Here is a 121896-nt window from a genome sequence, read left to right on the forward strand (position 1 = left end):
CACGAGGAATGTCGCATGTGCACAGGTCGAGTGCGCGGAGGAGCTGGATGTGGTTGGGCGAACGAAGAGGAAGACAAAGCATTGATGGAAGCAGACGCTGCTACTGCAGCAGATGAAGATGACGATGGGACAGATGATGAAGATGAAGAAGATGATGTTGATGACAATGGTTGTGCTGGTGCAAACGAACTTTGCTGGAAGTCCAAGGCAAACGGAACCGAAGAGATGAAAGAGCCTCCAGATGTGCTGCCAGATGAGCTGCGCAGTTTAGAACCACGAAGTGAGTGTGATGACGATGTGTGGAACAACCTCGACGAATGCTTCTTCATCTGGGCGAAGCGTGAGTGGTGGCGGTGGTGCTTCCGTTTGTGCTTGTTGCTTGAAACATTCTCAGAAATTGAAGTGCTTGAAATATCCTGTGTATTGCTTGATTTGTGGAACAAGCCCAAAACAGTGGCGAATTCAGGTGTTGCACCAATGATCATTTCGATCTGAGGAGAAAGGCAGAAGGAGAGCTCGATACTTGTGGAGGAGATAGTATTGTTGCTCAGCATGCGACAGTGCGATCTCATCAAATTCCGTGCAGAATGAGAGAGTTTGTGCCTGTTGCTTTTGAGCAATGAATAGATCGCACTGTGGAACGCCAAGTTTGCCTGAGGTCGAGGAAGCAGCAGCGACAGAAGGTAATCAGAGGATAAGACAGGATATCTGTCAAACACGTGGCTCATCAGAAATGACAGCACAGCACCCGCTGATGATGGACCAACAGGAGAGCGATTGAATAACCCCACGCTGGTTGTGGAGGAGACGAGGTTTGAAGGAGAAGTCAAATGGAATTTCTCCTGCTGCGCCAGCGATTCAGCTATACACTTTGGAGCAGATGCCAAAGAAGACCCTGTCAATTGTTGCTCCTTCGGCAAAAATGCATTCAGCAAAAACAGACCATCCTGAGTAATTTTTGCCTTGCGACTTGTGAAACTTGCCTTTTCTGTATTTGACTTGGATGAAGAGAACACAGAAGCCGTTGTTTGTGCAATCCTCTCTGAAGACAATGATGTTCCTGCAGCAGACTCTGCCTGGTGAATGCTCCGCTGCGACAAGCTCTCGTCTGTTGGTTCGACAGAACGTGTGGGAGAAATGTGGAAGTTCGACGAGTTCTGCGCAGATGTCTCAATCACCGTTGTGGCAGCAGTCGTTGTCTCGTTGTTTAAGCATCTTCTTCTGCTTCGACTTCGACTTCTGCTTCCACTTCTGCTTCTGCTTCTACTGGCTGCTCCAAATTTTTGAGTAACTTTCACTCCGCGCGAGGCAACAAGAGATGGAATGATGCCTGTCTGGAAGAGCTGCTGATGATCGACTGAAAGCTCCACAACCAGAAGCATCAGCGTCTTCGCATCGCCAGCAGTGCGGATGACATGATTCCAGATCGAATCAAATTGGAACGGGAAAGAGCTTCCATTGGAAAGTGTGAAGTCGACAAGACGACGCAGATTGCTGAGTCTTTGGCTATCTGTACTGAAAGTGGATGAAGTTGATGTTGAAGTTGAAGTTATTGCTGTTGAAGAAGAAGAAGATGATGACGACGACGATGCTGAAGCAGACGAACAATGAATAGGATGCAGTATGTATTGAACCCATGGTGTAATTATCCGAAGCAGCGCCTTGCATCCCGAGCGATCTGTTGTCTCAAAGCGGCGCAGCACTTCCTGAAACAGAGGCTCAAAGAGATGCGGATAGCGCTTGATGATCAGCTGGGAGATGTATGATTGGATCTGGTGAGTGACAGTAGAGGAAGAAGAGTACAAAAGCGAAATGGCAGAGATTTCGTCATTGTCGCTTTCAGACATCGAAGACAAGAAAGACATGGAAGAAGTTGAAGAATCTTCGTTGTCATCATCTTCTTTTTCTTCTTCGCTTTCTTCGTTTGAGGCTCTTGATTCAGCACAACGTATATTCTCGTTTCTGTAGGCAATACTCTTTGATGAGCGATGCAAAGATCTGAGGCTGTCCTGAAAGTTTATATGTACTTTGTTGTAATCATGTGTTGCTTGAGCATCTGCATCAGAACCATTTCCTTCTTCATTCTTTTGGTTTTCTGTTGCTGAAGTTAAAACATCATCGCTGTAAAGCCTTCTTGTTGTCAGCCTCATTTTGCGCACGATTTTCTTGCTGGGATTCAAATGCTGCTTCATCTTTCTCATGTTTTCGACGTTGGCTGTCTCAACAATAAGATCTCCATTTGGTTTGATGTTATTTCTGATAGAAAATTCATTCTGGTTCAAAACAGTCGGAGCTCTTTGCAAGCTCTTTTCTTCTAACATTTCATAGCTTTGCACATCGCTTTCGTCCCATTCGTCGTCTTCTGCTTCCACTTCAAACACATCTTCATCGGATGACTGCTCGCGATCATCATAATACCCACTATACGTCTTTCCCCTTCGTCCATCTATTTCTGTGTTAATCTCCTCAATGAATTCCCTGCTGTTCTTCATCTGCGCCTTCTGCGCTAATTCTGCAGATGGCATGCATGAATTGTATGCATTCAGGCTGTTTGTGTTGAGTGTTAAGTGATCACATGGAAGAAACAGCAGCTTCGTGACAGCATCAACAACAGAATGGAAATGCCTGCCTTTCAAAGACTTCTTAATAAGCAACTTTCTTTTGAGCTTTTGAGCTTTTCTCTCGTTTGCTTCATTGCTTTCTTCACTATCATCATCGTCGTCTTCGTCATCATCATCATCATCATCATCATCAGATCTTTCAACTTCACTTGAAGCAGAGCTTCCCAAAGCTCCATAAACAGCTCCCTTCTCATTTCCTTCAATCAACCTCGCTGCATCTGAATCATCAAAAGAAGAGATGTCTGTTGAGAAACTGTCGATATACGCTTCTTCCAGTGGTGGATTCAGATAGTAATCAGAATCAGCCACCGAACTGTTCTCCTTGTCTGTCTCATTCTCCACCCGGCGAGCGAAATCGAAGCTTTGCCTGTTCAGCTCGTTCCGGCTGGATGCGAATGATTCGCTGAACGAGTCATTAGTGTCGTCTTGTTTCGCTCTTCTCTTTGGAGTTAGCTCCCATGAAAACTTCTGCTCCACCGAAGACGAACATTGTAAGGAGGAAGAAAGAGAGGCACTGCGATCAGCGGAGGATGACACATCGCGAACAGAGTCATTCACTCTTCTTTTTATGTTCTCTTTAATCTTCTTCTTGCTCACAACAACCGCCCTGCTCTTCATATGCGGAATGTGATCGCGATGATGATGACCTCCTGCTCCATTTCCTATTTCTTCCACATCTTCTTCGTCTTCTCCTCCTTCCACCTGTCTTTCACATCCCTCTTTCTCCGATTCAAGACATCTTACGCATCTGTACAGTAGCTTCGAAGCTCTTGCCCTTGTTCTCGCATCTGGATTTGCCAGTAAAAAGAGAGCAAGCAAAAGCAGCGAGCAGAACGAGACATCAGTTGTATTCAGCGTGTTTGCCCTGAATGCAAGTTCAGATACTGCTTTGATGTGCGCAGACACGATATTGCTGGAAGTCGAGTTATATCTGTAGCATTCAATGACAGAGGAAGATAAATAGCTTGGATTTGAATGCAGATAACGCAGCAGCCCTTTCAGACCTGCTGTTCGCACACTCGGCAGCATCGACGATAGACACTGGTTGACCCACTCTAACACAACACCATCGCCTCCCAGCGGAGCAGCGGGGAGAGAAATGAATGCTCTGAGTAGTTGCTCAGAGAGAGAAAGCACCTGCTTCTTTGTGAGAAGAGAAGAAGTTGATGAACTGCTGTTGACGCTGCACACAAAAGCAGAGGAATCTGAGTAAGTCGAGTTCCCTTCAAGTCCAGCAGCAGCAGAAGAAGCACAAGCAGAAAAGCTGTTTTCATTTCCTGGAAGCGCTTGTGAATCAAAAAGCGGGCGTTCGTTTGGATCAGTCACTGAAAGTGGTGTCTGCTGTGTCAGCAGCAGCGCTGGAACAAGAGCAGCCTGAAGCCGCTCAGGTGAAAGGGAAGAGAAAGGGCTGAGGCCGAAGAAAGAAGGGTTGGCGCCCAACCCCAAGAGAATGGGAAGGAGATCGGAGAGAGCACGTGGAGGAGGTACAAATGTGTTGATGAGTGATGTGTTGATGGAAGAGGATGTTTGGAGAGAGGAAGGGATGGTGGAGGTGATGGTGGGGGTGATGAGGGAGTATGAAATGGGTGGGAGAGAAGAGACAGTTGAGCTGTTTGCCACATGCTTTTCAATCGCTTGGAGATCTGAGTCTGAATACGAAGCAGCAGCCAGTGGCAACTGAATCATGGAGCGTTTGTGTGAAGAAGAAGGAGAGGAAGAAGGGTGGATGAGTGTGACAAGACCAGCAATGTTAAATGATTTTGGTGTTTGATACCCATGAATGGGGTGAGACAACGTGAAACCCGATCCAACTTTGCGCAGATCAGACAAAGTGTGTTTAGGCAAAGTGCTCACTTTGTCCTGAATGGAAGTGCTGGTTGATGATATGAAAAGAGACAGGGGAAGTGCCATTGAACCTGAATGGGAAACAGACTGCGGGGAATATGAAAGCGAGCTCTGGCCAAATAGACGCGGCAGGCTTGTGGAAGATCCGATGCGCAGGTTTGACAGCGCCATCTGAGCTGCTGTGAGCGACTTGAGTGTTGACTGAGGCAGAGGAGAAAGCGAAGGGATGTCGCAGTGAAGAGCAGGGAAGAACGACTCGACGAGAGGCAGAGGAATAACAAAGGTCAGCACACTGGCGCTTTGCGGGTCGCTCATCTGCACTTGCTCTGAGGGTGTGAGAGGAAGAGGAAGCTGCTGGGTGTCTGATGAAATAGCAGTGGATGAGCCAGAGAGTGCAAGCTGTGCAGCAAGTGGTGCATTGGATGATAAAGAGCGAGTGGAGAGAGGAGGAGGTGGAGGGGATTCGGTGGACACGAGAATAGGTGATGGAATGGTTGAATTTGAAGACTGATCAGAAGAGGTGGTGGTGGTGCAGAGGGCAGGTGTCGCTTCCTGAGGAGGGGTGGGGGAATCTGGAACGGGGAGAGGCTGAGAGAGAGGAGAAGGATGATATGGTGTGACAGGGAGGGAGGAAGAGGCAGAGAGAGGAAGATGGGAGCCAAGGGAAGGCGCAGGCTCAGGTGGAGAAGAAGAGTCTGGTTGAGTGGCTGAATGTGTAGACTGAGCGGAAGAAGAAGAGGATGACGATGAAATTGAAGAAGACGATGAATTAGACTGAGAAATCATTGCAGAATTTGCAGAAGGCGAATCAGAAACTGCTGAGTTGCCATTGCTGCTGCCATTGCTTCCATTGCTGCTGTTGCTTCCATTGCTCGGCGCGCTCTGAATGGGCGTGGTTACATCAGAAAATCTAGCTGAAGATGGAGAAAGAAGCGGCCGGGGTGTACTTGAAGGCGCAGGAATCGAAACAGTCAGCGGCTGGTTAGACTGTGCGGGCTGTGAAGAGCTTCCAGAGGAAACCGACTGCTCGCTGCTGGATGAAGAAGGCGAGATTGTCCCCGAATTTCCTGCTGTTTGTGAGAACGAGACAGAATTTCTGGCAGAGTTGGCAGACGCGCGGGAGGAAGCAGAGTGCGGGCGGGTGATTTTGTTTGAGTTTTGCGATTGGAGAGAGAAAGAGCCGTGTTTTTTGTTTTCTTTTCCCGAAGCTGAGGCAGATCCTGAGGTAGAAGCACCTGTTTTGGGGTCTGTTGCATTCTGTGCGTTGTTCAAGTTGATTGCAACAAGGTTTTCTTCAGTTGGTAAAAGACAAAACCAGACAAGAATCATAATGGAAGGTGCAATGGCAGATGAAAACATCTGCACTGCCTCGAACAGCTGCGAAGGTGTGGTGAGTTCAGGAAGCAGAGAAGAGAGCGAGTAGTTTGTTGAAGTCACATATTTGGGGGTGGGGAGCAAGTGGAAGAAAGGAGGGTCGCTGGGAGAATTGTCAGCCAAGGAGTAAGTGCTGTCTCTGTCATTCAATGGAAGCTGGATCTGAGGAAGAGATGCTGTTGACTCTCGAAGTGAAGACTTCTCACGCTCTTCTTCTTCTTCTTCTCCTTCTTCGCCTTCTCCTTCTTCTCCTCCTTCTGAACTGTTTGTCGGCGCCAGCGATTCAAAATACTGCTCAAACAGATCTTCTCTTTCGACACAGTTATTGTTACTGCTAAAGCCATTGTTGATATTGTAGCTGTTGATATTCAGAGGCAGCGGGTCAACCACACTTGCCAGCGCCTTCTGTCTCATCTGATGGCGCGAGTGCTGGCTGCGCTTCTTCTCCGACGAGGCAGCCTCAGCAAACGGCGGAGGCGCAGTCTCCAGCGGTGCATTCACCAGAACAGGCGGGCTGATCAAGTTGGCATTGACAAGCGACTCGATCAGATCGCCCTCAGATGTTTCAGTGTGGTTGCTGTAGTTGGCTGTGACATTGGCTGCCTCCATGTTCAGCACTGCTGTCACATCCCTCTTCAGAAATGAGCCATTCATTCCACTCCCTCCTCTCATGCTCCTCGTGTGTGTCACCAGCGGTGCAGGGGAAGAAGAAGCAAAGAACACAGCCGGGTGGAATGATTCGCCCAAAAGCAACTGCGCCATCGTCTCCTGTGTTGCCACATGCAGCATCAGCAGCTCGCACACCACTGCTCCACACGCTGCCTCTCTCTTGCCGCGGAAGACGTTGTTCTGTGGCGAAACCACGTTTCCATTTGCAGCCGTCCGCAGTGCAGCAAAGAGATCCAAATGCGGCTGTTTCAGCAGAGAAAATGAGTAAAGCAGCACAAACAGCCGAAAGCGATAAGAGGTGCTAAGAAATCTCTCAGAGAATGTTCTCACTGGAGGAAGCAGACTCGACCGCAAGCGGACGGTGTCTGTGGAGCGGAGGATGGAGCCTGACTGGAACAGGGCTGACTTCTGCCTCCGCATTCCGCCCTGCGTGGAAGAATGGCCAGAGCTTAACTGCTGTGCAGCTTGTGCTGATGGAGGAGATGTTGACAATGTGGCTGAAACTGTTACTGTTGATGAAGCAGCCATTGCAGATGTCTGGATGATTGAGTGGTCAACAAGCGACGATGCAGTCTGTGTCTGCTTCAGTGAAGAAGACAAAGGAGGCGCTGCCATCTGCTTTGCGTTCTGAGGGAGCAGGTCAGAAGAGAGGAGAACGGCTGCTGAGAGGTCGGTGGCATCGCCTGCTGTGAGCGTCATTCCTCGTCGTGCTGCTGCGTATCCCTTTGCGCTGAGGCGGGTTTTGTATTCGTGGACTTTGTTCGGGTTGCTGGGGGAAGGCTGCTGGGAGGAAGGGGAAGATTCAGAGGAAGAAGATGATGAGGAAGAAGAGGAAGAAGAAGGAGATGCTGTTGTGGATGAGGTGAATGGAAGAGGGTTTTCTGTGTGTGCACGCTGCAAGTAGGAAGAAGGAAGAAGAGCATTGTCACTTTCAGGGCGAGAAGAAGAAGAAGAAGAAGGGGAAGAAGGGGAAAGTGTGGATGATGATAACAATGCTGTTGTTGAGGAAGAAGAAGAAGATGATGGAGGGGATGGTGATGGTGATAACGATGGAGACAAAGGCGAATGTTGCAATGAAACTTGACTTGCACGATTCACATCTTCTCCTCTTCCTCTTCCTTCTCTTTCTCCTTTTCCTTCTTTTCCTTCTTTTCCTTCCTTTGTTTCTCCTCTTCCTCCTTTTGCAGCTTTCTTCATTTGTTTATTACTCTGTTGTTCCCCTTCCGAAAGCAAGAGCGGAGGTGGGGGAGGAGGAAGATCTGCTTGTGAGAAGTTGACAGCTGAAGCAGTCAAAATAGAAGGAGAAGGTGGAAGAGGAAGCAAGTCAGAAGGAGAAGAAGGCACATCCATTTCAGATGCAGGAGGAGGCGGTTCTTCGCCTTCGAAGGGGCTGAGGAAAGAGGTAGAGGCAGCAAGCGTGTAAAGGGCTTGGGGAGGTGGGGGTGGGGGAAGAGAAGAAAGAGAAGGGAGGGAGGAAAGAGAAGAGAGAGGAGGAAGAGAAGAAGAAGAAGAGGAGGAGGAGGAGGTGGTGGTGGTGGAAGAAGGCTGTTTTTGGAGCTGCTGCATCTGAAGCTGAGGCTGCGATGATGAAGTTGGTGATTGAGGTAGAAGGTCAGACACAGAAAGGTTTGAATACAATGTGGAAGGAGAAGAAGAAACAGAAGAGGCAGAAGAGGTGGAGGCTGTTGTAGCAGAGGTGGGAGAGCTGGAGATGGCTGGTGAAGTGGCAGAGATGGGGGAAGATGAGAGAGCAATGGATGAAGTGGAGCCAGCGTTTGAAGAGGAAGAGGAAGAAGAAGAAGATGATGGTATTGATGTTGATGGTACTGAAGAAGGAGAAGGAGAAGAAGAAGAAGAATTTGTTGAAGAAGTTGCAGATGTTCCATTGGGAGCACCTGCATGCGACAAGATGGAGCTGAGCTGTGTGCTGCTGAGCTGCTGGCTCTTCCATCTTCGGTGTGCTGCAAGTGATCTTCTGAACGGCGTGGAAGAAGGGAATGAGACAATCGGAGCATCAGAACGAGCAGATTGAGGAGGAGAAATGACAGAGAGTTGAGAAGGATGGCTCGGCGGCCTGCTGCTGCTTCCTCCTAATGCTCCTCCTCCAAACCCTCCTCCCCCTACGCCTCCCCCTCCTCCATCTACTTCCAGTGTCAGTCCAGAAAAGACCCCACCATCGTCACAGCGGGCACGTGTGTTTGAGCGGCTGCCAAACTCGTTCATCTCCACCTCGACAGTTTCTTGTGCGTCTGCTTCATCATCATCAACAACAACATCGTCATCATCTTCGTCATCATCAACGATTCCTTCTTCATCTTCATCCACTCCATCTTCCACTTCATCATCATCATCATCATCCTCTTCATCTTCATCTTCTCTTCCTCTCCTTCTCGTCTGCTTCATAGCTGATGGAAGAGCATCTGCCCCTTCGCCAAAGGCCACCACGCTGCTTAGCAAGGGAATCATCTCAGCTGGCACATTCCTCCCAAACGCCGTTACAACCACGGGATAAATAGAGGAAGAGCTGTTATTATTGTTGCTATTGTTATTGCAATGAGTGTTTCTATTGCAATTGCTCTTGCAATTTCTGCTGTTATCCTTCAAGAAAGATCGATTGAACGAGTGCTGAGTGGAAAACAACGCATTTGACAGAGAAGGTGAAGGAGAGGTCGGGTGACTACCACAAATAGCAGAAGCATTTTTTCCTGTTGCTGCTAATACTCCTCTTCCTCTTCCTCTTCTAATTCTTATTCTTCCTTCTCTTTCCATTCCTTCTTCTTCTTCTCTTTCTCTTTCTCTTTCTCCTTCCCTTCCTCTTCCTCTTCCTCTTCCTCCTCTGCTTTGCACTTTCACATTCATTGCAGGAACAATAGAGAAAGATAACGTGGGACCATCAACGATGTTGAGAGGTAGTGAGTCAGAAGGAGGAAGAAAAGCTTCGATTTCCGTGTGGCGGATGGGGGATGGCCAAACAGAGTAGCACAATGGAAGAGAACGCAGCTGAGAGCGAAGAAGGGCAAAGAAAGAAGAAGAAGAAGAAGAAGAAGAGGGGGAAGAAGAAGAGGAGGAAGAGGAAGCAGAATAGGAAGAAGATGTTGATGATGAGGAAGAGGTTGAAGAGGAAGAATGAGCAGCTGTTATTTCTTGAGGTGGCATCCAATTTGCAGAGGCAGACGCCGAAGCTGAAGGAGGCGAGTCAACATAAACAGAAGAAGAAGAAGAAGAAGGATAAGAAGAAGAAGAGGAGGAAGAGGAAGAAGAAGAATATGGCCCTTGTTGCAACTGCCCAGGTGATTGTTGCTTTCGGTGTGTGTTCGGAATCACCACAACTGTTCTCAAACCAGCACGTGGGGTGATAAAAGTGTGTTGAGAAGACATTTCGGATGGCTGGTTGTTATTATTATTGCTGATATTGTTATTGCTGCAATGTTTGCTGAAAAGCTGAAGCTTTTCGTCTCCCGCTCCACTTTCTGCTTCACTTTCATCGCCAAATCGCTTATGTGGCTTGTTTTGATACTGTTGATTGTACTGTGATATTCTTCCTCTGCTTCTTCTTTCACTTTCTTCTTCTCTTCTCCTTCTCCTTCTCCTTCTCTCCTCTTCCTTCTGTGCCTTTTGCAGCGTCCTATCAATTCGAATAAGAAACCTCCACACAAACAGCAAGTCGCGCTGAAGCACAAGCAAATATGCAGTTGTGGCTGGCAGAGTGGGAGAAGAAGATACAGAATGAGGAAAAGTGTTGTGATGGCTGATGAAGAAGATTTCACACTGCGAAGCAAACCACACGACATCTGACAAGATTGCATAAGGAACAGGGAAATGGATGGAAGGAGAAGAGACGAAGGAACAGTTTTGTTTGAGAGGAGAAGGAGAGGAATTTAAGGTGGCGATGGAGTTGGAGGTGGATATGGCAGAAGAAGCAGTAGAAGAAGGAGGTGGAGCAATAGGAGCAGAAGAAGAGGAAGAAGAAGAAGAAGAAGAGGAAGGGGCGAGGGAAGAAGGATGAGCAGAATCGAAAGGAGAAGAGAAGAGAGAAGAAGGAGAGGCTGTTGAAGAGGAAGAAGAAGAAGAAGAAGAATTTGAAGAAGAAGATGATGATTGAGCAAGAGCATACAACGGATTATGTGTTATTCCTGGCTGAGTAAATGTTCTTGTCAGTTTTTTCGTTCCTTGTGCCATTTCTCCATTCACTTCGTTCTGTCTCATCATCATTTTCTTCTTGTCTATATTCATCTGGTTTATTTGATTTATTTGATTAAATAGATTCTTCTGTTGAGGCAGTGTCGAACGAGAAAGCTTCGAAGGCGATGACAAACCCAGCAGGCTGTTCATCCTTCTTCTCAATGCAAATGGCTGCTGGCGATACGAAAGAGAGAAAGAGAACAAAATCGACCTCAAAACCAGCAGCCCCGCCGCGTGGGAGCGAGCAGTGGCCAAATGAATCAGATCTTTTCTGTTCAGAACAGACGGCTGCTGCACAAAGAGGCGGTTGATGAGAAGATCTGAAGACAAGTCATTGAATAGCACGGGGTGTGCTACAGAGAGAGAGACGAGGCCGGCTGTGCGGATGCTTTCAACGGGAGAGCAGACGAAAGAATAAGCTTGTTGGATCAGGTCTCTTGTGCGCTCAGCGGTTAAGTCGCCCTTTTGGAGAGCGGAGTGCAAGGGGAATGAGGTTGAAGAGGAAGAGGAAGAAGAAGAAGAAGAATTTTGTTGAGCACTTCCTTGTTTGTTTGAAGAAGAAGAAGAAGAAGATGATGATGATGATGATGACTGCACACTTGTTGTCATCAATGGAGAAAACGCTGATGTGCAAGACACCAGCAGCTCGTCAGGCACATTCACAGAAGAAGAGCAAGTGGCCAAGCAGACAGCCATGAGCGACGTCCACGTGGCGATGCTGTTCATAAACTGGGTGTCTTGTTCCGCCAGCACACTCTGTGAGATCTGATAAGGAGCAGATGCGGCTGATGAAGAGGAAGAAGAGGAAGAAGAGGAGGATGAAGAGGATGATGATGAGGAAGATGAAGAAGCATACAAGTTCTGTGCTGTCACCACAGGCGCCGGGAGTGGCAAAGCTGCAGGGTCGATAGAATTCTTCTTCAGCTTCGCCTCGTTCAGCCTGTTGAATGCATCAGCCCACGCCCTCCTCATCACATCCGGGAGCACGCTGTGAATGGCCACTGCTGCCACTGCCAGGCAGACAGACCAGCTGTCGCTGCTGGAGCGGGCAGAGGATTGGACAGCAATGAGAGCAGCGTCGGTGGTGGGGGATGTGAAGACGGAGTCACGCGAGGGGCTGTTGTGGGAGAGGAGGGGGGTGAGGGAGAGGGTGGTGAATGGGCGGGAGGAAGAAGGCTTTTTGGAGGAGGAAGAGGAAGAGGATGATGAGGAAGAGGAGGAAGATGATGAGGAAGAAGAAGAAGAAGAAGCAGAAGAAGAAGCATTCTTTGAGCCAGAAAGCGAAGGTTGCACTTCTTCTTTCAGTCTTCCTCCTCTCATCAGCGACTCAAACGACACATCCTTCGTAATCAATGGCACATTCGCCCACAAGTTGATCATTGCAGCGGCAGAAGCGACGATTCTTTTGCTTTCTGCATCCAACACGAACGCAACGCGCAGTGGCGTGTCCACTCCATCCAGCACAGCGAGAATGTGAGACAGCACAAGACATCTTCGGAGGACGGACAGAGCAGCCACTCTTGTCTCAACAACAGAGGAGCACAAGAGGACAATGCCCAAGGAATCGATGTCATCCCCTGGGAACAGCTGGGTTTCATTGGCAGTGAAGTAACGGCCAGACTCACTTTCGGTGCGGAAGTGAGAAGGATGAGAAGTAGAAGAGGAAGAAGAGGAAGAAGAATTGGAATAAGAATAAGAAGAGGAGGAAGAAGAGCGAGGCAAAGTGGAAGAGGCAGCAGAAGCACGAAATGATTGGGGAAGTGCAGATGCTCCATCGCTTGCTGAAGGAGAGTCAGAATTGACAGAAGAAGAAGAAGAAGATGATGATGATGATGATGATGCTCCTTCACCTTCTTTTCCTTCTTTTCCTCCTTCATTTTTTTCATTCTCTTTCCCTTCCCCTTTCTCTTCATTTCCTTCTTCTTCTTCTTCCTCTTCCTCCTCTTCTTCCTCTCCCCTCCTCATCAACACCTCTGGCAAATGTCCTTTCCCTCTTCTTCCCGATATGCCCTGCACAACTACCCCGCTCTCATTCGCGAGCGACTGCCTCCTCATCAGCTCCTCCTTCGCCCTCTCCGCCCAGCGCGCCAGCACATAGTCCAGGGTGACCAGCAGCTCCTGCACCGTCGGCACGTTTATGTCCCCAACACTTCTGATTGCTGTGCAGATGGCTGAGACGATGCTCCTCCTCATTTCTGCCGGGTGGATGGCGATCATCGTGGCGAGGGTGCGGCGCGACTCGATGCGGAAGGACGGGTCGGAAGAGGTGGAGGCGATGGCGAGGTTGAAGCAGAGGTAGTCAACGGGCATCGAAGCGGTGGCAGGGAAGAGGCGGAGGAGGTGGAGGCAGAGGCGGAGGATGATGGGAGTGAAGGTGGTGCTTGGCATGGAGGAGGAGTAAGTGGTGGAAGAGGAAGAAGAAGATGAGGAGGAGGAGGAAGAAGAAGAAGACGATGATGATGATGAAGAGGAAGAAGAAGAAGAAGAAGCTGATTGAAGAAGAGAGGAAGGATGAAGTGTGGTGAAGAGCGAAGTGATGTTTGGCTGGGCGTATGGAAGCATCCGATCGAAGATTTGAACAATGCGCTTGAATAAAATGATCCATTGAGAAGACAAAGAATCGGGAAGAACAGGAAGATGAAGAATTGGCTGAAGAGAATTTGAATCTACAGAAGAAGAAGAAGAAGGATAATGAGGAGCAGGTGAAACAGATGCAGAAACAGAAGAAGAAGAAGAAGAAGAAGAAGATAAAGGATTTGGCACATTGTCAGGTGTGGACGGTGGAGGAGAAGAAGAATAAGACAGAGGCGAATAAGCTTGTTGCACAGCATTCACATTTCCGTGTGAAGAATCGCTGAACAGAAGAGGAGGAAGCGGAAGCTGGTTGTTTCCCTTCTGCAAAGATATCTTGTTGATGATGCCTTCATTGAAAAGTGTGCCTTTGATTTTTTCTCCTCCTCTTTCTCTTCTTTCTCCTCTTTCTCCTTCTCTTCCTTCATTGAAAATTGAACTTATCTTTCTTTCTGTTAATTCTGCTACTTCGTTCTGTTTAATTCCAGCCAAATTGAATGAGCTGCTGTCGCTGTCAACAGGGCGAGCACGAAACAGCAGCTGTTCCTGCGAAGAGAAAGAGGAAGAGGCAGAGTGATGTGAAGAAGAAGAACGAGAAGAAGAAGAAGAAGAAGAGGAAGAAGAAGATTTTTTGCTTGAAGAATTCTTCTTCTTTTTGTTATTCTTGTTATTATTGCTATTATTGATGGGTTTTCTATAGTAGAAAGGAGGCTGCACGGGATGAGAAGTAACCATTGACTCGACAAGTGAAGGTGTCCATGCTGGCGCTGTTTGGGTGAAGGAGTCAGGGAGAAGCATGGAAGAAGAGGAAGAGGAAGAAGAAGAAGAAGAGAAAGAAGATGAATAAGTTAATGAAGGCTGACCGACTTCCTGCGAAGAAGCAGAATAAGAAGAAGAAGGTATTGAAGAAGCAGAAGAAGACACAGCAAACGATCTCTGAATATGAGACAGATGAACAGGAGATAAGAAAGGCAGCGGCTGCCTGCTGACAAGTGTGGTTATCCAGCCAGCTGTGCGGGGGAGGGTAGAAGCGATGCTCGCAAGCTCACGAGCTGAGGGGCGGATCATAGCAGAAGAAGAAGATGGGGTATAAGAAGAAGAGGAAACTGCGGATGCTTGAGAGGCAAGAATGGATGAAGTGACGGAAGATGAAGTATGATTGTTAGAAGAAGAAGAGGAGGAAGAAGAGGAGGAAGAGGAGGAAGAAGAAGAAAGAGAAGAAGGAGAAGAACACATGGAGGAGAAGACGACAGAAGAAGGTCTGGCTGTGTGAGCTGGTCTGAGTGTTGAGAAATCTCTGTCGAAGGAAAAGGGGGTGAGTGCATTCATTGGAGAAGCAGAGAGAGGAGAAGAAGATGATGATGAAATGGAAGAAGAAGAGACAAGAGAAGAAGAAGAAGAAGATGATGATGATGATGATGAAGAATCTGCAGAAGAAGAAGAAGACATCTGAACAGAAGATGGATTTTGCAGCTGCTGAAGCTCTTGTGCTGCGATTGGATCGATCAAATGATGGAAGCCAGCAACCACATCGCGATGGATAGAGAGGGGGGAAGGAATATTAGCAGCATCGCTGTCAGAGCTAATATCAGATAAAGGCTGACATTCAGGGAAGAAGGAGCGGTCGAGAAGGAGAAGAGAAGAAGAAGAAGAAGAAGAAGAAGAGGATGATGATGATGATGAAATGTTATTTTGAGCAGAAGTTGATTGAGAAAGAGAAGAGAAAGAAGAACTAAGCTTTCTATAACCTCCTCCAAAACTCACATTATATTCGTCTTCTTCTCCTGAAGGTGTGAAAGAGCGGTGTTGCGATAGATACATCTGAAGAGAGTCGCCAACAGCAGGGAATGGAATGTCATTGGCAAAGAAAGAAGAACCAGAAAGAACAGAAATAGCATGTTGGGATTGGTTCTGAAGGGAATAAACAGAAGAAGAAGAAGATGATGAAGAAGATGAAGATGAACTCATCTGCCCCATCATCGGCGATGGTGTGTGCGAAGGAGAAGCTGCCTCGCCCGTTGCAAAGTGAGGCGACGGGATGGGAGAAGCAAAGCGGCTGGTGCTGCTGAGGGGGAGCTGTGCCTGCGTGTTGTATGGCAGCATCATCTGCAGGCGGAGCTTGAGAAGGTCAGAAGTGATGGTGGGCACATCGATGGCTGGCATGGCAAGCCCTTCGCTTTCGCAGAGGGGAAAAGAGAGAGGAATTGAGGGGGGCTGCTGGAGAAGGGAAGAGTCGAAGGAGTTGAGGGAAGAGAGAGAGGAAGATGCGGAAGACGAATTTGATGACGATGATGATGATGAAAATGAAGAAGAAGAAGAAAAATTCATTGAAGCATAAGAAGAAGAAGAATATGCAGAAGAAGAAGAATTAACATCATGAGAAGCAAACGAGTTGCATATTGCATCCAACGCAGTCACTGCAATCAGCGTCTGCTCTGAATGCATCTGTTGTATGTCCTTCTCCCTCTCCTTCTGCGTGTGCATCTCTTTGTCTCTCTCTGGATGCAGCAGGCGGAAGATGATGTTGATGGCTGAGGGAAGATGGAGAGTGGCCACACAGAGAAGCCACTGCGCATAGAGGAGCGTGCAGCCGCTGGCCAATGGCTTCTTGGCGGGGAAGAGGAAGTCCGCGAGGTCTTCGATGAATGCAACGGGGGAAGGGAATCTTTGAGAAGAGGAAGAGGAGGAGGAGGAGGAAGATGATGTATTGTTGGGAGATCTTCGTGAAGGCGCTCGTTTTGCAGCAGCCGTCTCTGCCAGAAGTGCGCGGAGGATGACGTATGTGGCGTGGATGGCGCAGTCCAGTGTGAATGACGAGTGAGTCTTCCACGTCTGCTTCATGAACTTCATGATTCTGTCACAGCGCTCGCAGATGAGGCGGTTGGGCAGGCAGCTCAGCAGCACAATCAGAGTGGGAAGGACAGAGTGTGCCAGACGCGGCTGGCTGCCCCACTTCATCAGAATGTCAAACAGCAGCGCCAGCTCGTCCATGAAGCGGTTCCCCGTCGCCTCGCTCTTCTGCTTGTCTCCTTTCAGCATCATCTTCCCTTTTTGCATCAGGGAGGACTTCTTCTGCGTCTTGTCCCCTTGCCCTGCCGTCCCGCTTTCGTAGTCGGCGTCCCTCTGACTCTCTATCATCGCGTCCCCGCAGAAGGCGTGATTGTACAGCATCATCCGCAGCGCCTCGCAGAACGGCCCGCGCAGAGAGCTGTGAATCGACCCGTCTTTGACTGAATCAAGTACTGAAATAAACCCTTTCATCCGCTCTCCGCTTGTTCCAATGGACAAATACTTCATTTGCGCGAGAAATCCCCCCGCATACGCTTGCGGATCTTTCGCTCGGTCCCGAGGCAGCTTCATCAGAACCCGAATTTCCTTCCAAAGTCCGCTGATATCTGCGCGTAAACGTGATAAATGGCCAATTGTCAGAGATACTTCAGAAAGAAGATCGTTAATTGTATCTTTCAATCCCACATAGTCTTCAAATCGAATCGCCAATCTAATAGAAAGGTAAAACGCAAGAGTCTATTTCAAAAATAAAACATAGCCATTCACATACTTGCTTGTTTTGTAATCATTTCTATTCAAAGCATTCAACGCAAGTGACATCAAAGATTGTGAAAGTTCAAAGCCTTTTACTTCGAGATTTGGGAACTAAAAAGCAAATCAATTTTGATAGCTCTTTGCAATAAAAAAAGTCATACCCTCAGAAAATAATTCAGAATCATAAAAAAGAAATAGTCAATCGTTAACTAAAATAAATTGAAATAATAATTATGCTATTAACAAATAATCGCTTAGCAATCACATCACACTTTTGTTTTAGCTCGATTGAGTGGCTGACGATGTTGTACTGCCATTGCTTGTCTGAATTTTTTCAATAAAAATTTTAAATATTTCAAAATAAAAAACAGCCGAACGAATTGCTACGCCATCCAACGAGCGCTTTAATAAAAAAGAACGGATGCTGTGATGCTGCAAGCGAATAAAGCGTGAGAAATTCATGGAATGCAGGATTATGAGTAAAATCAAATTTGTCACTTATTCTTATATTAGGTGGAGAAGATAAAAATTCATCGATGTTATTGGAAAGCTGTTCCTCAAGGAGAGTGACTAGGTTATGGACAGCCCTGTGAGAAAGATACTCGCAGGAGGGTGAATACTCCATTGAGTTTCAAGGAAAAATGAAGGTAAATTTGATCATTAATAAATCACAATAGGTGAAATCTTTTGTTTTTGGTTGTATGACTTTGTATAACTTAATTTCGCAAACTGTAAAAAACGTTCAAAGATACACAATTTCTTTGCGTTTTATAAAAATTTGAAAATAGTTATTTATTGATTCTTGACTCTATCAATTGTGCCTTCAAATATTATTTTGAAATGAAATTATTGAGCAGTGCCTTTTTAAAAAATCGATTTTAATATCATTGAATAACTTTTAAATCCTTGAACTATTCTCAAATTACGGATATTTGATATACTCAAGGGAATTATGTTATAGCTTTTTTAAGAAGCATTTCATGCCTCTTTTTCATTCCTGTATATATGAATCTTTTTCTTTTTCTTTTTCGCTTCCCTTATTTCACAAAAAATCATCTTTCCTCAAAAATAATTCTTCGCCAAAGGTTAATGACAGGCATCTTCATAATATCTTGAATTTCGTCTGTCTGTCTGTATTTTTCCTTCCCAACTTTTCTTCTTCTTCTTCAAAGCCATCTAATCCCTCGTTCTTTCAGCATCCTGAACAAAATAATAATCACTTCAAAATAAATAATAACAGCAAACCTTCCAAACATTTTTATAAGCAATTTTCTGTTTTTTATCCCATTGGCACCTGTTTTCTTCAATACAATTTCATTATTCCTTCCATTTTCAAGTGTTTCATCATCTGATTCGCAAATCATCCTTTCCATCAGTTGTTTCTCTATCAAATGCAGCGATTTCTTGTTCTTCTGAAAAATGCAAAATTTATGCTTTCTGCTCAAGTCCAATCTCATCATCATTGAAAAATATCATTGTTTTTCGTCTGAAAATATCATCTCCAATTCCCTTCCCAAACCCTTCATCCTGGGCACTTTCCATATGAATTCGCTCTCCCAACTCGATGGTCACCCTGCACAACGAGATATCCCGCTTTTATTCATTTTCATTCTTTTCCTCCTGCTGCTTTTGATACAATGCAAAAATTCATCTCATTCAAAAACAAATAAATACGAACTCAAATATTCTTTCCGCTCCCTTTCAGCCTTTTCAGTGAATTCAGCGAAGCATTTTTGTTCAAAAACACTTTCTCAATTCTCCAAAGAAATCAAGTCATCTTGAACTAAATAAAACAATATTTTCTAAAAATGAAAAAGAAATGAATTCACTTTTCAAGGGGGAAAATAATCAAACTTTTAATCATTTTTCCATTGGGCAGCAAGAACAATACATGCGCAGAAAAAAAATAGACAAAATAATTATTCATTACAATAAAAAAATGAAATCGAATTATGAAACAAACATTAAATATGTAATTTTCAAGAAAATTATATGCCATTGTCATGATTCGAGATTTCATGCAAAACTGTGAATAGAAAAAATTCTTTTTTGAAAAATTTGATTGATCGCATATATAATTAATATTTTCATTTTTGTTATGTTTGGAAGTCGTTTATCTTGTGGAATATGAAAAGAAATTCGACAGCAATATTTTTATTGACTATTATGTTGTGTTTTCTTACCAGAAGTGAAGCAATAAAAAATATGCTCCCCAATGGGCAAGCGGAGAACGTTGGAAATACAATATTCAATCATATCACATGTGTTGAGGCAAGTCTGAATATCATCAACGCCTCCTTGAGTGTGACCCATCTCAACATCATCCCTCTCGCTGGTTGTCCACTCCTCACTGCCCAACACCACTCGGCTGCCTCCATCTGCTCCTCCACTTGCCAAGTCAACCCAGCAGCAAAATCTCCACTTTTCCTCTCTGCCCATGCCTCCCTCTCCCTCACAAACTTCTCCCTCACCACCCGCCAACCTGCCATCTTCTCCTTCCCCCTCTTCTCCACCCCAAACAATCTCCTCCCAAATGCCCACTCCCCAATCCCTGCCTCCTTCTCCATCTCCCACTCCTCTTTCTCCTCCTTCATCTCCCTCATCCAGCCCTTCATTTTTTCTCCTTCTTCCCTCTCTTCCCCTTCTCCTTCATCTTTCTCATCCTCATCCTCATCCTCTTCTTTTTCTTCCTCTTCCCCTTCCTCTTCCCCTTCTATTTCTTCTTCCCCTTCCCCTCTCCATATCTATCACCAATTCCATCCCCACTTCCAAATCCACCTCAATCTCCATCTCTCAAACGCCCTCTTCTCCAACATCTCATCTCCCCAATCCCATTCATCTCTTCAATCACTCCCCTCCCACTCACTCCATTCATTCATCTCAACCACTTCTTCCTCTTCTTCCACCTCCATTTCCACCAACACCAACACCAATTCAATTCCCTCATTCTCTCTTCACTCATCCCTCTCCATCCACTCAACCATCTTCCTCCACACCCACAACCCCATCGATGGTGCCATCCTCCCAAATCTCAACAGCCCATCCACCTCTCTCTTTGCATTCAACACCTCTTTCCTTCACCAAACACGCTCTTTATCAAATGCTGCTGTTGTATATGAAGGAAATGAAACTCACAGAAAAACACCTGGAAGATTGACTTCGTTTGATGTGAACAGTCATAAATTTGAATGGTGCATATGGGAAAATACAACTGGTGGATCAAGTGAAGGAGGAGCGCTTTATGTTAACCGTGCAAATGCAAATCTCACAATCACTTCTTGTTCTTTTCACAATTGCTCAACCACAGGTGGATACAGTGGTGGAGCGTTATATTGTGAATTGTTGTTAAATGTGAACATCGCAAAATCCAATTTCACAAGTTGTTCAGCGTTGCATGGAGGAGCTGCTTACGTTGGCTGGCCGCAATCCAGTTCTGTTTGGTCAATCTCTGAAAACAGAGTGGAAAGTTGTTCAATCACAAAATGGTGTGGAACTGGCTGGTACTTCTTGCTTAATGATATGCTGTCAAATGGTCAATTCCTATTTTCCAAATGTTGGTGTATCGCAAATTCTGGTGGAAATTCAGCTGGCTCGCTAACATTTTTTGACCCTCCACAAAATAAACCAAGTCAGTTTTTGGTTAATGATTGCCAATTCATAAACAACAAATTGACAAGTTCATCAACTTCCTATGGTGGTGCTGCGCTGTGTTGCACAGCAACTTATTCTTGGATGAATGAAATAAAATTCATCACATTTTGCTTCTTCGATGGAAACTCCGCTTCTAGTGGCAGAGGAAATGATGTGTTTTTCAATGGAAGCAGTATCACCCAATCTCCGTTTGAGAATTGTGGCTCAACAACTTTAACAAAAAGAGTGTGGAATAACAACACAGCTGATAGCGATGTGTATAATGGCTGGCTTCCTTTTATCACTCAGAATAAAATCGTTGCCAGCAATGGAACTGATGCTGATGCCTGTGGCAGACCCCAACAGACCCCATGCGCCACCATCGAGTATGCACTCAACGGCTTCATTTCCCTCCTCCAAGACACCTCTCTCACCCTCCTCTCCTCAACATTTGTTCCAACTCAAACACTCACTTTCAGCGCGGTCGACACAAGAATCACAGGAAATGGCACAACTGCCACCACCATCGCCTCCAGTGGCATTCCCCAACCACAAAACTCACATTCACAGTCATCACAATCAACATCATCATTTTCATCTGCATCTTCTTCACCAGATCCATCTGCCACTTCTGCCCTCTTCCAACAGAGCCAGGGATCCCTCACAGTCTCTGCCCTCGCCATTGCCCACAACTCCACAAACCCCATCACCCCCATCCTCTTCCACCTCTCCCAAAACTCCCCTTCCCTCAACCTCAACACAACCACCATCACCGGAACAACCTCCATAACAATAAAAACTCCCCTCTTCTTCCTCACTGCTGGCTCCCTCGCCCTCAACCACACAGCAATCACACAACTCTCCCTCAACAGCCAGAGCATCTTCCACCTCACCTCCCTCACAAATCCCCTCACCCTCAACTCCTCCAACATCACCGGCATCACCTCCACTACCACCCCCACCAGCTGTGTCCTCTCCTCTGCCACCTCCCCTGCCCTCTCCCTCTCCCTCACCAACTGTACCATCACCAATATCAACTCAGAACAGTTCAGCCAACAAACTTCCACCAATGGCGGGTGCATCTCATTCGCCTCATCTTCCACTGCCAACACATTTTCTGTGAGGAACTCCACCTTCTCCACCTGCTCTGTGAGCGAGGATACAAGTTCTGGAGGAAGAGGCGGGGCTCTCATGATCGAGTACAAGGATGATTCGGAAGTGTCATCCACAACCTTTTCCATCACCAATATCGTGTTTTCAGCCAACAAGGCGAGTGTCGGAAGAGATGTGTATTTTGTGTGTGAATCATTTGTCGCTTCTGTGAAAGAGCCCTTGTTCGCCTTCATGAGAAGCATCACTGAAAAAGACAACTCGGTTGTTGGACATGACAGAACAGAAGTGTTCGGAGATTGGAATGTCGATTTATTCGTATTTTTTGATGGATTCTTTGATGATACAATATATGTGGATGGAATATCTGGAGTGGATAAGGTGTATTGTGGGCTGGAGAAGGTGCCGTGTTTGAATGTGAATTATGGAATGGAGCGTTTAAAGAAAACACAGAATAGAAAAGAGGAGATTATTGTTATTTCAAAACCGTCTTTGACTGGGTGTGTGAATGTGAGTAAGATGTGTATAAAGGCAAGAGAGGAAGCTGTTGTCAATATCGAATGCCAAAGGGATGTGAATGGATCTGACGGATGTATTCTGAAATCAACATCGATTACAGAAATGAAGTTCATTGGTATTGTTGTTCCATCAAGTTTCAGCAGAACAATCACATCAGTGATTGAATCAAATACTCAAAATGGGGAGCTTCACATGAAGAACTGTGAGATGAGTGTGATTGGAGGGAAGGGAAATACAATTGAATTTTTCTTGATCAGATCAACGGGAAAGATGGTTGAACTGGACTCTGTCACAATTTCAGATGTGAAGTCAACAGTTTCGTTATTTTCATTTTCGCTTTCGCCTGGAAATGTGAATGAAAGAGAAAGTGAAGAAAAACACAAAGCAAAACTGTTGAATTGCACAATGGAAGGATGCAGTTTGGCAGAGCGTTCATTTGGTGAATCTCCATTGGTAATGGCTTCTTCTGTTTTGTTTGAAAACAGCAACTTTTCAAACGTTGTGAACACTGGAAGTGGTGAAGGAGGTGTTGCAAAAGTGATATTGAAAGGGAACGAAAATTTGATCATTAATTCAACAAATGCATCATTTTGTTCGCTTTCAACAGGGAATGGAAAAGGAGGATTCTTGTATTTGGATTGTCAAAATTGTTTGAATGAAAAGCCATTTCTTTTTGAAAACGTTTCGTTTGCAAACAACAATGCAGCCATTGGAAAGAATATGTTCATTTTGGGAAAGGATTTTAATGCTTCTGTAACAAATGATTCATTCAACTTTGATTATTCATCAATGATAAATGATAAAACTTTGTTTGTTGGAAGTGATAGTCATCATTCGAATAAAGATTTGTTCGTGTTTCTGATTCCATATAGTTCATTTGAGATATTTATCTCATCGAGTGGATTTGATGTTGCAAGATGTGGAAGTGAGGAAGAACCGTGCTTCACAATGTGGAAAGGGATGGAAAACATGGAAAAGGATATTGGAAAGAAAACAATTCAGATTGAAGGATCAACTGTGATTCGAGATTCATTCAATGTGTCCAATTATCTGATCAAAAAGAGTGTGAAAATGGAAGAAGAGAATGTGAAAGCGATATTGAATTTTGAAAAGGCAATTGGAAGTCAACTGGAATATTTCATGGAAAACGATGGTCAGCTCGAATTATCAAACATCCAACTGCAACTGGCATCAGGATTTGACAATTCAGCCAAAACAATTATTTCAAACAAAGAAGGAACTTTGGTGATAACTGGATGTGCATTCCATTCAGAAGCAGGAGTGAACAATGAATTTGATTGTGTATTTGTGGATGCGATTGGAGGATGTGTGGAAGTGAATGATTTGTCGATTGAATCGCGCAATGTTGGAAACAGTATTTTTGTCATTCATGATATTGGACTCACTTGCCAGTTGAAGAATGTTCGAGTGGAATCATTGAATGAAAGTGGAGGTTGCATTTTGTCAATCAAGAAATCTGAACCAGGATTGAAGATTAATGAAGGAGGTGAAGGGGTTAACATTGAGATTGAGAAAACATCATTTTCAGGAGTGAAGAGAAGTGATAATGGAGCAAGCATTTTGGAATCAAAGAGTGAGAAAAAGATAGATTTGGTGGTGAATGAGAGCAACATCACAGAAGTTAAGGCAGAAGAAAGTGAAAAAGGAGGAGCCATATTCTTCACATTGGGATCATCTGGATCGATGAAGATGCTTGACTCAACAATTAGCCATTGCAGCTGCAGTGGATCCACGGGGAAAGGAGGAGGAGTGTATTTGGCAACAAAGGAAAGAGGAGAACTGAATTTCACATTTGTGGGAATGAAATTCAGTGCAAACACAGCAAACGTGGGGAATGATGTTTTCATTGAATGTTTCAACATCACATCACAGATCAATGAAAGCCAATTCCAGTTTGATCTTCGAGAGAATCATTATTCACGAATTAATGCCATCTATGGAATTGATAGCTGTGACTATCCAAGAGACACAGATCTGATTGATTTTGTGACGATTCATCAGAGTGACACAATCATTGTAAGCAGTTTGAATGGATCAAACGAAAAACAATGTGGAACAAATGCTCTTCCATGTGATTCAATTGAACATGGACTAATGCATCTGACTTCGGAATATGTGAGTCTGTTGCACATTGACACCAAGAGCGCAATTGAGGAAGAGATTAATTTGAAGGAAATGAGTTTGAGTTCAAAGAGCAGAGATTTGTGTGAAGTTGAAGTGAAATCAAACATTGGAAAAACAAGAGAGGCTTTGATTTCAACAACTGGAACAGTCTCATTGTCAAGAGTGAACTTTGTGTTCGATTCTGAATTCATTTCTTCACATGATTCACTGATATCACCAGAAGGAGGAATTCTTGAGATAATGAATTGTTCATTCACAACAAAACAATTGACGGAAGGAATTAATGCAGAATTTGCAAACATTCCATTTCACATTTTCAACATGGCAAAAGGAGAATTACAACTCGATGGATGCACAATGTCAAATCTCATTCTTCATGAATCGACATTGTATCTTTCATCACCACTTCCATCAGTGATTGATTCATTAACGATTTGCAATTCAACAATTAAAACTTCTCTGATAAATATAAACGAATGTGGACAATTAACAATCAAGAATTTCAAAACAGAAAATATCACAGTTGAAGGAAATGAAGAATCATTTATATCATGCTTGTCAACGAAAAACACAATTCAATTGACAAATTGCACAATAGGTGGAGTCAATACAATGACCACAAAAGGAAAATTGATGAAATTGGAGGATTGTTTGGATGTGAAAATGGACAGTTGCCTTTTTGATGGAATGACAAATGAAAGAAATGAACAGAATTCAAATACAGAAGAAGAAGAGATGTGCAGATGGGAAGGGTCTCTTGTGGATGTTGTGAAGAGTTCTGTGATGATGAAAGATACAACAATCTCGAATTCACAAGAAGGTGGAATTACGATGAGTGGAGGGACCATGACTATTAATGATGGAAGATTTGAGAACAATAATCCATCAATTGAAGGATATCCATCGCTGAGAAGAAACATCATCTGTTCAGATTCAGGAGTATTGAATGTGATGAGTTTGAAAGGAGGTGATGGTTGGAAGGATAATACTTCACTCTGGATGTTGAATGAAGGGTGCAGTTTTGAAGGGATTGTTTCTGAGAGAGATTCACCATTCTTCATTCCTGTGTTGGAGAGTGTGGAAGCAAAAGAAGAGACAGACAGAATGAAGCTGATATTCAAAGGGATGCTCCTTATTCCATGCAATCTGTCATTCTCAGTTGTTAAGAGGAAGGGAGAAGAAAAAGAGATTGAAAAGCACAATTTTGAAACAAATGGGTTTTTGACGGAAAGAGAAGTTGAAGGGAGCGTGGGAAAAGATCTGATCAGCAATTGCGGAGATGAAACAGAAGTGAGCGTGCATGTTTTGTTTGGGTATGAAGAATTTCCTTCATCAACAAATTCATTCATTCTGAAAAATGCAAGCATTTCTCCTCCAAAAGATGATGAAAGGATTGTTGAAGGAGGAAATAAGAATAACAATGGAAATGTGAATATGATTGAATGGAGCTTGTTTGCTTTTATTGGCTGTGTTGCAGTTGTTATTATTCTATTGTTCGTAATTGTTGTGGTTGTTGTGCTTTTGCGAAGGAAATTGAGGGAAGCAGAAAGGAAAGCAGAGGCAGCAGATTCAGAAGCGAAACAAATAATGGGAAAGATTGAGAAAAGAAGAAGGGAAAACAACGGAGGGAGCTTTGAGATGAGTGAGATGCCATCAACATTGCTGGAAGGGATGACAAGCCAAATTCCACTTCTCATTGACAACGATGAAGATCTTTCTGAGCCTCCTTCAATGACTGATGGAATACTGAATGAAAATGATCTTCCAGATCTGGAACCTCCATTGCCATTGTCCGAGAATGCTTCTGTTTCTGATGTTCAACAAAATAATTCATTCAATGTGATATCAGCCAAGAAGCCATTTCGAGAAAAGGAGAAAAAGAACATCAAAACATTGCATTCAGTGATTCATTCAGTTCAGGGCAATTTCACACTGGGAACAAGAGTGATGGATGTTGTTGATGGAAATGAAGTGGTTTTGGCAGTTGCAGAGCTGTTTGAGCATTTGATTTCGGTTGATGATGAAAGGGTGGAAATGATGGCGAGGCAGCTGTGTCCGTATTCAATCTTTGTTGACGAAGGAAACAATGAAATATTTGTTTTGACAGAGGAATTGAAGGATGAGAAGCAGAAGGAAGAAATGAAACGATGGAAGGCTTCTGAAGCCGGAAATGAAGATGAGGAAGTGGAAAATGATGGAATTGAGCAGGCAGTTGTTTTCACACTTGGACTGATTCTGCATGAAATGACAACAGGTGAAGTGCCATTGAGCGAGTGTGAAGCCGATGAAGCACAGGAGATGATGAGGGATGGAGTGCGACCACTGACAGAAGGAATCGAAGGAGAAGAAATGGTTGAGCTGATAGAGAGGATGTGGGCAGATGAGCCAGATGGCAGACCCACTTTGGGTGAAGTGATTCAATCGCTGATGGAAATGGCAGAGAATGGTGCAGAGTGACACGAGGTACGAATTCAATGAACACCAACCAAAAACTTGCATTTTGTGAAATTGGAAAAACTGAGACTTGCTCTTCTCTTTTTATTTAATTTGAAGCTTCTTAAACGATTTGTGCTGATCCGAAAATATTGTATATCTTAACTTGGTGATTATTTTTATGAATAATCGTGGAAATACTAAAATCTGAGCCAAAAACCAAAACTTGTTCTCTATTTCATTGCTCATTCAAGTCCATTTTGATTTGAAATAGAAAAAGTGATTTGTTAAAAAGTTTAAACAGTTTTGAATGTTATTTGAATTTCATTTTATCGCTCATGCCAAACAGTTGAGAATATCATTTTATTTCAAACAACAACTTCAAATCAGGTTTTTCAATAATATTCGCAAATATTAAACATGGGCGATGAAAAGAAAATAAAATAAAACCATTCGTTTGAGTGAAAAATTAACATTTGGCTAATCTTATTTGAAATTCAACTTCCATTTCAATTTTAATCATTTTTGCACAATGAGAATTCTATATACTGTTTCAAGTACAATTGACAGTTTCTTAAACAGTTGTTGTGGGATTTTTCATAATTTTTCAGATATTCCCATTGAGAATAATAATTTTGTTCAAAATTCAAACGATGTTTTGATTTCAAAAAGAATCAGCCATATAGGTTCAGTAATTTATCAGTGTCAAAAAAACTAAACGGGACCTAAATTTTCTGGCTCTCTGGAGCACTTTTCGAAAAAACGAAATAACAGGATATCTTCAAAATGATTATATGTACTATTCCTGAAAGTATTTTTTTTTTCAATTTTAGAAAAAAGATCTGGTATTTTTTGTTTAATTTTTTTGATCAAAGACTTCATTTTTTTTATTATTTTCTCTATTTCACTAAATTTCGATAAAATTTAAAAAAAATCGTGAAATAAGAGTTGCCATGTTTTTTTAAGTTGAATAATAGTTATAAAACTGATAGATATGTGTAACATTTAAATTTTGAAATGAGAGCATGTGATTTGAAGCAAAAGAGACAAAAATACACAAAAACAAGTTTTTTTAAGAAAAAAATCGCGATCATATTAAATTCAAGATATTCATCCTTTTGAATTACTTTATATGTTAACAGTTTTCATAGTTAAACTTCAAATATTTAATAATATAAATTATTCAAAACAAAATATTTATGGTAAATTTTTAAGGCGAGATATAATCAAGTTGACAGACGAGTTGAGCAAAAATATAAACAGAATTTGAAAAGCACTCTTTTTCTAATTATTTTTGAATTATTGTTATTTGGCGAAACTTCATCTGTCACGTTCAATTTTAAAAATGTGAAAAATAAAAAAATAATGGGTGAGATCATTGACTTCATTTGCATCTTTCCGTTTCTCCACATATGGCTTTCAAATATTGATAAATTCTGCTGTTTGTGTGTTTATTTATGTTGTTTATTTGTTTTTATCAATCTTTATTAAAAATATTTTGTTTTTAGCTGTTAATTTCGATCGTTCGCTTTGTCACTTACACTTTTACTCTCAACAAAAGGGTGAAGAAATTTTCATCTTGGAAGTGTGATAACTTATTAAATGGGTGATTATTTTTGTAATCATATTATTTCACTCAAAAATTTCGGTGCAAAAATATTTCTTGAATATCAATAAACAAAAATTGAATAGTGTGAAGGCTTATTGAATTCATTTAATTCTTTGATTCAGAAAAACCATATGTTTTTTTTAAAACAATAATCACGCTTTTTCTCTTTTGAACAAAAATTTTCATTCAAAAACAAATAACCTTTGAAAAATCAACACGCCGAAAAAAGATATGATTTCAAAAATAATCACCCAAATATTATTAACTTATGTTCAATTTTAAATTTAAATACTCGATATTATGTTTTTTTTATTTAATAGACAATATTTTTTTGTTTAGAGTTGAGCGGTCTTTAAGATGATACAGAACTTTGAACAAACGAAAGAATTAATCGAAGAAATGCATAAAGAAGAATTTGTTCCTGTTTTTTACTGAAGAATTGTTCGACAAAATGCACAAAATGTTTGACGAAAGAAAATTTCGTTGGAGAAAGCTGCTGCTTGCTAAAGACATGGGATATTTCAAAGTGCTAAAAATGACTTTATAAAATTTTTTTGATGAATCTTTTTTGAGCGATCGATTTCAGAAAATGATGAGGAGAAAAAATGAAAAGAAAAAGAAAATCTTTTGATTGATCTTCACTATCACTTTGGTTTTATTTTTTTATAACTTTATTCAATGCATATTGATCATGAATTGTATTTTCTTTGTTTGTTTTCATAAAACAAGAAAGAATCAACAAAATTGTGAAGGAAATTGTTTATGTTTTGTATTCATTGAATTTCCAACTGTCTTTCTTCACTATGTATCCGATTTTTAAAAGTTTAATAGCTTATCTCACAAAAAACAATTGAAAATATTAATTTTAAATTAATAAGAAGATATGCATGTTGAAGTTGAAGCCAAAAAGTGCGACAAAGCAAGTTCAAGAGCAGAAAAAAATGAAAATCTATCATTTTTGATGCTTATTGATTTCATTCGTTTATCAAATGAATTTTTCACTTTTTTCGAAACCGCTTTTTGAATAGAATATTTGAAGTGTGAAAACATTTTTGTTGTTTCTTCAAGCTTTAATTTTTCATTGTTTTGATGAGAGATATCAAAAAATGAAGAAATGTTCTCATTTTCATGATATTCATGTTATTCCAAAAAAAAACTCTAGAAATATTAAATTCAAAATGAAATTCCAACAGCCTTTTCAAAACAAAACAAAATAAATATAATTAACCATAATCAAAACCTGTATATCTCTTTTTTGATAGGCCAGATAAATCAGAAGATTCAATTAATGAAATTTTTTCCATTTTTTCAAACAAATAATATCAAAGAATTCTCAGAAACAACAAGGAACAAAAAGCATGTCGTTAATAAACAAATGAAAAATTACCCTCATTTAAAGCAATAATAACTGCTCCATCATTTAACAAGTCTTCAACTTTTAAAACACTGCTTCTCTCCACTTTGCTTAATGAATAAATGTTTTTTTCGACAAATATCTCAGTGATTGTCCTTTTCAGCTTAAACTTATTTGAAAGGCTTGTAATTAGTCGAATAATTTTTTTAATAATATGCTGAAGTTAAAACAAAAAGTTGTTGTTTGGATGTGTCAAATGATAAATTTTGCTTCTTTCTTTTCTTCTTTGTTCAATTCCTCTGATACTCTCTTTCATTCTATTCATTTTTGCATCTTGTCCAATTCTCTTTTTGCTTCTCTTGCAAAAATGAGGTTCTTTTACAACAACTATTTCGAAGCGTATGTGCAAAATAATATTTTGTTTAAAAACTCCGAAGTTGACTGGCAGGCAAGGCTTGTGAAATAGCATTGCTCCTGATTATGTTGGATAATCTCTTTGATTGCATTTATTAATAAATCTTCTTCAATTTTCTAATCAAACCAGAAAATGATCAATAAATAAAGCCGAAACAATTCTAAGAATTAATCAATGAACAAATCACATTCTTTCCTTCAAAATGTGACTCAGCACCTACAAAGTCATTTCGACTTCTTTATAAGAAATTCCTCGCTCACTTCTTTGATCGATGCAACATCCAAAAGACGGAGCACACAAATGAAAATCAATTTCGATGAATCCCAAACAATAAAATATTGCATTCGTTTAATATTATTAATAGCCTCTCATTTCGTTCTTTCTTTTTTCCATTTCAGTTCAATTGAAAAGCAACATAAAATATAAATATATTAATTTCAAAATGAAAAATCAAAATAATAAACATACATCTTTATGATACAACAAGCTAACAATACGTTTCAAGTTTGCGCTGTAATACGAAATTTATTTCTGTATCTTTTTGTGCTGAGTACAAGTGTAAGTGACAAAGCGAACGATCGAAATTAACAGCTAAAAACAAAATATTTTTAATAAAGATTGATAAAAACAAATAAACAACATAAATAAACACACAAACAGCAGAATTTATCAATATTTGAAAGCCATATGTGGAGAAACGGAAAGATGCAAATGAAGTCAATGATCTCACCCATTATTTTTTTATTTTTCACATTTTTAAAATTGAACGTGACAGATGAAGTTTCGCCAAATAACAATAATTCAAAAATGGCAAGTTCCAAGTATATGGGCCATCGATAAAAAATTCTATCTATATTTTTAACGAAAGAAAATATTATATTAATTTATTTAAAATTAGTTAAATCTGTCGAAAATGCATTGTTTGAAACTTTCATTTTTTCATTTGATCTATCCCATAACATTTTTTTGTTTTTAACTGGTTAGAAAACTTTGTTTATTGCTCGAAATAAACACTCTTAGAACTTTTATGTTATTTGTATTGAATTAGAATCGATTATGCTTAGAAAGGCCAAAAATTAATTTCGCTATGTGAATATGAAACGCTGCAAATGTTTGATATTATTTTTGTGATGAATTTCTCAATTTTTTTAATATCTTTAAGCAAAATTGATTTTTGAAAGAGAACAAAGTTACAGCAGTCAATTGTTGATGGCACAAATGTCTTATTCAGCTTGTCTGTCTGTCTTCTTGGAAGCTTTTGATGTTCATATTGATGAGTGATGAGACATGAGAAGTTACAGTGAATGAAGTGCATTTTGTGAAAAAAAACAACAAGCGAATAAATGGAATAGTTGAAACGTGTGAATTGGAAGAGACAAGAAGAAAAGATGGATGAACCGTGAAGAAATAATGAGAAAAAAAAGATCCTTTTGATGAGCAGGTTTGAAACAATATTGTTATTTTTTTTTTCATTAAGAGAGTGGAAATTAGAAAACATCGGTCTTTTTGGAAACAATGCATAGATCTATGAGGCAGCAAAGGAAAATAACAAAGATATATTACTGTGATGCCTTCTTTTTCAAGGATAAGCAGCAGATAAAAGATCTTTGGAAGTTAAAGACATGTTGAAAAGAAGGAATCGTTTTTATTGTATTGAAAAAAATTTAGCTGACAATAAAGAACGACAAGATAGAATATTATTGCTTGACAGATTCTTTGAAAGTTTCAAAAAGACAAAACGAAAGGATTAAAGATGAAATAGATGAAGCGAAAAAAAAGGGTTGGAAAAAAAGTGTAAGTGGAGAAGATATAAGAATGAAACGAAAATGTCATTGCTTATTTTTATGAAACATTATGGTTTTTTCAACGAAAATAATCATGATTACAGTCTGTCCGTAATTAATGTTGATCTGTCCGAAAATTATGTTGATCATACCATGCTTATTAATTCAAATGATAAGCCATATTTTTAATTTATTTGATTCTGGATAAATAAAAATTTTTGAACTCAAGTGGATGATGGAGTGATCACTTTTTTTTCAGTATAGGTGTGATTTCCATTGTTTGGTTTTTGTTTTCATATTGTTAATTAAAAGGTTATATCGTTCTTTAACAGAATATTTGGAAATAATCAATCTATCTGGTTATCAATCTAACTGGAAAGTGTTCGTAATAAAAACACATTTCACGAATTAAATTTTGATTCCGACCACTTAAATTATTTTTGTTTTTTTGAATATTCCGTTTTTTGAAAAAAAAAATCTTTCATGATTTTTGTTTGAATTTTGTTTTCATTGAATTCATTTCAAACTACTATGACCAAAATTATTGCATCAGAAAATGATATCGCAATTAATTATCTGTTAATTATCGTTTTAATCTACTCTTTTAAGCTTTTCAACAAAATATGAAACATTAAATAAATTCTTAATAAAAATCAAATCCTGAAAAAGTCAAACATTGTTTAACGAATTAAAATGCTAGACATAAACATAAGCAACACGATTAAATACTGGAAAAATTTATTACAAAGAAACAAAAAGTAATTGAAAAAAAAGCATCAATCAAATTTAACAATTATTACAGAAAACTGATGAAAAAACATTCAAATGGAATAGCGTCAAATGCCTGATTTGTGTTTTGCTCAACTCAAATTAAAAACTTCCTTTTAACGTTTTGTGATAATCAAATGAAATAGTTCTATTTTCACCCCCTTTCCAATTGATTTTTCATTCAAAAAAGATGAATATGAAAGATAAAAAACAACGGATCTAAAACAAACTTCAAGAAATTGCGACTTCATGAATTTATTGAAGCATTTATTGTGTGTGAAAATTCGCAAACACATTTTCTCATTTTGCAACATTCTTGACTTCGATTTTGTGATTTACGCTTGCTTTGTCAACTTCTCATTTGTTCTCTTTCGTTATTTCACTAATTCAGCTTTGTTTGTTAGATATTAAAAAGAAATAGTATTACAAATTAAATTTTTTGATAAGGGTATTGAAATTAAATGAATAAAACTTTGTAAACTTTTCCTAATCCATTTCTTGATAACATGAGAACGAAAACAACATTTCATGAAACACGTGAGTTAGTTAGAACTGAGTAACAATTATCGGATCATTCAATATTGGGTGATGGTTCAAAATATTGTTGATGGTATGATCAACATTATTTTCGGACAGATCAACATTAATTACGGACAGACTGTATATATTGTAGGATATTTCAGATTATCTTGTTATTGTTTGAGGAAATTCATAGTATTTTGTGACTTTTAATTATCAATTTTCTCTTTCATATTCATTTCATTAAAAAAGAAAAATAATTGTTGCATTTTTGGCATTGCTTTTATTAATTATTTTATTAAAAAAAAAAGGATGAAAAGAATAAAAAATTTCTTTCTTCAATTCTTTCAATTATAACCCTTTATCTTTGTCAAAAAAGATTCGTATAAATTTATAAATCAAATTGTTCTGCCATAACATCTTGAAGCTAATTGCATTCTCCACTTGTTTTCTTTCGTTGCATTTTCAATGAATTTGAGGAAAAAAAGAATGCAATGAGATTTCTGGTGAAGAATATTTGGAAAAAATAATAAAAATAATAAAAAAATAAAAAAATAAAGAATTAGAATGAGAATATATTTCAAAAACCGCGAGATAAAAGAAGATTATAAAGACTGAAAACTTTCCATTTATCTTTCAACTTTCTCTTTTGGCAAGAAATCTTTAATGGAAATTCTTCCAATTTTTATTTCATTTCTCTTCACTTCCATTCCATCCATCACTAAAAAGTGACTCAATCCCAATTCATCTGAGTTGCATGATGTCTTTCTTGTCGGAAGTGAAGGAAGAAGGAGAAGGAGAACAATTTTTTGAAAGTTGTTTGATTGCTGATTGTTGCACTTTCTCTATAGTGTGTGAGTGCAAATAATGAAATGAAGGTCGCAATAAACACATATTTCAACAGAAGAAAAATTTAATAAACATTTTGTTGAAACAATGAGCATTTGTGAAGTCAAGACGAGAATGAAGTCTGAATGAAAAACAAGTTCAAATTGCATTGCAATTTAACAATTTCATTTTTTAGGCTGATTAGAGGCATTTGCTATTGCTGCTTGCAGAATATCATTTTGAAACTCCTTCTTCCTCAATATTTTTTGATTGTTGTTGCTAACTGTGATTCTGCACAATTTTCAGTTATTTCTTCGTTTTCTTCCATTAAGCAGTTCATTACATGAATATTAAATCATAAGTCTTCTTTTCAAAAATCAATTTTGCTTAAAGATATTAAAAAAATTGAGAAATTCATCACAAAAATAATATCAAACATTTGCAGCGTTTCATATTCACATAGCGAAATTAATTTTTGGCCTTTCTAAGCATAATCGATTCTAATTCAATACAAATAACATAAAAGTTCTAAGAGTGTTTATTTCGAGCAATAAACAAAGTTTTCTAACCAGTTAAAAACAAAAAAATGTTATGGGATAGATCAAATGAAAAAATGAAAGTTTCAAACAATGCATTTTCGACAGATTTAACTAATTTTAAATAAATTAATATAATATTTTCTTTCGTTAAAAATATAGATAGAATTTTTTATCGATGGCCCATATACTTGGAACTTGCCTTTTTTTAATATTTTATTATTATGGATAAAAACAAAAAAATCGAATGAAACAATTTTAGAAAAAAATACAAAGAAATTTGAAGTATTTCGAAAATATTTTAACTAAATATATTCTTAGCAATATATATAAAATTCATAAAACAAGCATATATAACAAAAGGAACTAAATATTCTACAATCTTGAAATAAACGGATTTAAAACCCAGGAAATTTTTTGATTTTGCTTGTGCTTGTGATGCATAAATGCAAACATCAGGTCTTCCATTCCTTCTTCTTCGCAAATTCTTTTTGCAACAATGCATCGAAGTGTGTATCTTTCCAATTGGAATGTTCCTTTCACGGGAATTAGTACAACTCGATCTGAATTACTGGTATCTTTCTTTACATTTTCTTGTGAATTATTCTGATCAACTTTTGTATTGCGGTCAGCAGTGATTTTTGTTTCTGTTTCAATTTGCTTTTCTTTCGTCTTTTTTGCTGCGCTTTTTCTTCTCAAACTGAGTACCGATGAATATATTAAGTGTTGCTCAGCTGTGGCACGCCTTGTATCATCCAACACGTTGAGTATCTTAATCAACGCAAACAATGCCTGAAAGAGCGTAACATTCTTAACTTCAGTCTTCCCGCTCAGGACGCCAAATAACAAACGCAATCCATTTCTGTAAAAAAGAATAACTGTTCCAGGATCCACCATTTCATCTTCATCTAATGTTCCCAGATTTTTATTCACTTCTTTGCAACTATCTGCACAATCGATCAAATCTCCATTTGAAGCAGTCTTCTCTGATTGATCACTTGACCAAACCAAAGTGGATCCGACATTGCGAACAATTGACGCCTCTTCTACGGATAAAAGGAATGGAGTGCTTCGTTTGTTGCACCTATCTTCTGCTTGGATCGTTAAGTGACGTAATATGACCTCTTCTTTTTGCTGACTGGATAAATTAATTGAAGACTCCAACAGACCATTTTGATCAGCTGAAAATTCTTTCTTGTTTTCATTCACTTTTATCTCCTTGTTTTCTTTTTGATCCTCATTCACCTTCTTTAATGTTGAAATAACATCACTTTCCTTGCTCATATACACTTGTGGTACGAGATGCTTTCTTTTGATTCCTTTAACAGCCAGCCAGCCCAAACAGCAAGACGCACTCCCGCGCCACGCTGAGCATATCGGTGATTGGATGAGTTGAAACACTAAATTCGTAAGTTTGTTGATGTGAATGCTGGTGTATGATAGAAAATGTGATGGGGATATCCTATGAGGCAACATCAAGGCTTGCTTTTTCGATGTATTTGAAGACTTCGCATTTGAAACCGATGAACATACCGCAAAATCAGGAGTGCTCGAAACAATTGAACGTTTTTTTGTAGACGGCTGACAAACAGTTTCATTTCTTTCGATAGATTCATTTGTTGGTTTTGTAGAAATTTCCTTTTCTTTGGATAAAAGATCCTTTTTTTCATCATGAGAATTGACATACGTTCGGCTTTCGTTTCTTTTTTCTGCATTAGACACAGCTGAAATCGACTGCTTTCCAGTTAAATGTTCTGCTGACCAAAAATCATCTGAATTCAAAGAAGTGCCTATCGATGAAAGACATTGAGGATCTCTCGAAATATTTGCAGACAATACCAAATTTGTGCTTTGCAAAGATTTGCGCTTAACAGGTGCTTGCTGCTTTTTTTTGTTTTGAGTCTGAGACTCCGATTGAACTGCAGGAAAGATAATGTGTGGGCGCAGCGCACGAATGATACACGAGAAAAGCTCCAAAGATTCTGTCACAACAGTCATCCAAGCTTTGTCATAGAACAGGAAATGCTGGTTGCACTCAAGACAGCCACGAAGAAATGAATGTGCACAATCATTTGAACAGCATCGAGAAATCGGCACAATTTCTTCACATTCACAAGGATTTTTAAGAGAATGAGGCTCACTTGAAAATCGATCTTTGAGTTTATTATTATTATTATCCAACTCTAATTTATGAGCTGCAACTTCTTTTTTGTTCAATGAATCAGTTGAACGTTCTGCCGAGGAGCAGCTTTGAGGCATCTGGTTCTCATGATGATTATCATTTGACAAAGGCTGATTGAGAGCAGATGAAATATTATTTTTCGATGATTGCAAAGAAGATTGAATGGAAGATGGTTCATCATTATGAGAATTACTTTCTTTCACATTAGCATCATCAGAAAGTTTAGCGTTTATAGAGCTGTTGGCAGTTAAATGAGAAGAAGATTCCAACATGGCCAAATTGGCTTCAAATGTTGGATTTGTTGAATAAGTTGAATTAGTCGAACTATTAGCCAAACGAGCAGCAGTCATCTGCTTCGGTTCAGAACACTTCTTGTCGACTTCAGAAGGAACCCACATTCCCAGTCTTTCTCCCATGTCTCTCCCAATGAGCACTCCATAGCTGAAGCCAACCCACCTGCTATATTTGCTCCTGAGGCTTTGATTGAATGCAGGAGAAGATAACAATGAAGCAGATGCATCGCCTTGTGTTTGTTCATCATTATCTTTTGATGAGGAGCTGTTCAAAGCTCCTTGCTCCTCGAGAGCATTCACATGAGAATCTGCCAATTCCATTTTTTCGGTCATCGCAGAAATTGACAAACTATCAGGAATTGGACTAACACTTGGAGAACAATGCTGAGAATTAGCATTCATTGAGAAATGATTGTTGTGATTATCATAATTACAATGATTATCAAAACAGTTCTGACTAATATGATTAGACTCATTTGCACTAATAGGACGATACGCCATCATCGGCCAGCCGTTCTCTTCGAAGGCGAGAAACTGGCTGAGCACTTCGAGAATGTTGTACGACTCGCATAAATAATCAGCCACAGAAACAGAATGGGCACAAAGATAGGACAGAATGCACAGGGCAGGTGCGGTGACAGAAGGAGGAAAAGGCCGAAGAAGGATAACGTGAGAATCATATGAGTAAGAAGAAGCAGAAGGTGGAGAGGAAGAAGGTGAATAGCAACTTTGATCTGTTTGGCAAGCGCATGATTGAGGAAGTGGAGAAGGAATCTTAAACGAAAATTGATCGAATGAAGTATTCGAATTATTCGCTGTTGAGGAATTGGCAGCAATTCTGAGAGGCTCACAACACCGCTGAGAAACGTCATTGTTTTCATTTGAATTGTAATCGTTGTTTCGTCCATTAGTTGTGGATTGGATGCATCTTGTCTGAATTGGAGTGCTGATTGCACTTGCACTTGCACATTCACTGCTGTCATCTTTCGAATCAAATATTGCACCAGATCCTTTTTCTTTGCCCAATCCATTCTTTGAAGCTTTGTTTGCAGTATCTCCATTTAATTTCTTCACATCTTTTCTTTGGGATTCGGTTTTGATCTCACCTAATTCTTCTGAACTTGTTCTAACTTCTCCATCTGTATTCCTTCCTGGCTTATCAACGCTGTTTTCCAACATATCCAAATTCAGTGGTTCTTCATCAAACTCATTTGCTCCTTCGCTTTTAGTCCCCAAAGGCGAGCTCCTCTGAGAAAGAGGGAGAATTCCAATGTTTTCACTAACTAGCAGGCCAACCTTCAGCTTCTTTTTCTTTTTCCCTTTCTTTTTTGGCTCAGCCTCAACTCTATTTGAACTTGTGCTTGATGCTCCAGAACCAGCCCTTTGAGGAGTTACGCCGTTGCGTTTCTGCTTTGTCAATGAATTGTGTGAAGATTGAGTCAAATTTGGCTGATTGCTGTGAGATTTCGAAGAAGGCAAGCGAAGTTTTGTGGGGTTTTGTGGGATATTGTCTCGATGTGCTGAATGATGAGAAGAAGAAGAAAAGGAGGAGGAGGAGGAAGAAGAAGAAGAAGAAGAAGAAGAGGAAAAAGAAGGTGAAGAAGAAGAAGAACTCATTCGAATGTGATTGCGAGCAGATCGCGGAGAGGAAAGCGGTGAAGACGTTTGGCGGCTGGTTTGTGTAAAAGGAATAATGCGTTTGTGATCTGAAGGAGAAAAACGAATAGAGAGTGGAGATAAATGAGGAGAAGATGTTGCAGAAGAGGAAGAAATTGAAGAAGAAGAAGAAGATAAAGATAAAGAAGACGGAGAAGACAATGATGTTTTCATTGTTGAAGACTTCTGCAGTGGCAAAGCATCACTTTGAGAAGGTTTTCCATTGGATGTTTTGAGAGTATTAGAAGCAGGAGAAACAAGAGGTGGCAAAGTGACTTCTGCTCGCAATTTTGGTGTTTTGTCAACGTTGTTTGATTGAATAGCGCTTGATGACGCAGAAGAAGCAATCGAAGATGAAACATTCATCTCTTTGTTTTGAGCGGCCTTTGAAGTAGAAACAGAATTATCAGCATTGGCAACTGTGCTGAGCATATTCTGTGCATCGTGCAGCAATGCCGCTGAATTCATTGCGTTTGCAGCAGTCGAAAAGGACTTTGATGCATCGCCAGCTGCTGGTAAGGGAGGTAACGAATACTGTTGATTTTGCGAATGCTCAATGAAAGTGCAAAGAGAAGAAGAAGGAGCAAAAAAAGGATCGTTTTCAGTTGAGTTAGCAGGTAAAGGAGGAAGCATAGTTTTTGTTCTGATTTGGATGGGAGGTTGTGTTGAGGTATTATTGGAAGAATTTTGTGGATCAGCCAGTTTTGGAGGAAGAAGAGGAGAAAAACGAACATCAGATGAATTAAAAGTTGCAGTGCTGCTCGAGAAAGAAGGAGAAACAGCAGAACTTTGAGATAAAAGCGGAGACTGCCGAAGCGGAGAAACAGTGAAAGGCGAAGTCAAAAGCGGAGAAATGGAATCAAAAGAAGAGGAAGAAGGCAAAAAACCACCTGATGCAGCAGGGGGAAGAGGACGAAGGTGAGAGAAAGAGGCATAACGAGACAATTCGGGTGGGTGTATTTCAGATGAATGAGAAGGGAGTGGAGAACATGAAGAAGAAGATCGAGAAAGCGGTGGTGCGATGGAGGTGTTGCTGATAAATGAAAAGGACGAGGATTGGCTGGTAACGTTTGAAGGTTGATATGAAATTTTGGTTGTTTTTGATGAAACTTAAAAAATAAAAGTATTTCAAAATAGAAAAAAAAATGAAAGGATAGAAAAGGAAAGAATAAAAAAAAGAACTTTACAAAAATCATGTTTATAAATGAAATGCAGACTTGAAGCAATTGGCTCTGGTTGCTCACATTTGCAGTCAAATTGAGGAAGAATACAAACTTTCATTAGAGAAGGCGCCAGCTCTTTAGAGATCAATATTCCCCTGTGATCTTATAGTAATATATAAATCGAAAATGAAAAAAAGAAATGTGAAAAAAACAAAAATAATTCCAGGAAATAATAAAAAATAGTCGTTTAATACTAAATTTCAAAAGAATTCTATTTTTTTTCAATCAGTCTTTGCTTTGAAGGGTTGTAAAACTCTTTTTCTTTTTCAATAATTTAAATAAAATGTGCTCTTCAAGCAAACCTGGCCGAAGGGAGATGCAAACAAGCCCAAGAAGAGCCAATTCCCATTTGTGCCAATCTCTTTCTTGATCAATATCGCCTTCGAGATCCTGAGAATCCTTCATTCCATCCATCAAACAAGTCATAATCTCAACAAGAAGCGGATTCTTGATCGGAACTCGCTTTGAAGCGCATGCATATGCAACGGCTGCCTTAAACCTTCGCAATTCAAAGTCAAAATATTGAGACTGAATGTCTCTTATGTTGCTAAATTTGCTATGAAAAGTAGTTTGAGAAACTTTTTCAAATGGATTTCCTTGTTTCTCAGAATTCCAATGTAAAAGAATGATTTCTTGAAGTGTTCCAAGAATTCCAGATGATAGCAGAACCCCATAAAAATATCCCCATCTGTTTTCATCCGTGCTTGTAGAGCCAAGAATTGCAATATGCATCACAATATCAATGGCAATTGCAGACAGCTGAAAATCACTATGCTTTAAAAAAGAGTTCAATGTGATGCAAAATGGACGCTCTACGATTATTCGCAAAGGAGAATCGGGTAGCTTCAAGATAATGTTTCTCAGTTTCAAAAAATTATAGATTCTCTCATTTTTTGTTGAAATCACGACTTTTTCGAGAAGAGCTGCAAAATAAATATAAAATATTAATTTAAATAGCAAAATCATAGTTTGAAAACAAAATTGTTTATTGAATTGAGAAAATTTATAAAATTATGAAATATTAAAATTCTTAACCATTTATTGCTTGAACGAATTTTGGATGGGATGGCTTGAACGAATCAGTAATCTTGAAAACAATAAAATCGTTTTCAAGTTGTTTAGCATCGCTCATCCTAATTCAAAACAGTTTGAAGATTGAGGTAGATCAATGATCATTATCCCCCACAACAACATTAAAATAAACAAATTAAAAAAGAAAAAAAATCAATATTTTATAAAAAAAAGAAAAGAAGAAGATAAACGACTGTGATGAAATGGTGACATGTAATATAAGCATAGATGACGTGAAGCGAATTTAACATAGAATAATTCTCAATAACCTCCATATTTTCTTGGTTTAATATTTGTCGAACTAATTTTTGTAGTTCCAGTTCCGGAAATCCCACCAATTGTGACGTGTTTCGAAGGCGTAGCACCCGCGCTGCCCGCCGCCGCAGAAGTGGCAGACGGCGTGGCAATCCTGGAGCGTGCGCCCATCGTTGAGAAAGATCCGATAGAAGCAGAAGAAGAGGAAGAGGAAGGCGTGCGCATCGAATGCCCCGACGACACATTCAAAATCGACCCCACTGCAGGCGAGCGGGAGAACACCTTCTGATAATTCTCTTCTCTGTTGATGAGCTCCAGCTTGTAGAACTTCACTTCCTCGTTCAGCCGCCCGATCATGTGCTCTTTCTCCCCCACAAGCGCCTCCAGCTGCCGAATCCTCGCCACGTCTTCGGCACGTGGATCTCGAGACTCATAGCGGTGCACCGCATCTTCCAGCTCCTCCGACAGCTCCCGCACTTTCGCCTCCATCCCCCTCTGCGCCCTCTCAAACGCGTCCCGCAGCTCCTCCGCTTCCTTCAGCGACTCCTCCTTCACTTCCCTCAGCCTCCTCTCGTGCTCGTCCATCAGCTCTTTCTCCCTCTCGCTCATCTTCGCCCTGTACTCCTCCAACTGCGCATCCATCCCTTTCGCATCTCTCTTCATCGCCTCCTCCAACAGCTGCGCATCCGACTCCGCACGCCGCACACGGTCTTCCAACTGCACAATCACACTTTCCTTCTCCCTCAGCTTCTCCTTCATCTCTTTGCTTTCCTGCTCTTTCTGCTTCAGCTGCGCGCCAGCCTCATTCACTGCCTCTTCTCTCTTCCTCACTTCAGCCGAGACTGCTTCCTTCATCTTCCTCTCCAGCTCTTCCTTCAGCGCTTCTTTTTCCCTCAGATGCTTCTCCTCTTCCTCTGCAATCGCATCCTTCAGACTCCTTTCTCCTTTTCTGTTTGCTTCTGCCACTGATGCCTCCATCTCCTTCCTCATCTCCTCCACTTTCTTCTCCAGCTCGTTTTTTGCCTCTTCCCGAAGCCTCGCCATCTCCTTCGCATGCTTCTCTGCTGCCTCTTTCAAAGAAGAGCTCCCTTCTTCTCTTTCTGCCGTGTGTGCTGCCTCCAGCAGCGCCAGCTGCTGTTTGTGTGCATCGCTTGCTTTCTTCATCTCCTCGTTTCTCTGCTTCTCCATCTTCTCTCTCTCTTCTTCTCTCTGTTTTTTCTCCTCCTCCAGGAGTCTCTCCAATTCGCTTGCTTTTCTTTTCAACTCTGCAATTTCTTTCGTCTTTTCTGTGATCTCCAGCCTCGTCTGCCTGTCTCCTCCTTCCATTTTCGCTTCCAAATTTCGCATTTCCGCTTTTAACGAAGAAAGTGCTTCATTCAATTCTTTTTCCTTTGCCTGCGACTCATCCAGCTTCTTCTGCCACGTCTTGTTCATCTCCTCATACGCCTCCTTCAGCTCCCTCATCACTTCCTTGTTGTTTCTTTCCATTTCTCCTCTTTCTCTTCGAATCTTCTCAATCTCTTCGTCTTTCTCCTTCCGCGCCGTCTCAAACTCTTCCTCCATCTTCTTCATCCGATCTTCATCGTCTTTGATGACCTTCTGCTGCTCCTCCAGCTTCATCTTGTATTCTGCCTCCATCTTCTTCCTCTCCTCTTCTCTCTGCTTCCTCTCTGCTTCAAGCTCCCCTTCAAGTTCTCCTCCTTTGCTTCGAAGTGTTTCTGACAGTCTTTTGATCTCTTCGTCCTTTTTGTCCAGTTCTTCTTTGCAGCTTTCAATCTCTTTTTGCATTTTTTCTATTTCTTCTTTGCTTTTCATTTCTTCTTGTTCTTTCTGCTCCTTCAGCTGCTCTATTTCTTCCTTCCATTTCTGGTTGTTCTCTTCAATCATTTTGCCCTCCTCTGCTTTCATCTCCTCTTCTTTCTCTTTCAGAGCTTTCTCCATCTTCTCTTCACCTTCTCTCAACAACTCCTCCACCGCCTTCTTCTTCTCCCCTTCCATTTCCTCTCTCAATTCATTCATCTTCTTCTCTGCCTCTTCCCTCAGCTTTCTCTCTCTCTCCTTCATTTCTTTCTCTGCATCCTTCACTTTGTTCATTCCACTCAGCGATTCTTGCTCTTTCTCTCTTTGGAGCTCATCCAAACGCCTCAGCAGCTCCTTCAAATTGTCTTCTTTCTCCTTCTCTTCCGCCTTCATCCTCTCGATTTCCTTTTCCAGCTTCGCTTTCTCCTCAATCCAGCTCATTTCTGTCTCGTTCTTCGATTTATACGCAGCCTTCAGTTTCTCCTCTTCCTCCATCATCTTCTTCTTCCACTCTTCTTCGTCTTTGATCCGCTTCTGTTTCTCTTCAATCAGCTTCGCATCGCCTTCCCTCGCCTTCAGCGTCAGCGCATCCACTTCTTTCCGCAGCTGCGCCACATACGCATTCATCTTCCCTTCGTTCGCCTCTGCGCTCTTCTTCTGCTTCTCTTCCTTTTCTCTTAAGGAAGCATTCTCCTCTCTCAGCGCCTTCAGCTCGGCAGACAGCACAGCCGATGCTGAAGTCGCTGAGCTCTCCAGTTCAGCTATGCGCCGCTCGCTTTCTTCCTTCAGGCGGCTGAAATCAGAACTGGTTGCACTCAGCTTCGAAGACAAACTTCGTATTTCTTCTTCATATTTGGATGTTAATTGCTCTTTTTCTTTGGCTGCTTCGGTTTTTTCTCTCGCGCGTTGCTTTTCCGTCTCTTCTGCTCGCATAATTGCCTCTTTTTTCTCTTTCTCTTCTTCTTCTTTGTGTTTCTTCTCAGTTTCGAGTTCTTTTTCTTTCGCCTCAAGCTTTTTCTCAAGTTCTGTTTCGGCTTGAAGTCGTGTGGCAAGCATAAGATTGTACTTTGCATTTGATTCTTGCACCAATATCTCCATTTCAGCTTGATGTGCATCATCTTTTTCTTTTAATGTACTCTTCAAAGCAGTGTCCGCGTCTTTGGCTTTTTTAGAATAATCATCAACACATTTTTGATATTGTTCCTTTGCTGTTGTAACTTCTTTTGTTAATTCTCGAATTCTTATTTCAGAAATTTCTTTAAGTTTCTGCTCATTTTGAATTGCTTGTCTTTGAAATGCTGAAAACTCATCATAAGCTTTCTTTTTTTCCAATTCATGTTGGGCAAGCATTTCCTAAAAAAACAACATTTATAATCCAAAGTCACATGAATAAATGTGAAATATCAAATTATTTCTAAGTGTGTGCAAACTTTCATTCTCTCCTGCACTTTTTCATCGCTTCTTTTTGATTCAAGAGCTACCTTAAAATCACTGATTTTCTGCCTCGTTTCTTCGAGTATCTAAAATTATAAGCATTAAATTTCAATGAGATAATTCCCCAGTGAATAAATTTTTTATTTTTAATTGAAATAATTCTCAAAAAGTTGTGATTTAATCGAACTTGATTAATTTCTTGTTCATATTTGTCAGCAGTCTCTTGGAGTTCCAATTCATTGTCATCCGTTTGAGTATGCAATTTATAAATAACTCTTGTAAGTTGAGCAATTTTTTTGCTCATTTTTCTGTGTAAATCAGGATCCATTTGGGAAGTTTCTTTTTTGATTGTAATTTGAAATGCTTATGATGGTACAAGAAAATATTTTTTTAAAGAAAGAACCTGAACTTTTTCTAAAATAATTATTGATAGATTTTTTGTGTTTTGAAAATATTGAAATGTGTTCAAACATAACTGTGTTTTTTTTTTTATGAGTTATCCTCAGAAATCATTTCCTTTTATTTCTAATCGTGATGAACGTGCTTCAAATCGATTTGTTGTATTTCAATCTGATGTTGAGACATTTAATCTGAGAAGCTCTTCTTCGGAAACTGCTTCAGGAATGCGAACAAAAAAAAGAGATAATTTCCTAATTAAGACTCGTAGTAGTATTGACCCAGAAGCAGGATCAACTATAAAAGAAGAAAGCAATCCTATTATTCTTTATCAAAATCTTCTAGCTTCTACAGCGGATAATCTTTGTGATAATTTGCTAAAAATTGCTTTTTCAGTTTCAAAATGTATTTTCCAATTTTTTGATATTATTCAATATTTCTTAATTTAAAATTCTAGTTGACGCTTCTAATCTTGACAAATTTCTTAATTTGGATGTGTTATCATTGATAATGAATGTTATTAAGACTTCAGCAAACGAAAAGGCAATTGTTAATTCAATTTGGATATTAAGTAATATTGGTATGATTCATTTAATCTTTTGGCATTGTTTTCAACAAATGTTATTTCAATACTGTTTTTTAGCTGCCGTCGGAAATGAAGATCAAGTTAATAAAGTAGCGTATTGTGGAATATTACCTTATGCCTTAAAATTTATACGAACTACGAATAGCGCCAATATTCTAGAAATTGTTTGTTTCGAGCAGACTGTTAATTTTTTTTTTTTTTTTTCACTATTTTTTATTCAAAAAAAAATTTTTTTTCATAAATTAATCATGTATTCATTTTTCTTTTTTAATTCATATTACAGTGCTTGCTCCTTCTCGGAAACATAGCCGGAGAAACGCGGAGTCTGCAATATCTTATCATGGTTTCAGGAGTTGTGCCGTTGATTGTGCAAATAATAGAACGAAGATTTTCGACAGACGATCTCAAAAAGTTCAAATTTATTGGGCTGCAGGAGCAGCAATGCAAGTCATCAACAAGCGAAATGTTGGAAGTGCTGATCGAAGAAAGCGACGGTGGGTACAGCATTAACACAGGCATCTGTTCCTTTTTGAATGAAACAAACAATTCCCCAGGCCCCTTTCTCAGCGAATCCTCACATCAGTCGAATAGCAGTCGTTCCCATTTGTTTGTCCCTCCATGTCCGAACTGCATATACGAAGCAACTCTCTTCCTTCTCGCCAACCTGATGAACCAGGCAACTAGAGTGCTGTCGAATGAGCAGCCGACAGATCCGACAGAGCGGCTGCTGACGATGACGCTGGCTCTGATGCCTGAAGAGCAGAAAGACGTGGAGATTATGTCGAGGCTGCAGCAGAAGGCGAACAAAGGCTTGTCTCCGCTGAGCATCGAGTATTACATCGGCTCCATGAGAGAGCTGCAGAAGGAGATGCAGAACAAGGAGGCGGAAATGAATGGCAGTGGTGCAGGTGGGGGTGTGACTGGATTTTCTGATGCTTTGTCTCAACAGAACGCTGCTTCATTATCTTCATCATCATCATCTTCTTCTTCTTCTTCTTCTGGAGGAGAAGAAGAAGACTCGGATCAGCAAAGTGAGAAGACTTATATTTTCTCTCTCTTTGACCGGATTTTGATTCCGCTGACGGTGATGCTGCGGCTGTGTCTGACGAGGCAGCTGAAGAGGATTCTTGAGAGGAGGCAGCTTGTGGAAGAGGCAGAAAAGTATTTCAGTTCACATGGAATATCAGTTGATGCACTGGATGAAGAAGAAGAAGGAGGAGGAGGAGAGAAGAATGGGGGGATGATGAAAGATGATGATGGTGGTGATGATGAAGAAGGAAATGATGTTGATGGAAAAGAAGGGGAAATGGCCAATGGGATTGAGAAGGATGCTTATTTGAGCGAAGAGAGCAGCGCGAAGAAAGAACGGGAAATTTATAATCAAAACAGGCGAATTTTGAAGCAGTTTGCGAAAAACGAGAATGGCGAGAGGAATTACGAGTTGGAAGAAGACTTCAAAGACGATTCGCTGAAGTTGCTGCTGAAGATATTCACTTATCTGATCGATGACAATGAGCAGCTTGCTTCTGTATGATTGATGGATTGCTTGATTTTTCTTTTCTTTTTTTTTTAACAATTTTCTGATTTTATTATATCCGTTTTTTATTTCTGTTTTTAATATCTTTTTCTTTTTTTTCCCCTTCTTTTTCTTTTCCATCTGAAATTCCAAACAAACCCTCACAATTTTTTTTTCCCCATTCAACAATATCCAGGTCCTCATCTACACCAGCACGCTCAACCTGATGATCACCTACGGGATGGTCACCACCCTCACCATCCCTCTCTTCTACATCAACCGCATCATCGGCGAGATCTGCACGCTGGACAACACATTCATCGAATTCTCCGTTTCTGCCGGCGCTCTTTTCCTCATCCGCCGCCTCGTCACTGGAAAAGTGCCGCCTCTTCCGCATTCTGTTGAACTGACGTTGTCTTCTGGCTCAATTCAGCAAGAGGAGCCTTCTGCTAATCAGCTCATTTCACAGTCTTCTTCCACTTCACCGTTCACTTCTGGATCTTTTAATTCTTCTTCTTCTTCTTCTCTCTCTTCAGCTCCTTCACAGCACCCTCAGCAGAGTTCATTAAGTATTCTGCCCATTTCATTGAATGCTTTCACGTCAACATCCTCCATCGTTTCATCACCTCAACATCCATCTCAGTCAATCCACACACAACCACAAGCCTTTCAGAGCTCTCAACAGCCATCTTCCTCCTCCTCCTCCTCCTCTTCTTCTTCTTCTTCTTCTTCTTCTTCTTCTTCTTCTTCTTCTTCCGTCAGTTCTTCCCGCACCAGATACAGGCTTCTTCCAATGCGTCCAGCTGTTTTATTGAAAGAAGCCTTCTGGTCTCTTTCGAACATTTGCGCTGCCACAAAATACTGCTGCAGCCGTGTTGTGGATTTGGGGTTTGTTCCACTGTTGATTCTGCTGGGCGATGGAATAGACAACAGAAGCGTCAGCAACTGGGAAGATGAATGTGTGAATGAGATTTTATGTGACCATTGAATTTGGATGCTATCTTTTTATTTCAATTAATAAAATTGATATTATTAATATATTTGAAATTTTGAGTTTTTGATTATTTGGCAACTTTTCATTTTATATTAATACTTTTTCCAATCTTCAATTTTTACTTTTTTTTTTTTTTTTTTTTTTTTTTTTTTTTTTTTTTTTTTTTTTTTTTTTGTGAAAAAAATTTTTTTTATTGACACTTGACTTTTATTTATTATTTTGTGAATTTATTTTTATATTTATTTATTTATTTGCTGTTATTTTTTATTTTTTTTGTTTTTTTTGTTTTTTTTTTAATTTTCTCAGACTTGATTCAGCTTGAAGAGTCAGTCACTGGATGCTCCCATGTTTCGCCGGAAATCATCCGCCGTGAGGTTATTTACAGTCTGGACAATCTCTCTCTCATCAGCAAGGAAATTAAGCGACTTCTGGTTGATGTCGGAGCAGTTAGGATTCTGTGCCGTGCGCTGAAGACATACTATTCAATCACCAATTTTGTGAACATGACCATCAAAGCGATCTACTTCCTCCTCAATTTTGGGCACATGGAGGCGGAGACGTTCTTGAAGTGGAGGATTAAGCAGGATATTGTGAAAAGGGCGAAGAAAGCGAAGATGCTGCGTCTGAAGATGAGGCAGGGCATTCATTTGTCTCAGATTGCGGAGAGGGAATATGCTGCTTTGCAGGGCACGAGCAATGAGCCTGCTGTGTCTGAGAGGAGTGCGAAGGAGAAAGAGGCGATGATGAACTTGTTTGGGATTGACGAAAGCAAAAACGAAGGAGAGAATTCTGAACAGAGCGAAGACGAAAGCGCAGAGGACGATGTGGATGCTCAGCTGAATGCCTTTTATGAAGAGCTGATTGCTGCAAGAAACAGAAAAATTCAGCAGAGATTAAAAAAAGACGGAGCAAAAGTTTCTCGGAAGGTGAAAAATGACACTCACATTTCAATGGAAAATGAACAGTCAAATGAAACTGAAAAAGAAATGCAGATTGGAATGGAAGAGGACAAAGAAATCTCTTCAGGCTATGAAAATGAAGGAGAAGAAGAGTCAAGCGATGATGATGATGATGGCAGTGATATAGAAGAGGATGATAAATTGCGTCTGGACATCTCATTTAACGATGTGAATGTTTGCCTTTCGTCGAGTGATGTTGACGACGGAGCAGATATTGCGCTGAATGATGCTTTCTTGTTGAGCAATCAGCCGTCTCTGGCAGCAGACCTTCCGCCTCAGCCAATGGCAGCATCATTTCTGTCATCAGAAACAAACAATGCTTCGTTTCCTTCAATGCCTATGGCTGGGGCTATGCCTGCCATTGAAGATCCATTGAAGGACTATCGAAAAACCATTGGCAAACTAAAACCAGGGGAAGAGAGGGAGATCGAAGTGTCAGAAACTTCAGTGTTGGTGTTTAATCGTGCACTCACTCAATTTGTGGAAAGCGGAGGCGAATGCATACTCAATCTGTGTGAGAAGCGGTGCAACAAAAACAGTGCGCTTTATATTTCGCAGATTCACAGCAGGTGGCTGAGCAAGCTTCAGGAAGCTGAAGATAATGGAGAAGAAATGCTGCTTGATGAACCTCTTCCTCTGTCTCGGCAGGCTCTTCTTTGAATTGGAGGGAAAATAAAATGAATAAGAAAAATGAGTTTCGAGTGATCAAAGGGATCCGAAAGAGAAATTTGGAAAAATGACGTGAATATAATAAATGAATTGAGCTTTTAGAAAAGGATTGGATATATTTTATGTGGTTTTGTGAATAGCTTTTGCTTTTATAACTTTAAAAAATGAAAAATTTTCTTATCAAAAAGATAATGTTTTAATGCTTTATAATCTAAATGCAAATAATCCTTCAAAAAAAAATTAAAGTTAAAATTCCTATTTCTGATTTTTTTTGATGAAAGTTACAAAATAATCTTTTCATTTTTGGAATCATGCTTTTGTTCAAGTTTTGAAATAAAATTCTTTCTCAGTTGGAATAATGTTAAAAAATTCACAAAATTCAAGTCTGGACATGCAATAAAATATAACGCAAAAAGAGAAAAACATTCTTTGTTTTCTCTAATAATTTTTTCACACTTATAATACTGGAACAAAAGTCTGATTTCAACTTGAAATGACATTATTTTCTTCAAAGTTTTTCATCAAAAAAGAAAGATCAGAATAAAAATATCATTGATATGCGGCATGATCCGATTATATCGGCACAACCAAAAATGATTTTAATTATTACATTTCGACTAGTTTTATATTATCATAAAAGAATATACAAATAAAAATCCGCGGAAATTCTTTTATTTGAATGAAATTTTGAAGAAAAATATTATCACCTATAATAATTTTTGAAAATTATTTTTATTAACAGTTCGTATTTTTTTTTTTTTTTGATCTCATGGCACGTGAACGAGATCTTCATGATGGGGAAACCATTTCTTCGCTGAACAAACTCTTCTACGACGAAACAAGCACATGGGAATGGTTCAAAAGAGAAATAATAGCCATGAACCTCACAATGTGCAGAGTTCACAGATGCTATCAACGGATATATCATGATAAGAATTATCACTATTACGCTTGTCCAAAATGCAAGATCAAAAAAAGCATTCTTTCAGGAACATCTTTTAGCAAAATAGAGATTTGATTGGGAATCACTCTTCTGATTTGTTAATATTACTGGCCAGGGATTCAAAACTAAACTATTTCTATGCTTCTTTCTGTTGATAAGGACACAGTCGGATACTGGGGAAGTGTGATTCGGTGCGCTTGCTCACAAATGTGGAACGAAAGACAGCAAGTAATTGGAGGCGAGGGAACAACAGTTGAAATTGATGAAGCAATTTGGCGAAAACGGAAGTTCAGGAGAGGAAGAAAGAAAAAGCAAGCATGGATTTTCGGGGTAAAAAGATTAGAGGGAGGTGGAGATGGCAAACGGTTTATGGTTGTTGCAAACAGAAAAAAAGGAAACTTTGATACCAATTATCCAGAAATATATTTAAGCTGGAACATAAATTATTTCCAATGAATGGCTCGCTTATTCTTTTCTGGAAATGCTTTGATGTAAACATCATTCTGTGTGCTACAAAATACATTACAGAAACCCAGAAACGGGTGTTTATCTAAATACAATTGAAGGATTATGGAAACATTTGTGATGCACTTTCCTCGATTTGGAACAAGGATCAGACTTATGCATGATTATCTTTCACTGTTTTTGGTGAAATTAACATTTTATTTAACGTTCATTCAATTAATAAAATATCTGTGCTTTGAAAAGGAAATTGAACCTATTCAAATGGAAGAAGAAGAAGAAGAAGAAGAAGAAGAAGAAGAAGAAGAAGAAAACATTGATGAAGATGAGGAGATTCCAGATATGGATGATATTGTAAATGAAGATAGCGATGTTGAGTCTGATGAAGATTTCGGAGCAGGAGATGGTGCTAGTGCCTCTGAATATGAGCCTTAAATATTATTCTTATTTGAATAATATCATTTTAATATGTTTTTTTATATTTTCGAAGCTTTTTTATACCAAATCAGTCACTTTTTTAATGAAAATTCGAAAATATTTATTTTAGATCAAAAAAATTTTTTTTCAAAATTTTCTCCAAAAACACGTTTCCGCATTTTATCATACTTATATTACTTATGTACAGCATGTATTATTATATTCGGTGAAGTTTCAGAGAAATCTGGGCATACCGATATATTCGGATTATGCCAACTGTTTTTTCATTTATGTTTAAAAAATACGATTTGTTCCAAACTTTTTCTCCCACTAAATCATTATTATTCATTCATTCCTATATCAAAAAAATACAAAAAAATTCAAAATTTAAAAAAAAATCTTTGAAAGAACTACGTGGAATATAATTAATGAAGCAAAAATAATTCGTCATATATTATTATTTATTATCAAATAATAATATGGGGCGCAGGAATTTTTCATTTCTCCATTTTTCCTGCATCAACTTCCATAATGAGGCGCTTCCCCAACATGAAAGTCGCATTCAATATTGTTGCATTGCCATTGCTTGTTGTTAGCTGCTTTAATGGAGAAGGAATTGCAGAAAGGCAATTTCAACAAAAATGGAACGAGGAGATACGGGAAGGCAAGATCAGCATTGCAGATAAAAATAGAGTTTACAACATTTATTTTGGCAATTCATTGAAGAAAGTAATAAAATCAGCTGACAATCACATTTGCAGTGTTCAAACGAATCTAAATATCTTCAATTCATCATTGTGTGTGGCCCATCTCAACATCATCCCTCTCACTGGTTGTCCACTCCTCACGGTCCAACACCACTCATCTGCCACCATCTGCTCCTCCACTTGTCAAGTCAACCCAGCAGCAAAATCTCCACTTTTCCTCTCTGCCCATGCCTCTATCATCCTCACAAACTTCTCCATCACCACCCATCAACCTGCCATCCTCTCCTTTCCCCTCTTCTCCACCTCAAACAATCTCCTCCCACATGCCCACTCCCCAATCCCTGCCTCCTTCTCCATCTCCCACTCCTCCTTCTCCTCCTTCATCTCCCTCATCCAGCCTTTCCTTTTTTCTCCTTCTTCCCTCTCTTCCCCTTCCCCTTCTCCATCTCCTTCCCTTTCCCCTTCTCCTTCATCTTCCTCATCCCCATCCTCATCCTCTTCTTTTTCTTCCACTTCCCCTTCCCTTTCCCCTTCGATTTCCTCTTTCTCTTCCCCTTCCCCTCTCCATATCCATCACCAATCCCATCCCCACCTCCAAATCCACCTCAATCTCCATCTCTCAAACACCCTCTTCTCCAATATCTCCTCTCTCCAATCCCCTCTTTCTCTTCCATCCCTTCCTTCACATTCACTCAACCCATTCGCATCAACCACCTCTTCGTCTTCTTCCACTTCCACTTCCACCAACGCCAATACAATCCCCTCCTTCTCTCTTCACTCATCCCTCTCCATCCACTCAACCATCTTCCTCCACACCCACAACCCCATTGATGGCGCCATCCTCCCTTCCCTCAACAGCCCATCCACTTCTCTCTCCGCCTTCAATGCCTCTTTCCTCCACCAAACTCGTTCTTCAGCCAATGCTGCTGTCGTGCATGTTGGAACAGAATCTATTAGAAAAAAGCTTAGCAGATTGGATTCATTCGATCTAAACAGCCATAAATTTGAATGGTGCGAATGGAATAATTCTGGAAATGGATCTGCAGGAGGAGCACTTTATGTTGTTGTCACAAATGCCAACCTCACAATCACTTTTTGTTCATTTAACAAATGTTCATGTATTGGAAATGGTGGCGCATTATTCTGTATTCATTTGAAAAATGTCAACATCTCAAAATCCAATTTCACGAGCTGTTCAGCATCTGGTGGAGGAACTGCTCTAATATCAAATCCTCAATCAAATTCAATATATTTCTTTTCGGAAAACAATGTTGAAAATTGTCAAATAGCAGATCGTTTTGGAATTGCTTGGAATTTAGATATATATAATTTTCCTTCAAACGGTCAATTCCAGTTTTCCAAATGCAAGTGCATCTCAAATTCTGGCGGTGATTCTACTGGTTCTCTAACATTTCAAAATCCTCCAGTAAATAAGCCAAGTCAGTTTTCTATCAATGATTGTCAATTTTTGAACAATAAATTGACCGCTTCTTCCACATGTGGAGGAGCGGCAATGTATTTCAGAGATGTATTTTTTTGGATGAGTGGGACTAAATTCATCACATTCTGTTTCTTCGATGGTAATTCCGCCACTAATGGAAGGGGAAACGATGTCTTTTTCAATGGCAGCAGCATCACCCAATCTCCATTTGAGAATTGTGGCTCAACAACCCCAACACAAAGAGTCTGGAATGCAGGAACAGCAGATAATGCTGAGTACAATGGCTGGCTCCCCCTCATCGCCCAGAACAAAATTGTTGCCAGCAATGGAACTGATGCTGATGCCTGTGGCAGACCCCAACAGACCCCATGCGCCACCATCGAGTACGCCCTCACCGGCTTCATTTCCCTCCTCCAAGAAGCATCCCTCACCCTCCTTTCCTCAACATTTGTTCCTCTTCAAACACTAACCTTCAGCGCGGTTGATACCATAATCACAGGAAATGGCACAACTGCCACCACTATCGCCTCCAGTGGCATTCCCCAACCATTAAACTCAAATTTACAATCAACATCATCTTCTTCTTCATCATTTTCATCAATATCAACATTTTCTTCACCAGATCCATCTGCCACTTCTGCCCTCTTCCAACAGACTCAGGGCTCCCTCACAGTCTCTGCCCTCGCCATCGCCCACAACTCCACAAATCCCATCACCCCCATCCTCTTCCACCTCTCCGGTAACTCCCCTTCCCTCAACCTCAACACAACCACCATCACCGGAACAACCTCCATAACAATAAAAACACCCCTCTTTTTCATCACTGCTGGCTCCATTGCCCTCAACCACACAGCAATCACCAGTCTCGCCCTCAACAGCCCCAGCATCTTTCACCTCACCTCCCTCACCGCTCCCCTCACCCTCAACTCCTCCAACATCACCCACATCACCTCCACAGCCACTCCAGCCAGCTGTGTCCTCTCCTCTGCCACCTCCCCTGTCCTCTCCCTCTCCCTCGCCAACTGCACCATCACCAACATCGACTCAGCTCCACAAAGCCAACAGACTGCCACCAATGGCGGGTGCATCTCATTCGCCTCATCTGTCCCTGCCAACACATTTTCAGTGAGGAACACAAATTTCTCCACCTGCTCTGTGAGCGAGGATACAAGTTCTGGAGGAAGAGGCGGTGCTCTCATGATCGAGTACAACGATGATTCAGAAGTGTCAGAATCCTCCTTTTCCATAACCAATATTGTGTTTTCAGCCAACAAGGCGAGTGTTGGAAGAGATGTGTATTTTGTGTGCGAATCATTTGTCGCTTCTGTGAAAGAGCCCATGTTCGCCTTCATGAGAAGCATCACTCAGAAAGACAACTCAGTTGTTGGACATGACAGAACAGAAGCATTCGGTGATTGGAATGTTGATTTATTCATATTTTTTGATGGTTTCTTTGACAGTACAATATATGTGGATGGAATATCCGGAGTGGAGAGGGTATATTGTGGATTGGAGAAGGCACCATGTTTGAATGTGAATTATGGAATGGGGCATTTGAAGAGAACACAGAACACAAAAGAGGAGATTATTGTTATTTCAAATACGTTGATGGCGGGGTTTGTGGATGTGGGTGGAATATGCATGAAGGCAAAAACTGAGGCAATTGTAGAAATTGAATGCCAAAGAGAAGCGAGTGGATCTGACGAATGTATTCTGAAATCAGAATCACTGACAGAAATACAGTTCATTGAAATTATTGTTCCATCGAGCTTTAACAGAACAATCTCAGCAGTGATTGAATCGAGCACTCAAAATGGGGAGTTGCACTTGAAGAGCTGTGAGATGAGTGTTGTTGGAGGGAAGCTGAACACGATTGGATTTTTCTTGATCAGATCAATGGGAAAGATGGTTGAGCTGGACTCTGTCACGATATCAGATGTGAAATCAACAGTCTCGTTGTTTTCATTTTCACTTTCCTCATCAAATATGAATGAACAGGAATACAAAGTGAAACTGTTGAATTGCGCACTGGAAAGGCTGGAGATTGATGGAGGAGGAGAGGCAGCAATATTTGAAGGGAATGTGGAAGTTGGGATGATGATAAATGGAAGCAGATTTGATGGGACATTATCAGAGAAGAGCAAAGAGGGAGGAGCACTGAAGATAGTACTGAATGAAGGAGGATATATGACAATTCAAGAGAGTTCATTTACTGGATGCATTTGCGAGAATATGAGTGAGGGAGGAAAAGGAGGAGGGATTTATCTGGATTGCAGTTCAAATGAAGGGGAATTTCAACTGTCATCGATATCGTTTTCTGGGTGCAGTGCAACAGTTGGAAAGAACATGTTTGCGAAGAGCAGCAATCTGGTGAACAGCGTGAATACAGAGCGTTTTGCATTTGATTGCACAGGATTCAAGGATGATGGGAATGCATTTGTTGGAGAAGATGGGAAATATGGAGAAATGGATCTTCGAGTGTATCTTGTTTCTCTGAAGTGGGTGGAGGTGTCTGTATCGACTGGTGGGCATGACACGTTGGGATGTGGAAGTGAAATATTCCCGTGTGAATCTATGAAAAGTGGAATTGACCACATTGACAGAAGTGGGACAGAAGGAGAAAGGAAAGTGAAAGTGAAAGATGAAGTGACAATCGAAGATATTTATTCTTTCACAGATGCACTTGTGATTGATGGATGTGCGAATGAGGGAGATGAAACCGAACACAGGCCTATTCATTTTGAAGGGACAATCAAAGGGGATTCTGCAACAACTATTATTTCATCAACTGCCTCACTCAGCTTGTTATCTTTAAAATTGCAGATTCGAAGTCAATTTGTACCAAGCATGAATTCACTGATCTCATCGAGTGGAGTCCTTCAACTTGTAAACTGTTTATTTGAGATTCAATCATCAACAGATATTGTTCAATATTCATTGATATCCACAACCACTGGAAGTTGCACACTGAAAGGATGCAGTCTGGCAGATTGTTCATTTGTCATATCTCCATTGGTGATGGCTTCTTCTGCTTTATTCGAAAACAGTAACTTTTCAAACATTACGAATACTGGAAGCGGTGAAGGAGGTGTTGCAAGAGTTACATTAATAAATGAAGAAGATTTGGTGATGAAATCAACAAATGCATCATCTTGTTCACTTTCATCAAGAAATGGAAAAGGAGGATTCTTGTATTTGGATTGTCAAAATTGTTTGGATGAAAAGCCATTTCTCTTTGATGTTGGTGTCACTTTTGAAAATAACAATGCAGCCACAGGGAAGAATGTGTTCATTTTGGGAAAGGATTTTAATTCTTCTGTAACAAACGATGCGTTTAAGTTTGATTATTCTCAAATGAAGAATGATGAAACTCTGTTTGTTGGAAGTGATAACTATCAACAAGAAAAGGATCTGTTCATGTTCCTCGTTCCATACAGTTCATTTGAGATATTTATCTCATCAAATGGATTTGATGTTGCAAGATGTGGAAGTGAGGAAGAACCATGCTTCACAATGTGGAAAGGGATGGAAAACATGAAAAAGGAAATTGGAAATAAAACAATTCAGATTGAAGGATCAACAATAATTCGTAATTCATTCAATATGTCCAATTATCAGATCAAAAAGGTTTCATCAATGGGAGAAGAAAATGTTAAAGCGATATTGAATTTTGAAAAAGCAATTGGAAGTCAACTGGAATATTTCGTGGTGAATGATATTCATCTTGAATTGATAAATATCCAACTTCAACTTGCATCGGGATTTGATAATTCAGCCAAAACCATTATTTCAAATAGAAATGGAGATTCGGTGATAACTGGATGTTCCTTCCATTCAGAAGCAGGAGTGAACAATGGATTTGATTGTGTGTTTGTGGATGCGATTGGAGGCAGTGTGGAAGTGAATGATTTGTCGATTGAATCATGCAACGTTGGAAACAGTATATTTGTCATTCATGATGCTGGAGTTTCTTGTTATTTCTTGAATGTTCGAGTGGAATTGTTGAATGAAAGTGGAGGTTGCATTTTATCGATCAAGAAATCTGAACAAGGATTGAAGATAAATGAAGGAGTAAATGAAGATGGTGCAACTATTGAGATTGGCAATTCATCATTTTCAGGAGTGAAGAGAAGTGACAATGGACCAAGCATTTTAGAATCGAAGAGTGAGAAAAAGATAGATTTAGCTGTTAAGGAGAGCAACATCACAGAAGACAAAGCAGAAGATAGTGAAAAAGGAGGGGCAATATTCTTCGCATTGGGTGCATCTGGATCGATGAAGATGATTGACTCAACAATCAGTCATTGCAGCTGCAGTGGCTCCACAGGAAGAGGAGGAGGAGTGTATTTGGCAACAAAGGAAAGAGGAGAATTGAATTTTTCATTTGTGGGAATGAAATTCAGTGACAACGGGGCTAGTGTTGGAAAAGATATTTTCATTGAATGTTATAACATCACATCACAGATCAATGAAACCCAATTTCAATTTGATCTTCGAGAGAATCATTATTCACGAATTAATGCGATATATGGAATTGATAGTTGCGAACACAAAGAAGATACAGATCTGATTGATTTTGTGACGATTCATCAGAGTGATACGATCATTGTGAGCAGCTTGAATGGTTTGAATGGGAGGAGATGTGGAACGAACATTCTTCCTTGTTATTCAATTAATCATGGACTAATGCATCTGACATCTGAATATGTGAGTCTGTTGCACGTTGACACCAAGAGCGCAATTGAGGAAGAGATTAATCTGAAGGAAATGAGTCTGAGTTCGAAGAGCAGAGAAAATTGTAAAGTTGAAGTGAAATCAGATATTGGAGAAACAAGAGGTGCATTGGTTACAACAACTGGAACGGTCTCATTGTTGAGAGCGGGGTTTGTGTTTGATTCGAATTTCATTTCTGAGCATGAATCATTTATATCACCAGAAGGAGGAATCCTTGAAGTGATGAATTGTTCATTCAGTTCAAAACTACTGGTGGAAGGTGAAAATGCTGAATTTGCAAATATTCAATTCCACATAATAAAAATGGTAAAAGGAGAATTACAACTTGACGGATGTTATTTGTCAAATCTGGTACTCCATAAGTCTGCATTATATCTATCATCATCACTTCCATCAGTGATTTATTTATTATCAATTTGCAATTCTACAATTAAAACTTCTCTGATTGATATTAATGAATGCGGGCAATTAACAATCAAGGATTTCAAAACAGAAAATATCTCAGTTGAAGGAAATGAAGAATCATTTATATCTTGCTTGACAATGAAAAAGACGATTCAATTTACAAATTGCACAATGGAGAAAACAACTTCAAAGGCCACAAAAGGAAAATTGATGAAAGTGGAGAATTGTTTGGATGTGAAAATGGACAGTTGCATTTTTGATGGAAATTCAAAGGAAAGAAATGAGAAGCAGTTGAATATTGAAGAAGAGATGTGCAGATGGGATGGATCTCTTGTTGATGTTGTGAAGAGTTCTGTGATAGTGAAAGACACAACAATCTCGAATTCACCAGAAGGTGGAATAACAATGAGTGGAGGGGAAATGACTGTTAATGATGGAAGATTTGAAAACAACAATCCCTCAATTGAAGGATATCCATCATTGAGAAGAAACATCATCTGTTCAGATGCAGGAACATTGAATGTGGTGAGTTTGAAAGGAGGAAATGGTTTAAAGGATAACACATCACTCTGGATGTTGAATGATGGGTGCTCTTTTGAAGGGATTGTTTCTGAGAGAGATTCATCGTTCTTCATTCCCGTGTTGGAGAGTGTGGAAGTGAAAGAAACAACAGATAGAATGAAGTTGATATTCAAAGGAATGCTTCTTGTTCCATGCAATCTGTCATTCTCAGTTGTGAAGAGGAAGGGAGAAGAGAAAGAGATTGAACATTTTGATTTTGACTCAAATAGGTTTTTGTCAGAAAGAGAAGCAGAAGGAAGTGTGGCAAAAGATTTTATCAGCAGTTGTGGAAATGAAATTGAAGTGAGTGTTTCTGTTTTATTTGGGAATGCAGAATCTCCTTCATCAACAAATTCATTCATTCTGAAGAACAGAAGTGAGGTTGAACCAAAAGGAGATGAAAAACTCGTTGAAGGAGGAAAAGAAGGAAAATCTTATTGGTTGTTGATTGTGATTGTGCTTGTTGTGATATTGTTTATTGTTCTCATCATTGCAGTTGCATTTATTGTTCGGTGGAGGAAAGTGAAGGAAAGAAATGAGGAGTTGCAAGAGATTGTGAATGACAACATCAGAAAGGATCCGAAGGCATTTGAGATGGTGACGATGGAGATGTCTCCAGAAGAGCAGTGGAGAAGAGCAGAGAGGGAGGCAGAAAAGAAGAACGATGAGAGAATTAAGAAGAGGGTGTATGAGAAAAGCTTGGGACACTCTGAGTCTTCAGAGCATTTATTGAGTGAGAGTGGATCAACTGAATACATTTTTGGAAAAGATTCTGATAAAAATGGAGAATGGGATTTGGAGAAGGAAGAAGAAACGAGAAAACAAACTCCATCACCATCCATCTCATCAGCAGATACAGAAACCGCATTTGTTCGAGGGGAGGATTTGTTTCCCACAACCTCATCGATGTCGAATCTGGTGGATGCAATGGCATGTTCATCGCCTTATGAAAAGTTGATTGTGGATCTGAGAGATTCGTTGTTCATGTTGCTTCATGGGAGGAATGAGAAGAAAGATCTGGCGATTGGCACATTGAAGGAGAAAGAGGTGACAGGAGCACAGATGCTGTTCTGGGTGGCGAATGGAGCTTTGCACTCGCTTGAAGATGAGGAAGACGAACTTCCCTCTTTGCGAGACCTGAGTCCGCACATTGTGCTTTTGTCAGAGCACATGGTGATCTGCATTGCGCTCCACTCCGACTACTCCTCGTCATCTGATGATTCGGATTCATCCTCAATCTCATCAACCACGATTGTGACATCTGCAAGTGAGGATGATGATGATGATGATGAAAGAGATTCTCTGCCATCATCAGCGTTTGAGGATGATGAAGACAGGTGGAAGGAGTGTTTGAGGTGGAAGGCGTCAGAGCTGGTGATGAACCGGAAGATGGGAGCAACAGAGAAGTCGGTGGCATTCTCGATTGGGATGATGCTGTGGGAGTGTGTGACACTCGAGATCCCGTTTGGAGAATACGAAGGGGAAGTGGCAGGGCAGAAGATTGCTGATGGAGAGAAGCCGGATGAGAGGGGGATTGAAGAGAGTGAGTTGAAGAATGTGGTGAATGCGTGTCTGTCAGCAGAGGCATCGAAAAGACCGACACTCACTGAAGTGAAGAAAGAGCTGGTTGGGATGTTTCCTTCTGGGACATTTGTTGTGACGATGACAGATGCAATCATTCTTGAGGAAAGCAGCGAAGAGTTGGAAGAAAATGATAAGAGCAAAGAATGCGAAAAAGAAGGGGAAATGGAAGTGAATGAGATGAAAGCCATGTTTAACAAAGGATGAGAGCTAAAAATAAAAGAAATGTGCTTCAAACATAAATATATAACTAGAAAGAGAGTAATTCCAATGTATTTGCCTCGATTTTTAATCAATTCTGAAATTCGCTTCGTTGAATTTTGAGATGAGTGAGAAAACAAGTCAAAGGTTTATGGCGATGGGATTTTTGAGATCTGAATGTTTTCAAGTGAGTGTTAGATGATTTTTTGTAGATGACTTTTTAAAGACTTTTTTCAAATTGAAATATTCAAATTTGAACAAATCATATTCAAACATGAAAAAAGAATTAACGAAATTTTCTTTATTTATCTTACAATGAAAAATGTCAATGTTTGGTTGCAGAAATTCGAAACAAAAAACTTTCTGAAAAACAATGAAGAAAACAAGAAAAATTCAGGCAAATATCACATTTGATTCATTTGAATTTTTCGTTAAAAGTGCAATATTTATTATTATAAAGTGAGAATATGTTAAATTTTCTAATAATTAAAACATGGAAAAGTGATAATTTTGAAAATGAAATATTGGATTTTTAATGAATTACAGTCAGTGCCAAAGCCGATCCATGGTGCGAAACCCGATCCTTATTGATATGCTGTATCGAAAATTTTGATATAAAAATCTCATCAACATCTTACAAAAAATAAAAACATGATAAATTAACACAATAATCATCATTAATCTATGTTTAGTAATTAAGAAATCACAAGTCAATGAAATGATTGATGAAATAGAAAAGAACGAATATTTTCATTTTAAATTCTCATACAAGGAAAAAATGATTCAATGTTTGAGTTATAGAATAAATTAACACAAAAAAGTGATAAATATCAAGAAATGCAAAAAGTTTTTCCTAAAAACAGTTATCAGGATTTTGAATTTGATTATCACCCATATAACATGAGCAACAAAACATATCTCTCTCCTCTTCAACTTCATTACGAACTCGTATCCAATAAATATCGTTCCATTCCTTCAACAACGAAAAAAATATTTGCAATTCGAAATGATTATTCACTGAAATGGCAAACTGCCGTGAATGAAAAACTTATATTGAAAGAAGCTTGGTTCAGGGGAATCAAAGCGCCGAAGGAAGGAATGGATGTTGGAGTTGATGGGCATCCTTTAACAATTAATTCGCGACAGCTCGAAATAATAGAAAATCAAGTTCTTGTGAAGTTGTCAGAACAGGAAACTGTTCGAGTGCATGTAGTTCAAAACATGGTTTGATTTGTTTTTGACTTTTCATTTTTTAAATACACATTTTTATGAGTGTATGAATATTATCGAAAAGGATTCAACTGATGAAAACGAGCCAAGAAAAATAAACGAAAAATATGCGCACAAGTTGTCAAAAAGAAGTGAAATTATTCATACTGCAATTTCAAGGCCAACAGACATGTCAAAAATTACTGTTCAATCACCAGAGAATATCAGACAATTGTTTGAAGAATTGTCGAATGTGATAAACTAAAATCACATTGATTCATCGAAAATATTTAATTTTGATGAATCTTCGTTGAATTAAAGTGAAAGCACAAGCAAAATGGTTGTTTGTCGAAAAAATCAAATTCAGCTTGCTTCTACAGCTCCTCCGAAAGATCCCAAGTCAACTTTGTGTCTGTGTGTCTGTGCAGATGGTCCTTCACTTCAGTGATTTCTCCTTTGGCCCATGAAAAGTTTGCCACAAGAATTTTCATCGCTTTCTGCATTCGACATCAAAGTTCTTCCTTCTTCATCCGGTTGGATAACAAAAGAAATAGTTAAAAAAATCGTGATCAATAGCTGGATTCCCTGGATCGTGTTCAAAGTTAAGCCATCCACTACACATAAAGCCCTGTTTTTGATGGATAATCATATTACTCATACAGGTGATTCTGTTTCAAGATCGGCTGAGGAACACAACATTATTATAAAATTCTTTCCTCCCAACATGACTCATTTTTTCAGCCATGTGATTCAAACAACTTCTCTCGTTTGAAAACAACGCTTTATAACAAGTTTCAAATTCCTTCTCCGTTTTCAATTCATTCAAACAGAGCATCACTTGCGGATATTCTCCCTGAAGCAGTAGCTGCAGCAACAATGCCTTCCACAATCAAATCAGCTTTCATTAAAAGCGGAGTTTGGTCTGTTGCTGCCGCCCCAGTTTTGGATCGCATATCTGGATCACCAATACAGAATCTTAAAAGCAATTCTGAAACTTCTGTTTCATCCCGAGATTGGAGAGAAGAGTTGTTTTGGAATTATTCTCCTCTAAGCGACAAACAATTGTCTTCTTCACAACCTTCAAAGCATTCATCTCTGAAGAATTCTGAAATATAAAAAGAACCGACAAAATTGATCGTTAATCACAGAAAATATTCTACTGACGAAAATTTCTCTAAAGAAAATACAACTGACGAAAAAACAACAGAAGGAGCAAATGAGATGGATGAATCAGAGCTAATGAAACAAATTGGATCAACAAAAGAGCATTCACATTTTCTTCAAAAGCATCTTGTGAAAATTGGAAAACCAACTTCATCTTCTGAAAAGAAACGTGAGAATAAACATAGTCGACAAGAACTTAATGAAATGTTGAATAAAGAACCAGCAAAGATAAAAAAGGTGTCGAGAAAAAAGTATAGAGAATAATTGAAATACTCAAAGACGATGAAAAAGAAGAGAAATCAACTTCTTGCAACGAAATAAAATGTTTCGATCACACAACCCAGAGAGAGATTTCTCCTTCATTCAATTTGAAAGAGAAACGCATTAGAGAAACATACCACTCTAAATATAACTCCAATAGTAAACTCCAGTCTTCATACCATTATGACGAATAAACTTGAAGTCTTCTTTTTGAAGAATTGCTTCATATCGATTATTTTTAACTATACATATAAAATACTTAAACAAAATGTATTTTCTTTGTTTATTATTTCATAAGAAAATTTCAAATATGTTGCCAAACACTTGGTTTCAACGAACAGTTGAATATATTTAGTCTTTCATTTAAGTAATATTAAACAACTTCGAAAAATTATTGCATTCTCTATTTCTCTCTTTCTCTTTTTCTCTTTTTCTCTTTTTCTCTCTTTCTCTCTTTCTTTCTTTCTTTCTTTCTTTCTTTCTTTCTTTCTTTCTTTCTCTCTTGGTTCGGGTTTCGCGCCATGGATCGGCTTTGGCACTGACTGTATTTGTGTTTTTTTTTGTAATTTCAACTATTTCACCAAAAATCATCATTTTTTTATAAAAGTTCAAAAGCTTTTAAATGAATAACGAAACGAAAATAAATTTTGATGTTGGATATTTGGAACCTTACTGAAAGAAAAGGTTCCCAAAGGCATGAGATACAGGATTCCAATGAATTTGATTAAAGAAAATTCAAGGATGAAATATTAGAGGAGCAAAAAATGCAGAGTTCAACATTCATTATTTAATTAAAGTCAATCACACACAATGCATTTTATAATTGGGAAAGTGCTAACGATTATTCTCTTTTTTTGGATTGGAATGACCATCAAACATGAAAATCTTCTGCTAAATATTCACATGTACTCAGTAGGTTTTTGGCACTGTGCATACAGATATGCTTTCTCACAGTTCCTAATAAACAAGCCTAAACAACTTGTAGGTGAAGGCAAGACAGTGGAAATAGATGAATGTTTGTTGCTTCGGAGAAAATATCGAAAAGGAAGGAACAAGAGGCAACAATTGCTTTTTCAAGCAATCGAAAGAAGAGAGGGGAAAAAAGTATGAAAAAAAAGAAATGGAAAGTCAAAGATCGTTCAAGAAAATCATTGATGATTATTATTAAAAATAACGTTTATTTTCTGGAACAACAAATGTGATGGATTCATGAAGGACATATGGAACACTGGCAAAAAAAAGGCTACACTTACATGGCTTTTATTCATGATCGACATATTGAAGATTTAATTTCTTGGAATATGCAAGAAAACTGTTGAAAGAATATGGCACTATTGTTGAGAGTCTCAACAAATTGTCGGAATGCTAAACTCATAAATCAAAAAGTCCTTTTTTTCTTCATTCATTGTAAAAAACTGTTTCTATTAGATTTTCACTAAATTTGTTATATTGACCTGCAAAAACAAGAAGAAATTGATGAAGACGACAATAATTTTGAAAATTATGAACGATAATAGTTCCAGATACTGACTATATCGTTGAATACAACTCTGAAAATTAATCTCTGTAAGTTTTAATGAATTAAAAGCAGTCGACTGTGAATCAGGTTCAGAATAACATTATAGCAATTTATTTATTTCTTAAATTATTTTTTATTTTTTGTTAATTTATTTGTCGAAAATTTTTTGAAAAGTTCCTTTTGCATAATTTTCAAATAAAGAAAAATTTTCATATTTCGATCAAATTTCTGTTTCCACTCACGAAACTTCACAAAATGGAAATACAAACATTGCCAAGATTCTATTTTCATAACAGCTAAATTTTGTGAGTGGGAACAGAAATTTGATCGAAATATGAAATTTTTATTTTGATTAAAAATTAAACAAAAGGAATTTTTCAAAAAAAATATAGACATTTTTTTTATAATTTTCCTCGAGAATTTTTCAAGTTTAAATAGCAATTAGGTTCTTAATTTTTAATAAACACTCTCGATACATATTGGTGAATATTTTTGAAATCATAACATTTATCTGAGTATTGATTCTTCAAGAGCATAATTTCTTTGGAGATTGTTTATTCATTCAACAGAAAAAAGGAATAACAATTGTTCGAAACGACAATGTTTGAGATTATATTCATGAAAAAATAAAATTTTGAAAGGAATATTAACTTTTCAGTGTTCATTTTTCATTATTCAAAGTGGATTTTCTAACCGAACTTTTTGATGGAGAAAATATGGATTCAAAAATAATCACCCATATAAGGGGAAATCTTAACAATTTAGTTCTTTCAAATTTCAAGTCTGTTAATATTTGAATAAGTAGTGTGTTCTAATCAACTTTGAATAAAAAATGAAGAAAAAAGCATAGTTATCAAATAGGAATAACTCAAAAAATATATCATAATTCGAACGCAAAAATAGTTTGGAGAAACAAAATTATCCAATGTCCACGAATTCTGATACAATAAAAATACACACGAAATGATTATTTCATAATATATTCAATATAAAAAGAAAAATGTTGTGATTCCTTCGGTATTTACGATGATGCAATTCCCATTGCAATTTCCACATTTCTCCTGTTTTTGATCCGGAAAAGGCGGACTTGCTCTTCAATGGCCTCCTTAAACTTCACAGCCAATTCCTCCGAAGCAAATCGAAACGAAAAAATCCGATAGCAGTATTTTTCCTCCTCTGCCACTGGAATGGGCATCGTCATCGTTGATGTGATTGCCGTCGTCATGCACATAGTCATCGTTGCAGTGCTGTCCACATTCTCATTCCACGTCTGATACAAACTCTCATCACGCAGCACATCCCGCTCCTGCCTGTCTCGCGACTCCGCATCCAGCACTTCGTTCACTGGCATCACCACACACAGCCGGATCGCTGCTATTTCGCCCACTTTCAGCGAGATGCTGTCCAACAAAGCAAGCTCCACAAGCCGTTTGAACGTCATCTGCTTCTTCTCGTCCATCAGGTTGATCATTATGCAGTCCTCAAAAAGGATCAGCCTCACGCTCTGCTTGTGCCGCGATACCATCTCCTGCTCCTCCATGTCCTTGCACGACTGGAACCTCTTCCTGTCTCTCAGCTGCTTCTTGCTCTTTTCGTTGTTCGTGATCGCATACTGCGTCGGCAATGTCATCGTTGCCGGCGGTTGGGACGCCGCCAGCTCTTCTGGCGACGATGAAAGCATCACAGTTGTCGAAGTAGAAGCGGGCAGGCTGACGAGCGAAGATGAAGACGAGGAAGAAGACGGGGATGAAGAAGAAGAGGAAGGTTCAGGAATCACACAAGTTGTTGGAGAATATTTGGGTGTCTGACTTTCCAACTGTGACATCGAAGAAGAACGTGAAGCAAGCTGAGGGAAATGACGCGGAATGGTGACTGACTGAACTTTTCTGTTGAGCTCCTGCCTTGTCTCATCTTCTCCTGACACGCCAGCCGCTGACATTGTGCGAGTCAACGAAGAGCCTGAAGCAGTCTGCGTCCTTCGCAGACTGCCAGAAGACCGTGACGATGCGCTGAGGCGGTGCTGCAAGGACCGCTCGGCGAGCTTCGCAGCAGCCTCTGAGCGCAGAATAGAGGCACTGTTACCAACACCAACGACAACCTTCATTCCCAAAGCTTTCTTCTGCGCTATGTCCAAGTCGAGTGCATCGCACGTGTCCTTCAGATCTGCCAGCAACTCCGCTTTTGTGTCCTTCACAAACGTCCGCGGGTTCTCCAGCAGTGCACAGCGCTGGCTTTCCGTGCAGCGCACCTGCTTCAGGAGATGGATGAGGAACTTGCGCGCGAACGTCAGTTTCACATACTGATTGATCTCGTCGATGGTCTTCTTGAGCGACTGCACCGCCTGCTCCATCATCTTCCGCTGGGGCGTGCCTGGCTCGATCTTGGAGCAGATGGCACGCAGCATTGCCACATACATCGGCAGCCGTGGCACAGGAGCCTCCATCAGCTCTTCAAACGTGTTGCCTTCGCTGTTAGGGTTCTGCTCTGCCTCGTCAAGCGCAGCCGCAAATGGTGGGCAGTGCTCAGTCAGATGCTGGATCTTCTGCCTCCGCTTGTTCCCATTCTTCACAAAGAGCGCATAGCACTTCATCGACCCCACAGCTGTCATAAATACTTCGCCCAGATTGTCTCCGTCGCGCACTTCAACACAGTCCTTAATCTCTGCCAGCAGGTTCTCGTGTGCAGTGATGATGTGCGGAACCCCTTCGAACATCATCTCCAAATCGTCCTCCTCGTGCATCTCCTCCAGAAACGGTACAATCTTCTTCTTCCGCTTCTCCAGCGTCTTCCGAAACACGCTGTCCAGAATGTGCAAGTTGTGGCAGTAGCTCTCTTCTTCCTGGAGAAGCATAGTCAGGTACTTCATCTTCTGCTCCTCTCTCGCCTGCTTCTTGCTCATGTACAGCATCAGATCCTCTTGCGTGCTGAAGTCGTCGCTGCTGTCTGCATTCCACTGCCCTCTCCTTCTCCTCTGCAGCTCGCCCACATTCACACCCCGCTGCGCCAGCTCCTGCAGCACTCGTCTGTCCTCGTTCTCTCTATCAGCGCTCATCTGCTGCACGATTTCTTCTCTCTTCTGCTTCATCTGGTTGCCCTGTGTGTTGATGTACTGGTTGATGTTGCTGCACTCCTCTGCTGTCTCAAAGTAGAACACCAGCCGCAGCGTCGTGAACTTCTCTACATCTGAATTCGGAACACGGAAGTATGATGCAACTTCCTTCGCATCGCCCGGGCAGTCTGTGTGGTAGTTCGAGGGCACTTTCAGATACACCCTCAGCTCTTCTCCAGCATCGCTGCGGAATGGCGTCATCACCTGGCTCGGTGCAGAAGAAGAGGAAGACGCAGATTCGGTGTCGGAATCAGCCAGCCGAGATGTCATCAGTGAGTTGAGGAGGAAGTGCAGCGGGAAGAGATGGCCGAATGTTTGATAGATTGTGTTCTTCTTCTTCTTCTTCTTCAGATCCACAAAGGAGAAGCAGATAGAGTCTGTGAAGACGTACAAGTGCACGTCAAACAGCTGGTCCTTCTGGAGGATCTTTGCAGGGCTGTCAGCAACGCACCCTCTGCCTGGGATGAGCAAGTGCGATATATCTGGAATCTTATCCATCTTCTCCACTGCCTCCTTCAGCTTCTCTCCGAAACTTGCGATGTTCATCGACTGGTTGATCGACTGGATAATCTCCTCCATTTTGTGCAGGGCTGCCTCCAGCGACGGCTGCTCGGGGTCTCCCTCGGGTGTGTATGCCAGCAGGTTTGCCAGCAGCATCTTGTATCTCGGCAGTCTCTGCACCGGATAGACGAGATGCGACGCCAGCTTCAGATTGGCACACTCTGGTTTTCTCGCTGCTTCTGCGTCGAACTCGGCGAAGCGGCGGCTTTTGCTGACGAGCTCGCTCACGCGTGTCTGGGCGCGGTGGTTGTTGTTGTAGTAAGGCGTGTAGCAGAGGAGAGAGGGCCCTTGTGTCAGGAAGACATCGCCAATGCCGTCGCCGTTGCGCTCTTTGCACTGCTGCAGCTCAGACAGAAGCATCGTGTTCACCACAAGCAGCTGCTCCACATTGGAGAAGATCACTTTGATGTCGCTCGGCTGCAGCTTGAACTCCTCCCGGCGCTTCTCCATTGGACGCTTGTAGACCTGAAAAAATGGAAAAGAAAGATAGAAAAGTAGAGAAAATGAATTATAAAAAAAAATTTTTTTTGAATTGAAGCATTTGACAAATGTTCAAGAATTAAATAATGTTATTCGCAAAGAAAATTACGAATAAAAAACATTACAATCAATTTTAAAATATATGTTAATAAATCAGAATTCTAAAAGTAAATCAATAAATATAAAATTGAACTCATAAATTTTCAAGTGTAACATTTGAATTCACTATAAATCACAAGACATACATAGACAAGGTTGTTCAGCTGCTGCACGTATCTCTCTTCTGTCTGTATTGTCTCATTCACCACATTCATCCTCTGCTTCTTCAGACGCTCCAACGCCTCATTCGCTTGGATTTCTTCGGGTGTTTGTGCAACTGCTTCTGTTTCTGTAGATGGAGACTGAGAAGAAGAAGAAGAAGAAGAAGAAGAAGAGCTGGCTGGCTGATAAGGTGGTGCAGACAAATCAGAAGCACTTGAATTAGTTGCCTGTCTCGATGGTTCTGTTGACAATACTGAAGCAGAAGTAGAAGCAGAAGCAGAAGCTGATGCTGATGTTGATGTTGATGGCTGAGCCTGTTCCGATGCCAAAGGAGCAGTCAAATCAGCCGGCAGCACAATCGTCGCGGTGATTCCGTCGTCCTTCATAATCTCTCTTTCCCAGTTTCGTTCTTCTTGTTCTCTCCGCTGCTGCCTCTCTTCTGATGCCCGGTGCATCTCCTGCTGCAGCTGCGCTGGTGTCGGCGCCGTACCGGCTGGCCCTTCCTTTCCCTGATGTCCAAACACTCCAGAGGGCACAGGCTGTCGAGACGGAGCTTGTGGGGAGGATGAAGGAGGGTGGGAAGGTTGTACTGTCTGCTTTGAGAGAGAAAATGAAGGTGACTGACTGGATCGAGAAGGATGCGCTTCATCTCTACTTGGTCCAGTTGCAAGACGAGAAGAAGGAGAAACGTTGTGAGCAGAAGATAAAGCTTCAGATGTTTTAGGATTGTATGAAGGAATAGTTGTGCGTCTGCGTTCATTCTCTCTTTCATTTGTAACTGATGGTCCATCTTCATTGCTGCTTGAATCGGAATCTGATTCTGTTTCAGAATCTTCCAAATCAATCACAATGCTCTCTTCATTTTTATTTTTTTGTGGAGGTACTTTTCCCTTTTCAGATCTGCCAGAAGTTCTCTGTTGATTCCCACCTTGCCTTGCCCTTGATTCATCTTCAGATTCTGATGTTGATTCACTGGAAGTTGTGCTGCTACTTTCGCTTTCTGACTCTTCTTCTTCACTGTCATCATCTTTTGTTCCTCTTTTTGTTTTTTGTGGTTGTTTATTTTTCACAAGAGCAGTAACATTATTTGAAGATGAAGTTGTTGTGGCAGATATTGCTGTACTTTCATTTCTTGAAGCACCAAATGCATTTGGATGTACATCATTAATTGGGGTAATTGGTTCTTCGTCTTCCTCATCACTTAGAAGATCCAAGTCAATAACAATCTCTTCAGGCTCAGTTGAATCAAGAGGGGTAATTGGTTCACTATCATCATTCTCTTCTTCAGATATATCAGGAGGAGGTGGCGGCGGTGGAGGCAAGTCGTCATCAAAATTGCTTTCGTTTGATGGAAAAGCTTAATGATATAATGAATTCAAAAATAATAATAGTTTAATAGCAAAAACAAAAGCTTTATAAAAAGGCCAATGATTAAATTACAACTTTCACTATTAGCGCTCATAATTTACAATTGTACTTATTCCAGACGCGCAGTTTTATTGAGGGATTTTCCAAGAACAACAAAAATAAAAATTGATCTAAAAAATAATAATAATTCTGAAAGGATTAATGAGCTGTCCTTTGTTGACAGATCGTGCAAAAAGGAGAATAATGCACGATATATCTGAAATACAACGAGAGAAGCCAGCTTGTATTGAACTAGTTCCGAATGATTCTGCTATTAACAAGTATTGCTATTTTTTGATTGTTTTGTGAATGTTAATTATTAAAAAGATTGGACGTTTGGATAACTGGGCCTCCAGATTCTATATATGAAGGCGAAAGATTTTTGCTTCGTTTTGTTTTTGACTCTAACTATCCAATTGATAATCCAATGGTTACATTTGTTCCACCATATGTACCAAAACATAAGGTTTCAATTGTTTTAAATTTATTTTAACGTTTTACATATATTTTTATAGCATTGTTATTCAAATGGTCACATATGTTTATCAATTCTATATGCACAACATTGGTCTCCAGCAATGAGTTTGAATGTTTTTTTACTGCTCGAACTTTTTCAAATAGCGAAATAAAAAAAATCTTTTTTATTTTTGCATTTAAAGCTGTTGAAAGTGTATGCATGAGCATAATAAGTATGCTGAGTTCCGCCAAAGTTAAGGTATTTTTAATTAGAAGTTTTTACATTGAAAAGATAACAAATTATTATCACAATCTTATAAAATTCATCAAAACAGAGCACTCCTCCAGGGGACGCAATGCATTCAATGCAAGCTCATTCTGATCCTCGTAAGACAAGATGGATATTTGAAGATAGCAAATGTTGATAGACAAGGTCACAAAGAATAAAATATATTCATCGTTTAATGATTCTGAAAGCGAATTATCAATTTTGCAGCATGTTCACGCTGAAGTTATGCAAAGGCAAGTTTTATCCTCACTTCAATTGTTAAGTTTTAATTTTTTGGATTCTATATTTCATTTTTAATAGCCATCATTTATTTGGAAAATGATGGTTTAGATCTATTTTTTATCTCTTTGCAAATATTATTTTCTGCATTTTATTATTCATTACAATATTTATATTAACAAAAAACTTGCAGAATGAATTGTAAAGAAGAGCAAAAAATGGAGCTGGAAGCTTTAAAATCTGTTTATATGGAAGAGTATACCGGTTTGTAATATTTGTAATTATTTTAAATGAGTAGATTGCAATTTATTTATTTATTTTAATTACTGATTTTAATTTTCTGGAAATTTTGGTTTTTGAATTAATAATTAAGAAAAACCTTCGGGTAAATGGAGATTTTCATTACTTGTGTTAGAAGATGGTGAGGAAGGCAAAAGTATGTGAAATTGCTTTGACTATCATTCATTAAACGCTTTTCTAATAAATTCTAAATTGACATAAAGAAATTAGTTGCGTTCTATTTGTTTCTTATCCTTCAAATTATCCTGAAAGTGAACCACCTGTTTTTGATGTGTGTAAAAATTAAAATCAATTTATTTTTTTAAATAAAGTTTTTTAAAGATTCGTTCGTTTCAAGGTGTTTATGAAAATAAAAAAGATTTAATTATGAATGAACTAAAGCAATTGGTTTGAATTTTCATTTGATAAAAAGGTTTAACACTTTCCAGTGTGAAGAAAATTTAGGAGAGCAAGTGATTTTTATGCTTATTGACCGCCTAAAGGAACTTCTTGTAGATAATCAAATAAGATTCACTTCTCTGACCAAATCAAGTGAAGGAAAGGAAAGCTCAAAAGATAGTGAAGATGAATCAGATGATGAAAGAGAGCTTGATGAAGAAGAATTAGAAGCAGAAGAGAAGAGAAGAGAAGAAGAGTTGAATGCACAAATGGAAAAAGAAATGGAAGAACTTGAAATTAAAAGAAAAAAAGGAACACCCTTTTCTGTTGAAGAGTTTAAGGTTTGCACAAGCATTTAATGAACTCATCGAATTATCAGGATTTTTAATCATTGTTTTAATTGTTTCAATTTTCATTACTTAGAAATGGAAAGAAGTGTTTGAAGCAGAAAGAATTTCCAAATTTGGTTCATCTACAGCGTCTGCTTCTTCAGTTACAAAACATCTCGCTCAACAATCTTCTTCCACTCCTTCCTCTTCTTCAGCAACACCTCAAATAAATAGAATGACTGGTAGGCAATTATTTGAGAGTGGTGTATTAAATGCAACAGACGAACCAGATATCGAATGAATTATATGAGGGTAAGTAGAATTAGGAAAATATTTTTTTGATAATTATCTTTTTTGTAATTTTCAAGCATAATATAAGTTATAGATTAAAATAGGTTTATAAATCAATAAAATAGAATTAATTACTTTTATGTCAAATGGTCATACATCTCATTCTTTTTTCTAAACTTTTTTTGCAAATTTTATGATAAGAAAAACTATCGATTGAAAGATTCTTTAGTTTTTCATAATATCAGAAAGAACAAAACTAAAAACATCAATCACAGTTTTTTGAATCCAAAACATTTTAAAAAATCCAAATATCTCAATGAAAAAAACAGAAAATTAATTGTAAATCATTTTTCATCTATAAATACAATACGAACAAAAAATAACTATCACTTTTCAAATTCAATTCCGATTGAACATCATCAACTTACAAAACATTTAAGAAAATAACACATAAAAAAATTTGCAAAAAAAAATTTTCAACAACTCCACTCAAAAAAAAAGAAACAAAAAATTTTTTGATAATCACAAAAGCATATTGCACAAAATGAGAAAATTCCTAATCAAACGATGGTTGAAATTTTATGTTTTGGTGTTTTAGCGTGGATAATGCATCGTGTTTCTGAATGAGGTAATTTATCAATTTCCTCTTTTCCTTTCAAAGCTTTAGCCAAGCGAGGACCTCCCAGCCGCTTGAATACGATGTTTATTGACCCAACGTCATTCGTCTCGTTAAAAAGTGTGTCTAATTGCTTGATAAAATCCTTTAATCTCAAAAACATTTTTGAAATGTGGTTCACAAAAAATTTTTTATCAAAAATATCAAAGTGCTTTGAATTAACTCAACCTTCAATAAATAATTTTTCATCCAATAGAAATTGATGATTGTCCAGAATTTGGGAGGATAAGCACATTATTCTCATTTTTCGCTTATTTAAAAATTTTTAAATAAAAATTTTGAAAAACAAAAAGTGCATTAGCCGGGACTTGAACCCGGGTCGCTAGCTTGGAAGGCTAGCATGCTGCCCCTATACCACTAATGCTTCTTGAAATATAGGTTCTCTTCTTTTATACACTTTATTAATTATAATATCCAAATAGAAAAATATTGAATAATATTTAATTTCTTAAGTTTATTTTTAAGACTTATCATATAATTCCTCATTAAATTATGTGTGGAACATTATTTTCAAATTTGTTAAAATTTCATGAGTATTTATTATTTCAATTTTCTTTCGTACTTTATAATTCATTTCATGTCAAAAATAATGCAATGATGACATCATCAATTAGTGGAACAAATAAATGTACTGATCGTTTGATTAGAGAAAAATTGAAACATGTTATTTTTAAAGATATTTTTTTCAAAAATCTCATACGATAAGGAATTTATTTTGAAAATTAAAAAATTTTTGTGAACGTGGATTATTTCCTTGTTCTTTTGTCATTTGAATTTTCATTAATAAACAAATTGGTTATTCTTTTTGAAAAGTTCCAAATATTTAATATGTGTGATTAATTAAACAAAACATAATTACATAATTTTTTAAAAATAAATCCATGACATTTTTTTTATTATCTGAATTATAATATAAAACTAATTTAATGTGAGATTATTGGAATCGTGGAGAAATTTGATGGATTTATTTCTAAAAATGATCAGTAAATGATCAGTTTTTTTAATTCCACATATTAAACATTTGCGACTTTTCGAAAAGAATTACCCAAATGTGGCAAAATATCACACATCAGGCTTTTTCGTTGAAAAATTATGCACCATGGATAAACTTTTTGTGAACAAAAAATGTTTATAAAACGAGTTCAATTTTTGAAATACGTGCGAGGTCACATGACATCTTGTTCCAATGTCAATGATGTTTGTTAACGAATATGAAAACACAATTTATTTTGAAGTCTGAAAATAAATAATAAAGCAATGAGCGAATCAAAAAATTTTTCTCCAATGTGAAAAATGTTTGAAAGTCCGTAATTCCTCTCTAATGCTCAATTCATTGAATTGATTAATGAAATTTTCAAATACATACAGTCAAAACCTGAAATAATAACTTCTGTTTTTGCTCTTCTTTTAATGATTGCATCCGATTGAAATTGTGATAAATATAACTCAATACAGAAAATGAAAAATTATTTTTATAATTAATTTTTGGTGCATAATAAGATTTTTAAAAAATTCGTAATAAGAAAGCGTTCATCACATTGGAGAAAAATTTTTTGATTCGCTCATTGCTTTATTATTTATTTTCAGACTTCAAAATAAATTGTGTTTTCATATTCGTTAACAAACATCATTGACATTGGAACAAGATGTCATGTGACCTCGCACGTATTTCAAAAATTGAACTCGTTTTATAAACATTTTTTGTTCACAAAAAGTTTATCCATGGTGCATAATTTTTCAACGAAAAAGCCTGATGTGTGATATTTTGCCACATTTGGGTAATTCTTTTCGAAAAGTCGCAAATGTTTAATATGTGGAATTAAAAAAACTGATCATTTACTGATCATTTTTAGAAATAAATCCATCAAATTTCTCCACGATTCCAATAATCTCACATTAAATTAGTTTTATATTATAATTCAGATAATAAAAAAAATGTCATGGATTTATTTTTAAAAAATTATGTAATTATGTTTTGTTTAATTAATCACACATATTAAATATTTGGAACTTTTCAAAAAGAATAACCAATTTGTTTATTAATGAAAATTCAAATGACAAAAGAACAAGGAAATAATCCACGTTCACAAAAATTTTTTAGGCAAAGGGCTACTTTAAGGGTACCCAAATATCTTTATAAATAACGCTTCATTGAGATTCCAGTCTTTTTCATTCGTTTTATGGACAAATTCGTATTCATGATGATATAAAAAAAGTGTTTTTAAAATCACATAAATTTTAGAAAAAATGAATTAATAATGCAATAGTGATCCATTATTTTTCATGATCGAACCAGATAAATGCAAAAAGGAATCTATTTCATCAATGTTTCGAATATTTTTAGACTTTCATTCAACCTGGAAATGGTTCTACGAGAAAGTGATGAATAATCAAAATGCAACTTGTCCAAAATGCGCTCGAAAAATGATCTTATGTAAAAAATCAACATATGTCAAATTTTTCAAATGCAAAAAGTGCTCAATCAAACGTTCAGCATTCAAGAACACAGTTTTTTTCGGATCTCATCTGAAATTGAACCAAATTCTTCTTATTATTTTGATGTTGTGGATTGGTTTATCAGTTACTCAAATCAGACTGATCACAGATGTTACGAAATCTTCAATAGGATATTGGGGGAGTGTAATAAGAACAGTTGCAACAGAACTAATCAACAAACAAAATATTTCACTGGGTGGTGAAGGAGTTATTGTTCAAATTGATGAGGCAATATGGAGAAGGAGGAAGTACAAAAGAGGGAGGAGGAAGAAACAAATATGGATTTTTGGAGCTATTGAAAAAAGAAGCGATAAAGATGAAGCAAAAAAACTAATTCAAATTGTTCCAAATAGAAGCAAAAGAACATTGATTCCAATTATTGAAAAATATATTAAAAAAGGAACAGAAATACATAGTGATGAGTGGAAGGCATACAATTGCCTTGAAGAAATCGGTTACATTCACAAAACTGTTTGTCACAAGCGTAATTATGTCGATCCAGATTCCAAAGCTTGTACAAACAAAATTGAAGGTTTTTGGAGCCATTTGAGGTCGTTTTTTCCTTCTCATGGGGTCAAAATTAAATTTTTACCTGATTATTTATCTCTTTTTTTGATTAAAAAAAGAAAGAATTATAATTTTGAACAGTTCATATTGGATATATCTCGATCTGATGAAATATTGAAAAAAAAAAGCAGAGATGAAATGAAATTGAAAATTATGCATGATGATGATGATACTGATGAAACAGATGAAACGGAAATGGAAATCGGAGAAAATATGTTGATTAATGAAAAGAAAAAGGAGAAAAAAAGAAAATATGAAGAAAGCGAAGATGATGTCCCAGATATAGATGATATTTTGCCGAATATTAATGTTGACGATGATTCGACTTCGTCTTCTTCAGAAACATCTCAATATGAAGTTGGAGATGGTGGATCGGCTTCAGAATGGAAAGAAGATTAAACAGAGAAATTTCCGAAATTGACCTTTTTAGATCACTTTTCTATTTTATGGTTCATTTCGTATTCAAAAATACATTCAAAACAATAACATGATCATTTACATTTTTGTAAACTTTATTTCAGGTGTTTTGATAATATCAAAGTTAAATATTTCAAAACTAAATATATGATAAAATAAATAGGTACCCCTAAAGTAGCATCTTGCCATTTTTTAATTTTCAAAATAAATTCCTTATCGTATGAGATTTTTGAAAAAAATATCTTTAAAAATAACATGTTTCAATTTTTCTCTAATCAAACGATCAGTACATTTATTTGTTCCACTAATTGATGATGTCATCATTGCATTATTTTTGACATGAAATGAATTATAAAGTACGAAAGAAAATTGAAATAATAAATACTCATGAAATTTTAACAAATTTGAAAATAATGTTCCACACATAATTTAATGAGGAATTATATGATAAGTCTTAAAAATAAACTTAAGAAATTAAATATTATTCAATATTTTTCTATTTGGATATTATAATTAATAAAGTGTATAAAAGAAGAGAACCTATATTTCAAGAAGCATTAGTGGTATAGGGGCAGCATGCTAGCCTTCCAAGCTAGCGACCCGGGTTCAAGTCCCGGCTAATGCACTTTTTGTTTTTCAAAATTTTTATTTAAAAATTTTTAAATAAGCGAAAAATGAGAATAATGTGCTTATCCTCCCAAATTCTGGACAATCATCAATTTCTATTGGATGAAAAATTATTTATTGAAGGTTGAGTTAATTCAAAGCACTTTGATATTTTTGATAAAAAATTTTTTGTGAACCACATTTCAAAAATGTTTTTGAGATTAAAGGATTTTATCAAGCAATTAGACACACTTTTTAACGAGACGAATGACGTTGGGTCAATAAACATCGTATTCAAGCGGCTGGGAGGTCCTCGCTTGGCTAAAGCTTTGAAAGGAAAAGAGGAAATTGATAAATTACCTCATTCAGAAACACGATGCATTATCCACGCTAAAACACCAAAACATAAAATTTCAACCATCGTTTGATTAGGAATTTTCTCATTTTTGATTTTAACCTTTTATTATATTTGTATTACAAAAGATACCATTAAGCGAAGTTATTAATTTCCAGACTCAGTGGTCAACTCTTTTAAAAGAAAAGACGTCTTTGATGCAAAAGATGCAAAAGCAATCAGCTTCAAAGAAAAAAAAATCAGGAAAATCAAATTAACACACTTTTTATTCAAAATTTGATTACTGATTGAGGTTTTTTTATTTTTGTGAAAAAACAATTTAAATATTTACCATTTCAGATTTTAGTGTTTATGATAAATATTTCGAAAAATTTGTAGAATGAGATGTATATCGAGTCGTTGGAGAGGTTTAGAATTGTTTTGAAAATGAGGATGCAAAAACCAATTTATCAATTAAAAACGTAGAAACAAAGGAAGAGGATAAACTAACATGGAATATATTTATGAAATTGTTAAGTTGAAGACAACAAAAAGGATTATTTATGAAGAAAAATTTATTGTCCAGAATGTGAGAACTTGAAAGTTGTTGTTATTTCAAATGTGAATCTACCATTTCAATATAACACAAATGCAAAATATACTAATTGATTGTGTGATATTATTGCTAATCTTTCAAAAATATAAGAATTCTAAAAATAAAAACTGCAACTATAAAACTACATCAATAATTAATCAGGCAATGAATGATTTGCCCTTTAAAAAAGATTGCACTTGGGCAATAACAATGCTGCAAATGCTAAAAGATAAAGTATTAAAACAAGATTGCTACCTTTGCCCTTCAATCCAAAATTCAACTGAATGACATGAATGAAAGGTAGAAACTTTTGACAGACATACACATCAAATAATCCACCATTTTTCCGTAATGACATTCCTTTCAATCTTGAAAGTAACACACTGAAAATTGTAATAATTATAATTATTAATCCAATAACAAAAAAAAAAAAAAAAAAAAAAAAAAAAAAAAAAAAAAAAAAACAACTGAAAAACGAGCAGACGCCATAAGAGAAGGTGCAAAAGAGTTGCATAACCTGCTTTTTGCTGTCAAATAAATAAAATAATAATAAATTTGTAATTATGTACGGAATAAGCTCTCAAGTGTTTGAATTAATAGGGTGGGACTGTGAAGATGAACGTGATGATGAAAGAAGAGAAAACGAGGAATTTTTGAGGATTTAAAGCAATTAAACTTGAAGAAATTGGAGCAAAAACAAGAAAGAGAAGGAGAAGTTAATGAATTGGGCACAGAAATCGTAGAAAATAAGAAGCAGAAGAAGAATACGAGGAGTGTCTGAATAGAAGACAGAACCAGATGATGAAGAATAAACCGAGCTTTCGCCATATGCAAACATAACAGTCATTGAGGCATCAAAGAATAAGTGACAAGAAAGAAAGTGGTGAAGATGGTGACAAATCCCGAGATGAACTGAAAATAACGATAATAATAATAACAATAATAAAATGGAGATATGAAATGAGAAAGAGGAAAAGAAGTAAGAGAAAGAAGATGATGAGGAGGAAGATGATGAGGAGGAAGATGATGAGGAAGATGACACTTTGGAGAATAAACGATGAAAAAAATTAAAGATTCAAAAGAAAAAAAATTATTAATAATAATAATAATAACTGGTAGATTCGATGTTTCCTAAACAGAAGGTTCAATTTGCTCAGCACTTCCAACCGTAACACTTATATTATCTTCTCTTTCTCTTTCTCTTTCTCTTTCTCTTTCTCTTTCTCTTTCTCTTTCTCTTTCTCTTTCTCTTTCTCTTTCTCTTTCTTCTTCTTCTTCCATGTGCATTTGATCTTGCAGATGGATTGACCTCTTCTTCTTCTTATGAATCATTCAATGCATCATTTTGAGAGCCATTCTGAATAATGACGGTACTTTGAATGATTCCACCTGATTCTCCAGAACTCTCTTGTGAAGGCTGCGCTCTTTCCAACAATTCATTTGAAGACAATGAAGATGACAATGTCACTGAATGAGAACTGTCTCCATCTGAATGCACTTCCACAGAACGAGAAGTATCCAACATCCCAATCACATCATCATTTGCAGCTCCAACTGAAACATGAGATTGATTCTGATTCGCAGAAAAAGCAGAAGATGAATTAGAAGCACGATGACTTGCCTGAATATCAGATGATGTTGATGTTTGATGTTGTAATGGTGATGAAGGCATCATTTCTATTTCCATCAGTTCTCGTGAGACTGCTCTGATGATTGATTCTGTTGTGGATATCGATCGCCGATTGCGCATTCTCCTCTCTCTACGACTCAAAGAAGAAGAAGAAGAAGTTGAGGAAGTTGAGGAAGAGGAGGAAGAGGAAGAAGAAGAAGAAGAAATAGAAGTCGAAGTTGAAGATGAGGAAGAAGAAGTCGAAGCAGAAGAAGATGAAGCAGAAGACGAATCAGATGAACTTCCCGTGTTTCTATTAAGTGCTGATCCAACCTCTCCTGTTGATTGTGTTTGCACTGGGAGCATTGGAGGGAGAGGACGAATTGGACGAAGCGGAGAAAAGAAAGGTGGCTGAGGCCGAGCAGAGCCAATCATCGGAGCAGGTGCTCCGTTTGGGATGAACATCACTGGACGCACCACAGACAATCCTAATGGAGTGACATTCTGAGCATTAAACACACTCCCACTTGGAGAAGAAGAAGAAGAAGAAGAAGAAGCAGTAGAAGCAGGAGGATTAGCAGAAAAAGTAGCAGACATCTGAATGGGATGAGGATTGGGCTGAACAGCTGGGTGCAATTGGCTGCGGGTGAATGGGTTTGGCTGAGGAGAAGCAAGTAGCTGTGGAGTTGGGATCAGAGGCATCACAGGAATTGATGCAATTGAAGGAGCTGAAGGAGCTGAAGGAGCTGATGATACTGATGATGTTGATGATGACATTTCTGGTATTGATTGCATTGCTGGTATCATTCCTCCGGCTCTCATTCCACTTGCAAATGGTGCAGCAGCTGATGATGGAGTGCCAAGTGGATAAGTTGGCAGATAGAAATATCCAGCTGGTCTCATCGGAAACGGAGGATGTGATGCTCCTGTGCTGTTTTGCATTCCAATTGTGAAGTTGCCAAAAAGTGGGGTATGCTCATCATTTGCATCACCCCTTCCACTTCTTCTTTCATTTTCACTTTCATTTTCATTCACATTGCTTCTGTCTCTGCTCAGATTGCTTGACAAATTGTTGTGTGATGTTGAATCTGCCTCGTCCGTCCCAGTTGTATTGTTCTCTCTTTGATTTTGTTGTTGCTGTTGTTCTTGATTTTGGATTGCGTTTGAGTTTGAGATTGGCTGTGAATGAGAAGAAGCCCGTTGAGACTCAACCTGTTCTGCACTCTCAGGAACAGTCACTCGCCTCTCTTCTCCTTCTTCTTCATCCAGTACTGCCTCACCAGATCCACTTTGCCCTCTTTCCTCTTCCTCTTCCTCTTCTTCCTCCTCCTCAAACAGCGCAATTCGACGCACGCTGAACGAAGTATCATCATCTGGTGAATTCTTTCGAACATGACGGAAAGGCAAAGACCGCTCGCTCTTTGCAAACTCAATTTCTTCTTCCATTTCATTCGCCAATCTTTCACTCAACTCAGCCACGGTGATGTAATCAGTATTTCTGAGACTTTTCTGACTCTTTCCACTTCTGCGGCTTCTGGCTAAAGAGGCAATTCTTTCTGAAGGTGCTCTTCTTTGAACATGCGACGTGTGCCTGGCAGTTCCTTCAGATGATGTTGCAACTGAAAGCAAACTCTTTTTTTCATTGCTATTCACAGCATCTTCCATTGCGACTGAAGCTTCTTCTCTTTCAGTCTCATCTCTATCACTTCGTCCTTTCCCTCTCCCTCTTCTTTTTCCTTTTTCTTTAACTTCTTGTTGACTCCCAGCTTTTAATGATGATGACGACGACGAAGAAGAAGATACAGTAGCTCCTCTTTTTCTTCTTCTGTCCTTTTCTCTTTTCAGATCTCTTTTATCATTTTTCACATCACCAATTTCATCAAAATCTTCTTTCTTTTCCTCTTCGCTTTCCATTTCTGCATCATCCAACACATCGTCCAATACATTCCCCAGCACATCTTCCAACACCACATTTTCTTCCCCTTCTTCAGCAGCAACTTCTTCCTCTTTTCTTTTGTAATGTGTATTCTGCTTGAAGCACCTTTCCCCAAACGACAATTTTCTGCTTCCTCCTTTCTTACTCCTTCCTTTCTTGCCTTTCTTTCCCTTCCTTCCTTTCCTTCCTTTCTTCTTCTTCTTCTTCTTTTCACTTGAATCGCTAACAATATCAGGGCGTTCTGTTTCAAAAGCAATGGCATCAGATATCTCTTCATCGTATTCATTTATCTTCTCCGCATAGTCTTTCATTCGGCGACTCCTCAACATCTGCCCAGTTGCTGTCACAATCACATCTTTTGCTCCAAACTCCATCGAATCCATGTCATTTGCTATTGACGAAACAATATCATTCATCGTGTCATCATCAGCATTCTTCGAACTTCCGCTTCTTTGCTTCCTTCCTTTCTTTTTCTTTTGTGGATTATTGCTTTGCTCTTCTGTTTGCGCAACTGCTTCAGCTCCCTCATTTCCTCCCTCTTCCACATTTTCAATAAAAATTTCTTTTTCTTTTTCTTTCTCTTCTCCATCAGTTGATTGCAATGCATTAGAAATTTCTGACAAAACAACATCTTCTTCCCCTGTGGCCGAAATCATCCTTTCCACATTTCTTCTTTCACACAAGCCTTCACTCAAAATACCTCCCAAATCGTTGCCCTTTCCGCTCTCTTCACATCTTTCGTTAGCTTCATTGCTGCTCAACACATTGTGCCCTTTAATTGAATCAGTCTTCAATTTCGATTTTGCCTTTGTCTTAGCTTTTGCTTTTGATTTTGTTTTAGCTTTGGTTTTAATTTTATATTTTGCAACTGGACTTGCTAATAATCCTTCTGAAGAAGAAGAAGAAGAAGAAGAAGAAGAAGAAGAAGAAGAAGAAGAAGAAGAAGAAGAAGAAGAAGATGTTGATAACAAACTTATTCTATGATGTTTATCTCTTCCAATTGAAACACCATCTTCACTCATATCTGCAGTACTGTCTTCATTGCTGTGTATGGATGGGTCATTCATCTCTTCTGCTGTGTGTGGCCCAGCCAATTCAGAGAGAGAAGAAATTGGCTGAATCGAAGAAAGCAGCGAAGTCGCAAAGGAAACAAACGGATAAGACGAATCTGAAGATGATTTGATTTCTGAAGACGGCTGCAGATGAGAGAAAGACGAGCTTTCATTGGCATTCCCTTCTCCTTTCACACTCGACAAGTTGGATGAGAGATGGCTGTGAAGAGACAGATCAGAAGAAGATGAAGGAGAATGCGAAGATAAAGATGAAGAAGAAGACGCAGGATGTGTTTGAAGATGACTCTCGGAAGAAGATGCAAAAGACGCAGAAGGAACAGGAGGCAATGAAGATATAACAGATGTTCTGTCATTCTGCTCAGAAATGAATGAGTCTCCGCTGCTTCTTTGCAACTGCAGTTGTTCTGTCGTATTCTGCAAGTGCCTGATCATCGAGGGAGAAATCATCCTGTTCAGATTTCTGCTGCCTCTTTTACCTCTCTGAATGGAAGGTCTGAAATCTGTGCTTGCAAACACAGGAGACTCTGGCTGCTCAACTTCAGCGCTTTGGCTGTCGCTGCGGATGGAGTGAGACTCAGAGGAAATATTTGCTTCATTGTGCTTATTGAGAGATGGCTGGTTGTCTTTGGATTGACTCATAAGTTCTTCTGAAGTTTGATCATTTGGTGTGTTGTTCTGCTTTTCTTCGTCTTTATCGTCGTCGTCTTCTTCTTTCTCTTCTTTTTCCTTTTCCTTTTCCTTCTTCTTCTCTTTCTCTTTATCATCTTTGTCATCATCACCACTGTTATTATTATTATTTCCATCATTGTTATCCTCCTTGTTATCTTCATTATCATTGCCATTGTTATCATCATTGCTGTTATTGTAACTATCACCTGATCCATTGTTGCTTCTGCTGCTGCCATCGCCTTCTCCTTCTCTCCTTCTCTCTCCCTCTCCTTCTCTTTCTCCCTCTCTTTCTCCCTCACCCTCACCTTCTCTTCCCTCTTCTCCGCCTTCATCATTCTGCTGCTTCCCCTCACGCGCATCCTGCGAATGCGTGCCGTCTTCTCCGTCTTCTTCTTCTCTTTTTCTTTCCCCTTCTCTTTCCTCTTCTCTTCCTTCACCATGTGAATATGACTGTAATTGCAATTGCCCCTTTTCTGCTTGTTCTATCTGTGTTGCATGCACAGCAACAATTGGATAGTTCCTCTTGATAGGAATGCATCCCTCTTCAGATTCATATGCAATGGCATTTTTCATCCAAGGCGTCATTTTCATTGCAGCTCGCCTTTCGTTCCGCAAACTTTGTTCGTTGTCTCTTCTCTCTTCCAGCATTTTTTGACTGTCAGGAGTAATTTCCTCAGAAAGAACAGAATTGCTTGGCTGCTCTGTTTGCTCTACCTGCTCTGCTAATTCATCCAATGAATGTGTGCTGTTATGAGACTGAGATATTCTGGGCTCGGATGTTGAAATTCTTAAAGCAATCGAAGGAGGCTGCTGACACACTGAAATCATTTTCCTTGGGAAATCTCGTGTGTAATTTTTTTGATGCGATTCACTTCTTCCATTAAACTTCATGAAATCATCATCAAATCCCAAAGAAGAATCAGAAAGGATGTTATTGCGTTCTAAAAAAGAGGGTAATCTGAAAGAAAAGGGACTCGATCCTGAATCTTGCAAAAACAATAAGTCAGACTCTGAAAGATGCTGCTGATAAACCCAACAATGAGAAGAAGAAATTAAAGAAGAAGTCGTTGTAACATTTGATTGCGTTTGCTGCCGACCGCAAAAAAAGTTACCTTCAAAAGAAAATTGTTGTTCTATCTCTTTTTCAAACGATGGTAATGCGCCAACTAATGTAATTGAAGGCAAAACAAAAGCAAACTCAAATAAAAAGAAGGAAGTATCACAATATTTTTAAATTTCGATCAATAACTTATTTTAACAAAAGAAGATACTGATAACTCGTTTGTCGGATTATTTTTTGAAAGTGTAGCAGATGTATTCATTAAATGCTCTGAATTGGCATTGAATGATAAATCCAAAATATTCAATAATAAGAAAATGAAATTTTATAAAAACGAATGAATAGTACCACCTTTTAAAAAAGCTAATACATTTATGACCTCAAGAATTTTTTCTACGAATACCTTTTGTAAGTGTCAATTTCATAAATTCGAATTATTTGAGTTATTATTAAAAATTTACAATAATGAAAAAGCAATTCACGTAAAAAATGCAAAAAAGAAGGATTGAAAAATGTATAATTTCAAATAATAATACAGACCTTCAAATGCGAAAGCCCGAGTATTCGAAATATAAATAACAATAATTCTTAAAATTAAACTTTTAAAAACAGTTAGCATAGTCATACCTTCAGAAAATAGGAGAATGCAACCAAATTACTTTTATAATGAGAAAAATCATTCCAATAAATATCATAATTCATGATATTCATCTTTTGAAAAAAAAATGTTGAAACCCACAATTCAAATCAATAATTTTTATTTAATTAGCTTGATCATAAGATACATAATTCTCAATAAACAAAAATAATTTGTGATGCAGCAATTTACATTTTCATAAAGCTCATTATGAGCCGAGTACGTCATAGAGACAAATTCGATAAAAAAAAATAGAAAAAGAAAAAATTTTCAGTTTTTTATATTTTAAAAAAAAGAATTTTCTTGATGAGAAGATTTGAATTGTTTTAAACAACACCAATCTTATTAGCAACATCAAGGGCTTCATATTGAGGAAGCAATCTGATGTAAGCTTTCTTTTCTCCCTTCGGTCTAAAATTGATAATTGATAAAATAAATAAATCATACAAATTAATTTTATAAAACAAACGTAATAAGAGTATTAATCTTGCGAATCTTTACGTTGTACAGCTTTTCAAAAGCTCTCTTAATCTTTGGTTTTGATGCACTCATTGAAACGATGAAAACAAGAGTGTTCAACTTTTCAACCTTTTGCATGGCTGACTCTGTTGTAACCGGATAACGGATGAGATCGTAGAAGTCATGTCCTTTGATTGGAGCAGCAGATTTACGGGGGAATTTTGGCTTTCTACGAAGATATAAAGTTTTTGGACGTCTGAAATGAACTGACCGACGTATTTTGTGTTGCTTTGCTAAGCACGTTTATTTTTAAATCGAATATTTGCACATTTATATGTAAGAATCATTTAACAATTATGAAAACGTCAAAAATAGTTAAAAGGAAATTTTCATAAGTTAATAAAAATAAAAATTTCAAATTATCATTAATAATGTATAGATGAATAATGCATTTTGATTAGCCGGAAGATAAAATTAGAACAACAAACCTCTAACAGTTCTCATCTGAATTAATATTGATGAATATTCCGTTGCTGAATTCAGATCAGCTTCTTCAAAAAAATGAAAAAGGGAATATTTTATACCAATTCAATTTGATAATTTGAATAGATCCAAAAACGGATAGTTATCTAAAATGAGTTAGTGCTGAATTAGAATAAAATAGTTTTTATTTTCATTGATGATAAACATGCTTTTAAAAAACAAAAATTTGAAAAAAAAATAAGTTATAATGAGACAGAAATTTAGAATTTTATATATTTTCACAATCTCTAGCTTGTAAATAATATCATCATTCTTTCCTTTTAATTTATAAGTCAAAATCTTCGGAGGCTTCCGTTATTTCGATTTGATGCAACTGAAATGTGGAAAGATTGAGCATTTGAAGACTGTTTTAGCTATCCTTTTGAAAATTCAGTCTGTGAATAAGAAGGTTGAACTTGTAGTTTTGGAATACTGCAAAATTCATGCATTACACAAATGAAAGAACCGTGTAACAAGCGTTTTCATTCTGCAGTATGAAAGACTTGTTGCATATGGTAAATGTTGAAAAACACGAGCTGCATCAAAACCGAAAAAGCAAAATGATTGCAAATCACTTCAAATTTCATAACAAAAATTTTCTTGAATCATGTTTTTTGCGATATGAATTGTTACATTGCAAAGCAGTTTAATATGTGAGCGTCATTTATTTGTCATCAATATAAAAATTTGAATCAACGAAACAAATGGAGGAACTTGAATGGAAGAAAATATTTTTCAACAAAAACAATTTTGTTCGTACTTTTTTATTCTTCGTTGAGGTTAGAAAACATAGCAAAACAAAACATAAATCGAAAAAATAAAAAATAAATAAAAAATGATAAAAAATATAAATATATTAAATTAAAAAAATAAAATTAAAAAAAAAAAATCATAATCGAAGAATTTCTTTTCAATGCTTTTATTCATTGCAAATACCACATATTACACTTCATGATGAAAAAATTACACTTTTGACAAATAAATTCATATAAGTCAAAGGTGATATTTACCAGATTGTTTCTTGTTTTCTTCATTTTTTTCAGAAAGTTTTTTGTTTCGAATTTCTGCAACCAAACATTGACATTTTTCATTGTAAGATAAATAAAGAAAATTTCGTTAATTCTTTTTTCATGTTTGAATATGATTTGTTCAAATTTGAATATTTCAATTTGAAAAAAGTCTTTAAAAAGTCATCTACAAAAAATCATCTAACACTCACTTGAAAACATTCAGATCTCAAAAATCCCATCGCCATAAACCTTCGACTTACCATCACATATATCTCAAAACTTATTGAAGTCTATTTTAATATTAATCTGAATATAAGCAAACGTGATGAAAAAACTATCATTCTTGTAAAACATTTATTTTTGAACTTATTTCTTGTTTTCAGTTCTCATCCCTCTCCGAACATGCCTTTCATCTCATTCACTTCCATTTCCCCTTCTTTTTCGCATTCTTTGCTCTTATCGTTTTCTTCCAACTCTTCGCTGCTTTCCTCAAGAATGATTGCATCTGTCATCGTCACAACAAATGTCCCAGAAGGAAACAGCCCAACCAGCTCTTTCTTCACTTCAGTGAGTGTCGGTCTTTTCGATGCCTCTGCTGACAGACACGCATTCACCACATTCTTCAATCCACTCTCTTCAATCCCCCTCTCATCCGGCTTCTCTCCATCAGCAATCTTCTGCCCTGCCACTTCCCCTTCGTATTCTCCAAACGGGATCTCGAGTGTCACACACTCCCACAGCATCATCCCAATCGAGAATGCCACCGACTTCTCTGTTGCTCCCATCTTCCGGTTCATCACCAGCTCTGGCGCCTTCCACCTCAAACACTCCTTCCACTTGTCTTCATCATCCTCAAACGCTGATGAGGGCAGAGAATCTCTTTCATCATCATCATCATCCTCCTCACTTGCAGATGTCACAATGGTGGTTGATGAGATTGAGGATGAATCCGAATCATCAGATGACGAGGAGCAGTCGGAGTGGAGCGCAATGCAGATCACCATGTGCTCCGAGAACAGCACAATGTGCGGACTCAGCTCTCGCAAAGAGGGAAGTTCGTCTTCCTCATCTTCAAGCGAGTGCAAAGCTCCATTCGCCACCCAGAACAGCATCTGCACTCCTGTCATCTCCCTCTCCTTCAGAGTGCCAATCGCCAGATCTTTCTTCTCATTCCTCCCATGAAGCAACATGAACAACGAATCTCTCAGATCCACAATCAACTTTTCATAAGGCGATGAACATGCCATTGCATCCACCAGATTCGACATCGATGAAGTTGTGGGAAACAAATCCTCCCCTCGAACAAATGCGGTTTCTGTATCTGCTGATGAGATGGATGGTGATGAAGTTCGCTTTCGTGTTTCTTCTTCCTTCTCCAAATCCCATTCTCCATTTTTATCAGAATCTTTTCCAAAAATGTATTCAGTTGATCCACTTTCAGCCAAAAGATGCTCTGATGACTCCGAATGACCCAAGTTTTTCTCATACACCCTCTTCTTAATTCTCTCATCGTTCTTCTTCTCTGCCTCCCTCTCTGCTCTTCTCCACTGTTCCTCAGGTGACATCTCCATCGTCACCATCTCAAATGCCTTCGGATCTTTTCTGATGTTGTCATTCACAATTTCTCTCAGATCTTCTGCTTCATTCTTAACCTTCCTCCATCGAACAGCCAAAACAACAATTATTGTCAGCAAAATTATAAATATGAAGCATGCAATCACAATAACAATCCACCACGACTTCTTCTCATTTCCTCCTTCAACAATCCTTTCATCATCTTTTGGAGGAGTAATGCTTGCATTTTTCAGAATGAATGAATTTGTTGAAGAAGGAGATTCTGCATTCCCAAACAAAACAGAAACACTCACCTCGATTTCATCTCCACAACTGCTGATGAGATCTCTTGCCACACTTCCTTCTGCTTCTCTTTCTGATAAATGCTCACTTGAATCAAAATCATATTTTACAATCTCTTTCTCTTCTCCCTTCCTCTTCACAACTGAGAATGACAGATTGCATGGAACAAGAAGCATTCCTTTGAATGTCAGCTTCATTCTATCTGTCTCTTCTTTTGCTTCCACACTCTCCAACACAGGAATGAAAAGTGATGAATCTCTCTCAGAAACAATTCCTTCAAAAGAGCACCCATCATTCAACATTCAAAGTGATGCGTTTCTCTCCAATCCATCTCCTCCTTTCAAACTCACCGCTTTCGATGTTCCTGAATCTTAGCAGATAAAATTTCTTCTCAATGATGAAGATCCTTCAATGGACGGATTGTTATCGACAAATTCAACTTTCACAATATTTTCATTTCCTCCACAAATAGAAAGACCTCCATCAGAGCAGTTCACAAAACTCGTATCCTTTATCTCCCCTGAGCTCTCTTTCACCTCAACAAGTGACACATTCCATTTGCAAGCATCAACTTCCTCATTCAAATTTTTTTCATTTGTTTTCCCATCAAGCAAGTATTGCTTCATCTAAATATTTTTGCGCATCAAAAGATCCATCATCTTCACTTTCTTTCTTTTTGATGAACACCCACCAAACGAACAGTTCGAAAACTCTACATTTCCTTCGATCATTTCACATCAACCATCCCTGCACTCTCATTAACACATGTGACGTTTTCAAATGAAGATGATAATATGGAAAACGAAAGCTCACTTTCTTCTCTGTTATTTGAACCTTGTCCTCTTCCACAAATATTCATAAACCATCCATTTTTTATCTTCACATTTCCTGATTCCACTTTTTTCATCTTCACATTCCCACCTCCATTTATTTTTAAACAGTCCTTGCTTGCCTTAATATTATTGAGTTTCAGCACACTCACTTCAGTGTTTTCATCTATTAGAATTACAGCCTCACTCAAAAATAAAAGCCACGAGACGCTCACATTCCCCATTGAGCATCTCCCTCATTCCACAAATATCAGACAGAATGACACTAGCACCATTTCCTCCCCAGCTGAGCACGCTCCTTCAAGCGAACACACGCTGATCAATATCTTTCCTGAACTTATCTTCATGAATGAAGAATGCGTTGTTGGAAATGGAGTTAGTGTGGATTCCACTTCTTCAAATGCAAATTGTATTTATCGCACATACACCTGCCCAGCCGTCTCCACAATCATTTCTTTGCTGCAATTCATCCTCTCTATCACAACCACTCGACTCTGTTCTTCATGCATCCCGCTCACTGTGAGTGTGCTTAATCTAACTTCCTCATCAATCACAGATTCCTCATCGACAAACATCTGATCGAAGAAATCGTTTGGAAGATGCTTCAGCCCAAACCCAATTGTTGTCCATGGAAGTGAAGGCTTCACATACTGCTGCTCATTGTTTCCTCTTTTTCGTTCTTTGTTCTAGAGCCTGATTGTGCATGATTTGAATTTTTCAAAAACTTTTCAAAAACAGGACAATAAGAAGAAATAAGTTTGATATCCGCTGAAATCAAAAATGAGATAAAAAAATGCAAATGTATGAGAACTCTCAAAATTTTGTGAATGTCGACATTCACTAAATAACGACTAATGAATTTAACTTTTGTTATGAAACAAAAAATGAAACCAATAGGGAGTTTATCCTGGGAGGCTGATTCTGGCCCCAAAGCCTGCAAGGGATTGTGCTGGACCGGTAACAGCACAATCCCAGGATGGAATCAGCCTAGCCACTTCATTGCATCAATGCAAAAAAGCAGTACCCCAAAATTATGTCAAAAACATAATAATTAGAGCTTGAGCAATAAACATTCCTGTTGGAAAAATATTTTTTGTTTTCAAAACAAAAGTTTGATTCATCAAAAAAAGTGAAAAATCAAATATTAGGTACAAAGATTGAAGATAAACTGCAATCACGAAAATTTGAACAATTATTAATTCTATTATTTAGCATATTTTGTGTTTGATTTCCAATTATGTTCTTTGAAGGATTTGACTTGAAACATTCATTGTTTTTTCTTTTCCTTTCGTCTCTTGATCGCGACTCCTTATATGCTATTCTTGATTCGCCTTCAGAGTTTTTCGGTGAAAAGACAGAGCGAAAAATTTCCTTCCCTCGTTTTTCGTAAAACAAATACGTTTTCAATGACTGAACTTCCATTTTCTTCCATAGTATGATATTGCTTGGAATGTATCTGAAATTGTAATCAAAAAAAAAATGAACATTATATTAACACAAGAAAAGAAAACAAACTTTAAAAAGTATCTTCTTATAGAATTTGATGATTCATTCAAATTGGTTTCAGGAGACATTCCATTAAGAGAATATTTCTGAAAAAACTCAATCAAGTCATCAATATTATTCAACTCTGTTTCACCGTCAATGTTGTCGTTGATGCACCTTGTCAAATAACCGAATTCTCCGTCGCATTCACACTTTCCGTGTTTCTCGCAAAAGAATGAAAGTGTGCAATGCTTTCCACGCGCAAAGCGAGAAGAATCAGATAAGAGATAATGGAAAAGATAAGAATTTCGAAAGTGTGTTCCAGTGTCACACATAAAATGAAAAGTCTTTCTTTGTTGCAGAAAACTCAATCTCAACACGTTATCGAGACAGTCGATTACAAAACGATAATCGTGTGACATCACGTTTGACAAAAAATTGAAAACATGCTTTTCTATATTATTTTCTTTATTTCTCAGATAGACAATGATGCACAGATGAGACACCTCATGTTTGTTGTAGAAGTCCTTGCTGATATTGTTTTGCTTAATAGGCACATTCCAGTTTTCTTTAAAGTCGAACAAAAGCAATGCTTCATCTTTCGATATGTTATTTTTCAAAAGACGAAAGTGAGATTGTTGATTGGACGCAATTTTCTTATGATTCTCAATTAATGACATAATGACATTTTCATTTGCATCAAGTTGCTTTCCTTGTGTGATTAGATACTCCTTCCTCTTTTGAAGCGATTCATATCTCTGACAAAGATCACAGAGATCAGAACGCCTTTTGGCACGCTTTAAGTGAGTCGTTTTTTTGTAGAATGTGCTGAGAGACATTTTTATGTTCAACTCTTTAAATTTATCGTATAGCTTTGTTTTTGGCATGGAAATAAGTCTGGTTAGTTGCTTGTGCACAGTTGTCTCTCGCTTCGAACTTGCTTGATCATTAGATTTCAACGGATGAGAAAAACAAAATTCTTTATATTGATGATAATGAGAAGTTGAATGCATATTTCTTTGAGTTATTTTATTTGGTGATTTACATGTGGAGTTGGAAATGATAGATTTTGCGTGTTGTTTTTCATTTTTTGATACAGATAATGAGTTGGAAAATGATTGTGTTGTATCATCAATTGATCTTGAATGATGTGAAATGGAGTTTTTTTCTGATTCAATGAATGAATTTGATGAAGTGTTTGTATTGAAATACTGTGAAGTGAAGTTAGAAGTGTTTGGAATGTTGGAAATAAATTCAACAGATGTTCTTTGTTGATTATTCTGTTGAAACGAAGAAGTGGGGAGCACTTGTGAAGTGAAAACATTTGAGATTGTTGAAAAAGTTTTCTCAGATGAATTCTGTTGACGAGAAATAAACGTGTTGTTCGTTAGTGTTGGGGAAAATGGAATTTCAACAGAGTCCCGCTCATTATAGTTCACTTGAGCATAGACAGAAAGAATTGGTACGTTTCCACAACTTGCTTGTTCATCAATGATTGTTTGAATGTTGTTGCGAACGTGTGACACGTATGAATCGTTGCAATAAATCCAACCAAAACTTTGATTTGAAGATGAATAACTTAACAATTTGTGATGTTTGCATAAGCAAAAGAAATGCCCATTTTCATTGTTCTCAATGTGAAAAAGCAAAGCAATAAGTGAATAATTGTGAGCTCCTTCAACATGCTTTTTTAAGGCGTTGATTTCTCCATTTTCTTTTACAAAGCTAATGTTTTCGTCAATACAAAAATTCACGCTATGTTTTCCTTTTTCTTTTTCCAGAGAAATGGCAAAAAATTTGGGAAAAGAAAGAATATACAAGTTTGAAAAATGATTTGTTGTTTGTTTGCAATTTGAGCAAAATGCTTCCTTGTTGTTTGAATTTGAAAATTTAATAGTGAATGATTCATTGAATGATTGAACAATGTTGCTTCCATTAAGCCTAATAATCGGCGTTGATTCCAAAGCGCCAATTGTTTTGGAACCACAACAACAGCAAATTCTTGGGAATGTTATGTTCATGTTCATCAAGTTATTCAATTCTGGCAGCACACAGATTAAATCACTGAACATGTTGGTAAATGTGAGATAAAATTCTTGTTGAGCCCTTTGCTCAAGCCTGTGCCTTGTTTCCCAATTTCTTGCAAAAGGCTCCGTCCACGAACAATTGTCAAATGAATGCGTTGGTGATGAACTTTTCGATGAGTAATACACAATTGAGAACAATTTTGTATGAAATGAAGACAGTTTTCCTTTTCTTTTTTGAATCTTGCCACAATGAGTCACAATAACTCTAAATATTTGAATGACAGAGGCAAGGCAACATGTATTTCCATAATTGTGCAGTGATAAATTGTTCAGAATATCTGATAAGATTATTGTGATCATTTTGATTCACATGATGGTCATCAAAATTTGAAGCTGGTTCAATAATGGTATTATCGATCTGATTGTCAAATTGGTTGCTTGAAGAATGACAGCAGTCAGTATCCATTCGTATATCTTCATTTCTCAGATATAACATATCTTTATTGCTGTCATGACAACGCTCAACATCATCATGCAAACAAATAATTGGTGTTTGTTCAAAAAGTTCTCCAACTTCACACTGCAATGATGAATGAGCACCTTCGTATTCAACTTCCATGTTATTGTCATTTTCATTCGTAAAGGGGGAAATATTACTCTCTGAAAATTCATAACTCGAATTTTCTTCAGGAATGAAATAGTTTTTCAGAGGATCATCGTCCTGCTCCATATTCGAATCACTGTTGATGATAGTAAAATCGTCATCAAAAGAAACAAAATGATCTTTCTCTGTTTTTTGATTAAAGAAAAGATGTTTAATTTTATCAATTTTAGAAATTGTTCCAAAAATTAGTAATAAAAAAAGCAGACTTTTTTTCGAATGAGAAATTCGACAGATATTTTCAGACGATTCAGTCGAATTTTCCAATAAAAACTTCTGAAAAACCGCTTCATCTTCACTTGATAATTTTAAACATTTATTTATAAAAATAAAAAAGAAAAGAAATGAAAATTATTTAAAAAAAAAAAGAAACTTTTCTTTGAAGGTGGAATAGGAGGTTTTTGTGGAGATCCAATTTCAAAGGAGAGATTGCTGCTGTTCTGTTTTGCGTGGTTGTAGTTGCCGGCCGAACAGCTGAATCCAAACTGCCGCAAATGCGAAAGAGAGTATTCATGACATACACTCTTTAATAAGGCAACTTTTGTGTGGATGTTTTGTTTGTTGTTATATATGCTGACAATTCTCATTAAAACGAAATTGTTTGTATCTGATGAAATAATGTGAATTGTTTGATTATTGATTATAACAAATAATAATAAATTATAACAAACCATTAAACATTTTCTGAATTCTTGCTGAAATAGCTTTCCCCTTGTTTGTGTGCAGCAGCATGAACTCCAGCAGCTCAGACACTTGGTTGGATGAAATTTTTTCCATGTATTGCCAAACAGCGGAACACTTCTCGCTTTTTCTTGAAGGAGACAAAATAGAAAACTGCATTTATCAATGTGATAAATTGGTAAAAAATTATTTTTGTTCACAAAGAAAAAATGAAGCGATAAAGGTTATCGCTTCCATAATCTGAATATATATCTCCTTTTTTTTCACAATGGAAAATTTCATGTGAAAAATTTCCTTCAAACAAGCAAATTCAATCCATTATTATAATCCCTTCCGTTTTCATTTCTTTTTCTTTTTGATATTTTTTTTTGATTGCTTTTTTATTCAACTTTCGGCTTCTTCTATAAATTGAAGTTGCAATTTCAAAGACGAAGTGTACGCTGTATTGTCATGTTGGAAAGACAAAAGCTACTAAAAACTTTGAGTGCTATGCAAAGAAGTTCGTTGATGATTGTGTTGAAGATTTTCAACATCAGAAACTATTTTTGTTCGTGAATTGCTCTGTGGGTTTGAATCGAATTGATATGAACACTTGACAAAAACAACAAACAATGCAACATGCTGTGCATTTATGTGAATGACGGAAATATTTTACTATTGTGAAAACAAATTTAAAAGTATTCTCTGAGTTTGCATTATTTCGCAATTTTACAGATTTTTATAGAAAACAAACTATGTTCCACTATTTTTTTAGGAAAGTTCTTTGAATTCGGAAATTTATTTCTTTTCATCGTTAAAATTGATTTTTTCAAAATCCATATCAAAGAAAAATCTCAATATATAAATCTTTTTTCAAAACTTTTTTTGAAGTGTGTTCAGACAGAAAAGTTCTTCTTTTGAAGATTGAAATATTCTCTATATTTGTATTGATATTGTTTTATTCAGGTTATCTTGAAAGTTTGTTCTTTTCAAAATGGAAAATTCCTTGAAGTGTGAATAAATAAGCTAATGCGTCAATACATCTGTTTGAATCAGAATCAATAACAATAATAATAATACCATCCTGCTTTTTGATATCTTTTATTTCCCTTCCCCAAATGAAGATTTTTCATCTCATTCATTCACTCCTGCTCTTCTTCTTTCTTTCTTTCTCCTTTTCTTTCTTTTCTATCTCTTAATTTTCATCTTTCTCTTCCATTTTTCCTTTTTCTTCCTCTCTTCCATGCGGCACTAGTGCTGCTTCTTCCTTTCTCCTTTCTCCTTCTCTTTCTATTTCGACTCCAACGTACACAATTCATCCTTCATCCGTTCCTTCCATTCCTTCTTCTTCAACATTCAACACAATCTGAAGAAGCATGCCAACCTGGTTCTCCATTAAAGATATGAGGAAGCAAAGAGAAGAAGACGGTGAAAGGTGAAAAGCCATAATACTTATCAACATCATTTCAGCACTTGCAGTTGACAGTTCGGATGTGTCTACGATGAATGCTTTATGCACATTGGCAGCAGTGATGGACAACATATAGAGGCGGCTGCATATTGTGGTGCCTGAGCCAGCTGAAGTGAATGAAAATCACAGATAGTCGTTTCTGAGGGAGCAACAGACGCTGCGAAGATATGTTGTTGTGCGTTGGGGTGTGATGTGTGGAGGTGTTGCTTGCACCTGGATTATTGCACTTTTTGCAAAGCTTTCGGTTCTGCTAGTGATGCAGCTTGAGTCACTTGCAGCGTCGGTGGGCACGAAGTCGGGGAGCAAGCGGATCCTTGCAGCGGCAGATGTGAATACGTTCCCGTCGATCTGCGATCTGTTTGACCTGTTGCTGCAGATGTGGTGATAGCCGCAGTCGAGGCGTGTGGTGGTGAAGCTGGAGAGATTATGGAGGAGGAGCTGGAGCGGGCGGGGCTGAGGATGGAGGATGAGGTTCTATCATCTGCAGTGATTGCGCTGGTGGTGCTGGAGGAGCGGGAAGAAGCAGAGGAAGGAGAAAAGGGAGGCAAAGAGGGAGAAGAAAAGGGAGAAGAAAATGGAGAAGAAGATGGAGGGAGAGAGGTAGGTGATGGGAATGAGGAGAACGGCAGGTATCCTACAGCGCACAGAGAGTATGTGGAGAAAATCAAAGAGAAACAGGGGAAACTGGAAGAAACGATGTCGCCGCTGGTTGTGGAGGCGCTTGGGCTGAGTGGGCTGAGGTTTGTAAAGGCAGAGGCTGAGGCGGGTGCAAACAAGCAGCATTCAGAAGAACCAGAATTGTGCAGTTCTTCTCCATCCGATGGAACCCAACTGGAGAACAGGAGGGCAGAAGAAGAAGAGGCAGATGGGTCTTTGGGCATAACTTTTGATGGAAGTGCAGAGAGAGTGAGAAAAGATGAGGAACAAGTGGAAATGTCTGCGAATGGTTTGGAGATGAATGAGGAGCGAGGAAAAGAGAGTGGTTTGATTGACTTGGAGGAAGAAGTGGAAGAAGAAAGAGATAATAAGGGATTGAGGAAAGGTACACACAACAAAGTATTCCAATACCCTCAAAAGCCAAAGGAATATAAAAAAACTGTAAAGAATTTGACTGGGGATGAATTATGTGACACATTGGAAAAGCTTGAAAAGTTGCCTGGGTTATTTTGTGAGGAAGAAACGCTGCCTCTTCTGCAGCCATTGGGAGAACAGAGGGAAGAAGGAGGGGAAGGGAAGAGAGGAGCAGCAAAACATCGTCTTCTTGGTTGGAACAATGACATTCGGAATTGTTTGAAAAGACGGAATATGATGAATGAGCATCATCCTTCTCCTTCTTCACCATTATCACCTTCATTTGCCTAAAATGCATTGAATGATGGGAGTCAGCCTCATTTTTAGCATCTGAGTAGAAGTGCTTCAGTTGTGATGCAGCAAGAAGAATGCAAACAGATTCCTCTATCATCATCATCTGTTTCTTGTTCTTCTTCACTGCTTTCTGCATCGCCATCCGATTCATCCTCTTAAACAATCCAGCCTTCCTCTGCCTTTGGACTGTATTACACCAACTTCAATTCTTCTTTTTCACCATCTTCTTCTTCTTCTTCTTCTTCTTCTTCTTCTTCTTCTTCTTCTTCATTTCCTTTATCTTCTTCCGATTCTTTAATTTCTTTTTCGTCATTTCCTTTTCCACAAGCTGTACCATCTTCAACTTCATTGTTATCTTCTTCTTTAACTCCTTCAATATCATTTTCACTCACTTGACATTGGATCAGATCATCGACCTTCTGATGTGTATTTGCTGTTCAATCTGCAGCTCCGCAAAACCGAAAGGAAAATAGCTTCATTCACTTTTCCTAAACTCGGCAGATCAATCGTCAAATGATTCTTCGTTTCATTTTTTTTTAACATTTCCGATGGTGAAAAAAGCCATCTATTCAGCATCAGTCTTTTCATATTATCTTCTTCATTGTCTTCTTCAACGCCTTCTTCGATGAACATCAAGAATTATGTTGATTTTTTCATTTCATTCAACTCCTCTCGAATTCACCAAGAGGCATTTAAATCTGCTGAAATAGGAAACTAAAAAGTAATATTCATTCTGACATAGAATTTCAGCCAGACCTAACACGGAGATGAAATGGGTAATATTGATCCGGAATAGCCGAACATCAGGCATGCAGCAAAAAATAGAGATTGCCTCTGACTTTTTTCATTTGGAAGATGAAAGAATTCACCGAAAACAGAAAGAACAGAACAGGATAGGATGTTTGGGGCGAATGATTATGAGGATGATCTTCGATTGATTTCACAACGTCATTTGCCTTCAATGGAACGAGAGGATGATTAAATGAGGAGAACATAATTTATTAGAAAACAAATGATCGAAGGATAATTCTATTAAAAACATGGGACGAATAACAGATTGACATCTGAATCAGAAAGGCGATAAAATTATAATTTGTAGAAAACCTTCGAATGAGCTTGAAGAAATTATTTTTGAAGAAAGGAAAACGGATGATTCCATTTAGCAACGAGCTTTATTTTCATTTGATGAAGAAGCCAAATCAAATGGAAAATGACAAAGAAATAATATAACCTGTGCTGATTTTGGGCTCTTTGAAAGATATGTGATGATATGTGCTTTAGTTGAAAAGAAGATGGAAGCTCATAAATATGAAGTGAAATGGAAAATTATCAGAATTTGAAGAAATAGTTTTGAAAATTGTGATAAAGTTCATCATTTGTAGTGAATTTTGTATCGACAGCGCTGAATATGAGAGTCTTTGTGGGAGTGAAAGTGGAGACGAGAAAAGAGAGAGAGGCATCGCTGAAGGGAGCAATGCATCCGAGGGCATACTCCACTGTGGCACAGGGGCTTTGCTGTGTTTTGCCACAGGCATCGACATCACTTCCACCATTTGAGACTATTTTGTTCTGGTCGATGATCGGAAGCCAGCCATTATACACGGTATTATCTGCTTGTCCATTATTCCAGACTCTTTTTGATTCTGTTGTTGATCCACATTGCTGGAATGGGGATTGTGTAATATCACTTCCGTAAAAGAACACATCATTTCCCCTGCCATTAGTTGCTGTATTTCCATCGAAGAAACAGAATGTGATGAATTTCATTTCATTCATCCAGTTATATGTTGCATAACAGTAAATGGCAGCGCCTCCATATTTGACAGAGGCAGTTAATTTGTTGTTTATAAACTGGCAATCATTTACAATAAATTGACTTGGCTTATTGCTTGGAGGATATGAAAATGTCAGAGAACCAGCAGCATCACCACCAGAATTTGAGATACACTTGCATTTAGAAAACAGGAATTGAAAATTTAACTGATTATTATTTAGTCCAAAATACCAACCAGTTCCGCACCAATTTGTGATCGAACAACTTTCCACTCTGTTTTCTGAGAATGTCCAAGCAGAATTTGATTGAGGAGTCCATATCGCTGCTGCTCCTCCATGAGCAGCTGAACAGCTCGAGAAATTGGATTTTGTGAGGCTGATTTTCAACAAGTAATCACAACATAACGCTCCACCACTGTATCCACCTGTGGTTGAACAATTGTTGAATGAGCAAGAAGTGATTGTGAGATTTGCATTTGTACAAGAAACACAAAGTGCACCTCCTGCAGAAGATCCACCAGTTGAATCATTCCATTCGCACCACTCAAAGTGATGGCTGTTCAGATCGAATGAAGTCAGTCTTCCAGGTTTCACTCTTTGAGATTCAGTTCCTATATGAACCACAGGATCATTTGATAAAGAGCGTGTTTGGTGAAGGAAAGAGGTGTTGAATGCAGAGAGAGAAGTTGATGGGCTGTTGAGGTTGGGGAGGATGGTTCCATCGATGGGGTTGTGAGTGTGTTTGAAGATGGTTGAGTGGATGGAGAGAGATGAGTGAAGGGAGAAAGAGGGGATTGTATTGATGTTTGTGTTGGTGGAAGAGGAAGAAGAGGAAGATGTGGTTGAGGTGAAAGGATTGAGTGAATGTGAAGGAAGGGATGGAAGAGATGGATGGGATTGGGGAGAGGAGATGTGGCATAGGTGTAAATTGTACCACTTTCAGTTTGGACTTTTTCAAAATTTGAATATTATGGTGTTAATCTACACAATTTAACTAAGCGATCCAAGGAGGGAAAATTCGAAATTCGACAAAAAAATTTCTTTCAAAAATTTTAAATTTTCTGCACCCATAATTTTTTTATTTTGATCATGTTTTATTGAAATTTCTTTTTCTTGCTTGACATAATTCGAATGAAATTATCAATTCAATCGAACAAGATAAAATATAGTTTTTATTGTTTGTTTTGATGAATATTTACCTATATTACTTTTTATGTTGCTTATTTATATCGATTTGATAATTTCATATTTCACAAGGATTCGCGCAATTATTTGTTTACACTTTCAAGATGAAATAGATAACAACTTATATAAAAGGAATTAACATGATTGGTTTGAAAAATATTCGTAATAATAAGATATTTATATGTATTTAATATTTATTGATTTATATTCTATTATTGGTAATGTATTCGTAGGAACTGGGATGAATTTCTGTTTATGAAAGGATGAAGGGAAAGCTGGATTGTGGCAGATGTATTTATTGAGTGAGGTTTAAGAGCAGTTGGCATTTTGAAAGGTGAGGATAGGAAAAGGAGATGAAGAACATTGAGAGTGCGTCGAGTTTGCTGCAACAAGAGAGGGAAGATGAAGGAAGGGGAGCATTTGAATGATATAATGCATGAAGGGAATAGGAAATATCCTTGAAAATTCACAAAAAAAAAGTAATGTTATTTTTGGAGTGATATTTCAAACACTTTTTTCTGTTATTTCTCATCCGCGTTGTTGTTTTCTTTTTCGTTACATCTTCTATTTCGTTCATTGATGTTTGTGGTTTGTTATTGTTTGAACAATTATTCATAACTGTTTTAAACAAAGCATTCACAACAAGCTCGATTATAACAATGCATTCATGTGTTATTTTGACTTTGGATAGCTGCAAACGTTAGCCGATACAATTATAAAAGAAATGAGTGCGAATTAGTAAAAACTTGCACAAATAAAAAACAATTAATTCAATTATTCATCTTTTTCAAAGTTTTATTAATTAAAGATAAAAAAAATAGCAATGAGCAAATAGCGCATTCTTATAATTTAAAAAAATTGCAAAGTTGGTTTTTTAAATTGCTTCTGTCTGGATAAGGAATTATGTACCACTCTATCTGCAGTGTGTGATTCGATATTTGTGGTGCAGAGTTCGAATTTATTTTTTTTTTCACCTTTAATAGAAATTAATAGAAACTGTGGTGGAGATGGTACAAAAAGCAAATCCAAGATTGGATTCTCTCCTTCAGACCTGTGATTTGCCGTTATTTCAACAGGCAAAAATATTTCGACTCCAACATACATCCAAACACATTTGTCGACAAACTTCCTATTCCGTTGTCCAAGTAGAAGAAAGAGAATTCTTTGCAATCACGCTCTCTGTCTTCCCTTAACTTGTCATTATTATCTTCTTTTCCCAACACTGATCTTCGCCCCTTCGCTCACATGCCTCCCATCCAGCAACGTGATTGTCGAGCTCAGCTGCGCCATGCTCGACCCCACTGCATGCCCCACTGTCTTGCACGGCGCTGCCTCGCTCATCCCACACAGATTGTTTGCGTCACTTCCATCCACCCCAACATATCGATCCTTCATCCCTTCCTTCACCCAATCCTTCTTTTCTGTATGCTTGTAATACCAATTGTTTGATTGTGAATATGCATGACAAATTCTATTTTCATTTGTATTCGTTGTGTATGATTCATAGAACGGATTATTCGATGAAAAGAGATTGTAGTCATCTCGAAAATACACATCATGGCCATATGGAGTGGAATTAGTGCAACTACAATCGTGGAAGAAGAAGAAATAGCAATAAAGGTTGTTGCTTGGAGCTATTTGTTGATTTGGGTAAAATCTAAATCCTCCGCCATATGACACTGCAGAGCACGAAATGAACTGGAGGCTCCTCATTTTGAATGCAGCTGGAACAGCTCTACAATACATCCCTCCGCCATAAGAATTTGTAAGAGAGCATGAAGTGAATAAGCACTCAAACACACACGCACTCTCCCCTCCCTCATTTTCTGTTCCAATACAGAAAGATCCAGAAACCTGAAAATTATCGAGATAAAGTCCTCCTCCATTACTGTATGCCTTACAGATCTGGAACTCGCACCCACTGATCCGAACACACGATGAAATCGTCAAAATGAACATTCCACCCCCTCGATAACTTTGCGCAGTACATGAATCAAATGTGTTATTCACAATCTCAACAGACTTAATATTGTAGCAATTTATTCCGCCGCCTGCATAATGAGCATAGCAGTTGCTGAAAGTGCAATGAGAAACAGACACAGAGGCAGATGATTGACTGAACATGCAGATTGCCCCTCCACTTGACATTCCATCTGAGTATGAATTTTCTGTTCCTGTTGTCTTCGACCCATTCCACTCGCACCAAATAAACGAATTTGCTCCATTTTCCGTTGTGTTTTGTCTCCCTGGCTTCAATGGTACCTCTGCATTTCCTTCACATTTCACATTCCTTGTCCTGCAACACCCAATAAACGAGGTGTTTGAGGCAGTCAAAGAGGCATAGGGGTTGTTGAGGTAATGAACAATTCCGCCATCATATGCATCACAGACTGATGAAAATGAGCAACTATTCATAAAACATGTGATTTGGGTTGACATTGTGGTTGAAGGTGAGCATGCCTCATTTGCTGTTGAGATGTTGAAAATTGTCAAATGAGAAAGGGATACAAGGGGTATAGATGGTGAAAAGAAAAATGGGGAAGAAGATGAGAAATGCGATTCGCTCACAAAAATTCTTCCTATACATTCTCCTCCTTCCCCACTCCTCTTGGCAAAGCGTCGCAAAATATCATTATGTGGATATATCCCTTTTTCTGCCTCTATTGCTGCTGCTTCCGAAAAGATTTTTGTAAAAAAAAATTCCACAAAATTTCTTTTCCCGTTCGCTCCATTTTTTCCGTTTCGCTCATTCTGCCAAACACTCTTCGGTTGCCCATTTCTCCCAATTTCTTCTAGGAATGCTCATAAAAAAGGCAGTGTTTCCACATCCCATGTTTCATGCTCCCCCAGCGCTTCTCATAACACCTGATCGCATCACACATCAATCAAATCAAAAAATACAAATACAAATAAAAATAAAAAATGGAACATGAAGAAAATGAACAAACAAGAATAAAATACCTCCACAAATCTTCATTTCCCTTCACTCCCCTCATCCCCTGTTTGCCTCTCTCCAAATACCTCTCACCCCAACATCATCCACTCCAAGCACCACACCACACCACGCCTTCGCCTTTCAAATCTAATTCCGAATAAAGAAAAAATTAAATGTTGTTTTCACCCGCTCTTCCATTGCCCATTCAATTTCACTCTCAGCATTTTTCTCTCTCCTCTTCCTCCATCCAGCCCTCAATCCAAAAAAATGCAGTTGAAGCCTGATCTTCATTTTGCCAAAAATGTTTCAAGTTCAGTTCAATTTAAAAGAGAGAAAATACAGCATATGAAAATTTTAATAAACATTTAAAAATTATTAATATACTTGCAAATGTTTATTTACATTATTTCTTCGATGAAGTTGTTGAAGCATTTCACTTTATTTTCTTAAAACGGCAGCATCCTGAATTTATTGAATTTATACAAATAAGCAACATAAAAGTAATATAGGTAAATATTCATCAAAACAAACAATAAAAACTATATTTTATCTTGTTCGATTGAATTGATAATTTCATTCGAACTATGTCAAGCAAGAAAAAGAAATTTCAATAAAATATGATCAAAATAAAAAAATTATGGGTGCAGAAAATTTAAAATTTTTGAAAGAAATTTTTTTGTCGAATTTCGAATTTTCCCTCCTTGGATCGCTTAGTTAAATTGTGTAGATTAACACCATAATATTCAAATTTTGAAAAAGTCCAAACTGAAAGTGGTACAATTTACACCTATGCCGGAGATGTTGGAGAAGAGGGTGTTTGAGAGATGGAGGTTGAGGTGGATTTGGAGGTGAGGATGGGATTGGTGATGGACATGGAGAGGGGAAGGGGAAGAGGAAGAGGAAATAGAAGGGGAAAGGGAAGGGGAAGGGGAAGAAGAGGAAGAGGATGAGGATGAGGAAGATGAAGGAGAAGGGGAAAGGGAAGGAGATGGAGAAGGGAAAGGGGAAGAGAGGGAAGAAGGAGAAAAAAGGAAGGGCTGGACGAGGGAGACGAACGAGGAAAGAGGAATGGGAGATGGAGATGGAGGCAGGGATTGGAGAGTGGGCATCTGAATGGAGATTGTTTGGGGTGGAGAAGAGGGGGAAGGAGAAGACGGCAGGTTGGTGGGTGGTGAGGGTGAAGTTGGTGAAGGAGAGAAAGGCACGGGCAGAGAGGAAGAGGGGGCAGTGGTGGTTGTGGTTGTTGCTGAGGGAAGGTGTTTGGATGTGGTAGGTGGAGGAGAAAATTGTGAAAGCAAATAACGCTTTCTAGTGATAAAGAATGCGCAGTCAACAAGAGGGATTACGCTGAGGAAGCTTATCCATAAATAGGTGTTGATGAGTGTGAAATTTGTAAAAGGACAACATATGCAAGTTAAATATTTAACTTGAACATAAAAAACAAATTCTTTATCTTTCTTTAAATTTCTGTCACTCTTTTTTATCTTTCCATAAAACAATATTATTTTTGAAACGACGAATTCACAATAAATCTTTAACAAAAGAAATTGCTTTTGAAGTTAAATTTTTGTCAATTCTAATAATAACTATCAATTCCTTGCTCACTTTTTCTAAACTCAAATTTTATTAAATTTAGTGAAAAACTCATTAAGTTATATTCATTATTTTCAAATAAATTTATATGAAAAAAGCTGTTTGTGCTCATGCATGTGTTTTTGTTACTATTTCTCGAAACTTCAATAAATAACAATTTTTGAACAACAAAAAAATATAAAGAGATATCTTTCAATTCATATTTGTTCGTTATATATTGAAATTGTTTAAATGAAGCAAAAACATTTGAAAACCATTCTGAAATGTAATTTTTCAAAAAGTTAGACAAAATTGCTTAGACTGTTTCCTAAACAGTCACCTCAAAAATATAAATTCAATGTGCTCTGATAGAGATGACTCCTTTGAAAATAGTATCTCCTTGCTGAAAAAAACATCAATAAAAAATCATTTCACTGGATAAAAAGTATTATTTATTTTGCGATCAAGAATAATTATTGAAAATTACTATCACTTTTTATTTTTGCAAATATTAAGAAAAAATACAGATTTTTGTTTTTACATCTTGGTTTTTATTGATTAAATATGTCGTTTCGTAATTCTCATGCATCCGAAAAAAAACAATGAAAAATAATTATTTCAAAAATAATCACCCATATTTATTTTGAAATCTGATAAAGGGAAATAAAGTTATAAGTTAAGCTATTTTTTAGTGTTTTGTGCAAAAAATGCTTGAAAGTCCATATTTTCCCCCATTTATTCTTTAGAAGATTCGTGAATGGAAACAGAAATTTTTGCTAAATTTGATAATTTTGATTCATTTGTAAATAAACCATTTGCGATTTTTCAAAAAGAATTACACATATGGGTGATTATTTTTGAAATCATAACTTTTTTCGGTGTGTTGTTTTTTCAAATTCTGCTTGTTATTGGAAAAAGCTTTTGAATTCAAATGCTTTATTTTTCACAAATGCTATAAGGATAAGTGAATCAGGTGAAATAAAAATTAATATTTTTTTATTGAGTCTTTTCACTCTTTTGTGTTCATTAAATTTTATTCTAAGGATATTTTTGAACAGAAAAATTTGAATGAAAATATATGATTTCAAAAATAATCACCTATATTTATGACAGGAAAGAGGCAAAAAGCATTTTGTACACTGCACAGCTTCGAACATGCAAATAGAGACAAATAGATGATGAATTCAATTCAGAAAATCACAAACAAAGAAAAAAAGGAAGAAGCATTTTGACCTACACATAAATTTAATTGCTAATTTTCTTTCTTTTTTTTTTTTGAAACTCTGTGCACAATTCATCTTTATTTCATTTCATTTTCAAGAAAAAAATGAAATTACAAATGAATTTTGTTTAATATTTTTTTCTTTTTTTTAATTTTTATTTTTTTTTATTCTTTTGTTTATTAAAAACATAAAAAAAAAATAAATACTTGTTTCGAAATCATATCAGAAAAAGATTAGAAGAAAAAGTCGATATTTTCATGAATACAAAAATTATGTCTTATGTGTGAATATTTGTTTGCAAAAAAAATCACTGCTGAGAAATGTATTTGACAAGTGGGTGAAAATTTTTGAAAAATCACTTTTTTTTAGCCTGATCTGTCCCACAATAACTCAAAGGCAAATTCTTGTTTCCCGTAATTATAACTCCTTCAATTTACTCATTCATTTTTTTTCAAACATAAGCATTTGATTCTTTCCTTGTAAGAATTTTAATCATTGACATTATCTGTATATAACAATAATTGAAGTTTATTTGTATTTTTTGCAGTAATAAAGCTGCAATGTATTTAACTTGAATTTTTCTATGCTAATTTTTCAATAAAACGAGTTTCACTTATATATGTGTGTGATATAGCAATCATAATCAGTAAAATCTCGATGTGAGAATAAATTTATTTTAGATTTGTTTTATATCCGGAGATTTTTGAATGTTTAATTTAACAATTTTTCAGCTTTGACACTATTGAAGAATTAATATGAAGCGTATAAAAATGAATAAATGTTTATTTCTGTTCAATAAAAGTTATACAATTGAAAAACAAGGTATTTTTATACAAAAACTAAAGTTATTAATGATCGATATGTAAAGTCTATGATTTGGTTTGAAGAATGCAATTTCAAAGAAATAATGAATGACTCATACGTTTTTTCATTTTATATCATTCATAGCTCAGTCAGCTGTTTCATTTATATGAACTTTCTTTTGATTCTTCAATTTATGAAGAACATAGATGTGCTTTGGCAGTGCGAAGGCAAAGAAGTTAAGAAAAGAAGGCAGCTGTAAATGTGCAGTCATCAGGATAATTATCGGCTCCAGCGTTCATCCCTTTTGATGCGTTGGTTCCAGCAGCTTCATTTATTTTTGTAGCAGCGAAAGAAGTTATCGAGAGACGGATGCAGATTGTGGTGCCTTAAGCATCTTGTGTGTATTCAAATCAAAAGAATCAATTTCCTTGGTCGCTGCAGACGCTGCAAGGTTATATCGTTACGCTTTCGACGATGGTTTCTGTTCTACTGATGGAGACGCTTCCTTCTCTTGCGGAGTCTGCGGGAACGAAGTCGTGGTGCAAGAGGATTTTTGCAACGGTTGATGTGACTGCGTTCCCGTCAATCAACGATCTGCATAACCCGTCGCTGCAGATATGGCGATAGCGCTGCTGGTATCGCGATCATTGAACTCGTGGCTTGCAATGGTGAAGCTGGATGATAAAGTGATGGGGCGAGGGATTGCAGTGTACGAAGTGGAAGAGAGGAGTGACGGAAAGGCGCTTGTGTCAGGGTGGTCGAAGATGGAAGATGTGGTTCTGTCACCAGCACCGATTGCGCAAGCGGTGCTGGAAGAAGGAAAAGAAGAAGAAGTTGGAAAGGAAAAGGAGGCGAATCTGTTGAGCGGGCTGGCAGAGCAGCTGCAGGAGAAGAACGAAATAATCCTGAAGAAGAAGAAGATTTTGTAGCTGAGCGAGGAGCACAACGCAGAGGTGATGCAGGTGATGCAGTGGAAGGAGAAGAAGTGATGGGCACAGCAAGGAGGAGTGGTGAGTATGGATGGAAAGTGGAAACTGGCTTGTCGGGGGTTACAATTTCCATATCTTCTTCATTAATTTATGTGTATAATGGGGTGGTTCAGTCTTCGGAGTCATTGATTCTGCCGTTGGGGCTGTGCGAAAAGTGCCAGGAGAAGTTATCAGAGATCATCAGGGATGGCATCGCTTTTTTGCTTGGGCCAGACACGAGTAGGAAGAGGGTTGTTGTGAAAGTGGGGAGCGAGGTGAGTGATGTGGGAGAAGGAAACAGCGGAAGGCGAAAGAGTGTTTGCGGTGGTGGAAGAGCAGATGCAACTGTACGGGAGAAGATGAGCAAAATGAAGAATGAAAGGAAGATGCAGATGGTGCTGTCATAAGTTCCGGAGCAGAAGATAAGCAAGCAGAAGGAGCTGAACAATAAGGAAATTGAAAAGCAGTATGCAGCACTTGTAGAAAAAAAGGTGGAACTAACGAAAATGAAGGTGAAGAATCAAGAGACAGTGCATTAGCTTGTTGGGCAAGTGAAGAAGATGGAGGAGCAGGTGGAGATGTGAACTTTAGCATGGGCAGGAAAGATGGAGCAGATAAAAATGTGGCGAGGATGTGGATGATGATGAAAAGGCAAAAGAAAGAGTGCGATCGCGCTGTCTGAGATTCCGCTGTCACCGCACGACGATCCGAAGAAAGAGCGGGAAGAGTCGAAGTGGCCTGAGAAGTCACCGGGTTGAACGTGGACAGGGTTGTCTGGGGCATCTGTGGTGGTTCCGCCAGCACTGGAGACGGTGATGGAGCGGCTGATGAAAACTGATTCTGAGTAGCTGGCGCAGGTGGAGCTTGAAACAGTACATGTACTTCAGATGATACACCAGCTACAATCGTCTGTATCTGTGCAGCGTCCGCTGAATTTGCTGTTGTCAGTGCTGCAATTGTTGCTAGCGTGAACAATACAGAAGATACGGGGGATATACGGAGACAAGATCGTGACATATAAAAGCGGGGGAAGTCTTGGGTAGGCGGGGATTGTGCTTCCGACTGGGAGGTTTGGAGATTTTGTGTATATGTGTCCATGGGAGAACCATGCGGCGCAGAAGAAGAGCGAAACAGCGCGGTTGGATATGATCAACGGATTGGAGCTGTTCCGGAAGTTCTTTCTTTTGATATAGCCATTTAATATGTCTGCATTGGAGGATTATTCTTGAAATGAGCTGTCATTTTTGATGTCATTCAACACGGTGCTTGAAGGGGCATTGGAAAAGAAGATCAAGATGTTTTTTGGGGTGTCTAAGTGATTTTATTCGGTGAAGGGAGAGGTCAACGCGTATGTGTTCCTGAGGTATTTGAAGAACTACAACATGGCTGATGCAGAGAAGCGGAAGGAGGCCATGAAGGCGCTGTATGATGCGATATACAATGGCGCCCCATCGACTTCATCATCAACATCGTCATCATCGCCAGGGGCAGTATGCAGAGGGTTCACATTCTCGAAGAAAGAGTGTCTTTTGTGTGTGTGCAATCCGCAGATGCGACATGCACTGTTGTTGCGGATCTTCCTAGTACGTAACTGACTGTCTAGCTGCTGTCTGCAGTCGTTTGCGTCTACGCTGGAGGCGTTCCTGAGCAACGATTTCTTCACACTGCATCTGACACATCCAGATGTGTGTGATGCTGCTAACTGCAGATCTCCTCCATTCCTGTCACAGAACAGCTCGGTTGTGAAGACAGTCAGCCAGCGCTGGATGATCAGGTGTAGGTGCTTTCGGTGGTGCTAGCTGGTGCAGTGCTGAATCGAAGTGTTGATGCTGCGCATTCAGCAGTGCGTGCTGTTCCGGATGGTGATGATGCTGGTGCAGCTCGTGGGGCGGCAGCTGCAGAGCAAACGAGGTGGGACGACCAATCTGCTTTGGGGTGCTGCTGGGGAATGTGCAGCGTGTGCAGCTGCTTCACAAGCGATGGCACGGCAGAGTGAGGGAAGGAGGGAGGAGTCAATGTGTTGTCACGCATCAGCAGTATCTGCTTCTTTGGCACAGAACAAACATCCTTTGAATTGCAAATAATTGGCAATCAACAATTTGCGGCTGTCCTTTGCGTGTGCATCCGGTGTGATCCATCCTTCCATTTCTCCTCCTTCATTTCCATCGCAATCGCCTCTTTTCCATCTTCTTCTTTTCATTCTTCTTCTTTTTCTTTCTTTTTGTCCTTTCTCTTGACTTTCCTTCAAACATCCCTCAAATTTCTTTTTTCACTTTTCCCTTTTTCTTCCTTTTTACTCAAATCATCTCTTTCATTCATATTTCCAAGAAACATTTACCTCTTCGCTATTATTTTCACGAGATACCTTCTTCTGCTGTATCATCAATTCCTTGGTCTTATTTTTAGTTTTTTATAAGTTTCACCGCAAATGTCTTTCAAAACATTGGAAAATATATCTTTTTCTCTTTGCGTTAATATTTCATCCGGCTCATTCCTCTATGCCCATTTCGTTTGCTATATCCTGATTATAAAAAAGCACCAAACGTGCTATTTTTTTATATTTCATGTTCATTCATTGTTATTATACATTCTTACAAAAATCCTAATTCAAAAATAATAAAAAATGATGAAATTAATAATGATTATAATGAGCAAGCATATTCTTTTAATAATGATCATTCTTCGCAAACTTTCTTCTCCAACTTCAAATATTTCTCTGTTCTACCAATAAAACCCATCCTACTCGTCTTCGCTTCCCTTCTGCTCCTAAAAATCGTTTATTTCCTATCCTTGGTGCAACTTCAATTCAAAAAATCACACAAGCTTCATTCAAATAAAAAATTGACAAGGAAGAAAAAGATGCTGAGACAACAAATTCGAACTATTCTGTTAATAGTTGTTGTAAATTTTCATGTTTGAGATGCGGATTTTTGGTAAAATTGCGAAATCAATTATCAGTGTTGATTTTCATTCCAAAAAATAAACGGTGAAGGAAAATGTTCAACGATAAATATTTCAATCCATCCGAAATACACAAAATGTCAAAAAAATATAGAATTTAATCAATTGAAACGCACCACAATTACCTTCCTTTGAAAAATCACTTTATCCTTAAAAAAGGCTATGAACAGGTTTTCTTCGAAAATTCAAATCTTCTTGCATGAGTTTATTTCAAAAAAATCATAATTTATTTTGATCAAAATATGCAATAAAAATTCAAATTTAATTTTTGTTTACAAACATTATCATTGAATGTTCGAATGTGGTTTTTTCCATCGATAAAACGAGCTCAAAGCATTTTAGAATAAAAGAATATTTCAAAATAATAATATTATGGTATCACTTTTTGATCTGTGGTGATTTTTCAAAAATTTTCACCCAAGTAGTAGCGTACAAAAAAACTATTCGAAGCAATTATATACACAAAAAATAATTCATATTCGGAATTAATAATACAATTTCCAAAAAAAAAAATGATTCAATTTCGAAAAAGAATATTTCAATTTCGAAATTCATTTTAAACTGAAAATTTAAATTTTTCTCGAGAATGGATTTTTGAAAATTTAAAGTTACTTTTTAATCAATCAAATATTATTACCCAAAGAAAACTGTTTTTTTAATTGAAACAATCAATGAATCAGTATTTTGAAGTTTGTTTTAAAAAAAAGATCATAAATCATCACTCTGAAGATAATAATATATCAAAAAAATTCATTCTATTGAGTAACCCATAAAAACAGTAAATTTTCAATCGCATTTATTGAATAACAAAAAACAAGAATTTTTTTCCAAATAATTTTTAAAAGTCCTTTTGGTGAAAAAAAAGAAAAACAACTATTTTTAATATGAAAATGAATTCATTCTCTTTATTAATAAACTTCAAATTGAAATATTTTCAATCATTATAATTGGAAAAATAACTTTTTTTTGAAAAGGCATCATTTTTCAAATATATAATAACAAAGTTTACTGATGAGATATAAATTAATTGATAATAAACCGAAAAACATAAGTTATTCATTCCACAAATCTAAAAATTTTTCATTTCGAAATTGATTTATTCTTTTTCGAAATCGAATTAATAAATTACGAATTCGAATTTTTAATTTTCAATATCGAATTATTAATTCCGAAATCGAATTATTAATTTTCGAAAATGAATTGTTTTTTTCCGAATTTGAATAACTATTTTTCGAATAAAAATTATTATCTGTGAACATACGAACAATAATATTTTGTAATAATGATTATGATTTGTGAAAAACAATCCCTTTTAAAGAAAAATGAAAAAATAAATATTATTTTTATATTTTGATTTATTGGAAAATTGCTTTTTCTCAAGAAAATGCATTGTTGGTGTATAAAGAAGCTTGCTCCAGAGCTTGACATTTATTCAACTTGTTGTATCCAGAATTACAGCATAGAAAAACCAAGATTGAAATAATTACCGATTTTCATCGTTTTCTTGCATTTTGAAATCAAATCGGTTCAAATAATACTTTAATCAATCTTAAAGGCAAATGTCATTTCTCGTTGAGATAGGAATATTCTTATGAGAAATGATTTGTAGGTGCCTGGAGTAAATGCATTTATGAATTCATGTTTTCTGATTTTTCATTCTGCATTTAGATAAAATATTTTGTGTTTGAACATTTTCAATGAGTAATAACCTAGCACATTGTAAAAAAAAACTCAGATTATTTATGAAAAAGACGGCATAGGTCTAAATGCGCTCCTTTTGCAAATTGCGTTTTTATTCATTATTATTATGATGAATTAATAGTTAATAATTATTTAAAAACTTTTTATGGACCGATTTTTCGAAAAAAATGATTTTTGAAAAATGACCCATAAAAACATGAATTTCATCGAAAAATATTCAAATTGAAAAGAAAACGTGATTTTTACACATCAAAAGTGTTTGCATTATTATAGAGACTTATTTAATTTATTTATTTTCATCATAAAAAATATAAATCTTAAATAAAAAATTTTATAAATATTTTTGATCTAACCCACAAGTAAATTATTTATTATATAAAAAGTTGAATATGTTGTTTTTGTTTAAATAGAACGTAAAAGTATGTAATTCGTTCACTTTTATATGTTAATTTAAGTATATTATTATATGCACACTTGTAAAATATCGAAAACAGCTCTTTTTTTTCAATCAGATTTACATGTGCTTTTTGACTTGTATGTTTTTAAGCTGCAAGAAAAAATTTTCAAATTGATTGCAATGGAATGCATAATGTTTATAAAATCTTATGAAATATGACAAATGTTAATTTTGATTAATGATGTGAATAAATGACATATATTTTTATTTTTTAACTTCATATTTAAAAATATATTTAATTAATGCAATGCAACCTGAAATCATATGGTTTAATTTGTCTTTGAAGTCTCTAATTCAATTTAAGTTGAATATAATTGAGAATTATTTTTTTATAAGTTATTTTTTTTTTCTTTTCATATTTTTATTGATCATTACATACCACTGATTTAAATAGAAATTGTTTTAATTTGAACAACGCAAAGCGAGTTTAGCGAATAAATATTTCAAATTGTGAAACTGCTTTTGAAATAATTCTTATCATTTCTTCTTCAAAAATATTTAAATCATTTTATTCTCAAAATCGGAAATAAAACATAAAACAAAAATGAATAAGATATTAATATTCATGCAGCTCTTTCAAAACAATAAAAAACAATAACAACAAAGGATTTGTAACAAAAAAAATATGTTAATTGCAGTTTTTGCAAAGAGAAGAAGTCTCAATAAATAATTTGAAATGTTTTCTGCTTCAATTCTAATTTTTTATCCACTCATTGTTATTCCACCTTCTGGTGAATTTGATATTGTTGTATCTTTCATCGACACAGAACTTTTCATAATATCCACAAGAGATCCATCCCATCTGCAAATCTTTTCACCTCTTCCATTATCCTCATTCCCATGATTTCCTTCTTTTTCATCTCCTTCCTCTCCATCAATCACACGAAATCCGACTCTCACATCTACACACTCACAAATCTCCACCATTGTCCCCCTATCATTCGTGCCCTTGCATTGAGAAAAAGAGCAGTTCAGCACAATCATTCTCTTTTCTGCTCCTTCAATCTTCAACACACTCTCATTCACACAAACTGAGATATTCGCTCCCTCAACCATCGTTATCTCAATTTGGGCGCTCTTTCCAACACAAATCAAACCACATTTATTTAACACATCCGAAACTCAAATCTCACTCATCGAAATCTTTTCCTCTTAGGTGTATGAGAGAAATGGTGCTGTGGTGCAAATCCCATCAAATATTGTTTCTGCAATCTTCAGCTCTCCACTCTCCGCACTTACCATAGTGCTCTTCATCACAAGATCCATTGCTAACGAGCTGAAAAAGCATTCTGAAATTTCCAATCTCCCATCCTTCTCTTTCAAAACACTCTCCTCAACACCCTCAAACACCTCTCCAAACACAAATCCACATCTCTCCACAACACACTCATCAACAAATACAATCACACTTCCTCCATTCATTTCATCTTCTTCAATCATTGCGTTGAAATGAATGGTTGCCTGAACTCTCTTCAATGATTTCACATTCAAATCTCCAATCTCACACACTCCCCCAATCGGACATTCTCCATTAATCAGAATCATTTTCGTAACACTCATTTCAATATGTCGAACTCCTGAGCAAATACTTTTCATTCTTCTCCCGTGCATCGCACTATCTGTTATTTCTCCACTGCGCGATGCAGACGTTGCAATGCGAGCTAAGCTTGTTGAAGACATCAAATAAACCTTTATCCCCATTCCATTTCCATTCACACACTGACACACTTCAATTGTTGTATTTTTCACCACAAATGTTTCTCCTTCCTTCACACTTTTTCGTCATCACAACTCCATTTCCTGTTGTCCGATTCACATTTCGAATTGTCAAATTCCCCAGTAAACTTTCTCCTGAAAACTGTTCTGCTGTGATGGATCGGCTAACAGAAGTTGATTCATTTTAATATTTTTTTATCTCAACATCATCCATCTTCAGCTACCTCAATGCAACTTCAAATACAGGTGTTGCTATAACACTTCCTCCAATTGCTCCTGAGATCACCACATCCTTCAGCGAAAGAGTCCTGTTCCTCACATCCATAACAAACACACCTGACGATGAGATCCTTGCCGTGTTGTGATCCATTCTATTTCCTCCAGTTCTATCAACAATCACCTTTCTTCTTATTGAACACAAACGCACAAACAGTGCAATTACATCTTTTTCATTCCTGTTTTCATTCCCATTCAATTTCAGCACGTCTGATGGAATTGTCAGTGGAGTGAAAAAATGCCAATGAGTTTGCATTCACTTTTGATACCAACAACATATCACTCCCATCTTATTAAAAACATATTTCAAAAAAATAATATTCAACTCATGTATCCTCCTTTACTTTATTCTATCTTCAAAGCTCCTCCTTCGTTGCTCATCTTCGACTTTTGCCCTTCAATCCAGCTTCCAAACATCGCCATCCATTCTCTTGCACTCCATCCAAACAGTTCTGTTTCTCTTTCTCCTTCTACTTCGCCTCAAATCTCCAATCCCTCATATAAATGTAATTTATCAAAAAAATTTGAAAAAATAATATCTCATTTTAACGATTCTTTTTTAATGAAAAAAAATCAAACTTTGATTTAGTGCATTGTTTTTATCACTTCATATCGAGTTGTTTTAAGTTATTTAAATTTAATATTGCAAAATTATTTCATCAAAGTGCGTCAGGATCGCGTCTTATTCTAAAAAATATTAATATATGAAATGAAAAAAAATTATAAAAGAATAAAGCTAATGAAATTCATAATTTGATATAATAATACATTTAACATCTTTTGCATTCCATTGCAACTAATTTTGAAATTAACTACTGCACGCTAATGAAAATTACAGTTAAAAAGCAAACTTTAATGTAACTGTGAACAAAATCTGTTTTCAATATTATACAAGGATGCATATAATAATATACTTAAATTAACATATAAAAGTGAACGAATTACATACTTTTACGTTCTATTTAAACCAAAACAACATATTCAACTTTTTATATAATAAATAATTTACTTGTGGGTTAGATCAAAAATATTTATAAAATTTTTTATTTAAGATTTATATTTTTTATGATGAAAATAAATAAATTAAATAAGTCTCTATAATAATGCAAACACTTTTGATGTGTAAAAATCACGTTTTCTTTTCAATTTGAATATTTTTCGATGAAATTCATGTTTTTATGGGTCATTTTTCAAAAATCATTTTTTTCGAAAAATCGGTCCATAAAAAGTTTTTAAATAATTATTAACTATTAATTCATCATAATAATAATGAATAAAAACGCAATTTGCAAAAGGAGCGCATTTAGGCCTATGCCAAAAAGACAAAACACATCCATGTGATGGTTTTCTTTTTCAAACAAAGAATGTTCAAATGGAACTTTTGAAGTTTTAAAGAAAAATCTTTTCATATTGTTTCGATGAATTTCTTCTCTTTAACTGTTATTTACTTGATAGAATGATGGTTTAATACGCTTCATTTGTTGTTACAAAATCCAAAATGTAATTCAGCAAAAATATATTGAAAAAGAGCATTATCACGCCACATGGGGGAAAATACGGACTTTCAAGCTTTTTATTGCACAAAGCATTGAAAAAATGCTTCACTCATGACTTTGTTTCGCTTTCTCAGATTTCAAAATAAATTCGATTTTTAAATCTTTGAACAGGCATCATTGAAATCAAATAATAAAGGATTGTGACATTTTACGAATGCTAAAAAATCGACCCATTTTTATTGTATTTTTTGATCAAAAAATGTTAATGAAAAAGCTTAAAATTTTTCAATGAAAATGCCAGAAAAAAAATATTTTGCCAAATATCTTTAACTGTTTTCTTTTTGTTAAATTGATTATCCTTTCAGCAACATTTTTTCCTTCTTGATCATTTTGATCGTTCACTTTTTTGTGATGGAAAAGAAATCCATTTCTTCAGAAGAACTTCAAAGGATTGCTGCAACAAGAGAATATCGGACAATTCATTCCAGATCGAGGAAAATATTTGAAATCAAGAAAACATATCCAGTGACAGTGAACGTAGCAGTCAAAGCGATAGCAATAACAAGGCAGGCTTGGCATAGAGGCAAAACAACAGAAAAAGAAAACCGAGATATCAGCAAATAAGAAAGATCATTGCTTTTTTATTTTGATCAACTGGAAAAATAAAATTAATAATCGGGTCTCGTCTTTTTTATCAGAAGGAGTTGTGGTTCGAATGAAGTACATACAGGAAATAATTTTCATTTTTTTGCAAGAAAATTTTTTATCTTTGTTTTTTTAGGCAATTAACATTTTAAATACGGAATCAACAAATGAAGAAGAAAACGAGAAACTCCATCAGAAATTATCTTATTATTTAGTTCAAAGAAGCTCCATATTAAAAGCAGCCCTGGCAAGACTGCTTGAAATTGCAAAAAGTCGATCACAATGCCCTGAAAGTGTTTCAAATTTGTTTGAGGAAGAAAAAGGCATCATTGATGATTACAACATCGAGGTTTCCAAAATTTTCTATTTTGACGAATCTTCTGTGAAAAATTGGAGATTATTCTCCAAATTTGGTGATCTGTTTTTAGAGCAAATCCCTCCTTCTCATCCAGAACCTCGAAAAACTTACACAGCAACTTTTTGCATTTGCGCATATCCTGATGGTTCTTGTCTTTATCATAATTTTCTTTATCAAAAGAAAAAATTGTCTGAAGAGTTTACAAATACAAATTATTGTAATGGAAATAATAAGCCTTCGCCTTCAGAATGGATATCGACAGATATTTTCAAAACCATCATAATACAAAATTGGATTCATTTCATTCAACAAAAAATTCAATCGACATCTACGAAAAAGGCTCTTCTTCTTCTTGTCAACTAATTCCACCCATTCATTTTCAGAAGTTATTAGTGAAGCTGAAAAGAATGGAATCTTCAAAAAAAAACATTTTCACTTTACATGACATATCTCCTCTAGCACTGTGATAATGTAATAAAAGCCAGATTGAAAAGATCATTATATAAATATTTCTAGGTTCCATCGGATGACTCATCATCTTCCTATAGAAAGAAACTTCCTGAAGTTTTTCAAAAGGCAATCGCTACAGCAACAACTCCGTCAATCAAAAAAACAGCTTTTCAAAATTCAGAGATTTTGCCAATTGGAGCGTTGTTAGTTCTCTCCAAAAAAGTGGATTTTCTTCTAAATCTGGGTCAAAATATTTGACTTCATGCATTTTCATTGAAAAATTATGCGCTTTTCATTGACTTTTTGATACCAAAAAGCACAATAAAAATGGGTCCATTTTTTGACACTCGTGAAATGTTTGTTAACTTTATGCTTTGATTTCAACAATGCCCGTTTACGGATATTTTAATAGAATTTTATTTAAAATCTGAGAAATCGAAATTAAGTTATGAGTGAAGCAACTTTTCAACACATTGTGCAAAAAAAGCTTGAAAGTCCATATTTTCCCTTAATTATATAAAAAAGAAGTTCAATTTCTCATTTTAAATCACATACGAAAACTAAACAAAAAATATTGATCTGCATAGGTGTAACTGCGTCCCTTTTGCAATTCATGTTTTTTGATATTTATTTTATGATGTTTGAAATGTGAAAATTATTTAAAAACTTTTGTATGGACCGATTTTTCGTAAAACTTTTTGTTTATTGTGAAAAAACTTTTTTTAAAAATGACCCATAAATATGAGTATTTGAATAAAAAATTTGAAATCAAAGGCAAATAAATTCTGATAAATATCTGGAATGTCTCTAAATACATTGTATACTTATATTTGTTTGAAAATTTCACAGAAAACACAAAAACGAATTTTTTTTTTAAATATTATCATTATATCAAACCCGTATTATAATTTTATGCATTTGGAAAACTATATTCCACGGCGCGGGTGATGCAAGGTTTTAACGTTTTTTGTTTTTATTTATTATTTTAAGAATCGTTAATGTATTTGCTTTTCAATTGTTAACACATTTGTTAATTGAAATATGGCATGTTTAACAAAGAAAAATAGTAAAAAAGTTATTATAAGTGAAAATCTTTTTTTGAGATATTTCATGTTCACAATCAAATTACAACAATAGCATACTTTGTGTATTTATATTTTTTATTACTTTTTTTTGAAAACAAACAACAATTTATTATTGAAGTTTGTTGAATATTCTTTCGTCAAAAAATGTTAGAAAAACATTTTTCATAAAAATTTCTTACAATCAACAATCTTTTGATGTTTATTATTAATTGAAATTGCTCTATTGATATTTTTAGAAAAATTTACTTTTAATTGAAAAATAAATAATCAACACAATTATTTTTGTCCACTTCAATATTATGAAATGTCATTAAACCAGAAATTTTATTAAATTTTGCATATGATGCTATTTAGAAAGCTTTTCAGTCCATGAATTATTTGTTGAACACACTCGAAAAAAGACGTGTTTTTAAGTATCACTTCAATAAAAAGGATTTAAGTGAAATCATCCTTTTTTTACAAAAAATTATCTCTCCTCTGCCTCCTTTTGTCTTTCACAGTTTCTAAAGAGAAAATTTAGTTGAAAACATTTCAAATACTTTGGGATCCTTTTTAATGTTATCATCAACAATCTCTCCCACTTATTCTTCCTCATCCCTTTCTTCATTTTCTGATATAGCTCTTCTTCACTTCCTCTTCGAGTATCATCATGCCTACTCCACTACAAATGTTTTCCATTTTTCATATCACACCAGGAACTGAAACAAATCTATGAAATTGTGAATCCTTTCTCTCCCAACTTACAGATTGCTATCTTTCACCATTTCGTCAAATTGAAACACAAGTGTCTCATTATTAACACTCCCATTTGGACAAACACATTCCAGATACTAATTCTTCCCCTTCCATGTATTGTTTCGCTCAAACACACACATTTTCTCTCCAAAGTTATCTGCCTTGATCTCCCCAACAACACTCACACACATCCCTCCTCTTTTTCATTCACTCCCCCTTGCCTCGCATCTTTCAAATGTGCTGTTCTCAACAACAACAACCCCGCATTCTGCCACCTCACACTTTTATGTTCCTCCATTTTCATCTTTACTTATGAACACTGAAAATATCGAATTGTTTCCCATTCTGCATCTCTTCACTCGCCTCATACAAATTCAATTCACTGTCTCCATCTCGCATCGTTCTATCGTGATCCCACTCATTTTTATCTCTAATCTCTTCTCCCCAATAATCACACCTTCTCCATCTTTCTTCTCATTCTCCACTGTGATAATCTCCAGCTCCGATCTTCCTCCCTCCACACTTTATATCTCTCCTCCACAAAACTCAATCCCTCTTTCTGTCACACGCTCCACATGCATCTCTCCGCCTTTCACGCTCCCAACCCACACATCAGACACAAAAGATCCAATTCCTTCCTTGCTTATTTCAGTTACAAACTCGCAGTCGACAATCATCACTACACCAATACTCATCTTTATAAACTCCTTCTTTTCTAATTCAGCTGTTTGTTTCATATCAAGATTGCTCAGCACAAGCAATGCCTGCTCCCACACTTCCACATTCTCAGAATTCTTTGTCTTTTCAACATTCATCGCTCCCCAACCTCCTCTTTCTCGATCTCTCTCCCACCCTCCATTACATGCAATTCCCCAGGATATTCAGCGACTTCGCGTGGCGATTGATTGAACCATTTAGATGAGTTCCATACTTCACCTGCAGTATTAATTTCTTCGCCATCCGGTCAAACCCGCTTTACAAAGTCACACTGGGTCTCCGAAAACTCACTCATATGAACAGCTCGCTCTTTTCCACCATTGTTCTCATTCTCACTAACTCATCCAGTTAATGAACCATCTCCAATGGTAATATATTCCCTATCTTCCAACGCAAACCATAGCGCATCTCCTTCTTTGCTTATCATTGAAACTGTATCATCAATTATGTTTTTTCTCCAATATCATAACTCCTGCATTCCTTCCTAAAGCAATGAACTCCAATAATCCTTCATAAAAAACAAGAGTTGATAAAAAATGTCTCAAACAAAGCAAATAACAAACCGATTGTTTGATATGCGTTTTAGTCACTTTGTAATTCATGTTGACTTCACATTTCAATTTATGCTTAATTACTATAAGTG

The 121896-nt window shown here is 37.4% G+C and overlaps 26 protein-coding genes across 26 annotated transcripts in view; 13 read left to right on the plus strand and 13 right to left on the minus strand.

Annotated features, from left to right (window-relative positions):
- The window catches only part of MONOS_3889 (uncharacterized protein), a gene marked incomplete at its 5' end in the record, with an annotated part of 24777 nt that extends 7906 nt beyond the window's left edge, over positions 1–16871 (minus strand). The window contains 2 exons of the mRNA XM_067873916.1: positions 1–16761; positions 16822–16871. The exon at positions 1–16761 is cut by the window's left edge and continues 7906 nt beyond it. Coding sequence (XP_067735119.1) covers positions 1–16761; positions 16822–16871 — 16811 coding nt within the window. The remainder of the gene's footprint in view (positions 16762–16821) is intronic.
- Positions 16872–19057: 2186 nt separating this feature from the next.
- Positions 19058–19825, minus strand: MONOS_3888 (uncharacterized protein; the record flags this gene model as incomplete). Its single annotated transcript, XM_067873915.1, has 2 exons — positions 19058–19549; positions 19802–19825. 2 exons carry the CDS (start codon positions 19823–19825, stop codon positions 19058–19060), a joined length of 516 nt encoding a protein of 171 aa, XP_067735120.1.
- Positions 19826–20896: 1071 nt separating this feature from the next.
- MONOS_3887 (uncharacterized protein) lies at positions 20897–21676 on the minus strand (the record flags this gene model as incomplete). Its single annotated transcript, XM_067873914.1, has 1 exon — positions 20897–21676. The coding sequence occupies one exon, from the start codon at positions 21674–21676 to the stop codon at positions 20897–20899; it is 780 nt and encodes a 259-aa protein (XP_067735121.1).
- Positions 21677–21779: 103 nt separating this feature from the next.
- On the plus strand, positions 21780–27189 carry MONOS_3886 (uncharacterized protein; the record flags this gene model as incomplete). Its single annotated transcript, XM_067873913.1, has 1 exon — positions 21780–27189. The coding sequence occupies one exon, from the start codon at positions 21780–21782 to the stop codon at positions 26664–26666; it is 4887 nt and encodes a 1628-aa protein (XP_067735122.1). The 3' UTR covers positions 26667–27189.
- Positions 27190–34670: 7481 nt separating this feature from the next.
- MONOS_11193 (uncharacterized protein) lies at positions 34671–44697 on the minus strand (the record flags this gene model as incomplete). Its single annotated transcript, XM_067863701.1, has 6 exons — positions 34671–39695; positions 39804–39911; positions 40112–40732; positions 41150–44288; positions 44366–44455; positions 44557–44697. 6 exons carry the CDS (start codon positions 44695–44697, stop codon positions 34831–34833), a joined length of 8964 nt encoding a protein of 2987 aa, XP_067735123.1. The 3' UTR covers positions 34671–34830.
- Positions 44698–45275: 578 nt separating this feature from the next.
- MONOS_11192 (uncharacterized protein) lies at positions 45276–49741 on the plus strand (the record flags this gene model as incomplete). Its single annotated transcript, XM_067863700.1, has 5 exons — positions 45276–45345; positions 45409–45515; positions 45635–46879; positions 47064–47826; positions 48168–49741. 5 exons carry the CDS (start codon positions 45276–45278, stop codon positions 49478–49480), a joined length of 3498 nt encoding a protein of 1165 aa, XP_067735124.1. The 3' UTR covers positions 49481–49741.
- An 829-nt stretch (positions 49742–50570) lies between these two features.
- On the plus strand, positions 50571–51329 carry MONOS_11191 (uncharacterized protein; the record flags this gene model as incomplete). Its single annotated transcript, XM_067863699.1, has 2 exons — positions 50571–50797; positions 51044–51329. The coding sequence occupies 2 exons, from the start codon at positions 50571–50573 to the stop codon at positions 51327–51329; spliced, it is 513 nt and encodes a 170-aa protein (XP_067735125.1).
- A 956-nt stretch (positions 51330–52285) lies between these two features.
- On the minus strand, positions 52286–52692 carry MONOS_16950 (uncharacterized protein; the record flags this gene model as incomplete). The annotated part of the gene is made up of 2 exons (XM_067869827.1): positions 52286–52572; positions 52644–52692. 2 exons carry the CDS (start codon positions 52690–52692, stop codon positions 52286–52288), a joined length of 336 nt encoding a protein of 111 aa, XP_067735126.1.
- A 903-nt stretch (positions 52693–53595) lies between these two features.
- MONOS_11190 (uncharacterized protein) lies at positions 53596–61234 on the plus strand (the record flags this gene model as incomplete). Its single annotated transcript, XM_067863698.1, has 2 exons — positions 53596–53842; positions 53959–61234. 2 exons carry the CDS (start codon positions 53596–53598, stop codon positions 60945–60947), a joined length of 7236 nt encoding a protein of 2411 aa, XP_067735127.1. The 3' UTR covers positions 60948–61234.
- Positions 61235–65862: 4628 nt separating this feature from the next.
- Positions 65863–71045, minus strand: MONOS_11189 (putative RhoGEF domain containing protein). Its single transcript, XM_067863696.1, has 3 exons — positions 70949–71045; positions 69490–70862; positions 65863–69229 (listed from the first exon to the last, which is right to left on the minus strand). Exons 1-3 carry the CDS (start codon positions 70965–70967, stop codon positions 66116–66118), a joined length of 4506 nt encoding a protein of 1501 aa, XP_067735128.1. The 5' UTR covers positions 70968–71045; the 3' UTR covers positions 65863–66115.
- A 71-nt stretch (positions 71046–71116) lies between these two features.
- MONOS_11188 (putative ubiquitin conjugating enzyme) lies at positions 71117–73184 on the plus strand (the record flags this gene model as incomplete). The annotated part of the gene is made up of 12 exons (XM_067863695.1): positions 71117–71193; positions 71240–71378; positions 71428–71494; positions 71572–71627; positions 71704–71788; positions 71846–71894; positions 72070–72140; positions 72250–72312; positions 72380–72447; positions 72498–72563; positions 72659–72895; positions 72978–73184. The coding sequence occupies 12 exons, from the start codon at positions 71117–71119 to the stop codon at positions 73182–73184; spliced, it is 1185 nt and encodes a 394-aa protein (XP_067735129.1).
- A 3882-nt stretch (positions 73185–77066) lies between these two features.
- MONOS_11187 (uncharacterized protein) lies at positions 77067–77312 on the plus strand (the record flags this gene model as incomplete). Its single annotated transcript, XM_067863694.1, has 1 exon — positions 77067–77312. The coding sequence occupies one exon, from the start codon at positions 77067–77069 to the stop codon at positions 77310–77312; it is 246 nt and encodes an 81-aa protein (XP_067735130.1).
- Positions 77313–78137: 825 nt separating this feature from the next.
- Positions 78138–78947, plus strand: MONOS_16951 (uncharacterized protein). The gene is made up of 3 exons (XM_067869828.1): positions 78138–78358; positions 78420–78583; positions 78631–78947. Exons 1-2 carry the CDS (start codon positions 78146–78148, stop codon positions 78546–78548), a joined length of 342 nt encoding a protein of 113 aa, XP_067735131.1. The 5' UTR covers positions 78138–78145; the 3' UTR covers positions 78549–78583; positions 78631–78947.
- Positions 78948–80186: 1239 nt separating this feature from the next.
- MONOS_11211 (uncharacterized protein) lies at positions 80187–85637 on the minus strand (the record flags this gene model as incomplete). Its single annotated transcript, XM_067863722.1, has 3 exons — positions 80187–85110; positions 85162–85318; positions 85616–85637. 3 exons carry the CDS (start codon positions 85635–85637, stop codon positions 80187–80189), a joined length of 5103 nt encoding a protein of 1700 aa, XP_067735132.1.
- Positions 85638–85947: 310 nt separating this feature from the next.
- Positions 85948–86832, minus strand: MONOS_11210 (putative ribosomal protein L23a). The gene is made up of 3 exons (XM_067863721.1): positions 86797–86832; positions 86319–86601; positions 85948–86260 (listed from the first exon to the last, which is right to left on the minus strand). Exons 1-3 carry the CDS (start codon positions 86810–86812, stop codon positions 86176–86178), a joined length of 384 nt encoding a protein of 127 aa, XP_067735133.1. The 5' UTR covers positions 86813–86832; the 3' UTR covers positions 85948–86175.
- Positions 86833–88226: 1394 nt separating this feature from the next.
- On the minus strand, positions 88227–89999 carry MONOS_11209 (uncharacterized protein; the record flags this gene model as incomplete). Its single annotated transcript, XM_067863719.1, has 1 exon — positions 88227–89999. One exon carries the CDS (start codon positions 89997–89999, stop codon positions 88227–88229), a length of 1773 nt encoding a protein of 590 aa, XP_067735134.1.
- Positions 90000–97257: 7258 nt separating this feature from the next.
- MONOS_11208 (uncharacterized protein) lies at positions 97258–98193 on the plus strand (the record flags this gene model as incomplete). Its single annotated transcript, XM_067863718.1, has 1 exon — positions 97258–98193. The coding sequence occupies one exon, from the start codon at positions 97258–97260 to the stop codon at positions 98191–98193; it is 936 nt and encodes a 311-aa protein (XP_067735135.1).
- Positions 98194–99604: 1411 nt separating this feature from the next.
- On the plus strand, positions 99605–99892 carry MONOS_11207 (uncharacterized protein; the record flags this gene model as incomplete). Its single annotated transcript, XM_067863717.1, has 1 exon — positions 99605–99892. The coding sequence occupies one exon, from the start codon at positions 99605–99607 to the stop codon at positions 99890–99892; it is 288 nt and encodes a 95-aa protein (XP_067735136.1).
- A 2465-nt stretch (positions 99893–102357) lies between these two features.
- On the minus strand, positions 102358–103569 carry MONOS_11206 (uncharacterized protein; the record flags this gene model as incomplete). The annotated part of the gene is made up of 1 exon (XM_067863716.1): positions 102358–103569. The coding sequence occupies one exon, from the start codon at positions 103567–103569 to the stop codon at positions 102358–102360; it is 1212 nt and encodes a 403-aa protein (XP_067735137.1).
- Positions 103570–105050: 1481 nt separating this feature from the next.
- Positions 105051–105362, plus strand: MONOS_11205 (uncharacterized protein; the record flags this gene model as incomplete). Its single annotated transcript, XM_067863715.1, has 1 exon — positions 105051–105362. One exon carries the CDS (start codon positions 105051–105053, stop codon positions 105360–105362), a length of 312 nt encoding a protein of 103 aa, XP_067735138.1.
- Positions 105363–108305: 2943 nt separating this feature from the next.
- On the plus strand, positions 108306–108617 carry MONOS_11204 (uncharacterized protein; the record flags this gene model as incomplete). The annotated part of the gene is made up of 1 exon (XM_067863714.1): positions 108306–108617. One exon carries the CDS (start codon positions 108306–108308, stop codon positions 108615–108617), a length of 312 nt encoding a protein of 103 aa, XP_067735139.1.
- A 59-nt stretch (positions 108618–108676) lies between these two features.
- Positions 108677–109063, plus strand: MONOS_11203 (uncharacterized protein; the record flags this gene model as incomplete). The annotated part of the gene is made up of 1 exon (XM_067863713.1): positions 108677–109063. The coding sequence occupies one exon, from the start codon at positions 108677–108679 to the stop codon at positions 109061–109063; it is 387 nt and encodes a 128-aa protein (XP_067735140.1).
- A 975-nt stretch (positions 109064–110038) lies between these two features.
- On the plus strand, positions 110039–110652 carry MONOS_16952 (uncharacterized protein; the record flags this gene model as incomplete). The annotated part of the gene is made up of 3 exons (XM_067869829.1): positions 110039–110146; positions 110260–110341; positions 110456–110652. The coding sequence occupies 3 exons, from the start codon at positions 110039–110041 to the stop codon at positions 110650–110652; spliced, it is 387 nt and encodes a 128-aa protein (XP_067735141.1).
- Positions 110653–114477: 3825 nt separating this feature from the next.
- On the minus strand, positions 114478–114831 carry MONOS_11202 (uncharacterized protein; the record flags this gene model as incomplete). The annotated part of the gene is made up of 1 exon (XM_067863712.1): positions 114478–114831. The coding sequence occupies one exon, from the start codon at positions 114829–114831 to the stop codon at positions 114478–114480; it is 354 nt and encodes a 117-aa protein (XP_067735142.1).
- A 96-nt stretch (positions 114832–114927) lies between these two features.
- Positions 114928–115861, minus strand: MONOS_11201 (uncharacterized protein; the record flags this gene model as incomplete). Its single annotated transcript, XM_067863711.1, has 3 exons — positions 114928–115441; positions 115551–115655; positions 115716–115861. 3 exons carry the CDS (start codon positions 115859–115861, stop codon positions 114928–114930), a joined length of 765 nt encoding a protein of 254 aa, XP_067735143.1.
- A 5199-nt stretch (positions 115862–121060) lies between these two features.
- Positions 121061–121351, minus strand: MONOS_11200 (uncharacterized protein; the record flags this gene model as incomplete). Its single annotated transcript, XM_067863710.1, has 1 exon — positions 121061–121351. The coding sequence occupies one exon, from the start codon at positions 121349–121351 to the stop codon at positions 121061–121063; it is 291 nt and encodes a 96-aa protein (XP_067735144.1).
- Positions 121352–121896: the final 545 nt, after the last annotated feature.

This window comes from Monocercomonoides exilis (genome assembly GCF_001643675.1).
Source record: "Monocercomonoides exilis strain PA203 chromosome Unknown scaffold3-2548433, whole genome shotgun sequence".
Taxonomy (NCBI): domain Eukaryota; phylum Preaxostyla; order Oxymonadida; family Polymastigidae; genus Monocercomonoides; species Monocercomonoides exilis.

Bases quoted from the DNA above. Each gene is read 5' to 3' on its own strand.
- MONOS_11210 (XM_067863721.1), bottom strand. The intron at 86,261-86,318 runs GTTTGTTTTATA...TATCAATTTTAG, and splicing joins AAGATTAATACTCTTATTAC to ACCGAAGGGAGAAAAGAAAG.
- MONOS_16951 (XM_067869828.1), top strand. From the start codon at position 78,146: ATGTTTTTGAGATTAAAGGATTTTATCAAGCAATTAGACACACTTTTT. The intron at 78,359-78,419 runs GTTTGATTAGGA...GTATTACAAAAG, and splicing joins AACATAAAATTTCAACCATC to ATACCATTAAGCGAAGTTAT.
- MONOS_11189 (XM_067863696.1), bottom strand. The intron at 69,230-69,489 runs GTATGTCTTGTG...CCATTTTTTCAG, and splicing joins AGCTGAACAACCTTGTCTAT to GTCTACAAGCGTCCAATGGA.